This window comes from Oryctolagus cuniculus, chromosome 8 (assembly GCF_964237555.1).
Source record: "Oryctolagus cuniculus chromosome 8, mOryCun1.1, whole genome shotgun sequence".
NCBI classification, from domain to species: domain Eukaryota; kingdom Metazoa; phylum Chordata; class Mammalia; order Lagomorpha; family Leporidae; genus Oryctolagus; species Oryctolagus cuniculus.
Genome location: NC_091439.1, coordinates 75,595,848 through 75,740,026, shown reverse-complemented (window position 1 = coordinate 75,740,026; position 144,179 = coordinate 75,595,848). Strand labels below are relative to the sequence as shown.

The window sequence follows — 144,179 nt, the reverse complement described above, 5'->3', positions numbered from 1 at the left end:
TGAGATTTACTAAATTTTTCAAAATTTACTAAACTTCACTGGATCAGGGATAAAACTGTTGCTCTTTAAATTCAAGTCTATTTTTTTCTCTGCTTTCTGGACCTGGAACTAGGATTTACAAACCATACACCATAGTACTTTGCCAAATCATTTTTTAAATATGGTTCTACCAATCGAGGACCTTAAAGGGACAGTAGAGGCAGGGGAGAGGGATGTGATTCTTGTTTGACGCCTGTTTCTATCAGTGTCACCACTCCAGCCTACTTCTTTATTTCAACAGCAGCAACTGGTTCCAGCTTCTAGCTTCCTGCTGTATTTCCAGGAAGCCTGCCATTGCTGTTCTCTTGGATTCCAGGGTAGGGTACAGCACACCTTCCTCAAATAACTGAAACCCAACAATGTGGGGCTCTTCCTTGGGGCTCCTGAGTCGTTAGCACCAGCCATCCAGACAACACCCCTTCCTAGTGAGTCTGATTATAGCTCCTGAAGGCCAATTCTCTGAGCTCCTGAGCACAAGCTTGGTGGTGCCCTCTTCTCTGAGGTGTGGGAGCCAAACTCTATCGAAGTCCAGATTTGAGCATTTTAGTTCTGTCAACCCCAACCTGTGGCCTTAGTTGCCCCAGTCTTAGAGGAGATCCATGCTTCCTGCACTCATCAATCTTTATGGTACCCCATTATGTTCTTTTGCAGTCATCAAAACAACTGGACCAGTTCCTATGCTAACCTCTCTCTGTTGAAAAGCCTACTATTATTTTCCTTTTTCCTTGAGGTTTTCTTGAAAAACTCAGTATTTGGATAAACTATAACTAAGATATTCTGAATTAACGAAGATAAAATTATAGAATAATTTCTAAAAAGTTAATATTAGAACATAAAAATGTTGAATAAGCAAAGCTTTTAGGCTATTAATTCATTTAACATCTAAACTTATCAATATATATATATTAATTAAACAGAATAATATTTCAATCACATGTTTTCAATATTATTTTCATAGTATTTGCAAATAAGTCCAGGGAAAATAAACTTTAGGCTCTATTTCAATGATTTGAAGGCTTGAATAACCACAATGAACTTTCAGAATTCCACAGTGGGAATTCTGCTTAAATTTGTAGATACATAGAATTCTATTTTATTATTGCTTCACCAGTCTGTAAACTAACACTCATACTAGCTAGTAGCACAAAGTCAACACACAGGATAATCTGATAGAATATATATTTTATTTTTACAAACCACAGATTAAAATGATTCAAAATAACATCTTGCCTTTCTTCTTTATATATGTAAATTGGAAAAGAAAATGTCCAAAAATAAATACCCCACAATATTTTTTGAGCACTAACTTACAAAAGGCAATATGTCCCTTGCTTCATATAACATTTAATCTCTACATTAACGTTTGAGGTAAGAATCATAGGCCCCTTTTCCCCTACTATTGGAACATGTGAAAACTGAGTCCTAAGGGAGCTGTAAGTGTAGGGTCAGGATTTGAACCCAGTTCTCCTGCTTCCGATGCCTCTGCTCTTTCTATTAATGCAGTCTTAGCCTAGTTGGTGCTTAGTGCACTCATTACAAGAAAGAATGAATTGAATTTTTAGTTGCCTATATGATTCAGTTCTCTATCACATTTTTTTTTCCAGAACGTACCAAGTGTCTCCCTTCATTTATATAAGATAGATTCTTATCCCTCCCGTTTACTTCCTCAACTTCTCTTCCTTCTCCAGCTCCTTCTCCTATCTAGCTTCTCCTTCTCATTCATTTCTCAAATGTTTTTTACTTAAAATACATTAGGGGAGGGCACTTGGCCTAGCAGTTAAGATGCTGAACGGGGTGTCCACATCCGATACAGGAGGGCCTAGGTTCAGTCCCAGCTACAACTCCTGGTTCCAGTTTCCAGCTAATGCACACCCTGAGAGTCAGCAGGTGATGGCTCAAGAAGCTGGCCCGCTGCCACCCATGTGGGAGACCTGGATGATTTACCAGTCATTGCCTCTCAGCTTCATCATGCCCCAGTATTTACCGCTACGGGCATTTGGGGGAGCAAACCAATGAATGGGCTTTCTCCCTCTCCCTCTCTCTCTCTCTCCATCTGCTCTCTCTAGAATAAAAGAAAATGTGAAAAGTTCAAGAGCTGTCTTCCCACTAAGGAAGTTTAAGTTTTTTTTTAAAATGCATGTAAGGTACAGCATTTGTGATTTGCATATGTCTGTATGTGTGTATATATATTATATATATGAGTATAAATACATGTATATACATTTATTGTCTACTCATTGACCAGTAAAAATTCATGAAAATAGTCATAACTTTCTTCATCTATATCAATTTCTAAAATGGCCAATTTCACAGTAGTCTCATTTAATTCTTAATTGGCATATAATGTAAATTACTTGGTTTTAATTAAGAATACCAATTATGTTCTCATCTGTGTCAGAACATTTTGTTCAATGTCAATTTTGAGAAAAGTTTTAGTACACATCTTTTTCTGAAACAGTCTTGCATATTAACATATAGATCTAATGTTTCTTTAAACCTATTTCAGCAACTAAATGGAACCATTGCTTGATTGTCTCACTTATGGCCCATATTCTTTGATTTTCTTCTTCTTTAAAACAATGGCCTGTTCTTTGCTATTTATTAAAAATTATTTAAACTTTTAAACATGTTGAATTATATCTTGAGGACTTTTGAGATTTAAATTTTTAAAAGATTACAGTGTTTTTCACCTGATTTTACTCTCAAAGCTAGCAAGTTACAAATTTCAAAGTGGCCAGAGGAGAGCTGACACGCATTAACACTCAGTGTTTACTTAAAATATGAGCAATTCCCACAGGACAAAGAGCCAGACAGTTTCTATCCAGGGAATATGCGGAATTCAGAGAAGCTAGCAGTGAATGCATGGGATTTATACTGCTAGACTTAAAGTGAGGTTTAAAGTGACTAGAATGATAAAGGACCACTTCCAGCAACTTTCTCAGCAAACACAAAATGTTGAAAAGAAACATTTCAAGGGATTAAAGTAAGATGTTTTCCTGCAGAGTAATAACTCCAGTGGAGACTCCGCAGGACTCCTTCATCCCAGCTTGGACTTTCATGATGAGGTCAGCATACAGGGCCAGATCAGGAAGCATCTCAACTCTTACCCACCCTCACTTTCTTTCCCAAGCCACAAACCAGTTGACACCTGACCTTCCAATCAGTATGCTTTTAAATTAGGTCCAGGTCAGACCTGTTTATCAGCCAGCCTGAGAAACACACACACTATTGGAAAGCATTATCAAGCTGTGTATAACACATGCACATAGGATAGCTAAACTGTTACTACGAGTTAAATTCAATATTATCATTATCTGTAAGCTATCAGAATTCTAGGCAGGTAATCTAAGTATCACTAAATCTCATAAAAATAGTTTTTAAAGCTTTGAGTCCTGTGATGGCTAATTCCATGAGCAGAATGAATCAGGCCACTCTCAGGTCCACGGAAAATAGTCATTAGTGGGCAGAAGGTTTATAAAATAATAAGAATATAGACTTTTATAATTATCTTTTAGACAGTTTGCTGAGTGTGCTGATCCATACTTTCCAGAATTTTCTCAAAGACCCAAAACAGAGATATAAAAAAATGTGAGCTCCCACATTCTAAAGTGATGCATCAACACTTGGGGCTATACACCTGCCTTGCCCAGACTTCACCTAATGACAAAATCATTTCTTGTATATTAGCCTCCCTCCCTACCTTTCACATAAGGAATGATCTGAACAGCTAAGTTGGAGATTGCACCAAGAAAATTGCTCAGAGTTAGGGAGTAAAGAAAAGAATCCATCAGTGGTCAGTGAGTGCAGAATCTGAAGGCCCCTCTTGTCTGGTCAGTAAGGTGAATTTTGACATGGAGCTGCTGCAGCTGGAAGAGGCTGGAAAACACTGGAGCTGAGTCCTGTTTGTTTCTAGAGATGAGGTTTCTAGAGATGAAGGGAGCCATTGAGCGAATGAAGTCATGGAAGGGAATGCTGTGTGCCTTGGACGCCCTAAGAGAACATCTCTCTCTTACAGTCCCCACAGCCGTGGAGTTTGCAGAATTCCCCCTAGTACCTGTGGGCCTCCAACACTGACCAACAGGGGTTGATCTTCCCAGAGAGTCACTAGGAAGGTGCCTGAGTATTGTTCTATCCACAAGAAGAAACTAGAAGAAAGTCTGACGCTGCCACAAACCCTACACAGGAAACCATCACCACCACTCATGGAATCCCAAAAAAGAAAACTGAGGCCAGGAGTGATCTCGTGCCAAGTACAGGCAACCGATTTTAAATTCACCTCTGCTTTCTCTCAGAGGAAAGGCCAGGAGAAGCTGTGTGGTAACCAGAGATACCACACAGATCTGGCCTCCTCGTGTGAGGGGGGAAGAAGTTTGGAACTGATTATGCTGTTGACGCTTTAACAGCTCCAGGACTAAATTTAATAACTGACATTTGTCAGGAAGTTATCATTTCTACAAAGATTGTGTTAAGGGATGAGAAAGAGAAACTGGACGTAACACAGCTGCATGCAAAGAATAAATACAGCTTCAATTTATATTCAATCAAGGTGAAGTTGCTCAATAAAGTGGCTCCTGGGTTTGAGTCTTCTTGCCCTTCTGGCCTGGGAGTCAGAGCTGTCCTCTCTGTGTGAATACACATAGTTCCCAGCCTCAGATCTGAAGCAGAACCGACTCCATAATGAATGTATATAATGGAGTATCATGAATGAACTCCTGCACATTATGCTGTCATTTTGGGAAAAGCATTACTGCATTCAGATGCTTCCGTCTGAGTGTTTTTGCCCTTTCAGGCCCCGACCATCCTGGACTAGGCAATAGAAATTTTTGCTGTTGAAAATCATCTACAATTTGAAACTGTCCAATCCTGAGTTTCAACAACATGGATCTTTTCCAACTATTTTCTTCTCTCTCTCTGTCGCTACATAGTCTTCTTTATAGACTACCATTCTCTATTTGTTACTCCTCAGAAAGTTGTTTCTCTTCCTGACGTCCTCACTGGGGTGAGTGGCAATACCAAACATTGAGTCCCCAACAACAAAAACCTGGAATTTAACCTACTGTCCTATAAACAGCTAGTCAAAAAGTCATTCGAATCCACCTCCTTAATTTTTTTAGCAATCATTGATCTTTTCCTGTTTGCCAAAGTAGAGTCTAAATTTGTGCCCTGTTTGTCTGGAGAGTTGTTGCTCTAGAGGGAGTGTCTCACCTCACTAGTCCAGCCACACTGCCACTGGGCTGATCTTTCTGAATTCTATACTGTTCATGTTCTTTCCTCATGTGACCTCCATCAGAGACTCACCATTATTCACAGGGACTGGTCAATAATTCTCGGTGAGTCCAGCCTCTATGCACCTGTCTAGCTTCATCCGTGTCTCCTCCTATGTCCCATCCCACTTCCACTGAATATGTAGAGAATCATTTTTTCACAAGAGCTGATCTCTTCCTTTGTGCATTCTCACAAAACCTTGAATCTAATCCCTGCCTCTTCTTGCAAGACTTGTGTAATCCCTTGTTTCCGTGATTGTTTTCTTAGCTTCTCTGGCTTCAAGCTGCCTTAACATTGCTCAAGTAGTTTATATTTGGAGGTCAATGATAGTTTTATGAATGAAGAAATGAAGATTTTTTGTGTGATATTATAGAGATCAAACTGAATAATGAAGGCGATGAAAAGGATTGCCATATAGCTAAGTAATTTCTAGAATAGAAGGGTATACTATTAATAACTACACCAGATCAGCAACTATAAACGTGGACTGTCTGCACTGGGAAAACTGTATATATGAAATACATGATATCTGTTCCCTTTATATAGAAATAAGTAACTAAACAGTGTGGCCTACTAAGTTTTTGAGTTTCGTGTATTGAAGAAGTTAAGGGCTGCCAACAAGAAGATGACTGCAAGGCATATTGGTTGAACCAGAGGATGGATTCTCTCTCTCTCTCTCTCTCTCTCTCTCTCTTTCTCTCTCATTCTCTCTCTCTCTCTGTCTTTCTCATTATCTCTCTCTCTCATTCTCTCTCTCTCTCATTCTCTCTCTCTCGCTCGCTCTCTCTTTCTCTCTCTGTTGTCCTTCCATCTCTCTCTGAAACTCTGACTTAAAAAATAAATAATTTAAAAAAGACATACTGGTAATATTTTTAACTAATGGAGTTATTGTTTAAAGAACAAACGAGATTTAAATCTATTCTGCTAACAAAAACATGACCTGAACTAATTTGAATAAATCATGCTGTTTATATTATCCATGGAAAAGATAAATGTTTCTTGCCTTTTGAAAATGTATTTAACTATTTTAACTGTAGACTCAGCTCTTCATCATGTCCTCCTTTAATACCTTTTCTGATAGCTCAAGTTGATTTAAATATTCACAAGCTACTGTGTGTATTCCTCTACTGCCATATCTGTGCCATTATGTACAAGTACTTTGTTAAATATTTATATATATATTTATATATTCCATCTCCCCTATTGGGATGCATACTTTTCAAGTACAGGGAGCACACACTATTGTTCTTACTACCCACTGTTTTGTCCAATGCCTAGAAGGTATTAGATACTTAATATACATTTGTAGAATCCAAGTAAGTACCATATGTGCATTCTTTTTGCCTGAAAAGTATCTCAAATGTTAAGTCAGAATAATTGTGTTTATTGTGCACCTGTTATATGTCTTGTGTTATTTTGGAGCAGAGGCCTGGCTTATAATCCAGTGGCAGAGGTACTCAAGAAAAGTATGCATGAGGCAACATCAAAAAAGTTCACAGAAAATGGAATGAAAATGTTTTGGTGGAAAAAAATTTTAAATCCATGCACAGTCTTCTCCCGTGTTCATTTTCCATGAACTTCTTAAAGATCATGTGTTTTGTGTATGTGTGTGTGTGTGTGTGTGTGTGTTAGAAATAATTAAATTAAAAAGAAATGAAGGGGTGGGTATTTGGCCTAGCACTTAAGATGCCAATTAGGATGCCCACATCTTACATCAGAGTGCCTGAGTTTCATTCCTGTTTCTAGCTTTCTGATTATTTGCATCTTGGTAGATAGCAGTGATGGTTCCAGCAGGTGGGTCCTTGCTAATGTGAGAGATTCAGATGGAATTCTTGGCTCCTGGCTTAGGTCTCAGACCAGCCTTGCTGTTGTAAACCACCAGATGAGATCTCTCTCTCTCTCTCTCTCTGTCTCTCTGTCTCTCTCTCTCTGTCACTTTGCTTTTCGATTACATAAATTAGTTTTAAAAAATAAGAGCATGGTATCCTCATCCACTCAGCTCTAGTGAGGGCTCTGTTGGCTCTGTCACAACATCATGGATGGATACTTGGAGAGAAGCCATAGGCCTAGGAGTGATGTCTGTTGTACTTCTGTAACAACTGCTCTCTCAGGAAGTAACCCCCTAAGAACAGCAGGAGTCACCTGTGAGGGTGCACCACATGTGACCCAATTACCTCCCATAGGCCTGCCTCTTAAAGGCTTTACCATCCCCCAACAGTGCCCCACTCAGAACCAAGCTTCTCACACAGGAACCCTTGGGGGACAAACCACATCCAAACTGTATCAGCCAGGGTAGAGAACCTTCCATCTTACATAGAATCCATCTATGGGAGAGTGGTATTTGGAGTCACTCTGCATTTCAAATCAGCCTAAATGCTTCAGCTATGAAGGTTAGGGGAGTGGAGGAAAACTCTATCTTAAGTTAGGAAGGAAAAGCAAGGCAGAGCACACCAAGGACTCCGGGGATAGAGCAGCCCTGAGAGAGCGGGAAGGAGACAAGAGGTCAACAGGGAAGGGCGTTCCGAAGAGGCACAGGCAGGTGGAAGACAGGCTCACCCTGGGTGGACATCTGGTGTCAGGGATGAGGGTTTTTCTAACCAAGGAGCACAATACAGGACATGCATTTTGAAAAGATTTCCAATTTTATTTTGAACAATATAATAAGATTTGGTTTCTATAAGAAGAAATACTTAAGGGTGAAATAAGTATCAGTCAGTATCAGATTTCTTTTTCTCCCAAATAATGTTCAGTGTTTCTGTTGTGGGGCCTTGGTTGTTGCTGTTGTTGTTGTTTTGCCGGATAAACTAAATCAGCAGGTTTTGGTAGATTTGGGGTGGGGCCAGAGCGTTTGCATTCTCTTTCCCCACGTGATGCCAATGCTGCTTTCCTGAGAACTGCACTTAGAAAATTATTGTATTAGTGGCCAGCGGTATGGCACAGCAGATAAAGCCTCCACCTGTGACAACCAGCATCCCAGATGAGTGCCAGTTCAAGCCCTGTCTTCTCCCTTCTCCACTTCCATTCCAGCTCTCTGCTAATGGCCTCAGAAAAGCAGCAGAAGATGGCTCAAGTGCCTGGGCCCCTGCCACCCAGCGTGGGAGAAATGGATGAAGCTCCTGGCTCCTGGTTTTTGCCTGGCCCAGCCCTAGCCACTGTGGCCAGCAGGTAAGGGAGCCAACAGATGGAAGATCTTCCCCCACCCCCTTCCTCTCTCCCTGTAACTCTTTCAAATAAATAAATACATCTTAAAAAAAAAAGAACCTAATTCACTAATATCCAGGGGGCTGGTGTTAAATAAATTCATGTTAAAGTAAGCTCAAATTTTACCACTTTAATTTTTATTTCTGTTAGTGCCTTAGGCTATTTTATGAAAATCAGGTTTTTTCTTACATTAATCCAACAAATATGTAAGTTGTAAATACACTGTCATTCCATCACCCAAGTGGAAGTAAAGATTGCTGACACCAATAATGAGTACTTATTGATATCCTGTTATGGCCTAGACCATGAACTAAGTGTTTAGAATTAATTAACCTCATTCAATCTTCTGAATTGTGTTGGGCATTAATGATGATATTCACTTTGAAGATAAGGAAAGAGAATCCCAAAGGCCATGTGCTGGTGCTGAGGACCCAGGCTGGGCGATCCAGAGCCTCGTTCTTTTCCGCTGGCTCTTTTGCTCTGCCAGAGGCAAAGAAGCAGACAGCTCATCCACAGAGGGATCGCAGACGTCCCCTGGAGCTTCTGCTCCTCATTTTCCAGCACTGACGCCTCGTGCTTTGAAATAGTGGGTCCTTGCCAGCGCCGCGGCTCACTAGGCTAATCCTCCGCCTGCGGCGCCGGCACACCAGGTTCTAGTCCCGGTCGGGGCGCCGGATTCTGTCCCGGTTGTCCCTCTTCCAGGCCAGCTCTCTGCTGTGGCCAGGGAGTGCAGTGGAGGATAGCCCAAGTGCTTGGGCCCTGCACCCGCAAGGGAGACCAGGATAAGTACCTGGCTCCTGCCATCGGATCAGCGGCCGCTGCGGCCATTGGAGAGTGAACCAACGGCAAAGGAAGACCTTTCTCTCTGTCTCTCTCTCTCTCTCTCTCTCTCTCACTGTCCACTCTGCCTGTCAGAAAGAAAAGAAAAGAAATAGTGGGTCCTCTGGCAGCAACACGGTGTGGCGGCATGCTGTTAATCCAAGGGAAAGCACACTGATCTACTTTGCATATTTATATCTTTCAATGGCACTGGGAATTTGTTCACTGTTAAAGTCCACAAGTTGTTCACTGGACAAAAACAGAGCTTTGTAAATACGTACTTGCTGGTTCTGTGGCATGGAACCCAGGCGGGTGGGGAGCTATTCTGCAGGACTGTATGATAACACTCTCCACATCCATTTGAAGGCTGCCAGCCTCTTTTGAGGCAGGGAAGTTTTGTGGATGCAATCAGTTACAGAAGCAGAGGGCACTTAAAACAGGAAGGCAGTAAGCTTTAGTTTTTCTTGGGTGATTTTTAATTGGGTAACTGTTGAAAAATTTAGTTTATCTGCCTATGGAGTCAAATACGTATCACAAAGAGCTCCAGTGCTCGTATTGAGAGTCATTCTGGGAATCCATGATCAAACCAGGTGTGGGAGGGCAGTGCAGCCAGTCACCACTTCATGCTGAGTACAGAGGTTTCTCCCCTGCAAGACTGGGGAGTCAGAGTCGTGCTGACACGCCTTTGCAGGGTGACTCACGCATGCTGCACACAGGACCAATTTAAGTTTCCTTTTATTTAAAAAGTAGAAGAGACAGAGAGATGGAGACAGAGATATCCCATCTACTGGTTCATTCCCTAAAATAGCCACAATAGCTAAGGCTGGCCCAGGTCAAAGCTAGGAGCCAAGAATTCAAAGCAGGTGTCTCACAGAGGTGGCAGGGACCATCTATTGTCTCACAGGGTGCCCATTAACAGGAAACTGGAATAAGGAATTGGGATAAAGAGCTGGAGTTGTGGCACAGCTCATTAAACCACCACCTGCAAACACTGGCATCCCATATGAGCACTGGTTCGGGTCCTGACTGCTCCATTTCCTCTCCAGCTATTCTTATTCCACCATGTGGAAGAGCCAGAGGAAGCTCTTGGCTCCTGGCTTTAGCCTGGACCAGCCCTACACCTTTGTGGCCATTTGGGGAGTGAACCAGTGATAGAAGGTCTCTCTGTTTCTCTGTCTCTTTTTCTTTCTCTGTAACTCTGCTTTCAAATAAATGAATAAAAGCTTTTTTTTTAAGCAGTGGGACTAAGACCCAATCACATACACTCTGATATGAGATGCAGGTGTACCAAGTAGTTAAAATCACTGTGCCAAACATGTGCCCTGAAACAAATTGCATTTAATACACAGCATCACAATAGAACATAAATGTGCACAAGGTATTTGTGCCTAAAAACAGGTAATGAGGAAGAAAATTATCATTTAAGTACACTTGTTCCTTTTGTGTTATTTATAGGCTGAGAAGAAGAGAACAAGCATTGCAAGTGGGGTAGCAAAGAGAAACACTTTTGTCATGGATATTCTGCTTTCTGATTCACTTTATAAGATTTATTTACTGCGGCTCACTAGGCTAATCCTCCGCCTGCAGCGCCAGCACACCAGGTTCTAGTCCTGGTCTGGGCACGGATTCTGTCCTGGTTGCCCCTTTTCCAGGCCAGTTCTCTGCTGTGGCCAGGGAGTGCAGTGGAGGATGGCCCAAGTGCTTGGGCCCTGCACCCGCATGGGAGACCAGGAGAAGCACTTGGCTCCTGGTTTTGGATCAGCGTGGTGCACTGGCCACAGTGCGCCGGCCGCAGCAACCATTAGAGGGTGAACCAACGGTAAAAGGAAGATCTTTCCCTCTGTCTCTCTCTCCACTGTCCACTGTCAAAAAAAAAAAAAAAAAAAGAAAAGAAAAAGATTTATTTATTTGAAAGTCTGAGATACATGTAGAGAGAAGGAGAGGCAGAGAGCGAGAGAGAGGTCTTCCATCCACTGGTTCACCCCGAGATGGCCACAATGGCTGGAACTGCACCTATTCAAAGCCAGGAGCCTGGAGCTTCTTCCAGGTCTCCCACGCGGGTGCAGGGGCCCAAGGAGTTGGGCCATCTTCCACTGCTTTCCCAGGCCACAGCAGAGTGCTGGATCGGAAGTGGAGCACCTGGGACTAGAACCGGTGCCCATTCGGGATGCCGGCACGGCAGGCTGAGGCTGTACCCACTATGCCACAGCACCAGCCCAATTGTGATTCACTTTGGATGACAAGGACCAAAGTGTTTGCAGGTGAGGATCAGGAGTGGATGAACTATCCAAGTGTCATCCTGGTGATGGGAAGGACATGTAGTAAGGACAGTTCCCCCACATTTCTGGGGTTTCATGAGAAGGGATTTCCCCTAAATTGCCCTAAATTCTTTTCCCAGCCCTTACTCTGCCAAGACAAGATGGGAGTAATTTAATATATTTGTAAAATTGGAAAGAATGTGCTTTTAGGTTTAGATCAAGTCCAGTCTGTTACCACTTGGGGAGAAAAATAAGTCTTCCTTTTTCTCCTTAATGCAAGTACACTATAACACTTCGGAGTGCCTTCCTCAAATGTTCCCAATCCCACTTCCTTGAAGCCCGCAGTGCTTGTCAGAAGAGGCAAGGCAAGCTTGCACCAGGACCCCTGTGTGGCCAGTCCCTTCTCCTTTTTGAAGTCCTACTCTCTGACTCCATAGCCGCTCTGCCTATGGAGTCGAATACGTATCACAAAGAGCTCCAGTGCTCGTATTGAGGGTCATTCTGGGAATCCATGATCAAACCAGGTGCTGACACGCCTTTGCAGGGTGACTCACGCATGCTGCACACAGGACCAGATTAAGTTTCTGGGATTGCCATCAACTGTCACTGAGCCTGGGGGCTGGAGCTGTGTGTCGGGCTCATGCATGCAGTCTTGCCTGTCTGTGTTTCCTTGCTGAAGCCACCTTAGATAAGCAACACCACAACAAGCAGAGTCAGGGGAAGGCACCTTCGACCCTAGGCGCCTCCTCAGCTTGCTCCACAGACTCTTCGCCGCCCAGCAGGCAGCCTTCCAGGGGTGGCCATACCTGTCTCCTCTGGGACTTTTCACGGTCATTGTTCTATATGGTAGATGGACTCTTTACCCAATGTCTTTTCTCATTTCTCTTCAATGTGGTGAAGGTGTTCTCCAGAACTGGTCTTAAGCTGTGCTGGAGGTAGGAATAGACATTTTTAGACAAATGTGGTGTTCTTCTTGCTCTGTCCTCAGACCCTTTCATGTGCTCCCAGCTGATGGCCATGTCTGAGGCAGGGTGAAGTCATCCTTGAAAGAAATCACATTCTGAAAATTCAATGATTATGTCCTAGAAAGTTCAAGAGAAGGCATGACTGGGAAATATGCTAGTCTAAATTTCCAGTATAAAATTCTGAAAGGCAAACTTAATAGGAGGAGGAAAAACAATTGTTCACATTTTCCTCCAGATTCTAAGACTTGTGTGCTTGGTCCTCATCCACAAAGCAAAGTAACCACCAGTGAGAGAGTCATTGGAAGCCAGATGGATGGTGAAGCATGTGCAGTTATGTGAACAGCATTAAATAAATGGCACAGGGATCTGCAGGTACGGGAAGATACCTGACATTTCCAACAAACTAGGTAGCTTAAAACAGAAGACATTTATTTTCTCACAGTTCTCGAAGCTGTAGGCCTGAAATTATGGTTTTAGTGGCTAATAGTCCCTCTGAAATCTTGGGGTAAGAATCCTTTCTTGCCTCCTCTAGGACTGGTTACCAGAAATCCCTGGCATTTTGTGGTTTGTAAAATTGAGAAAATCGAGGCTCAGAAAGACACAAAAGTGAAAGGGCCTGCTGAAATCCACCTTGCTGCTGCACTCAGTTCATTATAGTGATTTTGTGTGTTGTTGCGTTATAAGCTTTTTGCTTGAAATATGCATTTAGAAAAAGCACATATTACCAAAACTGTACTGCTTGATACGTTTTCATAAACATAACACACCCAATGTGATCCATGCCCATACCAAGAGAAACAATAGCATGACCTCACAAGCCCTGCCATGTGTCCTGTCAGTCACTGTTCCTAAGGGTGACCCCTCTCCTGACTTCCAAGAATGAGTACTTTTCCCATTGCTATTATTTATACAAATTTCATAACACACACATGGGAGGGGGATATTGTGTTAGTTTCTATTGCTGATATAACAAATTACCACAAATTTAGTGTCTTAAAAATAACAAATTTATAATGTTCTGTAGGTTTGAGGTTTGAGGCAGGTCTTACTGGGTCAAAATTGAAGAGTGAGCAAGGCTGTGTTCCTGAGGGGAAACCCAGGCCTCCCAACCTTTTCTACCTTCTAGGAATCACCCACAGTCCTTGGTTTGAGTACCATCATTAATATTAACAGTGCTGCATCACCCTGCTCAGTATCCCACATTGTCACATCTTCCCCTTACCCACAGCCAGGAAAGCCTCTACAGCATTAAGAAGTTACAAAATCAGATTAAGTCCACTTGGATAATCCACAGCAATCTCCCCATCTCAAGCTCTTTAGTCTTAATCACATCACCTAAGTGAACATAGTCCCAAATCCCAGTGTTTAAGTCATAAATCTTTAGGAGTTCTTTTCTCTAGGGTGGAACTGCTAAGCTAAGGATATATATAAGATTTGAAAGATATCATATATAGATATAATAGATTTGATAGATATCACCAATTCTTCAAAGTAATTCTATCATTTTGTACTTCTACCAGCAGTATATAAGATTTTTCAATATTTGATATTTTGTCTTTTTTGACTTTAGCTATTCTGAAGAAGAGTACTATGATATGTGTCTGAAATATCAACATTCCAAATTGTCTATGTTTCCCTTTTTCTCCTAAAAGATTTATTTTATGTATTTGAAGGACAGAGTTACAGAAAGAGGTAGAGCCAGAGAGAGAGAGAGAGGTCTTCCATCTGCTGGTTCACTCCCCAAATGACCATAATGGCCAGCGCTGAGCTTATCCGAAGCCAGGAGCCAGGAGCCTCTTCTGGATCTCCCATAATGGGGCAGGGGCCCTAGGAGTTGGGCCATCTTCCACTGCTTTCCCAGGCCATAGCAGAGAGCTGGATCGGAAGTGGAACACTTGGGACTCGAATCAGCGCCCAACGGAATGCTGAGCACTGCAGGCTGGGGCTTTAACCTGCTGAGTCAGAGCGCCAACCCCTGTCTATGCTTTTCAAAATCCACACTCAAGAACTGTGAACGTTCTGAAATTTAACCCTACTTTCAAGCTGGCAAGCTGCTTTGACACTGTTTCATGGATTCTGACAAAAGATATGAGATTCCTGGGTCAGAGATAAAGACAGTTTCATTACTTATAGCAATAGCAGTGTTAAGAGCATCTGCATTCACTCCTGTTCCCCAAGTCCCAATATCTACAGGACAGCTTAAATAGTAGATGTCTGCTTTGCAAACAGGGCATTACAGAAGACAAACTCTGAGTTTAAACAATCAAATCTTTGGTACTGGAGAAACTGTATACTTGCCCTCTGCCCTAGAATAAGACAGTATGACTATCTTCCAATGCTTTAAAAACAAAAACAAAACAAAAAATGTTATTCTGGAGGCAGACACTATATTCAGCATATTAAGCCATTCCTGGGGCGGGTGTTGTGGCTTAACGGGTTATACCACCACTTAGGACACCTGTATTCCATATCAGAGTGCGAATGTCCGTCACAGCTGCTATACTTCAGCTATAATCCAGTTCCCTGCTAATGTGCCTGCAAAGCAACAGATGATGGCTCAAAAACTTGAGTCCCTGTCACCCTAGTCTGGGAGATACAGATAGCATTCCTGGCCCAGCCTGGAAGTAGCAGTCGTTTGAGGGAGTGAAGTGGTAAATGGGAGGTATCTTTCTCCCTCTCTCTTCCTCTGTCACTTTGTCTTTCAAATAAATAAATAGATAAAACAAAATGCAAAGCCATTCCCACTAGGAATAATATTTAGCAAATATTCCAGAATAAAGGCAGTGGGTCAATCTGCTCTCAGTACATGCAAAGAAATCAAGAGACAGGGGAATTATCTTCCAACCTGTTGTCTATCTTTATTATTGTGATTAGCGGATGGTGATACATTTAACAACACAAAGATATACCATTTATGAGAAGTTCTACAAAAAAAATAAACCAAAGCATGTCCTTGCATCTAGAAGCTTACAAACTTGTAGATGATGAAAAGCACACACAAGTCGGCACTGTGGCTCACTAGGCTAATCCTCCGCCTTTGGCACCGGCACACTGGGTTCTAGTCCTGGTTGGGGCGCCGGATTCTGTCCCGGTTGCCCCTCTTCCAGGCCAGCTCTCTGCTGTGGCCCAGGAGTGCAGTGGAGGATGGCCCAGGTGCTTGGGCCCTGCACCCCATGGGAGACCAGGAGAAGCACCTGGCTCCTGCCTTCGGATCAGCGTGGTGTGTTGGCCGCAGCGTGCTGGCTGCGGCGGCCATTGGAGGGTGAACCAACGGCAAAGGAAGACCTTTCTCTCTGTCTCTCTCTCTCACTGTCCACTCTGCCTGTCAAAAAATAAAAATAAAAATAAAGCACACACAAGAATAAGTTTAGTATAATGTCCTAAGCATGTACCAGGAAGTCTCTCTTCACAGCTATGTAATTACAGAACCTACTGTTATTAAACTTTATTATGTAGTCTTTGATATTTACAGGTTTAAACTTCTATGTAATACTATGTTCTTTTGTTATATATCTTTGGGCCTAGAACTCAATAGCTGTGTATTAACTACTAAAGCAAGCTTTTATAAAGAAGAAAGGAGGAGATCTTTTTTGCTGTAGGATTTAGGGAAAAATTTATAGTAGAGATCCTTCAATTAGAGCTTAATGTATAACTGGAAAGAGCACAATGAAGACAGGGTAAACATTTTAGGTGAAAGGAATAGATATGTGGAGTGAATCTGGAGAACTAATAAAAATTCATTTTTTTACTAAAATGAGACTTCATTTGGAGAATAAGAAAGAGAATCCTGTTAGATAGCCCCTTTCCCAAGTCTTCTCAAGTGCAGGAATTTGGTCTTAATTCTTTGTCAATAGAAGTGTTTTATTCCATCATATGGAATAAAATATATTCTTTATTTTATTGATTGAATTAAGTAGAACTGAAAACTAGAGTCCACTGTGGAGCCTTAAAATGCTTGAGTCCACCAAGAAAGGCCCAGAAGTCTTGAATTGCACTAGGAATTTGTGACAATGCTTGATGGGAGACAGATGCGATGCACTGTGTCACAGTAAGACATGGAGATAACGTGGCAGCAAATTCCCAACAGCTCAGCTGAACTGGAGTGCAGCAGAGGGAGGGGTGAAGGTCTCTCTGCCACTCAATCTCGCATTTCTGAGTTGATTTCTTTGTCCTTGGGCCTCAGAGTAGAGTGGTAGCTTTAACCCTGGGAAAGAAGGCAGGAAGAAATGAGAGCTCTGAGGAAAGCAGCCCGAGTGTTTGTTTTGGGGTTTTGGACACTTTAATGAATCGCTGGAACAAACATTTCTTTACATTTGTCTGCCTTTTAAACTCATAGAACACAACTCATGAATTTAGAGTGTGCTTTCTGGAACAGGCACGGGTGCTGAAAGATTGGGAAATTTAATTACTTCCTGACACATACAGTATTTGACATCTTAACACTCCTGCTATTTATTTACATATTAAGTGTAACAAGCATTTTAGTTGGGAGGTGATATGGATTGACTTTATTTAAACTAATTTTAGCTTCTCTCTTCTGTCTTCTTGTGTGCAATATTATTAATATAATTAACTCTAACAACCACAAAATTTGTATTTTAAAATACTTCAAGACTGAATATATGTAAAGCTTTTCTATGTTAAAATAATATGAGATTTAGATTCGAATCTTAAGTGGTAGAGAGTTCCTGTGTATCTTTCCTTCAGTGTCCATTAATATTAAAATCTTGTATAGTCATGGTACCTTTATAAAAAATAAAGCTGATGGCCTGAGAAAGCAGTGGAAGATGACCCAAGTCCTTGGGCCCCTGCACCCACGTGGGAGACCCGGAAGAAGCTCCTGGCTCTTGGCTTCAGATCAGTGTAGCTCTGGCTGTTGCAGCCATTTGGGGAGTAAACCATTGGATGGAAGACCCCTCTCTCTCTCTCTCTCTGCCTCTCTTCTCTGTGTAACTCTGACTTTCAAATAAATAAGTAAAACTTTAAAAAAAATCTGAACACTTAAAATTTGGCTTTTGAAAAATAAAAGTTTAATGTGGACAGTGTTTAAGACTAATTTTCACATTTATATAAAGAGAGGAGTACATGCTTTTATATATATATATGTCTCATACATGTATATGTCATCAAAAATATTTTAGGTTGTAGCATTTTGTGCTAGGAGACAGAACATAATCTTAACCTAAAGGTTACTCTAAGTCCCTGATGACACTGCATTTCATCAGTTCTCTTTCAGTTAGTTCATATTCAGGAGAATGACTTAACTGTTCTGTTAGTGAATAGCAAATGAAAATTATAAGCATTTTAACAAGCAGATTTCATATTAAATTTTTCCTATTTAGACCTTCACATTTCATTTCCAATAACTCACTGTAAAACCAAAACAAAAAATAATTAAATCAAATACATTACAGATCTGCTAAAAATATGTCAAAGTAGTCAAAACTGTGTTTTTCTCAACTGAGCCAACTGAGAAACAAATATTATTTTAAACACAGGCCATTAAACAAATCCTGCAGCATTTTTTTCAAAAGATTTGTTAGAAATGTATTATTTATGTTGTGAAAATAATGCATATATATCAACCATTCCAGTTACCATAACAACAAAGTATAAAGCATTTCCCTTTATTTTAGTTTCAATCAAATCCATTTTTATTTGGTTTCCACAACCAAAAATAAGAGAAAAACTGAGAGAGACCCAGAGAAAGAAATATTAATACAGCATTTCTACTTCCACTCATAGGCAAAAATCTCAGTTTTTGTCCATTCTTTTTGGTAGGCTCGAACAATACCACACTTGAGAATTGCTCTGTGATAACGTCTAGGTAAAGTGATCAAAGGTACATTTTCTAGCATCTCTGTGTCTTGGCACAATATCAGATTAAGCTTTTGCCAAAAGTGAACAGAAGTTTCCTATGGAAGCTTCTGGGACCTTTAGTAAATGCTAGCTAGTGCACACATTTTTACCTCCTCTTCAGCTCCATCTATGTCTCCATTGTACTCCCTGAAACACTGATATGGGGAGAACTTTCACTGCCATTCTGGACCCTGAGGACAGGTGGCATACACCAGAGATGGCTGAGCATGGGGCTAGTTTGAGAACTTTTCATAACACAGTTTCAGTACCAGCACTTGACTGTCTTTCTCAAAACTTTTCCATGTTTTTACCATTGTGGTGTAGCAGGTAAAGCTGCCACTAGCAACACCAGCATCCAATATGGGCACCAGTTCATGTCCTGGCTGCTCTACTTTCTTTTCTGCTTCCTGCTAATGCCTGGGAAAAACAGCCACAGATAGCTCAAGTCTTGGGCCCCGGCACCCATGTGGAAGACCCAGATGAAGCTTCTGACTCCCGGTTTGGGCATGTTTCAGCCCTGGTTGCTGCAGCCACTTGCTAAATAAACCAGTGGTTTGAAGACCTCTCTCTCTGTCTCTCCTTTTCTCTCTGTAACTCTTTCAGTTAATAAAAAATCTTAAAAAAAAAAAAAAACACTTTTCCACAAGAGAGAAAGTGGATCTATTTTATTTACACTGTTACTGTTCTGCATTTTTATGCTGTTTGCAACTAAAACCAATCCTCATATCCTGTATTTTTATGAAACATGGAAATATGGAAGGACCTGACATTCCTATTTTTGAGAGAAATGTATCTTCATTCATTTATCTGCATATCTATCACTGCATGTGTTTGAGTTGGCTACCTCTGCTACTGCTACTATGCTCTTGGTGGACTCTAGCAGGATGCCACCAACACTGTTACCGCCTCCCTCTCTTCCTGAGCCTGCCAACAGAGTTCTCAGTCCGTCTTAGACACTTCTTTATTTGATCTTGGTTTGTTTATTTCCAAGAATATCTTGGCATTCTAAAATAAATAATAAAGTTCTAGAGTTTTACACGACCAGGAGTGGGAAATTGCTACTTCAAGCTTTCAGTTTTGGGAAAATAGTAAAGATAACACAATCTTACAATGTTACTAAATAAGCAGAGTAAATGTACGTTGTTTAGAATATACTCAAAATAATTAAGTAATTCATTTATAAACTCAGTAGGGAAATAGAGTGAACATATGTGAAGGGACTTCAAAAAACTCATGTATTGGGACCAGCATTGTTCCATAGTGAGTAAAACCTTGCATGTAATGCTGGCATTCCGTATCGACACTGGTTCTAGTCCCGTCTGCTCCACTTCTGATCCAGCTCCCCACTAATGACCTGGGAAAAACAATGGAAGATGGCTCATGTGCTTTGTCTACTGACACAAACATGAGAAACCCTAATCAAGGTTGTGGTTCCTGATCTTGGCTTAGTCTATTCCTGGCCACTGCAGCCATGTGGGGAGCAAACCAGCAGATGGGAGAAAAACCTCTCTCTCTCTCTCCGCATGTGTGTGTGTGTGTGTGTGTGTGTCTCCCTCTTCCACCCTCTCTGCAACTCTGACTTTCAAATAAATAAAAAAGTTTGGAAACAAAAAGTTCATGGAAAATAGAATTCATAGAGGAATTTTTTGGTACAAAAATGTTTTAAATTCATGCATAATTTGTCACAATATATATTTCTTGTAAACTAAAGTAGGGATCTCTTCTAAGTTACAGCAAAGAGGCATTCTGAAATAGAAAAAATATATTAAGTAAGATTAAAACACACAAAAAGCAATAGCCTTTATATACATAGACAATGCTATGGCTGAGAAAGAACATCTAACATCAATCCCATTTACAATAGCTACAAAAAACATTAAATACCTTGGAATAAATTTAACCAAGGGGATCAAAATCTCTATAATGAAAATCACAAAACATTAAAGTAAGAAATAGGAGACATAAAAAAGGAAAAATCTGCCATGTTTGTGGATTGGAAGAATTAATATCATCAAAATGTCTGCATTATTCAAAACAATTTACAGGTTAAATGCAATTCCAATCAAAATAGCAATGACATATTTTTTCTAGAAAAAATGATTCTAAAATTCATATGGAAATGTAAGAAACACTGAAAAGCTAAAGCAACCTCATACAACAAAAACAAAACTGGAGGCCTCACAATACCAGATTTCAAGCCACACTACAGGGAAGTTATAATCAAAATAGCCTGGTACTGGCATATATATATATATATATATATATATATATATATAGACGTGTAGACAAATGGAACAGAATAGAAACTCTAGAAATCAATTCATGCATCTACAACCAACTAATCTTTGAGAAAGGAACTAAAGCCAATCCCTGGAGCAAGGACAGTCTCTTCAAAAATAGTTCTAGGAAAACGATCTCCATGTGCAGAAGTATGAAACAAGACCCCTACTTTACACCTTACACAAAAATCTACTAAAAATGTATCAAGGACCTAAATCTACAATCTGATATGATCAAATTATTGGAGAACATTAGGGAAACTGCAAGACATTGGCATACACAAAGACTCCTTGGAAAAGACCCCAGAGCACAAGCAATCAAAGCCAAAATTGACAAATGGGATTACATCAAGCTGAGAAACTTCTGCACTGCAAAGGCACCCCTCAACAAAAGGAAGAGAAAACCAACAGAATGGGAGAAAATATTTGCAAACTATGCAACTAATAAAAGATTAATACCCAGAATCTAATTAATATACAGAGCTCAAGAAATTCAACAACAACAAAGCAAACAATCCAGTTAAGAAATGACCAGAGGGGGCCTGCGCCGTGGCGCACTAGGTTAATCCTCCTCCTGCAGTGCCCACATCCCTTATGGGTGCCGACTTCTAGTCCTGGTAGCTCCTCTTCCAGTCCAGCTTTCTGCTGTGGCCTGGGGGGGCAGTGGAGGATGGCTCAAGTGCTTGGGTCCCTGCACCCACGTAGGAGACCAGGAAGAGGCACCTGGCTCCTGGCTTCAGATTGGTGTAGCTCTGGCCGTTGAGGCCATTTGGGGAGTGAGCCAATGGAGGGAAGACCTTTCTCTCTTTCTCTCTCACTGTCTGTTACTCTACCTGTCAAGTAAATAAATAAAATCTTAAAAAAAAAAAAAAAAAGAAAAGAAATGAGCAGAGGACTTGAACAGACATTTTTCAAAAGAGGAAATTCAAATGGCCAACAGACACAAGCAAAAATGCTCAGGATCACTAGCCATCTGGAAAATGTGAATCAAAACCATAACAAGTTATATACATAACAATTAGAATGGCACTCATACAGAAATCAAAAAACAATAAATGCAGTGAAGATGTGGGGAAAAAGTAACCTAATCCACTACTGGTGTGAATGTAAACTGGTGCAGCTATTGTGGAAGACAGTATGGAGATAACTCAGAAAGCTGCAAATAGATGTGCCATATGATCCATCCATCCCACACCTGGAAATTTACCCAAACAAAATGAAATCTGTATATAAAAGATTTATCTGTACCCCTATGTTCATTACATCTCAACTCACAATAGCTAAGATATGTAATCAACCCAGATGTTCATCAGCTGATGACTAGATAAAGAAATTATGGTATGTACACTATAGAGCACTACTCAGCTGTAAAAAAAAAAATGAAATCCTGTCTTTTGCAACAAAATGGGTGCAACTGGAAACCATTATATTCAGTGAAATAAGCCCATCCCAAAAAGACAAATATCATATGTTCTCCCTGATCAGTGATAACTAATAGAGCACTAAAATGTAATGATGGGGGTGAAACTGATATGAGATTTGATGATTTTTTACAGCCCTTGTCACTACTGTTGAGAAACGGTATTTTTTGCTTCATACTATTGATTGAATTCATTACTTAGTGTAATCTTATGAGTAAACTGAAGATAGATCTTTGTAAAAATTAAGAGTGTGAATATGAAAGGAGGGTGGAGGTAGGGTGGGAGCATGGCGGGGCATGATGGTAATGTGAGAAGTATCACTATGTTCCTAAATATGTATATATGGAATACATGAAATTTGTATGCCTTAAATAAAATGAAAAAATACATTTAAATCTCATTTGAAAACCTATTTGTCCAGTAAAATAAGAATTTGAAAATAAAAGGGAAAAGGATAAATTATTAATACACACTAAAAATAAGAACAAAGATATGTTGACAGTTTACTATTAAATGGTAAACAAAATATTAGAGAGGAAAAGTATCTTTTGATAAAGAAAACATACAAGAGATTAGATGGTGATAGATCAAGGCTAATTTAGGCTAAATCTCTAGAATGTTGTTCTAACATAAAACAATTGGCACAACAGAATGGTGTGTCATCAGTCTTACTAAAAGTGGAATGTAATAGGATACAGACGTTTATAAAAATTTGAATCTGGCAACTCTGGTTCAGGCCCTATAAAGCAGCTCCTGGCTAGACAAGAATCGCAGAATCATCAAGATAAAGTTGTTGGCTCTAAGCACTCCTGCCAAAATACTCATGTTCATGTACTCACATCCTCCCTCCTCCTTCCTTTCATATTTTTCTTTTAATTTTTACAATGACATACTCTCACTTTATTTTATAATCAAAAGGTTAACCCTCCACTAAATAAAGAATTCAACAGGTAGTAAGTAGAAAAACCACACAGTTCCTCAAGCATATAGACATGGGCTGTAAATAATAACAAATTTTCAAAATTTCCATTTCACTCATATACAATACTGGTTTTGTACTCTGTATATTGTTACCACAAATAATGGAGGTATCTGTCTTTTGGAGACAAGCTTATTTCACTAAGCATAATGGTTTCCAGTTGCATCCATTTTGTTTCCAAAGGTAAATTTCATTCATTTTTATTGCTGAGTAGTAATCCATAGTTCATGTCTACCACATTTTCCCTATCCAGTAATTAGCTGATGGATATCTGGGTTGATTCCATATCTTAGCTATGGTGAATAGAGCTGACATGAACATGGGGTTAAAGATCACTAGTTCATATGCTGATTTCATTTCATTTCATTTGGGTAATATCCAAGGGGTGGGAAAGATGAGTCATATGGTGTATCTCTTTTCAGCTTTCTGAGTATCTCCACACTGTTTTCTACAATGGTTGTACTAGTTTACATTCTCACCAACAGTGGATTAGGTTAACTTTTTAATCAAATCCTCACCAGCATTTATTGGTTTTTTGATTTCTATATGAGAGCCATTCTAAGTGGGGTGAGGTGAAACCTCATTTTGGTTTTGATTTGCATTTCTCTAATGACTAGTGTTCCTGAGCATTTTTGCATGTCTGTAGGCCACTTGAATTTTATCCTTTGAAAAATGCCCATCCAAGTCTTTTGCCCATTTCTTAACTGGATTGTATGTTTTGTTGTTGAGTTTATTAAGCTCAATATAGATTCTGGATATTAATATTTTATCAGTTGCATAGTTTGCAAATATTTTTTCCCATTCATTGGTTTCCTCTTCCCTTTGTTGAGGGGTTCCTTTACAGTGCAGAAGCTTCTCAGCTTGATGTAATCACTTTGTCAGTTTTGGCTTTGATTGCCTGTGCTTGTGTGGTTTTTTCCAAGAAGTCTTTGCCTATGTCAGTGTCAGACAGTTTCCCCAATGCTCTTCTCCAGTAATTTGATAGTCTCAGGTCTTAGATTTAGATCCTTGATCATTCTGAGTTGATTTTTGTATTAGGTGCAAGGTAGGGTCTTGTTTCTCTCTTTTGCATGCATAGATCAAATTTTCCCAATGCCATATGTTGAAGAGACTGTCCTTTCTTTAGGGATTTATTTTAGCTCCTTTGTCAAAATTAGTTGGTTGTAGATGTGTGGATAATTTCTGGGGTTTCTGTTCTGTTCCATTGGTCTACATGTCTGTTTTTTGTGACAGTACCAGACTGTTTTGATTAGAACTGCCTTGACATCAGGTATTGTGATACCTCCAGCTTTGTTTTTGTTGTATAAGATTGCTTTAGCTATTCAAAGTCTATGGTGTTTCCATATGAATTTAATATTCTTTTCTAGGTATGAGAAGAATTTTATTGATACTTTATTTGGGATGGCATTGAATCTATAAATCGCTTTGGATAGTACAGACATTTTGACAATATTAATCCTTCCAATCCACAAACATGGAAGATTTTTACCTTTTTTTTGGTGTCTTCCTCCATTTATTTCTTTAATGTTTTGTAATTTTCATTTTAGGTATCTTTGACCTCCTTAGTTAAATTTATTTAAGATATTTACAATTAAATTTATTCAAGATATTTACAACTTTTGTAGCTGTTGTGAATTGGACTGATATTACAAGTTCTTTCTCAGCGATGGCATTATCTGTGCACATAAATACTATTGATTTTTATGTGTTTATTTCAATCCTGCAAATTTACCAAACTCTCTTATGAGTTCGAATAGTCTCTTAGTGGAGTCTTTTGGTTCCCCTATATATAGGATCAAGTCATTTGCAAACAGGGATAATATGATTCCCTCCTTTCCAATTTGTATTCATTTTACTTTTTTTCTTGCCTAATGGCTCTGGCTAAAACTTTCAGAACTACAATAAATAGCAATGGTGAAAGTGGGCATTCTTGTCTGGGTCTGTATCCAAGTGGAAATGCTTCCAACTTCTCCCCATTCAATATGATGCTGACTGTAGCTGTGTCATACATTCCCTTGACTGTGTTAAGAAATGTTCCTTCTATATATTGTATGCTTAAAATTATTATCTTGAAAGAATGTTGTATTTTATCAAATGCTTTCTCAGCATCTATTGAGATAATTCTGTGGGTTTTATTCTTAAATGCATTAATGTGATGCATGACATTGATTGACTTGTGAATGTTGAACCGTCCCTACATACCAGGCATAAATCCCATTTGGTTGGGGTGAACGATCTTTCTGATGTGTTGTTGCATTCAATTAGCTAGTATTTTCTTGAGTATTTCTGCATCTATGTTCATCAGTCATGTTGATCTTCAGTTCTCTTGTTGTATATTTTTTCCGGTTTTGGAATTGGGTGATGTGTGCCTCATAGAGGGAGTTTGGGAGGATTACCTCCCTTCCAATTGTTTTTGAATAGTTTCAGATTGGGATTAATTCTTCTTTAAAAGTTTGGTAAAATATAGCAGTGATGCCTTCTGGTCCTGGGCTTTTCTTTGTGGTGTAGGTCTTTACATCTGGTTCAATCTCCATCTTGATTATTGGTCTGTTTATATTTTCTGTCTTTATGACTCAACTTTGGAAGATTGCATGTGTCAAGAAATCTATCAATTTCTTCTAGATTTTCCAATTTGTTGGCAAAAAATTCTTTGTAGTAATTCCTGATGATTCATTTTATTTCTGTGGTAGCCATTGTAACATCTCTTTTTTCACCTCTGATTTTATTAATTTGGGTCATCTCCATTTTTTGGTAAGTTGGGCCAATGGTATATCAATTTTGTTTATATTTTTCAAAACCAAGGTTATTAATGTAACTAATGACTGGCCCTGCCATTTTTTCATAATTATTCCTATTGTTTGCTTAGGATTTCCTTTGTACTTTTACTAGGAGATTTTCTAACTTCATATTCTTTCATAATGATGACTGTCTTTCTCTATTTCTCTCTGTATAGCTTTTTTTTATGTATCATTTGTAAGAGTGGATAAGTGGTGACAATTTTTTCATTTCCTATTGTTTTGGAAAGGTCTTTATTTCACCTTCATTCATAAATGAGAGCTTTGCAGTGGATAGTATTCTGGGTGGAGTTTTTTTCCTCTAGGACGGGACTATGTCTCTTCATTCTCTCCTAGCACGTAGTGTTTCTAATGAGAAATCAGCTGTCAGTGTAATTGGAGAGCCTCTGAAGGTAATCTGGCATTTTTCTTGTACATATTTTAGAATCTTTTCTCTATTTTTGTTGTTGTTGTTGAAAGTTTTACTATAATGCATATTGGTGAAGATCTTTTCTGCTCATGTCTGTTGGCATTATGTGCTTCCTATACTTGGTGTCTTCATTTTCTACATCTAGAGACATTTTCTGCTATGATTTCACTAAATAGGCCTTCTAATCCATTCTCTCTTTCCACACCTTCAGGAATTCCTAAAACCAGTATGTTATGTTGTCTGATAGTATCACATAAATCTCAAACACGTTTTCAGTTTGTCTAATTTTTTTCTTTTTTTTTCTTTATTTATTTTTGTGTGACTGAGATATTTCCAAAGATTTGTCTTCTAGCTTAGATATTCTTTCTTCTGTACCACCAAATCTATTGTTAAGGCTTTTCACTGTATTTTTTTTATTAATTATACTGAATTCTTCATTTCTAATATTTCAGTTTGATTTTTCTTCTACATCTTGGCAAAATTTTTCATCATTGTCATGCATGGATTTCTTTAACTCATGGATTTGCTTCTCATTGTTTTTGAGTAATCTTATGATCACTCTACTGAATTCCTTTTCAAGCATGTCTTCAATCTCTTCAACTTCACATCCTAATATTGAAGTGTTTTGTTCTTTTGGGGGTTTCATATGGTCTTCTTTGTTCATGTTTCTTGTATTTCTACATCTATTTTGAGACTTCTTTGTAACCAGTTGTTGGTTTTCTCCTCTGATGGCTTTTGTCTTTGAAATATATCATTGTGTCTCAGTGGAGTGTCTGTTCCTTCAGTAGATATTCAGAGGTATGTGCTGAGTGGGGCCAGTGAACTCTGGTCAGTGCTTGGGAATGGTGCAAGAGTCCACGGTAACACCCAAGTTGGGTGTGGTAGATTTCCTCTATTGTCAGTAGGAGGGAGAATGTGATCATGTTGGCTGGTGTGATCGCTGCCTCACCTCCTCTCTTCCAAGGTGATCAATGCCAGCAATAAGCCCACCATGGCTATACAACCCACCCACACAGGCACATGAACCACATAAAGGATCTGTGTGTTTTTCAGTGTGAACACAGAACCCCTGCTATGGCCCACCCCAAGCACTCAAGGAACTCTGAGCTTCTGATGCCAGACACAGTGCTTGTCCAGAGAGCCAGCTTTACCCCATGTCCTATTGTGCAGACACAGAATCTATACACTCTTAGTGCACAAGGCTCCCACAGTCACTGGGATCAGGGGATTCTCCCTCATCCCTGTGAGCATGCTCCATCCATGTAGAGAGCCAAGGCTGTCCCAGAGCCTGATAAAATCCCCAATTGTGTGTGTTAGAAGTGGGGGGCTGTGGTTGCCTGCACTCAACTTACCAAGATGGCACCTCCTCTCTAATAGCTCCTGGGAGCCCTTGTGGTGGGAATGGGAAGCAGGCAATATGTTCTCCCATAGCAAGGTTAAATGGGCACCCTGCCTCCTGCTAGTGCTATGGGTTGTACTCATGTCAGTATGGATTGCAAGGTTCTCCCTCAGGCATTAACACCAGTAATATGAGTGACCACAGACTCCTCTCTCTCTAAGGAGATGGAGTCTCCTTGTGACTCTGATTCTGATATTGGTAGGAATGGAACAGAGGCAAACTGCCCTACTTTTCGCTGCAGCGTATGGAGCTCCATGGGAGTGGAGGAGGGGAAGGAAGCAAGGTGTGTTTCCTGCTCCAAACCCAGCAGGTGCTCAGACCCCAGTCAGCTCTCCAGACTCAAGTGAAAGTCACTGTGTGACTGTGGAATTCCCCCTCAGCTAAAAGTGTGAGGGGTGGGGCTCACAACAGTTCTTTCCTACCTTGGTGTGGTAAGATGGCTGCTCACAGCCAGTCGCTGGCTACCACAGATAGCTAGTGTAGCAGTGTCTCTGTCTTCTCTCCTCTGTGCCACAGAGTCTTTATTGTTTTTTTTTTTTTTTTAATTTCATTTCTTTGCAGAATACTTCCATAAGTCAAACCTCTGGAAATGTGGTCCTTCCTTTGTTCTCTAGTGTGGCTACACCCTATTCAGCCACTGTGGAAGTACTTGTAATATCTATTTTCTGCAAGAACAAAACCATGGTTTTTTTCGTCTATTTTTCTTCTCCTTAATTCTTCCCCAATGTGTTCTGCCTAAACTACAGTTCTTGAGGGAACCAAAATGACAAATCAACCATTTTATTATTTCATTTTATTTTACCTTCTATAATCTCTGTGACAGTCAGTCATTGTTCTTCCCAGTGGCCACCAAGCTCTAGTGTTGTCCGGGTGAGCCTCTTTCACCACCACCATTTTCTCCACTAATGCTCAGGAAACATACCCTGGTTCTAAAGCAGAGTGTTCCCTTGCTATTGGTGTAAATCATTGATTATGACCTTGATTTAATTTATTTTGATGTTCATGCTTGAAAAATTTGATCACTCAGATTTCAATTACCGGTCAGATGTCAATTCTGAAAAGATAGCTTTTTATTCAAATTTCTGTACATTTTTTCTTTAAGATTGGATGTAAATGACAGTGTTACATATGAATTAAATCTAATTGTTTATCTGATGCTAAGATAGCTATAGAATTTTTTTTTAAATTAAGATATGAGAAAAATGGAAAAGATTATATAGTGAATCTAGAATTTGATACTGCCATCTGTTGGTTTGAAGAAACCTTGCATGAGTTCTAAAGCTTTCAGTTCTTTCTCTACCAGTTTTCAAGAAAAACATGGTGAAGTTTACGTTCTCTGTAGTTCATGCTCCTGTTCTCAGAGCTCCCATATAACCAATACTCAGAAGTATCAATATTTTGACAAAATTGTGCTTTTGATTCTTTTTTCCTAAAATATTTCTAAATTTCATATTGTTCATATGTTCACATCTATACTTCAGCATATATTTAAAAAATACAAGGGTGCTTTGAAAAGTTTATGGAAACTATATACTGTGAAAAAACTATGCATGAATTTCAAAATATTTTATTTCTTTTAAGCTTATCTTTTAAATCTATTTTTCATCAACCTTTTAAAAGTAATGTCATATAACTATCTTTTATGTTACTACAATATTATCACATGTAATTAAATTAACTATTCACACTTATCTAATATCTAATCCACAGCCAATTACTCTGATTTCCTCAAAACATCTTTTTGCAATTGTTTTATTTGTGCCATAACCAAAGTTGGTGGCATTTCATAAAGAGGAGTGACAATTTCACTATTCATATAATACTGCTTTGAATGTATTTTATTTTTGAAAAATTATAATTTTTCTTGAGTTTTAAATTAGGGAGACAATTAAGCAATTTATTATAAACATCCTAATCTTGACACTATATGTGACACTAAATGAAAATCTTCAATCCAAACAATTCATTTAAATTCATATTATTGTTATTACCAATAAAATTCATTTGTTATACCATTATTTAAATCATACATAACATTTTCTTTTTGTAATTACACAAAGCTTAGGGACTGGCATTGTGACATACAGGGTAAAACTGACTCCGGCTGCTCAACTTCCAACCCATCTCCCTGCTAATGGCCTGAAAAAATAGAAGACTGTGCTTGGGTCCTAGCCACTGACGCGAGAGATCAGAAGAAGCTCCTGGCTCCTGGCTTCAGCCTGGCCCAGCCCCAGCCATTGCAGGTATCTGGGGAAGTGTACCTGCAAATGGAAGATATCCCCCCACCCCCATATCTCAGACTTTCAAAAATAAATAAATCTTTAAAAATTGTAGAGGGATTAGCTTCTATACATACAGCCCAGCAACATTTAAATTTTACATGTAATCACCAGAGAAAATAACAGTATAGCCATCCGAAGTAATGATGTCACAGCCCTGGAAATGAAAGTAGTCCTAGCAAGGGTAAGTGGAAACTCAGCCATCTTGCAAATAAGCATCTGTTCAACATATTACAATTAGTAATCGTAGGTCCAAGACCCAACATTACTGCGACGTGTTTACAAAGCAGCATTTTATTTCGGCCATATGAGCACTCAGTAAAAACACCTTTCAGAATGTTTACATTGCCTTCCATTTTTTATCTATTTCGCTAAAAGTTACACGGGTATTTTATAAAAAAATAAAACTTCTTTTCTTTCTTAGCTCAAAATCAATGACAACATTTGTCTTTCTCTTCGTGTAGGCATTAAGTTTGGCTTTCTTTTATTAATCATTCTTCAATAGCAAATTACTTGATGTAGAACATGTAGAAAGTGATTTGAAGCTGATGATTCCATTCATCAAATTCCAAAAAAAAATGATGTGTCATTTTTACAATATACATTACTGAACCTGAACTGAACAAAAGAGACTCAACCTTAATTAATCATCCTGTCCTTTTCCCACAATCCTCTGCTGCCTGATGGCAAAATGATGCATCTCCTTCACACTGTGCAGTACTAAAGCCAGAGTAGAGGAAGTGAGATCACAGGGACTAGGAGAGAGATGGCAGTGCCTGGGCTAGGCTGGAAGTACTGGATGTCAGACAAATAGGTTATGTTCCAAATACGTTGTGGAAGTAAAAGTGTCACTTTCATTTGTGTGGTGGATATGTATGTGAGAAAAAGCAGTTGGTCAGTTATTATGAGTGAAACATTTAGAAGACACGTTCTTGGGGTAGGAGGGAGGTGTAGGTATTCATTTTAATAGAGACAGGGAAATAAAACTCCATGTTCAAGTTACCCATTAGCAACCCAAATGGCGATTTTAATTAGTAATTAGCTGTGACTGTGAGGAACACAGGAAAGAATTTTTAGTTCAAGATAGAAGTGTTGGAGTCATCTGAATGTAGATGATGTTTAAAATCCTCAAATTAAAAGTTATCCTTTAGGAACTAAAGATAGGAAATGAAAGAAGCTGTGCACTCAACTATGGGGCACGCTTACTCTAGAGGCTGGGGAGAGTAGACGGAGTGAGGAAGAGACTGAGAAAAAGTGGCTAACAAGAGGAGAGGAAAATGCAGGACAGGTATTCCAATCAGAAAGCTGTTCCTAGGAAGACGGGGTCACCAGACAATTTAATATTTAGACAGCTGGGATAATATGAGGTCTAAGCTCTGACCATCAGAATTTGGCAATACATTTGTCATAATAGAGTCAGTTCAAGGAGATCTTCAGAATAATTGGGTCAATGGAATAAGAAGTAATGGAAGGGGCCAGCACTGTGGCACAGCAGGTTAACGCCCTGGCCTGAAGCTCCAGCATCCAATATGGGTGCCAGTTCTAGTCCAGGCTGCTCCTCTTCCAATCCAGCTCTCTGCTATGGCCTGGGATAGCAGTAGTAGATGGCCCAAGTCCTTGGGCCCCTGCATCCGTGGGAGACCCGGAAGAAGCTCCTGGCTCCTGGCTTTGGATCGGCACAGCTCTGGCCGTTGCGGCCATCTGGGAAGTGAACCAGCGGTTGGAAGACCTCTCTCTCTGCCTCTCTTCTCTCTGTGTAACTCTGACTTTCAAATAAATGAATACATCTTTTAAAAAAAAGAAGTAATGCAAACCTTACTTGGTGGTAGAAGTTGTGGAGAGACAGGAGAATGAGGAAGTGCATGCATGGAGTATTAAAAAGAGCAGAGAAATGGGGTCATGAAGTAGGGATTATAGAGAGGATTTTTTCCTTTATTTATATATTTATTTATTTTTACTGTATTCAAAGCCACACAAACTTCCATTGAAAATAGCAACACTCAGGAGTGGACATTTGGCCTAGAGTTTGGGACAGCCTTGTCTCACATTGGGCTGCCTGGTTTTCATTCCTGGATCTAGCTTCTGACTCCAGCTTCTTGTTACTACAGACAGTGGAAGCTGTGGTAGTGGCTGAAGTAGTTGGATTCCTGCTCCCACATGAGAGACCTGAATTGAGTTTCCAGCTCCTGGCTCCGGCCTCAATCCCAGTTCCAGCCCAGCCCTATTCATTCTGGGCATCTGCGATATGAACCAGATGAATGGGAGTTTTCTCTCTCTCACACACACAAAGACTCTCAATTTGTTTCTGTCTCTGTTTCTCTCTGTCTCTCTCTTGTGTAAAGAGAGCAATATTCGTATATGATTTTACTTTAAAAGCTTTTAATTTTATTTTTTCTAGCTACCATTACCCAATGGCTCCCTGAAACACAACTTAATGGTAGATATCTTGATCATAATGAACCAAATTTTATTACAGCTACTCAAGTTATTTCTAATCACACCTAAAGTAGATACCGTTCATGTACTGAACACTTTGCTTAAAGGAAATAGTTTTATCTTATCAATATGGCTATAAATTTTATCTTTGTGTGCTATAAAGACTATAGAATGGAAAATGTGACTGTAAATGTTTTTGTTGAGGAATATTTAAACTTTGGTACTAAAATATTATTTACATTGTTTAGAAAATAAAATGAGAAAAAAGATTAAAACCAGCAGAATAGGAAAATATGGTATTCTTAAATTAGTAAAATAAATAAATAAATAAATAAGTAAATCAATGCCCAAAGCTTTTACTTGGGCAGTACTAATTATATTCATGTAGGGTGCTCAATACTGTAGAACTTGTTACTGACATCATAGAGTGTATAGACAGTTGGGAAGACAAGGAACATACAATAAGCCAACAATGAAGCAAAACGGTGAACCAATGAGCAGTGAAAACAATGCCGCCCATGGGGCTGGCACTGTGGCTCACTTGGTTAATCCTCCACCTGTGGCACCGACATCCTATATGGGCGCTGGGTTCTACTCCCGGTTGCTCCTCTTCCAATCCAGCTCTCTGCTGTGGCCCTGGAAGGCAGTGGAGGATGGCTCAAGTGCTTGGGTCCTGCACCCCATGGGAGACCTGGAAGAAACTCCTGGCTCCAGGCTTTGGATCAGCGTAGCTCTAGCCCTTGTGGCCATTTGGGAGGTGAACCAATGGAAGGAAGACCTTTCTTTCTGTCTCTCTCTCTCACACACACTGTCTAACTCTATCTGTCAAATAAATAAAGAAAAAAAATACCTCCCATCAAATTCAGGTATAAAAATAACTGATATGGCTAATTCTTCCGTAGCAGAAGCAAGCGCAGCAGCGCGTAAAATGGGAAAAACATTCCCTAGACAGAGAAGAACACTTTGGAGTAATTTAGGAACAAGTCAGTTAAAAATACTGTCTGTGATTCCTGTTGTGTTATATTCTTAATGGTGGAAATAAGAAGGAGGAGGAGGAGAAGGAGAATCTTCTCACTACAACATTATAATCAGAAAGACAGACAATAACACATGTTGGTGAATATGTGGGGAAGATGAAACGCATGCATTGTTAGTGGTTGTGTAAAAGCTGAAATTACTTTGGAAAATCTGACATTTCCTCAAAAAGTCAAACATAAAATCACTTCATGATCAAGCAACTGCAGTCCTAGGTGACTTGAAAGGTGTCTGTATAAAAACATACACATTAATGCTTATGTTGGCATTATTCATTCTAGCTAACAGATGGAAATAACTCAAGTACCTACATATTAATAAATGTATAAACAAATATGATCCATGATACGTATCCCACCATACATATAAAATGGTGTTTTATTCATTCATGAAAAGGAATAAAGTCCTGATACATGCAACACTAGGAATGAGAAGTCCCTTCAGCTGCGGTGTTGTGCTGCAGGCAAGGGAAAAAGATCTGTAAATCCCAGATCGAGGTTCTGCCTATCCCAGGTTGCTGCTTTACAATGTCCCAGGGAAAGCCACCGCCACCACGTGTGACCAGGAGGCAAAACTTTCAGCTGAGGACTTGGGGAATAAGAAGGAAGGAGAATACATTAAACGTCAAGTCACTGGACAGGACAGCAGTGAGATTCTCTTCAAAGTGAAAATGACAGCAAACCTCAAGAATCTCAAAGAATCATACTGTCAGTGTTCACTCAGGTTTCTCTTTGAAGGTCAGAGAATTGCTGATAATCATACTCCAAAAGAACTGGGAATGGAGGAAGGCGACGTGGTTGAAGTTTATCAGGAATGAACAGGGAGTTCAACCGTTTAGGTACTCTTTTTTTTTTTTCTCTCTTCTCCCTTAATCCTTTTTTTTATTTTTAAAAATAGTTCCTTTGTAATGTGGTATTCCAAAGGGGCTTGAAAGCTGGCACCCCATTTTTTTTTTTGACAGATAGAGTTACACAGTGAAAGAGAGAGACAGAGAGACAGAGAGAAAGGTCTTCCCTCCGTTGGTTCACCCCCCAAATGTCTGCTACGGCCAGCACTGCGCCTATCCGAAGCCAGGAGCCAGGTGCTTCCTCCTGTTCTCCCATGCGGGAGCAGGGCCCAAGCTCTTGGGCCATCCTCCACTGCCTTCCCGGGCCACAGTAGAGAGCTGTACTGGAAGAGGAGCAACCAGGACTAGAACCGGCGCCCATATGGGATGCCGGCACCACAGGCAGAGGATTAACCAAGTGAGCCACAGCAGTGGCCCCTGCATCCCATCTTTTTAAGCCATATGGTAACTTGAATTTTAGTGCTCACTATCATTCTTGTTTTCATTGTGCTGATTTTTCGTGATCAAGCCTCAGCTCCCTGTCTTTTTTAGAATTCCGTGTGTATGCAGAGAGGCCACCTTTTTCAGAACTGTGCATTTTCAGGCTTGTAGTCATAGTTAAGACCGACTTTCCAAGAGGCCCTGAGATCCTAACAGGTGATTGCTCCGCTCCTGGACTGTGACTTTCAGCGGGAGATGGAAGTTCTTCAGAGGACAGAACTGTGGAAAAATGACCTTTCCTTAACTTGAAGCTACTTCTAAAAATACGAGGGTCTTGGCCAAAAGAAGAACAGATTGGTGTCAAGATGACAGATTTGGTGAGAGAAATGACTAACTCCAAAGACGGCTTCACGGAAGAGAAAGCATTTTAAGATTTTTAAAAAAATCTTGTCAAAAGATCTCAGAAAAGTTCTGACTTTCATAAGCAATTCATAAAATTATTCATGCAGAAGTGTGTACAACAGAACACTGCTCCTTTTGATTTCCTTTGTATTTTTTGGCCCAGGATACAGGTTTTAAATGGACATTATCTGTACCAGCTTCATTAAAATAAACAATACTGTAAAAATCGTACTAATGCTTATTTTATTTTTTAAGAATTATTTATTTATTTGAAAGTCAGAGTTACACAGAGAAAGGAGAGGCAGAGAGAGAGAGAGAGAGAGAGAGAGAGAGGTCCTCCATCTGCTGATACACTCCCCAATTGGCCACAACAGCCAGAATTGCATGGATCTGGAGCCACGCAGATCTAAATCCAAGAGCCAGTAACTTCCTCCGGGTCTTCCCATGCAGGTGCAAGGGCCTGAAGACTTGGGCCATCTTCTACTGCTTTCCCAGGCCATAGCAGAGAGCTGGATTGGAAGTGGAGCAGCAGGGACCCGAACCATCGCACACATGGGATCCTGGCACTGCAGGTGGTGGTTTTACCTACTATGCCACAGCACTAGCCCCCATTTTATTTTAATTGTATAGGAAGGAAAATGAAAATGCCTAAAATAAGGTTTCTTGTATAATACTGGAAATTGTACAATTTTTTCTTCACTACTGTACAGTGATGATGTTAATGACTTTGAAGAACTGAAAGTTACTAAAATGCCAACTCAATCAAGGATTTAATTAAGGCCACAATAACCTTTTTTAAATATTCAGTGTTCTGTTTTTTTAAAACTTGATATTTGTGTATGGTGCATATGTAATACGGTTATTCAAACCTGTTGAGTAAATGGACACACCAAAAATTACTGGTTTATATTGGTAATTTCAGTTCTTCAACAATTTTAAAATGTTCTGCATAGTTAAGGTTTTATATTTTTTCCTTGATATCATAAATATTTCTACTTTGTAAAATTAAAATGCCATATCGGTTCTTGCTAGAGGGCTTAACTTTTCCTTTTAAATCTTTAAGAATTACAGAATTTGGTATACACATAATTCAGTTTCATTTTATTCTAAATAGAATGTCAGCTAATGCTTAAGAAGAGCAAATAAAATTATCTTGAATGCATTTTACAAACTGTTACAGCTACTGAAGTCACCTGTTGAAAAATAGATTGACTTGATCCTACACATTGTTATATTTGACCCTTATTCGAAAAATTACTTGTATTGTATGTGTTAGGTCTTTTAGACTGTCATCTGGCAATTATTATGTTCATTATAGTGACTAGGAAGTAAGCCCATTTTTAGAAAATGAGTTGCATACTTCTGTAAAGATTGAATAACAAAACATATTGGCTATATGACCTAATCCAAAAATGCATGAATCTATAGCTTACTATTTTAATTCTGTTTATATCTTTAAGTGTCTGAAGGCTCTCAGAATTCAGGTGGTAGAGTTTACTTAGGTACTGAGGAAATAGTTTTTAGTTTATTAGATTCTTCTAAATGCTTTGTACTCAAAGGTTACCTTAAAAATGCTTATCAGATATAGGAGAGCTGATAAAATAGGCGTGTCATGGCAAAAATGTAATAAAGAACATCACATTGGAAGGACCTTGAATAACATTTAATGGAGATACTCTCACTGGTCCTTGACTGCAACATCTAAATTTGTAAAAGAAGGGAGAAAATAAAGTCAATAATGATAATTTCCTCCTTGAGGATGTTTTCTTTGTTCATTCTGTTCTTGAATTATTTGACATGCCCTTTTCTTATCTAATTAAGTATTAGTGAATGAATGTGCAAGTAGAGTTATAAGCTCAAATAACTTTTTAAGCTCAAAATACTAGCGTTTTGTCCATTTTATTTCTATTTCATTTTACCTAAAACAAGGAGTTAAAGTAAGCATCTAACCTAAGCAAACCCAATAATGGAGTAATACAGAATCTGAAATAAAACCAATTTCTGGGTTGTAGCAGATCTTTAGAAAGTAAATAACTAACTAGGAACTTTAATGAGAAATTGCAGGAAATTACCTGCAGATAGTAAGCTTTGAGCTGTGGGAAATGTAGAGTAGGGCTGAAGGAAATTCGTAGGAGAATTAAGGTTCAGATATTTTGCCTTGTTTACTGTCTATTTTCTTTTCATTTTATTTGAAGGGCAGGGAGATCTTCCACCTCCTGGTTCACTCCCCAAGTAATTGCAACAAACGGGGTTGGAACAAGCCGAGGTCAGTACCTCAGAAGTCCAAACTGGTTTCCCACATGGGTGTCATGGACCCAAGTATCTGAGCTATCATCTGCCTCTTAGGATATACATTAGCAGGAAGCCAGATAGGAAGTGGAAGTGCTGACACTCGAACCCAGGCACTCCAATCTGGGACATAGGTGTCCCACACAGTGTCTTAACTGCTGCACTAAATGTCCACTCCTAAATGGCAGTAGCTAACCAGCTTACTCACAAGGCACAGTTAGGTGCAGAAAAATCAGTATTTCTTAAATTTTCAGGGCTCCAGAATAATGCTACCCCACAGAACTTTCTGTGGGGATGGAAATCTCTATCTATGTCATACAGTAGTAGCCAGAAGCTACATATGATCATTGAGAACAAGCAGATAGCTAGTGTATCTGAAGACTGTTTTAAATAGCTACATGTGACTGACTGGTAAACCATCTTACTAGATAATGCTGCTCTACAATCTACTTTGAGGATATGAGAAGAGTATCACAAAACAACTAATTTTGCTCATCAAGGGATTATAAACACCTTATTCTATATAGAGATTAAATTTTAGACTCTTAGGATGAAATGGCTACAGTTTTGCTTTACAAAGAGATTTATAATAAAATGCTTAATGTATGAAAAAAATAAAAAGAATGAACCTGGAAAACACAGCAAGTGAAAGAAGCCATATGCCAAAGCCTACACGTTCTATGATCCCATTTATAGGAAATGCATAAAATAGGCAAATCCATAGAAAGAGAAAGTAGATTAGTGGATACCAGGGCTTCAGGGGGGCAGGGGGTGCAGTGTGGGGACTGTAATTGGGAATGGGATGTTTTTACAGGGTGAGAAAAATATTCTAGAATTACATAGTGGCAATGATTGCACAACCCTGTGAATGTCATAAAAACCAACAAACTATAGACTTCAAGAAAGTGAATTTTATAGCACATGAATCATACCTCATTTTTAAATAAAGATTTAACTATTTATTTGAAAGGCAGAGAGAGAGAGAGAATCTTCCATCCCCCTGGTTCACTCCCTAAATGGCAGCAACAGCCAGGGCTAGGCCAGGCTGAAGTCAGGAGTCGGGAGCTTCTTCTGGGTCTCCCATGTGGGTACAGGGCCCCAAGGACCTGGGCCATCTTCTGCTGTTTTCTCAGGAGCCTTAGCAGGGAGCTGGGTCAGAAACGGAGCAGCCAAGAATCAAACTAGTGCCCATTTGGGATGCTGGTGCCCATGGCGACAGCTTTACCCAGTACACCACAGGATTGGCTCCCGTACCTCAATTTTTTTAAGGAGAGATTTATAACAAGTTAATAAATAAAAAAGAGGGAGGCATTTTTCTTAACTGAATATCTCAGCTTTGCATGGAGAGATGGGGAAATATTGAGTAGACTGGACTATGGCTAGTTAGGGGAGAGTGTGGGCTCCTGGACATAACTTTAAAAGATGTGTTGTGTCAATAGTATAATTTTAAAAATAAGGACAATGATATCAAGAATTAGGAAAGGATGAAAGATCCAAGTCTTTTTCTGGCCTGTGACACGTAAAGAAAGTGTTATTAATGTCTGCATCTAAGAGGTAAGGATAAGGAAACAGGTACAGGTACCTGAGATAAATTCCTGAGATCATCAGGACACTTCACAAAGTTCATGAAAAATTGCAAATAGAAAATAAGATTTGTTTGGTGTAAAAATGTTTGAAATTCACTCATAGTTTTTCATAATATACATTTTCCATGAAATTTTTGAAGACTGCTTATGTGAATAAATGATGGAGTCAGGATTTGGACCCAGATTTGATGGACTTTGAATAGTTTACCTTGATGAAATTTCTGATGTAAACCAACTCACTTTAATAGTACCAAGTTTCAATTTTTTTTCCACTGTCAGATGAAAAGTTTAGTTTGCATTACAATTTACTCACACTAGTTTCTCTCTCTCTCTCTCTCTCTCTCTTTTTTTTTTTTTTTTTTTTTTGGACAGGCAGAGTGGACAATGAGAGAGAGTCAGAGAGAAAGGTCCTCCTTTTGCCGTTGGTTCACCCTCCAATGGCCGCCGCGGCTGGCGCGCTGTGGCCGGCGCACCGCGCTGATCCGATGGCAGGAGCCAGGTACTTATCCTGGTCTCCCATGGAGTGCAGGGCCCAAGCACCTGGGCCATCCTCCACTGCACTCCCTGGCCACAGCAGAGAGCTGGCCTGGAAGAAGGGCAACCGGGACAGAATCCGGCGCCCCGACCGGGACTAGAACCCGGTGTGCCGGCGCCGCAAGGCGGAGGATTAGCTTAGTGAGCCCCGGCACCAGCCTCACACTAGTTTCTTAAGAACCAACAGATATCAAGAACAAAAAACAGACAATTGTATTCTAGTATGATTACTTCTCCTTGAAGTTGAATCATTTTGGTGGCATTTGCTCTTAGAGGATTATATAGAGCAGCCTATTTTTCCTTAGACCTTACTAACTGCATGTAACAGTGTATAAATGGTTATAGTAGAGAGGAAAATTAGCACAACAAGAACAGAATACATGTTTTATAGCCCTAATCAAGGTCATTTAAATCAGTACCATTGAATAAAGTCCCATTGTTAAGATAGACTTGCCTTCTGTTCTTTCACTTTGTCTTAGGCATGCTTACAGAAAAATTTTGTCTAAAAAAGGTAACTTCTCTATAATTGTTTATTAATGTGTTATTATTGCAGGCTGCTTCTGGGAGGGGTGCACCATTGTGTGACATAGCTCTCTGCAGCTGAGATCATTTCTGAAGAAGAGGAGTTGAAGGCTGCTTTCAGTTCAATGGTTTGTATAATAAATCATTCGTTTCTGAGGAAGCATCTAGCTACAACATCACAGCATGTACAGCAGCAGACTGGTACACAAACAGGGACACCTGTCGCTCATGCTGTGGTGGCTAAAAAAGGAAATAACAAAAATGTATACTGCCCTGGCCATATGGGGAACGTAACTTTTCAGTTATATTCCAAATAACTCTAATACCAGGCAGAAAGGTTTAAATGTTTAAAGAGCAAGTTGGATAAAGCACTATTGGAGTCCGAGGTTACTTTTCATTCATTCATGTGCAATTATTTATTAAGCACCAACTGTATGTTAGATACTGTTCTAAGCAATAGCATAAAAGAGATGAATGTAATAGACACGTTCATTTGCTATCATGGAATTTAATGACTCAGTTGGAGGGAATGATTGAAAACAAGTGTTTCTTTTGCAGTACAGAAACTTCTCAATTTGATGTATTCTCATTTGTTAATTTTGGCTTTGACTGCCTGTGTCTCTGGGGTCTTCTCCTGGATCTGTTTGCCTGTGCTGATATCTTTTAGGGTTTCCCCAATGTTCTCTAATAATTCAGATTTCTGAGGTATCTCCATACTGTCTTCCATAGTGGCTTCACCAGTTTACATTCCAACAAACAGTGGATTAGGATACCTTTTTCCTCACATCTTCACCACAATTTGTTGTTTGTTGATTTCTGTATGAAAGCCATTCTAACTGGGGTGAGATGAAACCTCATTGTGGTTTTGATTTGCATTTCCCTGATGGCTAATGATCCTGAACATTTTTCATGTGTCTGTTGGCAATTTGGATTTTCTCTTTTGAAAAAAGCCTGTTTAAGTCCTTTGCCCATCTCTTAAGTGGGTTGCTTGTTTTGTTGTTACGGAGTTTCTTGATCTCTTTGTAGATTCTGGTTATCAATCCTTTATCAGTTGCATAGTTTGCAAATAATTTCTCCCATTCTGTCCCATTCTGTCTTCACTTTCCTGAATGTTTGCTTTGGTTCTTGATTTCGGGGCTTCACAGTTTAAAGTTGGGAGTTGCCTTAGTTCAGAATCTGGTGACGGTGATCTTGCTGGCAGAGTCCCGAGGTGGTACAGACAGTGCACGGCGGGAGGGAGCACACCTACAGGAAGGATCACATGCCAAGCCAGGAGGCAGAGAATACAACTGGGTCCAGCTCGGCCGTTTATCCCCAACCCTCTTCAGAAAACTGTTTTCTCATAGTTCATCTCCGTGAGCTAAGGCCCTCCTATTAGACCCTACTTATAACCACAATAACTGGATTGTTTTCTCCATGTTAGTACCATCAATTGATGACGTGGGGTTTAATGTCCATGTGAGTCTGGGAGCCAAATCTTGTTCAAACCATAGCAGTTATTAAACAATATAGATGAATACATAGAAAAAAAAAGCAAATGAATAAGCAATTGTGAAACATTTCTTCCAAGGAGATGCTCATAGGGAAGAGGGGGCCATATAAGATGAGAATGAACCACGAGAAGGAAGTGGCCCTGGGAAGGACAGGAAGCTGGATTTCCAGGCAGGTGCCCCAAGTGTTCCTCAACCATATGACAAGTTGGAGAACTCAAGACTGCCAGTGAGCCTGGGGCATACATCGCAAGGGAAGCGCTGGTGGGAAGGAAATTAGAGTGCGAAGATCGGTCAGTGCTAAGGGGCGCACAGCATGTGAAAAACATGTTCCGTAAGTTACCTCTGGCTGCAGTAAAGAAAACAATGTTGTGGGACTGGCAAGGCTTCAAGAAACCTGTCGTTCACTCAACAATTATTTATTAAGCACATGAAAGTGCCACATTCTAGAAACACTGTAATGTGACCAAAAAAATTCCTTGCCTCCTCAAGTTCATTTTTCCATGCAGAGATTCTCTCTCCCTCTCTATGAATTTTAAAAATGAATGGGTGAGAAGAAATCTCTGACCAGCTCCCAGGGTTCTTTACATATTTTGCTCTTTAAAGTGCATTTTTTTTCTTTAAGAAACTCCTTCTTTCACCCTGTATTAGAATTACTTGGTAAATACATGTATACATACTGTATAATAAATTATGCACATTTTTAGAGATGTATTTATTTGTTTGAAAGGCAGAGTTACATACAGGCAGAAAGAGAGAGAGAAATGTTAACCCTCTGCTGGTTCACTCCCCAAATTGCCACAATATGTGGAGCTGCACGGATCCAAAGCCAGGAGCCAGAGTTTCTTCCAGGTCTCCCACACGGGTGCAGGGGCCCAAGGACTTGGGCCATCTTCTACTGCTTTTCCAGGCCATAGCAGAAAGCTGGATTGGAAGTGGAGCAGCCAAGACTCGAAACTTCACCCATATGGGGTGCAGACACTGCAGGCAATGCCTTTACCCGCTACACCACAGTGTCAGCCACTTATGCACATATTTTGTATTATGAATGAATACACATATGAACGTATAGTATATACACTATAAATATATAAAATATTACATTGAGGTGCCAGCACTATGGCATAGCAGCCTTTAGTGCCAGTATCCCGTATGGGTGCCGGTTCGAGTCCCAGCTGCTCCACTTCAGAGCCAGCTCTCTGTTATGGCCTAGAAAAGCTCTGGAAGATGGCCCAAGTCCTTGGGCCCCTGCACCCAGGTGGGAGACCTGGAGCAAGTTCCAAGTACCTGTCTTCAGATTGGCACAGCTTCGGCTGTTGAGGCCATCTGGGGAGTAAACCAGAGGTTGCAAGACCTCTCTCTCTCTCTTTCTCTCTCTCTCTCTCTTCCCCTCCTCTGTAACTCTGCCTTTCAAATAAATAAATAAATCTTTAAAAATTACTACACTGATATCATATGTATAACATACTATATACTAAGTAATACAGTATTCCTAAGAGTTTTGAAGCTTTTTGTAATATTTAAGTAAATTATTAACTTTATTAAAATAATTTACACAGAGCAAACTCAATTTTGTCTGATGTGATACTGTATGCCATACCTACACAGTACTCTGTAGAATTCACAGACTTTGCTTGGATGTTTTTATGAAAATAATTTTATTTTTATAAGTGGAAACAATGACTCCAAAACCAGCACCTTTTTTAAGATTAATTGCTGCTTCCAGGCAGGTTAACAGGAAGGTGAATTGGGGAGCAGTGTGATGGGGACTTGAAATGGCACTCGGAATGGGGTGCTGGTATCCCAAACAGCAGCTTAACCTTCTGTTCCACAGTGCTGACCCCCAATTTTATGTTTTTATTTTAATGCATAAATATTGTTTTAAATATCTTCACCTTTTTATTTAACTTTATTTCCTTTTTAAGGAATTTATTGATGCATTCGATTCTCAGGGTCTATAGCAAAAGTATAATAACAGCAACACAATTCTCATCAATGTTATTGTGGTATTAATACAAAGAGAAATACTCAATGTTGTTTATAGACACAATTCTAATAAATTAATAACACTTCCCTTCTTCTCTCCCTCCCACCCTCCCTCTCTGCCTCTTTAAAATTCTATATGAGATTATACCCAAATATTAGGGTCAAAGAAATATATTTTGATTTACTTACGACTCATTCTTCTACTTGTGATGGAATAATGTATTTATTCGATGATTAAGAAGCTACAGGCTCTGACTCTAAATAAGAGAGGCCAGTTGCACATACAGGAGACCTAAACTTAGTAACTTTTAGTTATTTGCAGAGAATTCTGTGATAAAATATTATTTTATGTGAGAGATGTATGATAGTACAAGTATGTTAGAATTCTACCCACTTCATAAAAGTAGGACAACTAATAGAATGTCTGATTCATTTCCTAAAAAGAACAACATTCTCTGATTTTTTTTTCCTAAACAGACCTTATTTTTCTTCTGTGTCTCTTAAAAGCAGAATGCTGAAAAGAAAAAAAAAAAAAAAAGAAAAGAAATCACCGAGATCCAGACACAATGGCACTTCTACCCATATGTGTCTAAACTTTCAAAAGTGCTTCAGGCAGGGAGATCTGAATGTGCTAAAATCTGGAGACTTCCCCAACAATGAGCGATGTGCTTAGCTGGGGAGTCTCCGCTCATCAGAGAGAAGAAAGCGTCCATGTGTAAGATACGTGTGAGGGAGAATTCAAGCCTATGTCACCGCTTCCACTACTTTGAGCTACAAAAACAAAAAGTACTTTTGAGCTACAAAAAAAAAAAAAAAAAGGAAAAGAAAGGAAGTCACTTCAGTTCAACACATTTATTGATCTACATGTACAAGATTGGGCCTTTGGCACTAAAAAGATGAACAAAGCACAGTCCGCAGCCACACAATCTAGAGAGCATTGACTATTTACTAAACAGCAGAAACGTGACAAATGCAACAGAGATAGCTGCTGAGTGAGTGCAAAGTGATCCTGCCAGGGAGAGTTTCTCCCCGACACAGACACCCATGAACTCACTTTCCACCCACTTAAAGAAGCCATGGAAGGAACTTTGGGATGAGCTCTGGAGATTTTATCACTGCACTGTGTATAACTATGAAAACTCTCAGAAATGCAATCCAGCATCACACCAATAGTGTTAATCAATGAACTGGAATATTTGACCCCAGCTTCCATTATTTTTTCCTTTTCTTTCTTAACTGGGTAGAATGAAGTGGCTAAATCTTTAACATATAAGATTTCTATCTTATACCTGTTTTCTATACAGGTATAAATATTACAAATTACCAAATTATAATACCATCAGTATTTTTGACAAAATTCAGCCATGCATTACTCTGAACACTTTAATCATGGTGCTAGCTCAACTTTCAGGATGTTTAACTCTTTTCAGTTAGAGCCCTAGGCTCCCAAGCTACCCAGAAAGGAGAAGAGACAGGCTGGGGGTCAGTGCCCCAGGCATCTCAGTTTCTAGGTCCCTGGACCTCTGTTGCTAAGCATTCAATAAAGGAATAGTGACAAGGCCATTGTAAGGGTGGTTTGCCCCGCCCCCCCCTTTAATCTCTGCTTTCTCTGCTTCTGAAAAATAAGCGAATATTTGGAGCCCGCCTACAGAGACTCACAAGAGATTTCCACATGTTGATTTCTAGGTTGTATCGATGGGCAAAGAATTTTAAGGTAAGAGTCACTGGTGATCTTTAAAAAACTAAAATTCTACTGATTTGTTGCAAACAAAATATTTCTATTGCTACTTCTAGTGAGATTACAGGTCTGTTTTGAGTTTTTATAGTAGAGCACTGTGTGTAACATACAATGACTTTTTTCCTTTAAACAGTATTAACTTTTCCTTTAAAATGTGTGGTATTTATAATCTATTAAGAGTGAACTGAACGTGGAGAAAATCTTCTGGCAGATTCTAACAAGAGAGATGAAAATAGCCAGAAGGAAAGCATTCATGTTGAAAATTGTTACCATGTTATTATCGCTTTTGGCACATTAGTTGATAGACTGAGTTAACTACTAAATCAACAAACTTTGTACTGTAAACTGGAAATCTTCTGGACATGGTTTGCTGCTGGTTTAATCTTATCGGTGTTCTGATTGCTCTGGGTACAGAAACCCCGGGGGAGAACAATGGATGTGTTTACATATACTGCTTTCTTTTCTTTTGGAAACACCTTAGGCTTGCTGTTTTTGTCAGTTTTCTAACATAGTAGCAGAAGTTGAATCACGTGTGAAGAAAATCACTAAGAATCTAAATGAATGCAAGAAATCAAGTCTCCCTGGAGGAGAGAGTTTAGTTTAATCTCTGGGTTTAAACCACAGTTCTGACAGGTCTCAGCTGCCGCGAGGGGCGCAGTTACTTGACTTTTTGCTACAACGGGGATTGTGAGAAATAAACAGGATAATGGGGTTTATGTGTCACTTAATAGAGTGCTTAGCATCAAATCAGTGCACAAAGAGTTAATTACTATCATTATCTGGAGGGAATCAATCAGTACTTATCTGCCATTCTTTGGTATAAGGAGGAAAAAATGCAGAGATTTTGTTACCTGTCCAACAAAAATTTACAGAAAGGTAAGTCACACAGAAGGCTTTCTGGTGTTTAGAGTAAGACTTAGCTTGCCTGAAGACCAAAGAAATGCAGTGATCGGTGAGGCCAGGCTGTCGCCATGGCAGAGGGAAAATGAAACAGAAGTGAAGAGGAAGACTGATGATGTGTGGCTCTGGCTTCGTGATATGACGTAACTATGCTTACTAATCTATTACTGTACATTGTATAAAACAGCCGTAGGCAGTGATCCATGTAGTCATTGGAAGAAGAATCCAGAAGAGAGGACTGAACACTTTTCTCAACTCAGTGATGGACTGATGCCAATTGTCTACTGAATCCATTGGTGTAGGGCTACCTTTGAACTTGTAATTTGGCTTTTGCGAACTGGACAGTAACAATACAGCTCATAAAAGAATGGAGTATCCTAACTTATGCACTAAAAATTATTGAAAAGCTTTCAGATGAATGTAAAGTACTTTATGGGACATTTTTGGATTTTTGTCCTGAATATAACGTTTGTTTATAACGTCTGGTCATTTCCTAAACTTCTTTCTAATGAGAGCAGCCAAGGTAACTCCGAATTTAGGCTATGTTTGTTTAAATTGAAGTCATATTTGAACTACCTTCCCACTGCTGAAGAAAGTAACCCTGTCACAAAGATTACCATAGATGTCATTGTGGTGCAATCACATTCAGTAGAATGAACATTCCTCCTTAATTCCAATGATACGGGTGAATTATAGCCTCTTAATTTGTCTTTCTTAATTTCTGTTGTGACAAAAAAAAAGAAAAGAACCGTTGGGTTGCTGTTCATCTACTTAACTAGGTTTTTGTTGTTGCTGTCTTTTTAAAAACTTATATCCTTGACACTTAAGAATTTCTATAAATATTATTTTAAGAGTAAATTTGTATGGCCGGTGCCGCAGCTCACTAGGCTAATCCTCCGCCTGCGGCGCCGGCCCTCTGGGGTTCTAGTCCCGGTTGGGGCGCCGGATTCTGTCCTGGTTGCCCCTCTTCCAGGCCAGCTCTCTGCTGTGGCCCGGGAGTGCAGTGGAGGATGGCCCAAGTACTTAGGCCCTGCATCCCCATGGGAGACCAGGAGAAGCACCTGGCTCCTGGCTTCAGATCGGCACACCAGTCGCAATGCACTGGCGGTAGCGGCCACTTGTGGGGTGAACCAACAGCAAAAGGAAGACCTTTCTCTCTGTCTCTCTCTCACTGTCTAATTCTGTGAAAAAAAAAAAAAAGTAAATTTGTAAATGCCCATGTTGATTAAAAAAATAACTCATACCATCTTTCCTCTTCAATGGAATTCTTAAAAAATCTTCCAAGCTCTATATTTAACTGATATTTTATTATTATAAGAGAACTTGAATGAAGAGTTATTTTTTGAAAGACTACTGATTAAGTCTTAGAAATTAGATTTTAGTCCTGATTCTAATGTGATTTTTTTTTCTTACATTCTTTTGTATTTTTTCCCTTCATTTCATATTCTAAGCATATTAACTTTTTGGTAAACATCAATTCAGTTTAGGTTGACTTTTTGCCTTAAATTTAGATCTCTGCTCTTCAGAAGAATATAGGTGTTAGATTTGTTGTATGACAAAGGGAAGATTGTACATTTGATTTAAGAAAGATCTTAGTAGTTTTTTTGTCTGTTCTACTTAATACGACTGGTTTAATTCTGTAAATTAATACACAGTTATTCTTAAGTGTTAAAAATTAACTGAAATGTGATCCCTGTTAAACATAAGAGTGGGAATAAGAGAGGGAAGAGATGTATAATTTGGGACATGCTCAAGCTGACTTGCCCCAAATGGTAGAGTTAGAAACATACCAGGGGATTCCAATTCAATCCCATCAAGGTGGCATGTACCAATGCCATCTCACTATTCCAAGTGATCAATTTCAGTTCACAATTGATCATAATGAAAGGACTAAGAGTCAAAGGGAGCACATAAACAAGTCTAGTACCTGCTAACACTAACCGATGGAATAAATAAAGGGGAGAGTGATCCAACATGGGAAGTGAGATACTCAGCAGACTCATAGAATGGCAGATGTCCTAAATAGCACTCTGGCCTCAGAATCAGCCCTAAAGGCATTCGGATCTGGCTGAAAAGCCCATGAGAGTATTTCAGGCATGGAAAGCCAAGACACTCTGGCAAAAGATCTCTGCGAGTGAGATCCCAGTGGAAAGAACAGGTCTTCAAAGAAGGAGGTACCTTTCTCTGAAGGGAGGAGAGAACTTCCACTTTGACTATGACCTTGTCTAAACAAGATAAGAATCGGAGAACTCAGAGGGCTTCCATAGCCTTGGAAACTCATGACTGGAGCATAGGGAGACTACTGATGCCATAGACAGGAGTGTCAATTGGTAAAGTCAACAACAGGAGTCACTGTGCACTTACTCCTCATGTAGGATCTCTGTCCTTAATGTGCTGTGTATTGAGATTTAATGCTATAACGAGTACTCAAACAATATATTTCACTTTGTGTTTCTATGGGGGTGCAAACTGTTGAAATCTTTACTTAATGTATACTAAACTGATCCTCTGTAAAAAAAAAAAAAAAAAAAAAAAAAAAAAGAAATTATCAACTCCCAACTTGACTCTCACTGGGATTAAACATGACAATAGGTCTGATCTGATTTCATCATCATTTAAAAAAAAATCATCTATTATTTTTCACTTTATGTTTCTGTGTGAGAGCAAACTGTTGAAATCCTTACTTAATGTATACTAAGCTGATCTTCTGTATATTAAGATAATCGAAAATGAATCTTGATGTGAATGGAGGGGAGAGGGAGTGGGAAAGGGGAGGGTAGTGGGTGGGAGGGACGGTATGTGGGGGAAGCCATTGTAATCCATAAATCGTACTTTGGAAATTTATATTCATTAAATAAAAGTTTTAAAAAATAAATAAAAAAAAAGAAAGATCAATGCAATTCTGGAAAAGGGCAAATGTTTTTATTTCAACCTCATTAGGGTTTTTTAACTTTAAAAATATCTAATTTATGTACAATAATATGCACAGCTCTTAGGTGTTCAGTTCATTAGGTTTTGAAAATTCCATATATCAGTAGCCACAACCCAGAAAGATCTTTCATATTCCTTTCAATCAATTCTTCCAACTCCAGAGAAAATATTTTCTGATTTCTAGCACTATAAATTAATATGTCTTCTCCTGGACTTCATATAATAGAAATGTAGCAGACATTATTTTCCATCCACAAATTGATTTTGATGTTCATTCATGTTATTGCATGCAACAGTAATCATCCATTTTTATTTATTTATTTTATTGACAGGTAGGGTTATAGACAGTGAGAGAGAGAGAGACAGAGAGAAAGGTCTTCCATCTGTTGTTTCACCCCCCAAATGGCCACCACGGCCAGCACTGTGCTGATCTAAAGCCAGGAGCCAGGAGCTTCTTCCTGGTCTCCCATGCAGGTGCAGGGCCCAAGCACCTGGGCCATCCTGCACTGCTTTCCTGGGCCACAGCAGAGAGCTGGACTGGAAGGGGAGCAACTGTAACTAGAACCTGGCGCCTATATGGGATGCCGGCGCCACAGGTAGAGGATTAACCTAGTGAGCCATGACGCCGGCCCCATTTTTATTTCATAGTGTTCCATTGTATGAGTACAATATTCCAGTATTTGTTTCTTATAGTCTCTTGATCGACATTTGGACTGTTATGAATATTCCCCAACAAATATATTGTGGGTGTATATTTTTATCTCTCTTGTATAAATACTTCGAGGGAATTCTTGTGTCATGGGTGACATATGTTTCAACTTTATATTGCTGAACGATTCTCCAAAGTGGTTAGTGGTAGTATTTTAAACTTCCCCTGAAAATGTATAAGAGTTTTTATTGCTTCATTCCTTTCCAACATTTGATGCTGTACTTTTCTAATGAGTGTGAAACTACACCTGGTTACATTTATAATTGCTTTGTTTCTCTTTGATAACTAAAGATGCTGGACATCTTTTCATGATTTAGTTGGTCATTTGTACAACTTTGTGATGTGTCTGGTTAGGGCTTTTGACAATTTATTAATTGTCTTTTATTATTTATATACAAATTATTTTTATATTCTGGATGGAGGAGTTGTTCAAGTATCCAAACTCATATTATGTTTTCCCTATGCACCACTTGCCTTTTCATTTCTTTTTGATGAACTTATGTTTTTCCAATTTAGTGTATCAGCTTTTAAAATGATTCCTGCTTTCCTTGTACTAATCAAAGAAATGTTTCTTTATACCATGACTATGAATACCTTTTCTTACATTTCTTTCTTTAAAGTTTATTATTTTATTTTTTATTTTTAGATACATTTTAAATGAAATGGATAAATCCATCCTTAAAAACTTACAAGAACTAATAGAAGCAGGAAAAATAAAACTAAAAAAAAAAAAAACATTAGTAGCACAGAACAGCAGGTCAAGCCACTGCTTGAGATGCACACATCCATCATCAGAGTACCTGGGATCAAGTTCTGACTTCTCTTTTAATCCAGCTTCCGTTAATGCACACCTTGGCAGGCAGCTCAAGTAACTGGGCTCCCACCATCCACATGGAAGGTCTTGATGGAGTTTTGTGCATTAGCCTGGAACAGCCCTGGCAATTCTGGGCATTTAGAGAGTGAACCACTGGATGAACTCTCTCTCTTTCTCTCTCTGTCTCTCTCTGTCTCTCTCTGTCTCTCTCTCAGATACAGAAAGAGAAATCTTGCATCCACTGGTTCCCTCCCCATATAGCCACAACAGTTGGGGCTGGGCCAGGTTGAAGCCAGAAGCCAGGAGCTTCATCCGCATCCCCTACATGAATGCAGGGACCCTATTACTTGGGCCATCCTCAGTTGCATTCCCAGGGGCATTAGTAGGGAGCTGCATCACAAATGGAGCAGCCGTCACTCATGTAGGATGCTGGCATCACAGGCAGTGGCTTAAACTGCTATATAACAACAACAGCCTGCAGGTGAAAATATTTTAAGCCTCCCCTTTGCTTTCATCTTTGACACATGGATTATTTAGAAGTTATGTTTCTTCCTTCTCTAAATAGGGAATTTTAATATGCTTTTATAACATAAAACTTTTGTGTTCATTGAATAATATAGCTATGATTTTTATCCTTTTAAATTCACTGAGAAATAGTGCATAATGCAGCATACATTCTATCTCAATAATCATTCCATGTGCATTTGAATAGTATATATTTTGCAGTTAATGCTTGCTCCATAAATATCAATGAGGTACAATTGGCTGGTAATTTTGCTCAAATATTTTCTATCATTGTCAAATATGTGTCCTAACCACAAGTTCTTCTCCCTACTCTGCTCCAGCAGATAAGGCCTCCTAGCTCAGGAAGCCTCCTTATCAAGGGGACCCGAAATAGTTCCTGCTGATCCCTGAGCAGAGGCTCTCCGTTTCTGGCCAGCTAAAGATTATCCAATCAAGCCAATTGCATGCTGCTGTGGAAGCCAGGGCCACCCACTCCCTTGACTTTATGAAGTTTGCCTCCAATGGACCTTGCTGGTTTGCCCTGCTCCTGAGTACATCCCTGTGTGGCCCTGTTTGGTGCACCATGTCCTCCCCCTCAGTGCCATGAGTATTTGTCTACACTGCTGCTATTCTCATCCATCTGGTATTGGGTTACATGTGTTCAGCCATCTCCATAGCCCTATGGTGGAGGTTCCTCCCTTACAAAGGCAGTAAAAACGGGTGATAAAGTGTAGATTTCCTTCTGCTGTCCAGTCAGATGTCACCTTTTTTTAAAAGATTTATTTATTTACTTGAGAAGGAGAGGCAGAGAGAGACAGAGAAAGACAGAGTGACAGAGACAGAGAGACACAGAGAGAGAGAGGCCTTCCATCCGCTGGTTCACTCCCCAAATGACCACAGCAGCTGGAGCTGGGCTGACCTGAAGCCAGCAGCCAGGAGGCTTCCTCTGGGTCTCCCATGCTGGTGCAGGAGCCCAAGCACTTGGCCATCTTCTCCTGCTTCCCCAGACCATAGCGGAGAGCTGGATTGGAATTTGAGCATCTAGGGCTTGAACTGGTGCCCATATCAGGTGTGGGCACTCTAAGTGGATGCTTAACCTACTACGCCATAGCACTGGCCCCAAGAAGTCATCTTTTAAAAATATCTATTAAGGTCTCATTTCTTTCCAGACTAACACTGGATTTCTACACCCTGAACGACATCTCTCCAACTGCTTGCCTTATCTCTAGCCCTTTGAGAACCAGTTCTCTGGAGATGGCTCAGCCTTGCGCTTTCCTTTCTGTGCAGGCTCTTAGAGAGTTCAGGAAGTACATTCAGTAGAGCCTTCTCGATAAGAAAATTTCTGGCTTTTCTCTTCACACTCTCTGACACATCCGACAGCAGGGAGACAGAAGTGAGGGCCCCATATTACCATCTTGCAAAATAGAAGTCTAGCTCTTCATTCAGCCTTAGCTGGCAGGGGTAGAATTTTTATCCTAAGAGATTTGATAGGAGTAGAAAGATATTTCCTAAAAGGCTTTCTGTTTTTGCAGGCTGACCTTTTTTTGGTCCTTGAGAACAGGTTTTTGTTTGCTTGTTTGGTCGGGTTTTTTTTTTTTTTTAAGTTTATTTATTTATTTATTTTGACAGGCAGAGTTAGGCAGTGAGAGAGAGAGTGACAGAGAGAAAGGTCTTCCTTCCGTTGGTTCACTCCCCGAATGGCCGCTACAGCCAGCGCTGTGCCAATCCGAAGCCAGGAGCCAGGTGCTTCCTCCCGGTCTTCCTTCCGGGTGCAGGGACCCAAGCACTTGGGCCATCCTCCACTGCCCTCCTAGGCCACAGCAGAGAGCTGGACTGGAAGAGGAGCAACCGGGACTAGTGCCCAGTGCCCCAACCGGGACTAGAACCCCATGGTGCTGGCACTGCAGGCAGAGGATTAGCCAAGTGAGCCACAGCGCTGGCCTAAGTTTTTTTTTCTTTTAAGATTTATTTATTTATTTATTTATTTGAAATAGTTACACAGAGAAGGAGAGCCGGGGTGGGGGGGGGGGGTCTTCGATCTGCTGGTTCACTCCCCAGTTGGCTGCAATGGCTGGAGCTGTGCCAATCTGGAGCCAGGAGCTTCTGGATCTCCCACATGGGTGCAGGGGTCCAAGCACACTTGGGCCATCTTCTACCACTTTCCCAGGCCATAGCAGAGAGCTAGATCTGAAGTGGAGCAGCTGGGACTTGAACCGGTACCCATATGGGATGCTGGCACTGCAGGCAGCAGCTTTACCCACTATGCCACAACACTGGCCCCAGTTTTTAAGCTTTTTATTCAGTGAGAGGAATGCACAGGCAAGTGAAGGATTTATCTAGGGAAGAAAGAGATTTATTTAGGGAAGAAAGAAGCTAAGTTGGGTCCATACCAGGCACAGAGCAGGCCATGAACAAGCCATGTGGAGCAAACTTGTGGTTCTGAGCGCCACAGGTAGCTTAGTGCGGCAGCAAAGCAAAGGCAGAGAGCAGGCCATGAGCCACGTGGAGCAAGCGTGCAGGCCGGAAAGCAGAGAGCGGGTAATCCAGAGGCCACGCACCTGCAGGGAAACAAGGGCGAGAACATGTTTTTATTCTTGGAGGTAATATTATTCATGTCCATTGGTATTCCTAGTTTTCCAAATTCCAAATTCCCCAGTGCCTAGTCAGGGAAATACAAGGAAAAAAGAAAACCCAGGGGAGTGAATACTTAATCTAATGGTTACAATGTCCGCAACCCATATTGGAGCGCCTGGATTTGACCCCTGGGTCCAGATTGCTGCTAACGCAGACCCCAAGAGGCAGTGCTGACGGCTGAAGTAGTTGGGCTCCTGGCACTCATGTGGGAGACCTGCATTGACGTCCAAGCTTCCAGCCTTGGCCCTAACTTCAGTCCTGGCCCAGTCCCAGCAGAGGAGAATGAACTACCAAACAGGAGCACCCCTCCACCCCAAGTAGGATAAATAAATAAACAAACAAGTAAATCCAGGAAACTCAATGCTGTGTTGTTCTTTGGCTCACCAGGCCACTCTGCCTTCTCTCCCTGCACAGTTTTTTTTTTTTTTTTTTTTTTTTTTTTTTTTTTTTTGACAGGCAGAGTGGACAGTGAGAGAGAGAGACAGAGAGAGAAAGGTCTTCCTTTGCCGTTGGTTCACCCTCCAATGGCTGCTGCGGCCGGCGCACCGTGCTGATCCGATGGCAGGAGCCAGGTACTTATCCTGGTCTCCCATGGGGTGCAGGGCCCAAGGACTTGGGCCATCCTCCACTGCACTCCCGGGCCACAGCAGAGAGCTGGCCTGGAAGAGGGGCAACTGGGACAGAATCCAGCGCCCCGACCGGCACTAGAACCCAGTGTGCCAGCACCGCAAAGCGGAGGATTAGCCTAGTGAGGCACAGCGCTGGGCAACAGTTTTCTTATGTTTATTTTGCATATAATGTCTAGGATGTTTTAGATGCACTTAGCAAGAGGAATAGGAAAAATGTGTCTAGTCCATATTTCCAGAAGCAGAAATCACTAACAATAATCACTATTTCACTTTATTTTTTTTATTTTATTTTTTTTTTATTTTTTGACAGGCAGAGTGGACAGTGAGAGAGTCAGAGAGAAAGGTCTTCCTTTGCCGTTGGTTCACCCTCCAGTGGCCACCACGGCTGGCGCACTGCGGCTGGCATACTGCGCTGATCTGATGGCAGGAGCCAGGTGCTTCTCCTGGTCTCCCATGGGGTGCAGGGCCCAAGCACTTGGGCCATCCTCCACTGCCTTCCTGGGCCACAACAGAGAGCTGGCCTGGAAGAGGGGCAACCGGGACAGAATCCGGCGCCCCGACTGGGACTAGAACCCGGTGTGCCGGCACCTCAAGGCGGAGGATTAGCCTAGTGAGCCGCAACGCCGGCCACCATTTCACTTTAAACATACCGCTCTACTTAAGTAAAAAATATAAAACAAGCAACAGGAAAGTTTTACAGACTATCAATACAGACATTTCCTTATGAGAGGAACTTGGTCATCTTTACCAGGACGTTCTTTATGTTCTCAACTATAAAGTTGAACTTTTAATAGTAAAACAAAATGTATTGTGTTTTTTCCCTGAAAAGCTAATATGCCTCTTTCATTTATGTTAAAAATTATATAAATAATTACATTTTCATATTCCTTTTTCTGCAAGCCTACTCAGACCTAAATTTTGTTCTTAACTTCAATCTATTTGCATTTCAGAATGTTCTGGCATGGCTACAGGTTCATTATCCTTTATTATATAGCTCCAACTCTATGTTTATGAGTGCAATATGGCTGTTATTGTTTTTTTAAAAACCTCAAATTTTTTTTGAAATCAGATGATGTACAAATCGGGAGATTTCTGTTATTAGGAGGGATTCTGGGAATTAATATGACTTAAAGTATATTCCAGTTAACTTCCAAAGCCGTGTTCCTAGAACACATGCATTGCATTGTAGATTGTATTGAATTGTAGATTGCTTTTTTTTTTCTCTTATGTGGCTATGAGAAGGTGAAATCAGGGCCTGCATCACTGCTGACACAGGCTATTACTGTGTAAGAGCACACGCTGAGTGTTTACAACACACTGCTGTAGATGTTGAGGATGTGATCATCTACTTTCTAGAGACTCCATTATAACAGACAAAATGAGCATGTTATATGTGCTGGCAAATAGATGACAACATCTGCTCTTACAATTGTTTGTAAGAATGGAAAAAAATCATCCAAAGAGAAAAGGAAGTAATCATTAGACTGAAAACAAACATACAGAAACACAAATTTCCTCTCTAATTGCATAAACTCAGACTAATAGAAATCATTAGATTATCAGAAATATCATATTTTAGTTGTGTAATAAAACTAAGTTAAAAACTATTGAGAATCAATTTAAGATAATTTGAAAATTATTTTTCTCTCCGTTTCTGTAAACTTAGATGTTCATTCAGTATTTATTTTGGAAAATACTATCAGATTGTGTAAAGAATTATAATTGGGCATAAATATCTGTTGTATTAATTATTAATAAGTTACCTTAGGGAGACACATATTAAACATCTCTAACTTCTCATGAGCAAATTGAGAAGAGAATACTTGGCGTGATTGTGAGAGTTAGCTAATATAACACATTTAACTCAAAATAATACCTGTGTGGCTCATCAAACACAAGCAAGATTCTATTTCCTTTCCCTAGCCCCTTCCCTACATGCTGACTCCTTTTGTCCACATTTACTATTAACAGATCTTTAATATTTTTCAACCAACATAAAATCGAAAATTTGCTTTGAATTCTGTTTTTTACACATATTTTTGACAGCATCAAGTTAAGAAGGAAAACTATAAGGGAATTCTTCCTTTAATGTTTTAAATTATTTTAAGAAATAAAAATTTCTCATGTCAAAAATAAAGAAGTTGTTGAGGAAGTTATTCCATACTCCCAACATTTTACACAAAATAATAACTCTTAAAGCCATTAAAAACTCCTTTGAATAATACATAGCACAATCTTAGCAAACTCTTCAATCTAAGATTTTCTTTAAAAAAAAAAAAAAGATTTATTTATTTATTTGAAAGTCAGAGTTACACAGAGAGAGAAGGAGAGGCAGAGAGAGAGAAATCTTCCAGCTGCTGGTTCACCCCCCAATTGGCTGCGACGGCTGGAGCTGCACCGATCTGAAGCCAGGAGCCAGGAGCTTCCTCCAGGTATCCCATGCAAGTGCAGAGGACTAGGACTTGGGCCAACTTCTACTGCTTTCCCAGGCCATATCAGAGAGCTGGATCAGAAGTGGAGCAGCCGGGACTTGAACCAGCGCCCATATGGGATGCCGGCACCAAAGGCAGTGGCTTTACCCACTGCGCCACAGTGCCAGCCCCAAGATTTTCTTTTTAACTCTTATTTGTATTTTGTTTCAGCTTAATAAATATTTTTGTCCTTGATCATATATAATTATAGATTAATGAGAGAAAAAAAATCCATTAACCCATCAGAGAGAAATAACCTATCTTGCAGTATATATTTAGTTCTCCATGATACATTGGAAACATGACATAAAAATTTCCCAGAGAGCAAAAAATATAATTTTTTATGATTTATTTCTCAATAAGTGTCTGAAGGGCATGGAGGAAAGTAAGGCAAATGGTGGGACTAGGTATTCAAAACTGATGGTATAGGGGCCAGCACTGTAGCGTATTGGGTAAAGCCGCCACCTGTAGTGCCAGCATCCCATATGGGCACTGGTTCGAGTCCTGGCTGCTCCACTTCCAATGCAGCTCTCTGCTAAGGCCTGGAAAAGCAGTAAAAGATGGCCCAAATCCTGGGGCTCTTGCACCCACATGGGAGACCCAGAGGAAGCTCCTGGCTCCTGGCTTCAGATTGGCTCAGCTCCAGCTGTTGCAGCCATTTGGCGAGTGAACCAGCAGATGGAAGACCTCTCTCTCTCTGCCTCTCTTTCTCTAACTCTTTAAAGTAAATAAATAAATCTTAAAAAGAAACTGATGGTATAGTTTAACAGAACAATAGTATTTAGAATTCTAGAAGGAAGAATGAACTGAGTATTATAAAGGAGTACAATATTTCTTAATTGCTATTTGATGAGCACTAATGCATCTCAGAGAGCAGAACTGAAGTTAGGCCTCTGACAGTTTCTCGAGTATAAATGCTTTATGTCTCCAATTAAAAGCCAGTCCACACACTGAAAACCATCAAATGAGCTGGAGATTCTCTGGGGAGGTGCAACTTAAGATGGCTTAGTAGATCAATAATGAGATACAGAACCCTTAACCTTTGATCACAAGGTCACTTGTAAGCTAGGATGAGGATGAGTAAATGGCATTATTGGTCAATATCTTACAAGAGTTTAAATGAATTGCTTAGCTCCATTCTATTTTTGTTACTATTTGATTATGAGTTATAGATTTACTGGGTGACCCTTTACCACTGAAGTTCACTTATCCTGACCAAGACCAAGTTAGTCTTTCAAATTATAGAAAGAAAGAGATTGTGAGGTCCAATATATTATTTTTTAAGCCTTCAAAATAGTTGATTCATCTATTTTTATTAAATCTAAGGAAATGAATTTAAAATTGTGCATTACATAGAAATATTTGTCTCGGATTTTACTGAATTACTATTCTGTACTAAGTCAAAGCTAATTGCTTCTGCCTCTTCCAGATAAAGAAGCTGCAGTGTCTTTTTGTAGTACTGAAAATCACATTTGTATTGTGAAAATCATGCAGTTTCATTGCTGTTTTTAGTAACTAATTGCTGCCTGGATTGTCTATCGTGTTTTTTTTTTTTTTTTCTCTTTTAGTAATTCACAGTTTGTGGGTTGCAGAGAGATGACTGCTTTGTGTTCCATATCTAAGCCACTTGGGATTGTTTACTATTGTGTTTCGGTTTAAATAATCCCATATTAACATACTCTTCAATAGGTCAAAAATGTGATCAATAAAAATGAATGGCCAAGATTATGAGAACAGAAAAGTATTAACTAGTCCAGGAAAAAAATTAAGCCTTGTTTCAAATCCTGGTATCCTTTGTCAGGATTATGAAAATGAGCACATATTTGTAATAAAGCAAGACTTAACAAACACCAAGTTTCCAATTTTCTCATTCTGAAAGACAAGGTTCTATGATTGAATATTTAGCAAAAGCTTAATGTCTGGCACAAAAGTTAACAGGAAAATTAATTACACCTGGAGCTAGCCTTCAACTAACATGTACCAGGCTGCAAGCAAATTGACAGCTGAGAATATTTCCCCATTCCTGTATCATCTCAGCACCCAAGAGAGTGCCTGGCACAGGCTGTGAGTTTAGATAGTTACTAAATAAATGAATATGGGAATGAATGAATGAACTGCCCTAAGAGTCTGATATGGAATTCTACAGGTGGGAAAAGTTAATTGAAACATCGCTGTCAGACATTTGTTCTAGATATGAAATTATAAATCCCATGAAACATCTCTGTTAGAAAAATAACCAAAGAAAACCCTTTAATAATATCCCAGTTTAATTTATTTGTGTATATCACTTCATTGCTTCCTTCATCTATTCCTTAGTGGTAAAATATTAATTACCTTAACCATGAGAAGATTTGGTTCAGAAAGTAAAGAAAGTAAAATTCTTATTATTCGTTCTGCAAGTTGATATCTCTGGTGGAAATTCTAAGAACATCATTTAAAGTGAGTTCCTTATACACCTTTAAAATTCAGTTATTTGTGCTTTCCATTTTGCTATTTCTTATATTCATTGAGATCATTTCCAAGCAATGGTGTGACTGGGGTGTATGTACAAAAATAGTGAGTTTTTTTTTTCATAATTCAGCCTGTGAATCACACATGAATTGACAGAAACACTGCAAGCACATTGTTGTTTCCCTGTGTGTGTGTATGTGTGCGTGTGTGCACTTGCTCAAAAGGTAGAACTCTGAGTGGTGGAAAAGGGTGACACCAAATTTTTTCTCAGTTTCCTCATGTGGTAGAACAAAATGTTAATTCCTCCACTGAAGCTTATGCAAACAAAATTTCATACTCTCCGTCATCAACATGCAGTTTGACTTTGAAATCCGTGAAACATGAGACATGAGTGTACCTAAGAAAGGAAGATTACTTCATGTGTTTCCACGGGTTTTCCTGATAATAATCGCCTGTGTTTTCCCATTTACCCTTAGCTTCGTCAGAGTCCCTTCACCACCTCCATAGATCATTCCTACCAGAGGTCACAGGTCTCAAAAAACCTACAGAAACAGGAAACAAACTTCCTGAGTGCACTGCAAAACACAGAAACCTGCTTCCTCTATTCATCTCAAACGGGCAGAGATCTGTCTTAGCGGATTCAATGTGAAAGCAGCTATCGAAACGGCCAGAAGGGCTTCATCCCACAATTTCCCATGAGCTTTCTTGCTTCAAAGGACTAAGATGGAGGCAGCAAGGTTATTCGTCCTGCTCTCCAGTTTATGGAGTGGAGGCATCGGGCTTTACAGCGTGGAGCCCTCCTGGACTGCACCTGAGGGTGAAAGCTCCCAGAATGTGACTTCTGCCTCAGTTGCTCCCAACACAACAGAAGGTTTCCAACTGCTGCCCACCGCTCGGCCCGAGTTAGCTGAGATCGCCCCGATTCCTGAAGAGGGAACTTCTGAAGAGACTCTTCTACAGTCAGCATTGCCCCTCTTAGAGTCAAGTACACCTGCTGAGGGTGTGGGAAACCAGACGCCTGCACCCACAGAGATGGCTGAAGAAGGAACCGTGAAGTCACAAAATCCTGCCCTCAGGACCCAGACTAGCACCAAGTTCAACCCCGGAGAAAAGTCGGTGGCCCTTTCCAATTCTACACTGAGATTTCTGCAGAGTTTTGCTAGCACGTCAAAGGAACAAACAGTGCCTCAGAACTTAGCTGGAGGCATGAGAAATCGGTCCCCCAGGAAAATATATCTCAGCGACCAAAGTCAAGGAGCTGGCTATCAAAAATCAAGTTTTGAGACAACTAGAGGAAAGTAAGAAACAGTTTTTCCTTTTTTACTTTATCTGGTTATAAGGTCCACCAAAACACCTTAACAGTTTAAACTACGGCATTCCTGGAAAATTATTTCAGGTGTGAGACGAAATCAGACCCTATTTGTAATTTCAACATTTCGGTTAGGTATGGTCTTTGTTATCTTCCTATCTAACAGAGAAAAGATGAGTAAATAAAATGCAGCAAATTTGTTTTAACTAAATAGCCAGTCACTTCTCTGTTAAGTTGTATAGATGTCTTTAAATGGATTAGTCACTACCATATCAGCATGGGGCTGGTAGTTTATGTAATTCAACTCCTGGTATGTGCTGGTGTTGACTGTGCTCAGAGCTATACCTACGAAAGAAAAGGAAGAAAAAAAAAAAACAGAATAAAATAGTAAAGCTGGGAAGTGAGCAGATTTGAAAATCGCAGCAGTGGTACTGTGGAAGGTATAAAGCTCTCAGGGATCAAACCAAATCAACTGAGTTATGCTTGATAACTTCATGTAATTGAGCTGGATTGCAATCCTATCTTTAGTACTGTGGAGATTCACGGCTCTAAGCAAGTCATTTGATCTCTCTGAATCTCAGTTTCTTCATATATACAAATACAAATACAGATAAGATGCAGGGGATACAGATAAAACGACAATTGCAGGATTATCACGGACATTAAAATTCATAAAATGTTTGTATGCATGCTGCCTACAGAATACTTAACAAGTCATACTCTACTAATATTGTAATTATATTAAGATGTGCTATCATAATGAGTGCAATGAATCAGAAAAGCCTAATTTGACAAATGAATTTTGATTTAAGTTATAGCAGTTCGAATTGATAAACTAAAATAAGTAATAAAACAAAGCTTAGTATTGTTTAAAAAGGAAATAAGCAAAGAAAAACATACATGGTCAATTCAATGTTTTGTTCATTTAATGTGCTGAGTTATCTGTATGTTTGGAATACCAGATATTTAGTGTTACAAAACTAAACTTCAAAACACTTTTAAACTATATTGAAACAATTTCAAGACAACAAATACATTTTGGGAGTTAAGCTGAGTTAAATTTCTTACTAAAAATACAAGGGCACTTCAAAAAGTTCAGGGAAAATGGAATTAAAAGTTAATATCCATTTTCTGCAACTTTTGGAAATACAATTATATAATAAAATTTGAGTTAATGCAAGTTAACACTTGCTGTGTGAAAGACATCTTGTTAAAGTGGCTGCTGATATACATATCAGGAATGAGTCAATGGGAAGGACACAAGCAAATAGATTTATGATTTCTTTATTATTAAAGTCAACTTTTCATTGTGTTTAATTAAAAAATATAAGTCTTATTTATCTGCAAATTTACTCACTTATAATTTAGAAAAATCCCAATTATCTAGAAAACATATATTATAGGTTACAAAATCTTCAACTCGCCTACACCAGACATTTAACAAACTTATGTTTATATTTCTGTTTTGGAGGAAAACAGATTTCTATCTATTAAAAATAACAAATACTATTTATCAAGAGCCTTTTATTAATCATTTCCATGTATCATTTCTAGTCATCATATTTTATTAGAGTTTGTAATTCAGTTTTTGACTATAATAGAATTTTTAGACATTCATAGGAAACCATTGTGAACTTTCCAGAAATGCTAGTTATAGATTTTAACAGACTTGAAAATATTATAAAAAGGATAAAAAAGTTAAAATGTTATGTAACATATAGAAAGTGGTATATATTTTTCATAGTTCAAACTAGTAGTTTAAAAGTTTCATAAATACTAGATTTTAAATAGCTGCTAGTTGCTTTACCACTTACACTCAAAGCCTGGGAACAGTTATTTATTTGATGATTGTTTGTAAATTGACTACCATGTACCTAACACTGGGCTAGGCTGTAGGAATGCCCAGAATTTATGAATAATAATAATTCCTTCCTATAAGAAATATTTCATACAAATAGTAAAACCAACATAGGTAACATATAACAGATTTTTTTTAAAAAATCAATATGTTTTATTTGAAAATCACACATTGTAAGTGTAGCTTACTGAACAACCTATGGATTTTCTAACAACAATAATCTTAAGTTGTTTCTCTAGAAATAATAACTGCACTTAGAGACTTTATAACTTAAGGTCCTGGAAAGCCTGAGGTTTTGTTTCGGTAATTTTTTGCTGAACATTTAAGATTTCTTCTCATGAAGCTATGCAAATGACAATGGTATTAGAGAATACCTAGGTCCCTCCTTGATAGTGTGGATGTAAGAGACCCTGATAAGTTCAAAAGAAGTCTTTCATATTTTCATTTGATTAGAAAACACTACTACTACTAAGTTCCATTTATATGGCACTGTTCCTGGTACTGTACAGTAGTGAGATATATATGTGTATCTCACCACAGTTCCCCACAGACGAAGAAGATCCTGTCACTTCCTTAGAGAGTTTAAGTGACTCACCTAAAAGACTTAGCCAGCAAATCTCTGTGCAAGGACCCAAAGCCAAGCTGGCTGGCTTCAAAGTCGTATATTTTCAATCCCTACATTATATTCCATCTTCAGGTACAGTCTATTTTCCCAAGTAGGAAAATAGCAGTGAGCAGTCCACTTTCCTGTCGTGAGCCCTTGGAGGCTGTTGGTTGACTGCAGAATACTTTCCAGATTCCTTATCCGGTTAGTCACATGATGCCATCCTGGACCTGGCTCCTGCCTTCCTCCCCAACTTCATCTTCTGCTGCTTCCAGCCTATGCACATCTGTGGTTCTGTGGTCAACAAGATGCCCTGGGTTCAGCCTCCTTTTCCTTTTAGTTGATCCCTCTGTCCAGCATGGTCGTCTTTTCTTCATCTCCTTTTTTTTTCCCGATGATAATACTTCAGGCAGCCTTCTCCGGCTATTAGGTGGCCCTTGTGACTGCTCCTATAGCTCTCCCTGGGTTCTTCCCTCACTGTATCTGTAACAGTGCATAAGAATTACAAGGAACAGTGTCATCTCTTTGCACATTGGTACACGTTTTTAGTGTTAGCAAAGTCTCTTATTCCAGGTACACAATAAATATTTAATCAAACAATGTTAAACAGGAAAGTCAACAAATGAATATAAGACAGAATCTTTTCCAAAGAAATATTCTTATTTGTCTATGAAAATACCTAGTTAGTTTGGGATAAACTCATCTTAGTTTGTTGTTGTTGTTTCATTTTGTTTTTGCTACCATTCTCAGGATTTTATAATGATCCTTAGTAAAGGGAATACTTGTGACTATGGCAGGTTCTCTTCTACAGGATTTCTCTGGCTTATTTTTGGTTCTTCTTGTATTATCTCCCAGGTTAGCACTGCAGGAACTTCAGGCTAAAACAGAGCTGTGGCTTCCCGTCTGACAGAGTGGGTATAGTCAATGACCAAATGCTTTCAAACTTTCAGGATAAAAAGAAGCTAGGATTAGTGTATTTAGGTGATGAACAAATATTTCCTGAACACCTAATCTATCCCTAAAGCTAGTCATAAAACAGTAAACAAAAATTTCTGCATGCCTTGCCCTGCTGTGGTACCTACCGCCCAGTGGGAAGGTTCTGAGAAGGAAAACAATGAATCACAAATGCTGATGTTGAAACAGTGATGAACTTTCTGCATGACGCTTGTGAGAGTCTGTAACGGGGTGAGTGGCTTACTCATTCTGAACATTCTGAACAGGGTCAGTAAGCCTTCCCAGCAGGGGAAGAGGTGAAACGAGGTAAGGACGTGCTCCAAATGCCTACTTAACTTCTCCTCTACCCCTTGCTGCCCCTTGCACACTTGTGTCTGAATCTTTGCCATCTTGGTGAATGGTTCATTTGGCAACTACAAACTTTAGATATGCCCTTGACATTTTCCTCTCCCTCCTGAGAGATCTTTTTGATGCATTTCACTGGTTGTAAGATTTTACTATTTTTTTTTTTTTTTTGACAGGCAGAGTGGACAGTGAGAGAGAGAGACAGAGAGAGAAAGGTCTTCCTTTGCCGTTGGTTCACCCTCCAATGGCCGCCGCTGCAGCGGGCGCACCGCGCTGATCCGATGGCAGGAGCCAGGAGCCAGGTGCTTTTCCTGGTCTCCCATGGGGTGCAGGGCCCAAGCACCTGGGCCATCCTCCACTGCACTCCCTGGCCATAGCAGAGAGCTGGCCTGGAAGAGGGGCAACCGGGACAGAATCCGGCGCCCCGACCGGGACTAGAACCCGGTGTGCCGGCGCCGCAAGGTGGAGGATTAGCCTATTGAGCCACGGCGCCGGCCAAGATTTTACTATTTTTTTTAAGATTTATTTATTTATTTATTTGAAAGTCAGAATTAAAGAGAGACAGAAAGAGAGAGAGAGAGAGAAAGAGAGAGAGAGAGAGATCATGTATCTGCTGATTCACTCCCCAAATGGTTGCAATGGCTGGAGTTGGGCCAATTGGAAGTAGGAGCCAGGAGCTTTTCCCAGGCACCCCATGTAGGTGCAGGGGCACAAGCACTTAAGTTATCTTCCATTGCTTTCCCAGGCACATTAGCAGGGAGCTAGAATGGTAGTGGAGCAGCCAGGACTGGAACAAGTGCCCATATGGGGGATGGCAGAATCATGCACGCCAGCCTAACCCATGATGCTGCAGTGCCAGCCCTAGACTTCACTTGTTAAGTGACACATTATCTTAGGGACTAAAACGAAGGAAAAAGGTGACACCATATTTTCTTGTTTAGAACTTTTAGATTTAGTTATCTTTTACTTTTTGAGATTTTTCTTACCATGTATCATTTTTTTACAAACTTAAAGTGAAACTGTTTAAAGCATTTCTAAGGTAATAGCAATAACTATTGTGTGATCAACAGTAGTTAAGAATTACTGCTGAATTCAAAGTCCATTCTTGATTTCAGAGATGTGTGCAGAATTTAGTATTTCACTCAGCATCACAGTCCAAGCTCCCTGTACTTCATTTCCTCCAGCCTCACTGGCCTTTCTTTCTGTGTGTGTTTCCTGAGCCTGTCGGGTTAATTCGCATCTCAAGGAACCTCCTGTTTGCTCTTGCTGGAATGCTCTTCCTTCAGCCCTCAGAAGGAAGGACTCTGCAGTTTCAATGCCGTTTCCTCAGAGAACTTCTCTGACCACCCAATGTAAGAATATCATTCCTCTCACTCACCGCTCCTGTCTTACCACCTTACCTTTTCTTCGTAGCACTTATTTGAAATTATCCAGTCCACTTATATAGATAGTTGGCTATTTCATGTTTTCCCACAATAGAAATTCACCCCGTGAAAATGGGATCCTTGTCTGTATTATTTACTATTCTGTTCTTTGCCTAGTAAAGCAGCAAAATGGACACAACTGGAAAACATCATGTTAAGTGAAATAAGTTGGACCTGGAAAGACAAATACTGCACGTTCTCACTTATATGTAGAGCTAAAATTTAATTTACATGGGTGAAATAGCCATTTTTCCATTCAGTTATTGTTTATGGCTATTGTCTATATCCCCTATATTCTTTTTGCTTTTTTACTTGTTAAATTTCTTATTTGGTGAAGTATTAAGTCTTTTTATTGTAATGTAATTTTTTAAAAAAAGATTTATTTATTTACTTGAAAGGCAGAGCTACAGAGAGGCAGAGGGAGAGAGAGAGAGAGAGAGAGAGAGAGAGAGAGAACCCTTCCACACACTAGTTCACTCCTCAAATGGCTGCAATGGCCAGAGCTGAGCTGACTGAAAGCCAGGAGCCAGGAGCTTCCTCTGGGTTTTCCACATGGGTACAGGGGCCCAAGGACTTGGGCCATCTTCTACTGCCTTTCCAGGCCATATGGGGAGAGTATGGAGCAGCCAGGACTCAACCCAGCGCCCATATGGGATGCCAGCACTGCAAGCGGTGACTTTACCTGCTACACCACAACTCTGGCCCCCTGTAATTGTAAAATGTTATCTCAAAAGCTAAGAAAAAAAAAAGACAAAAATAAAGAGAGAAGGAAAGAGAGTGGTAGGGAGGAAGGGAATGTCATTACTTTCTTTTGATTGTATCTATAAATCACATCAAGCCTGTTAAAGCTAATTAAAAATAAAAATAAAAGAAGTATAAAAAAATAAAGAAAGGGCCAGGCACAGAGAAAGTGTTCAGTAAAATGCTTTGGAATGATGGGCTATTGGAAGGGCTTAGAGCTCAGAGGGAGGATCAAAACCAGTTATGAAAATCAGGGAAAGTATTAGTAAATGTGGGAAACAGATCTCCCCAGGATGCGGGAAGCACTGCTGCCCACCCAGACCCAAGGCATGGACTCAGGACAGAAAGCACAGCACAAGTGAGACTTTTAAAATGGTCCTGTAAGATCTGTTATCTGTCAGTGGAGCAGGCACACCTGGATCAATTGCAGTCGGGATTTTATCCCTGCTTCTTCATTGGCTGAATACTATGGGGTGTACAATATTCCCAAACACTGTCCTAGTTTCCTCTATAAGGCTATTTCTATTCCCTTCTCCGCTGTGCTTCTATCCTCTACAGTGACGAAAGCACCCAAGTAATGTCGACAGGTTAGAGCTGATTGAACTTGTTGCTATACAAGAGCTGTATCCTGTTGGAATTATTTGTTTAAGAGTTTTCCTGTTGTTTGAACTTCCACAGCTACCACACCAGCAAACTGCTTGAGTGGGTTTGCTGTCAGTAATTTTCCACTTACTGTGTTATATTGAAAATGGATCACCAAATATTTCTCACATGTACAAATAAATTAAGTCATGCATGTGAATGATACTGAAATAAAGCAGATCTAGAATTCACAATCAAAGAACCTCTAACACTTAATGAACTAATAGTGGCAGATGCTTGCAACAGAACTTCTTTTTTTTTAAGTTTTTTTTTTTTATTTATTTGAAAGTCAGAGATACACAGAGAGAGAAGGATGGGCAGAGAGAGAGAGAGGTCTTCCATTCACTGGTTCACTCCCCAGTTGCCTGCAATGGCCTGAGCTGTGCCAATCCGAAGCCAGCTTCCTGGTCTCCCATGCTGGTGCAGGAGCCCAAGGGCTTGGGCCATCTTCTGCTGCCTTCCCAGGTCATAGAGGAGAGCATGGAGCAGCCCAGAGTTGAACCGGCGCCCATATGGGATGCCAGCACTGAAGGCGACAACTTTACTGGCCACACCACAGCACTAGCCCCAAAACAGAATTTTAAATGAGGTGGCCAGAGAAACTAAAAAACATGAAATGTGGTAGATTCAAGGAAGAAAGAACTTTAAGAAGGGTCACCAGTTTGGAATTCTGCTGAAAAGATAATGTACGGGAATATCATTATGTTCTTAGACACGTGTCCACTATTTTAGCGACATGGAGATGATCAGCAAGTGAGTGAGCACTGTGCTGTGGCCTCAGTGGTTTGAACTAGGAAGGAAGATGACAAAAGAAGAGGCATCAGCTGTGGACTTCCCTTTTGGTGGACTTTTCCTCCCCCTCCTCCCTCTCTTCTTCCTCTTCCTCTCTCTCCTCCTCTTCCTCCTCCTCCTTCTCCTTCTTCATCAATGAATGGAGGGTGAGTTAGAGGTCAGTAAGAACAGAGTTTTCCATTTCTTGTTTTTGTTTATTTTATTTTAAATATTTTAAATTTTTTTAATATTTGAAATATTTTAAAAATTTTATTTTATTTTAAATATAGCTATATTAAATTATTAATAAGAGGAGCCAGAAAGAAGATAAAAGTTGAACTGACAGGAAAAACATGACGGATTTTTTTCTGAGTTCAATGACAGTTGCACTTAGAATTTCACTTGTTATAGTGTCTCTTTATATGTCCCAAAACTTGTTTTATGCACAGAGGGATTACCTAGGTGTAGGTGTTTGGCCTGGCATTAAGGTAACAGTTAAGGCACTCAAATTCACTATCTGAGTGACTGGATTCAACACTCAGCTCTTCCCTGGATTCCAGCTTCTTGAAAATGCAGATCCTGGGAGGCAGTCATAGTGGCTCAAGTAATTGGGTTCCTGCTGCCCATGTGGAAGAACTGGATCGAATACCTGGCTTCCAGCTTGGCCTCAGCCCAATGCCAGCCATTGCAAGCATTTTGTAATGAGTCAGGAAATGCGGCACCCTTTCTGTGTGTGTGTGTGTGTGTGTCTCCCTGCCTCTCAAATACATAAATTTAAATTTTTAAAAAGAGGTGACAAGTTCAATGATTTATCATTTCTATTACAATGTTCTAATGTAAGTTCTACACATCTCTTATTAGGATACTTGTAAGTTCAAATTAAATACCTCATTGAAAATGTTTTAAAATTACAAAAAACATTTAGTGAATTCTGATATTATAAAACACTTTTTAAGGCTCATTTTGTGTGAATTATGAGTAGATTTGAAATGCACAAAATCCAAACAGTTAAATTCATGTGTTATTTGCAAAGTTATTATTAGGCTGAATGGCATTGAAAGGGTATTGTACTTATATGCTGTAACATTCTAAAGAGAAACACGCCCTTACATTAAAAAGTACCTTTTTATATACTTGGAAAATAAATTCATGCATTATATTACTGCCATCAGAACAAAAATACCATGTAAAGTATATTCTCTGTCTCAATTTTTTCCAATCTATAATTTCCTTTGTTTCATTACTTTGCTATTTTACTCATTAAGTTACTACTAAGTATATAAATATATATATATATTGTGTTTTAGGCTTGAATTTAATAAGTGCTCGTGTAGTTGAGGTCAGTAAGTAGGAAACCTTTAGATTTTCACACCCTCAGTCTTTCTGAATGTCAGACTGTAGTGTTATGAATTCGTTATTCAGGGGAACTGCTAAAGGTGTCACTTTACAATTGGATTGAGCCTAGAATTAAGCATCCTCACAGCATCCATTAGTCTGCCCTGTGGTCTGCACCCTGGGAAAGCCTGACACCTACTGGACCAGAAGCAGTTTACAATGTCCCTGAACATGCTCAAGTCACAGTTTAGGGAAAAAAACTTCAAAATAGAATTAACTAAAATAAAACAAACGCTTGACAAGTATTAAAGATTAAACTAATTATAAAGTATACATTGTTACTTATGAAATATACATGAAAATTTGACATATTTAATTCAATTGCCTTTTTTTAAAAAAGTATTATCTTCAATTTTAGATGTTGGAAAACAGACTGATTCTAAAAGCAAAGGCTATGTATATCCTGGGAGAGGACACATGTAGGTCATTACACTGGCGATATTGTATATAGACAATGATTTGTGAACCTGAGACACAGTACAGTCATCCATCATTGAAAACTCAATTACGTTCACCACAATTTGCTCATTCCAGAAAGCAAATCAATGAGCCTGACAGAAGGCATTAATTGCAAAAGTTGATATATCAAAAGGGGTTTATTCTTTTTTATTTTTTGAGCCAGCAGTTATCTTATTTTATAAAAGGTATTCATGCTTAAAGCCCAAATTTAAAGTATCCGAAATTTCCCGTGATCTGAGTTTGCCCAATTATCTTTCAAAACTTGTTTTAAATATTAATTTACATGAGTGTTTTATAAAACTAATACTTTTATCCAAGTTTGACTAACATATAGAACTTATTAAGAGTAAAAAAGTAAATTTCATAAAACAGTAAAACATAGCTAAGTAAAATTACACTAAAATGAAATACAGCATAAATATTAATTATTATTTTTTGTTTGAAAATAAAGCAATTATTTTTCTATGTTAGTAAGTATTAAAATGAACTTGTGTTTGGGGTGTTAGCCAAAAAGAAACATAAAAATTCTAACACTTTATTTAAGTGTGACTTTACATATCAAAACCCCTTTATTACTATTATTTTAAATTATTGTATTAAATGTTCTTGCTTCTCACTTCTATTATTTCTTCTTTCAAATTGTGTATATTTCCCTTAAATGACTATCATTTATAACTGGTGAATCACGTGTACATTCAAGTCTCTTAAATTAGTAATTTGTAAAGTGACTTCTCTTTTTCTTTTAACTGAAAAACAATTCTAGTAAAATAGATTGTTATAGCTATTTATTTTATGTTTATATTCATGACTTCTTAAAATTTAGAGGTGCTTTAACTTCATTCTCCCAAGAGTTGAGCTTCATTCTCTGAACTGAATGTAAATTATAATAATAGTGTTGTGCATTGATTTTCTGGAAGTTATTCTTGACTTCAAACTTACAAGCAATTATGGCTATGATAAATTTATCAGGTCATTAAAGACCCAAAAAAGAAGCCATGTCTATTGACATGGGAGGAAAAACCTGGGACTCTACTTGAGTCAATAGTTCCTTGGTTAAAGAAATCCCACTTAACTCTGATTTCTAGAATTACCATGAGCAGTGGCGGTGGCAGCAGGTGTTTCCCAGGCATTAATTCATCTTGGCTCACAGCGATCCTGTAAGTCAGGTAATAGTGTTACCCTGACTTCCCTGATGAGGAAGTCACAAGTACCCAACAAGCTCTGTCTGATACCTCGTAGACTCCAGATCCAAATGAACACAGCCAGGCTCCACCATCCAACCTTGTTACAGCCTCTATTCAGACAAAAACTTCCTATATTATTTCCTTCTGCTTGTGAAAGTTTGTCCACCCCTCCCCTCCTGCTTAATTTCCTAAGAGAAACAAAGGAATGAACTCCGGACACACTCTTCCTTCGCCCCCATGGGTGGAGGAAAACACAAGCACACACTCAGGACAGCCCTTCAGTTCCCCTCCTTCCCTTCCCTCCTTCTCCCTTCCTGCTCTCTCGCTTCTATCTTTTCATTCATTCCTCTTCTTATTTCTTCCACTTTTTCTTTGAGTCCTCTTGATTTAGGCATACCTACACAAAAGTATTATTTACGGATTTCCCTAAAAGTTTACTTCTCAATATATGTATGCATGTATTTTTATTGGGGTAAAATATACATAATAAAAATCGCACCATTTTAACCATACTTAAGTGCGGAGTTCTGTGGCATTGAGTACATACATTCACATTGTTATGCAGCCATCACCGTCATCTGTGTCCGGAACTTTTCCCAAAATGGAACCCTATACCCACTCCATGACAACTCCCCATCCCTCCTTTCCCACAGCCCCTAGAAGCCACCACGCTATTTTCTGCCTCTAAACATTTAACTACACCCTGTACATCAGGTAGGTGGAAGTATAGAATATTTGTCTTTCTCCGACCAGTTTATTTCAGGTGGTATAATACAGTCCAGATTCATCTGTGTTGTCAGAATTTCCTTCCTTTTAAAGACTGAATGATATTCCATCGTGTGTGTATTACATTTCATTTTTCTTCTCATTTGTCAATGGACATTTGAGTTGTTCCTACCTTTTGGCTACTGTGATGCATGATATTTTAATAATGCTCTCAAATTAAAATAGTGCACGTAGGGTATACACTTACCCTGACTGGTGCTGTTGTCTAAAACCTGTGCTGTTTTTAGCAACTTAGAAGACACATTCCTCAGGGAATTAATAGCTGAACTGTTGAACCAAATGGGGCTATCTTTGGATACTTTTCTCTCCAAGTATTGATGCCAAGGAAAAAACTGATTTTATATTAAGATATAATCTTGCCTGTAAATATTTATTTGCCTAGTAAAATAAACAGCTTTTTACTAATACAGGAAAGAGAGAGAATGATGATGATGAGCTTGTTGGCTTGCAAAAGTAGTGAACATTTGTCATTAAAATACGTGAATGCCTTTTACGTATTTAGGATGTGTTTATCCTACTTACCATCATTGGATTTGGTGGGGATATGACTGCTATGGATTTGAGGGCTTTCTTGGGCAATAATGTATAACATCTCATTTGGTAATTGTGCTGTTACTAATAGTATTGACCCCACTTAGCTCTTAGCTCTGTTAAGATTTTGTAGAGGTGTGTTCCCATGCAGCAGCAATCCTAGAATTAAGACCATAGTGTTCTCCATGAGATAAATGAGTGACGGTACAAATGCATGATTTTCTTATTAATGATTAATTAACACTTTTCTCTAAATTAACTCTCACCAGAGACTGAGTCCTTTCCCTAAGGTGTTTGTAGATTAATTAATACATATATATATGTTGTTGTCTTCATAATTTGTAGTCTTCTTTATGCGCAAGGTAAAGAAAGGATAATTTATGATCTTACACTTTCACAAGTCAGGAAGCCATGGATAGGTCATATGTGAGGCATGTGTTATTATGTGAGACAACAGATAACTCTAGTTCATCAGGACAGTGCTAATTTTCAGCATCTGTCTTGTTTTGTCTCCTTTTTTCTTTTTCTCCTTTGAATTCTGAATTCATCTCACTAAAAGGGAAACAAGACCAAACTCCTTCAGTCCTTAAATTCTTCTCCAAACACAAAACCTTCTCCAAGTCTTCCATCTGCTTGGCTTATGGTGGGAATTTTGCTGGTTCACCTTGACTTAAGGAAAAATCCTGAATACTTGATATTCCATGCTTTTGTGTCAATTCAAGCACAAGTTATCAATATGAAAATTTAAATATTAAGCCTCTTAGAAACTGGATGGCGAGTGCTTTATTGCTCTGTTTGAAGGATTAGTGTAATTGAATTAAGTTAACTCTTAGATTGTCGCTTAAGGAATTTCTTAAGGAAAATGTTTCATGTGGTCATTATTGAAAAGCCTCCTTGTTGCTTCCGTCTGTTCTCACTTAGTTCAGAGTAAGAATGAATATGATGGGGCCATGGCTTGTCAGTTAACGCAAGTTTTTCTTAATTTAGTCTTTTTGCTAGCTCCAGAGAGATTAGATTTCTAAAACATCAAAATAAAGATACAGTACACTGATTATTTACAACACCTTCTCTCAGTTCCTCACCTACAAGCCTTCGAGCTTTGTAAGTCCTAATAGAGACTTTTTTCCTGCTTCTGTTTTATATGTTCAACAAGCTAGGCCTTTGCTCATGACCAAAGATGTCTGCTTTGCCCTAGAACAAACCTTTTGCCTATTAACTTGGAAAAGCCAAAGAATCAATACCAGCTTTTTGCAGTGCATGTCACTGCACAGAAGCAACAGAGTCATTATCCTTAAAGAGAATCCCAAATGCAGTCTGCTGGTTGGAGGGTTATGACCCTATGGAAAGCTAAACACTTCAAAGTAACTGCTCTCCATCTAACATAATCAGCCTGGAAAGATACAAAGGATTTCTAGGTTTAAGCAAAACGCTTGTCTTGGATCATCACGTTTGCCTTTAAACTGCCTGTCACCATTTTGTCATGCTTCATTTTCTCTTTTTAAACCTACATTTTCAGATAATTTGGTTTTAAAATCATATTTACATTTTTAGCATAGCTTAATAAGCTTATTTCATCAGTAGCATAAACCTAATTAGGAGTCACACCAGGGGCTCTTTTGCTGTGGATAGTTCTTCCAATTTACGCTGGATCAAAGATTGGTGGACCATGAGCGATCTGTGGGTTTGTTTCTTTGCCTCCTCAACTATTTCAGTCATGAGATTGTTTCACTATTTAGGATTTTAAAAGCTCTCTGCATGTGAACTGCCATTCATCTCAAGGAGGATAAAAGTACTTTTTTTAACTTTTATTTAATGAATATAAATTTCCAAAGTACAGCTTATGGATTACAATGGCTTTTCCCCCCCATAACTTCCATCCCACCTACAACCCTCCCCTCTCTTGCTCTCTCTCCCCTTCCATTCACATCAAGATTCATTTTCAATTCTCTTTATATACAGAAGATCAATTTAGTATATATTAAGTAAAGATTTCATCAGTTTGCACCCACACAGAAACACAAAGTGAAATATATTGTTTGAGTACTCGTTATAGCATTAAATCTCAATACACAGCACATTAAGGACAGAGATCCTACATGAGGAGTAAGTGCACAGTGACTCCTGTTGTTGACTTAACAAATTGTCACTCTTGTTTATGGCGTCAGTAATCACCTTAGGCTCTTGTCATGAGTTGCCAAGGCTCTGGAAGCCTTTTGAGTTAGCTGACTCTGATCATATTTAGACAAGGTCATAGTAAAGAGGATTTTTATGTAAAAACAATTCCATGGTTGAGAAAGAACCTATAAGATCAGTGACATTCACAAAAGCTAAAAAAAATTTGAATACCTTGGAATAAATTTAACCAAGGATGTGAAAGAGCTCTACAATGAAAACTACAAAGCATTAAGGAAAAAAACAGAAGACACAAAAAAGGAAAAATCTGCCTTAAGGGCTGATTCTGAGGCCAGAGTGCTATTTAGGACATCTGCCCTTCTATGAGTCTGCTGTGTATCCTGCTTCCCATGTTGGATCGTTCTCTCCCTTTTCTATTCTGTCAGCTAGTATTAGCAGACACTAGTCTTGTTTGTGTGATCCCTTTGACTCTTAGACCTATCAGTGTGATCAATTGTGAACTGAAATTGATCACTTGGACTAGTGAGATGGCATTGGTACATGCAACCTTGATGGGATTGTATTGGAATCCCCTGACATGTTTCTAACTCCACCATTTGGGGCAAATCCGATTGAGATTGAGCATGTCCCAAATTGTACATCTCCTCCCTCTCTTATTCCCACTCTTATATTTAACAGGGATCATCTTTCAGTTAAATTTAAACACCTAAGAATAATTGTGTGTTAATTACAGTGTTCAACCAATAGTACTAGAACAAAAAAAAATACTAAAAGAGATAAAGTATTACATTGTACATCAACAGTCAGCACAAGACCTGATCAAGTCACTGTTTCTCACAGTGTCCATTTCACTTCAACAGGTTTCCCCTTTGGTGCTCAGTTAGTTGTCACCGATCAGGGAGAACATATGATATTTGTCCCTTTGGGACTGGCTTAATTCACTCAGCATAATGTTTTCCAGATTCCTACATCTTATTGCAAATGACCGGATTTCATTGTTTTTGACTGCTGTATAGTATTCTATAGAGTACATGTCCCATAATTTCTTTATCCAGTCTACTGTTGATGGGCATTTGGGTTGGTTCCAGGTCTTAGCTATTGTGAATTGAGCTGCAATAAACATTAATGCACAGACAGCTTGTTTGTTTGCCAATTTAATTTCCTTTGGGTAAATTCCAAGGAGCAGTATGGCTGGGTTGTATGGTAGGGTTATATTCAGGCCTTAAGGCAGTCAGATCTGGCTGAAGAGCCCATGAGAGTATTTTAGGCATGGAAATCCAAGACACTCTGGCAAAAAAAAAAAAAAAAAAAAAAAAAAAAAAAAAAAAAAACAAAACACACCAACTAAATGAAAGATCTCTGTGAGTGAGATCCCAGTGGAAAGAACAAGGCCATCTCTGAAGGGAGGAGAGAACTTCCACTTTGACTATGACCCTGTCTGAGTAAGATCGAAATCGGTGAACTCAAAAGGCTTCCATAGCCTGGGCAACTCATGACTAGAGCTTAGGGAGATTACTGACACCATAAACAAGAGTGTCAAATTGTTAAGTCAACAACAGGAGTCACTGTGTTCTGTCCTTAATGTGTTGTCCAATGTGAAGTAATGCTATAACTAGTACTGAATGTCCTTAATGTGTTGTCCAATGTGAAGTAATGCTATAACTAGTACTGAAACAGTGTTTTACACTTTGTGTTTCTGTGTGGGTACAAACTGTTGAAATCTTTACTTAATATATACTAAATCGATCTTCTGTATATAAAGATAATTGAAAATGAATCTTGATGTGAATGGAATGGGAGAAGGAGTGGGAGATGGGAGGGGGTGAGTGGGAGGGAAGTTATGGGGGGAGCCATTGTAATCCATAAACTGTACTTTGGAAATTTATATTTGGTAAATAAAAGTTTAAAAAAAAGGAAAAATCTTCCATTTTTGTGGATTGGAAGAATTAATATCATCAAAGTGTCCATACTATCCAAAACAATTTTAAAGTCATGGGATCCCAATCAAATTACCAAGGACATCCTTCTCAGATCTAGACAAAAATATGCTAAAATCTATATGGAAACACAAGAGACCTTGAGTAGCTAAAGCAATCTTAAATGATAAAAACAAAACTGGAGACATAACGATAGCACAAATCAAGACATATACAGGTCAGTAATAATAAAACAGCTTGGTACTGGCACAAAAATAGACATGTAGACCAATGGAACTGAATAGAAACCCTAGAAATTAATCCATGCATCTACAACTAACAATTTTTGACAAATGAGCTGAAATGAATCCCTGAAGCAAGGTGGTTAACTGTTTTAAAGCCACTGTTTGTGATTATGTCTTGTGTGTCATCTGTGTTTTGTTTCTGTTTTTCTGTTTACTGGTGTTTTATTCCATGTTGAGGTCCTATTTCCATGCTCTTCTCACATCTAGTTTTGTCTGCTTACCTTTCATGCTGGACACTGTGGTTGCTGTGTTATTAGAATGTATTTGCTTGTCTGCAAGCACAACATGGCATTCAAGGGTCTCTCTATATTAGATTTGACAGTGACATCTCTGCCCAGCCTCTCCTTTCATTAATCTCCCTGTTCATCTTGCCCATCTCAGCAGCCCACAACTCAGATCTATGCTTCTTTAACCAAGGGTTCTTTTATTTGGACCCATTTCTCTGTGATGACAGTTTGAAGAATTATTCCCAGGCAGAGAGTAGACCAAATGTAGTGCTAACCTCTTGTGTTACCTGTCCCTCAAGAATCATACTGCTGCATGGTTTGCTCTCCAGTATCTGAAAATTGTGGCTTTGCATATCTTGTCCAGATTTATAATTTTTACCAGAGGAGATTTTTTTTAAATTTGTCTGGAAGGTAGAGAGAGAAACAGAGACAGAGTCATCAACTGGTTCCTTCAAATGCCCACAACCACTGGCGCCGCGGCTCACTAGGCTAATCCTCCACCTTGCGGTGCCGGCACACCGGGTTCTAGTCCCGGTCGGGGCGCCGGATTCTGTCCCGGTTGCCCCTCTTCCAGGCCAACTCTCTGCTGTGGCCAGGGAAGTGCAGTGGAGGATGGCCCAAGTCCTTGGGCCCTGCACCCCATGGGAGACCGTGGCGGCCATTGGAGGGTGTACCAACGGCAAAGGAAGACCTTTCTCTCTGTCTCTCTCTCTCTCACTGTCCACTCTGCCTGTCAAAAAAAAAAAAAAAAAAAAAAAGCCCACAACCAAGGCTGGGCCAGAACAAAGGTAGAAGCCTGGAACTCCATCCAGGTCTCCCAAGTGGGTGGCAGGGACTCACATACTTGAGTCAGCATCTGCTGCCTCCAATAGCATACATTAGCAGGAAGCTGGAACGGCAAGCACAAGACAGGGCTTTAACCCAGACCCTCCAATATAGGACATGGGCATCCCAAGTGACGTCTTAAGTGCTGTGCCAAATTGCCAACCCTACCGAGGGAGATAAATCTGATATTCTATTATAACCAGAGAAAAACTGAAATTCATGTGAAGCTTAAAATTTGTATATATTAAATACTGTACTCTTTGGTTGGATTTTTTATTATTCTTTTTGTTATTCTTGTGGGTTTATTGCTATTATAAATTGTATCTTTTTTGAGTTAATTAGTACATAGAAATGTAACTGATCTTAACCTTATGGCATAATTAATGTAAATTAAATTTTAAGTTAGTTATAAACATTTTATATTGAGCTTAATACCATTGTTGAACTTTCCAATTAGTTATAAACATTTTCATCTAGAATATTTTATGCTTTATTTATAATCACATCATCTGCTAATAAGTTGCTTTTTCTTCATTTTTTAACATTTAGATATTTATTTACAACATATTATTCAACTTATTTACTTCTGTCTTGTTACTCAAGGTAATGGACCTAGACCTATGTACCTGATCTCAATATTAATATTCAAACTTCTTACAAGATCAACCTTGGATTTTGACCCCTGTTATGGCTAAACACTGCAGATTCAGATTTTAGATCTGATTTTTTTTCTTTCTTAATTTTGGTCTGTAGTTTTTTTAAATAACTTTTTTGGAGCATAGCAAAAAGTGGTAATGTATTTTTTTTCTCATACCTAGATGTGTCAAACCTAGAGGCCAATCCTTTAAGTTACCTGACCTACAATACTGGCAGAAGTAAATATTCTTCTATGGAAATAATTTTGGTGATTTCTTTGCTAACAACAGTGATCTTTTCCTTAGGAACTGGTGTGCCTATGTGCATACTAGGCTGTCCCCGACAGTGGTCCTGGACCCCCTGACCACTTATGTTCCAGGTAGCAGAAGTCCCTGTGGCTGGACCAGTGGATCCTGTGCTCAGAGGTATGTAATCTTTCTTAACGATAGCCACTACAGTGACTTACGGCCAGGGATAAGTTAGCCATTCCAGGTACAGATTTATGTGTGGTAGCATGGGGAAAGGGTCATCACATAACATTAATTATATGAATTCAGGGAGTTAAAATGCAGAGACAAGATGTCACTCACTTGTCTCATATGGTTGTTTGCAGAAACCTAGGAGATCATGCATGCCTATGCTTAGCCTGCCAGGTGCATTGTGAATGTTCAAGGAAGGTTACCACTAATACTTGTTTCTCTTTTTACTATCACTCTTATTTTTATTTAACTGATCAACAATCCTGTCCTTTAATTCCTTATGAAATTCATACATAATTTTGAAGATTTATTGATCATTTCTTTTCATACTAGATCAAAGGAAATCCATCCATAATTTAGCTCATACTCTACAGTTTGCTAATCCACTGATTGCAAGTATGCCTAGTAAAAGAGCAAAGTGGGACCTTTCTTATTGTGTCTATTTTGATGACTCTTGTTATTTGGTGTTCATTTAAAAAAAAAAAAAACAAATCTATATCATTGTCCCAAAATGTAAGGCTGAGTGATTGATAAGTTCTCGGAATCTATCAGTCACAGTAGCTCAGCAAAAGGTGTTTCTGAAAAGCCTGCAATAAAAACTAACGTTGTTGTTCAGGCCATGATGGCTAATGTTATGCAAATTGTCATGTAAATAACTCAGGCAATGAAACTGACACATGGGCAATCTGGAAGAGTGCACAGTAAGGATACATAAAACTGAGGTGTTCCCTGGTCCCTTGAAGGTGAAGGTTCATGGTCCAGAGAGCTTAGCATATCTCAGGGACTTGAGAGAGCTGAGCTCCAATTGTGCTTTTGGCATTTACTCACTTTGTGACAATTTTCCTGTCAACATGAGACACAAAGAGTGCATTGTTAAATTTTAGTAATGAAAATACTACCACAGTAACATCTATCATATGGCCCTTCTAGGTTCAAGGTGAACTCCCCCACTCCCTTTTTTATTCACTGCTCTTAAACAAACCACATGTATTTATTGCTATTCTCATAGCCTATATTTGTATGCCTTTAAATGGATTTGTTTGTTCATTCCCTATTTCAATCCTAGTGGAATGTTTGCTACTTTTCCTTTGATTATGCCTGAGCTGCAAACAACAGGTATTTATTTGCCAAAGCAGAAACACTGACATCAACAATAATTGAAGGAGGAACCCTGACCCCAACAATAAACTAACTTCTTGAGCTCACCCTACAAACTAAAGTCCCTTCCTGGTCGCCTTCATTTTTAACTTTACCTATTGGACTGGACATGATATCATACTGGACAGTTATTTACTGAATAGAACTTACTGAAATAAATGTAGATAGATGACTAGTGTGCTTATGGAAGTGGGAACAATCTGGTAGCTCATTGTGTAACTGAGGAATAACCTTGAACATATTGAGTACCTATAATGTTTTAGCAGAAACTAAAGCCCAACCTCCTGGAGCCCTGTCTGCTTACAATGCCTTCCGGCTGTGTGGTCAGGGAATTCCCATGTGGATGACTGGAGACTTCCTAGTTGACTGTGATAAACTCTGGAATAACAATAGTGTGCCAGCGTGGGCATACAACAGGAATAAAAATCTCAGCTCTACCACTTTTATTTATTTAGAAAATGTTTTTAAGATTTATTTTATTTATTTGAAGGGCAGAGTATACTGAGAGAGAAAGAGAAAGAGACACAGAGAGAGAGATCTTCCATGTGCTGGTTTACTCCCCAAATGGCTGCCGTGGCCAGGGCTGAGAAAGACAAGGCCAAAGCCAGGAGCCAGAAGCTTCTTCTGGGTCTCCCACGTGGGTGTAGGGACCCAAGTACTTGGTCATCTTCAGCTGCTTCCTAAGAGCATTAACAGGGAGCTGGATTGGAAGTGAGGCAGCCAGGACTTGAACCAGCACCTACATGGGATGCTGACACTGTAGGTGAAGGTTAAAAACGCTACAGCACAGAGCTGGTCCCCGTTTTAAAATTTCTATTTAACAGTAAATATGAATTATATGGACTACAGTACAGCATTTCAATTTATGAATAAAATTATGAATAATAATAAAATTTTATGAAGAAAATTACTCTGATCTGATCAGAGTAATCCTCATGTCCCCTTCTCTGATATTACTTTGTGACTGGAGCCTTGGAGCTCCTTTCTTCTCATCAACATAAAGCAGGTTATTGTGGGCTGTGATAACCATAGTTACCTGACACTGAGCCATGCGCACTGGGAACTTATTCCTTCTTGCCTTCTCTGTTTCGGTCCCTGTTATCCAAACTCTATGTACTCCTCTACCACTTTTAGATCTGGGATGTTAAGCAAATTATTTCACTTATCTGTTTTTTTATTTTATTTAAGGTATACAAATTTCATACATTTCATGTTACAGATTAATGAACATAGTGATTCTTCCCACCTATCCTCCTTCCCACCCACGCTCCCACCCTCTTCCACCCCTCTCTCCTATTCCCACTCTTAATTTTTACAAAGATCTATTTTCAGTTTACTTTATACTGTAAGATTAACTGCCTCTCTGTTCTTAATCTACTTATTCATTAAATCAAATTAATAATACACCCATTATAGACCAATATGAAAATTAAGCCAAATTGTACGTAGCCATGTCACAGACCTGTTTGATGAATATCAGCTAAATCAGTCATATATAAGAATAATATGCTTAAATTTTGCTTATGACTTACTGTTACATACATAGATTGAGCCTATAATTTGTACCGTTACTAATTATACTGAATGGGAAATGTTACAATTTCTTCATTTCTTTTCCATGGTTTCATCCAAGAAACATTTTCTCACTAAAGATTCTGTCCCTCTATCTCATCCCCCCACCTCCTGGAAATAGTGTGTAAAAGAAATAGTATATAGGATAATTTTAACATTTAGGAGATTTAGATATAGCCTGAAAATGACTGTGGTTATAATAATTTAGATTAGGTAACATTAATATCCAGCTTGTTCAAGTTGGTTAATATAGATCTGCAGGAAATGCAGATAATTTTAGCTATAATTATAAAGAAAATAATAGAAATAAAACAAATTATTCCCCACATATAAACTTTAGAAATTGGAATTTAAGTGATTTTTCCCATTGGTTTAGCTAAAAGCATTTCAGTTAAAGCTGTATCTTTAGAAAATGAATTGAATAGGTATCAATTTTTAAAATACCAAACAGTATAACCACAACATTCTTTGTAGTATATTCAAAGAAATCTAAGTTTGGCAATAATATTGATGAAAAATTTATTTTAATAAGAATTTATTTTAATAAGAATTATTTTAATAACAGCTAACATTTACTAAATGCCTATAATATCTCAGGCATTGTTCCATATACTCTCCATCTATTACTCCAACTGAAAAACTAATATGAGACAAATAATTGATCTTCTCACAATTTTTCTCCTCTCTAGATCTCAGAAGGTATCAAATCCTGTCTATAGGATGCAACACAAGATTGTTACTTCCTTGGATTGGAGGTGCTGTCCCGGATACAGTGGGCTAAAATGTCAGCTGAAAGGTATCCTCAGAGAAGAGCTTTGTAATAATAATTAGAAGTATACAAATTCTGTAGAATATGTGGCTGCTTGCAGAAAAGAACAAAATGGATGCAACTGGAGACCATTATGCTTAGTGAAACATGCCAAAAGACAAGCATGACATTTTCTTTGATTTGTGATTTCTTTTTTTTTAATTTTTTTTTATTTGACAGGTAGAGTTATAGACAGAGAGAGAGACAGAGAGAAAGGTCTTCCTTCCGTTGGTTCACCCCCCAAATGGCCGATACGGCCGGAGCTACACTAATCCAAAGCCAGGAGCCAGGTGCCTCCTCCTGGTCTCCCATGTGGGTGCAGGCCCCAAGCACTTGGGCCATCCTCCACTGCCCTCCCGGGCCACAGCAGAAAGCTGGACTGGAAGAGGAACATCCAGGACTAGAACCCGGAGCCCATATGGGATGCCAGAACTGCAAGGTGGAGGGTTAACCAAGTGAGCCACGGCGCCGGCCCCTGATTTGTGATTTCTAGTATGTAGAGTACAAAAAGAAATTAATGTGTACAAATGAAGTTGACATCTTGGGGTCTGATTAACGTTTATAGCCCTTGTCTGTATTCCTGTGAACAGTGTTCTTTCTGCTTTTTACTTGAACTCCTTATTTAGTGGAGCATTAAGCCTGTGACTATAAAGTAAATTAAAATATGTCATCACCAAATTTTTAAAAAGAGGTAGGAAGAAGGAGGGAGGGAAGTATCATATTCTTAGAACTGTATCTATGAACTCCATGAAATCTGTTTTCTTTAAGTAAACAAACAGAATTACTTTTTTTTTTTTTCCTTTTGGAAGCAAAATAAATTAGCATGTAGGCTAGTTACTAAAGTTACCTTTACACAGCATCTTAACTCAGTGGCTATTATACCACCTTAAAATTTCATAAGCTATCTTTTAACATTCATTCCCATGTTTTTAGCATATTGTGATGGGTAAGTGCTAATCTGACTAAATATTTTACTTATTCTTAACTAAATGCTGCAGAGGTACGTATTATTGTCAAGAATACTAATGTTTACTTTTACTAAATTTTTATTAGAAGTGTCCCTATATAAAAACATGAGTGCCTTCTAGTTTTGTTCCAGTTCAGTTACTCAAAATAATGTGCATATGAGCGAAATTCATTGTTAAAGAATATACCATGTATATACCAGTATGCCATGAATAATTTTCCTTTTTACTTTATCCTAATGGAGCCATTTTTTCCCAACTGAGATTTTAAGGATTTTCCGTTGGCAGGGCTGATCAAACACATGGTAACCCGCTGTGGCTTAACATCCATGTGACTATTATTTTGCTTTTGGCTTTAAACAGGTTTCCTTTGAAAAATAAGATATGGCATCAGCATACATATTTTAAATGAATGAATATTACAAGAAAGGCCATTAGTAGTGGTGGGGAATTCAATCAACAGTGTAAGACACTGTGATTAAAAATTAATATAAGTGTGGAGAGGCCATTATGATTCACATTAAGAAAAAAAAATCATAATACAAAAGCTCTAGGAATCTTGCAGCTTAGTTAGGGATATTATATGTGATTTTGCTAGCCCATAAAATGAGAAACTGTAGGTAAATTTCACTTTAATGCTATTTGTTCTGGGCTGGCCTGAATTTGACATGTTATAAAAATTCAATGCATTCTCAGACTGTGGTGTGAATATGTACTGAATTCATAATAGATAAAATATACTCTTAAATAAAATATAATATATATTGAAAATATTTGGAAATGAGGTAACTAAGTACATTCTAAAAAGATCCAAATATCAAAGGACTTCTGGTTTCCACAAATATACTCAGAATGGTAACAATGTACTTGTTTCTTGCCTGTATTTTCTAAATGTCTAAAAGCATAGACACTATTTAGAATTTCATTTTTAAGTTCTATATTTCTGTTACATGAAGAAGGTTTCATTTTTTTTTTTTAATATTTGGGTGTAGCCGCCTTTTGCAGTGCCGGCATCTAACATGGGCAATGGTTCAATTCCTAGCTGCTCCACTTCTGATCCAGCTCTCTGCTATGGCCTGGGAAAGCACTAGAAGATGGCCCAAGTCCTTGGGCTCCTACATCCATGTGGGAAACCTGTAGAAGCTCTTAGTTCCTGGCTTCAGAAAGGCTCAGCTCTGGCCACTGCAGCCAATTGGGGAGTGAACCAGCACATGGAAGACATCTCTTTCTCTGTCTCTACCTCTGCCTCTCTGTAAAATAAATATTATATTTATAATAAATATATAAATATATAATAAATATATAAATAAATATATGTATAAAAATAAATCTAAAGATTTATTTATTTATGTGAAAGGCAGAGTTATGCAGGGGAGGGGGAGCCAGAGAGAGAGAAATCTTTCATCTGGTGGTTCACTCCCCAATTGGCCACAACAGCCAGGGCTTGGCCAGAACTAAGTCAGGAGCCAGGAACCAGGAGCTGCCTCCGGGTCTCCCATGTGGGTGCAGAAGCTCAAGCAGGGAGCTGGACCAGAAGTGGAGCAGCCAGGCCTAGAACCAGCACCCATATGGGATGCCAGCACTGCAGGAGGCAGCTTAACTCCCTGCGCTACAGCACTTGCCTCAAGAAGGGTATCTTGAGAATATTAAGTCCATGATTATTTCTAAAAGATTAAAATGTTTATTTTTACAGTGTCGTTCTAGAACTTTATAGCTTTTTATTTCTTTTCCTTTTGTTTGAATGGCAGAGATAAAGAGAGGGAGAGAGAAAAAAAGAAAAAGTGAGAGACAGAGAGAGAGGTCTTCTATTTACTGGTTCATTCTTTAAATGCCTGCAACAGCCAGGCCAAACCCAGAAACCAAAAACACAATCCAGTTCTCCCAAAAGAAGTAAGCCATCACTGGCTGCCTCCAGGGCATGCATTTGCAGGAAGCTCTCTTAGAAGCAGAGCCAGACCTTAAACCAAGCATTACGAAAGGGAATGTGGGCGTCCCTAGTCACCTGCTGCACCAGAAGCCCCACCACCACCGCTTCTGTCACTTTAGAAAGTTGTCACACACCCTAGTACACATCCAAGGCAGCGTGAAGATAATATGGCAGAGAACAAAGTCTTGGGGTCAAAAGATGCTGTGGGCCATACCTGACGAGAACTGCTGTTGCTATATATTCCCTCCTTTCTTATCTATGAATTTATTCTTTTTAAAATGTTTTATTTTATTTATTTGAAAGGCAGAGTGACAGAGAAATAAAGATAGATTGATAGAGATCTTCCATCTACAGGTTCACTGCCCAAATGCCCAAGCTGAACCCAAGAGCCAGGAACTCCATCCGTGTCTCCCACATGGTGGCAGGAACTCTAGTACTGATGCCACCTGCTGGATGAGAGCAGAGAAGCTGAGACTGGATCTCATGTGGGATTCAAGCACCCTAATTGGCAGCCTAATTGGCTTTACCACAATGCCCCTCCCCTGAATTTATTTTTAATCACTATGGTGCACTAATACAGAAAATTTTTAAAAAAACATAGGAAGCCATTTGGAAATACACATACAAGAAACAAAAGGAAGTTGATAATTTTTAATATCATTTTGATAGACATCTCCTTTCTCCAAAGTATTAAATGTATGAAATATTTACATTGAATTTAAGTGGTTTAGCTTTGATTGTTAAGTGACATTTTGTGCTCTAACTGGGAGCAGGAGTTACTTTAATGCAAATCTTTGTCTTCCTTCCCAGTGACAAAAATGTCTCCAAATAGTTCTGATCAAGACCTCTGTCACAAAAGCTATGATTGGAACTGTTCATAATCGAGGTATCTGTTGATTAAGCTGTTGTCAAAAGGTCTCTTGTCTGTTGAAATCTAAAGTGGAAGTAACAGTGTGATAGCAGCTGTGTACACTGCATCATGTTGTCATACAATCCACTGTAATTCAGCTTTGATCCTGCATGAACCTCCTGTTGCTCCCTACAGTACTCTGACCATCTTGTTCTGTGCTTGTATTGCAGTTCATGAAAACTGCTGAATTTTTTATTAGTGCTGTAGACACACTGGTAGAATCAAGAATTATTGTGTCCATTTGTCCCTGAATCATTCTTTGTTGTCTCTATCTCGGGGGCTTTTTAGCACATTTTCTCATTCTGATACCTACCCAATTATCTGCGGAGTAGCCCTCATCTTTCATTTTTTTTTTTATCACACTTTATATATGTGCCAAGTCTTACAGAAAATTGTGTATCCTGTAAGAATAAACAGTGTTTGACAGCCTTGTGCTCTTTGTCTCATATAACAAGCGGCCCCCAAATGGGATAAGAATAATCAGCTTGATCCATCTACTCTTTAATCCTCTTCTGAACATTCAAGGTTTGGAACGACCCAGGTATCAGTGTCTGTGCCCCCAGAAACACCAGATTGCTTTATTCCTAGAAAATTTGTAAAGTACCAAATACACCTTGATGATCTCTGCTTCCCCACCTTCCTCCTCTCCCACCACAAAAAATGAATTACGTAATTGAAAAATAACAACTTCCTTTTCATTTAGATTTCAGTAGGGGGATCTTTAGAAATACAAGGAACAACAATAGATCAAGAGTAAAACAGAGCTTCTAGCAACTGTACTCTCTTTTACTTTTTCCCCTCCACATGTCTACCCCTCTCTCCTGTTCTTCATCCCTCTCTTCCTTTAGATCCATCCTTAAACCGTTCTGAAGTGATATCATGACCCAAAATCCATGGGGGCAGTTTTCCTTGATGTGTTAATCCACAACATGTTCATATGTTGCATCCCTTTAGCTGCAACTCAGATAATCAAAATACAGTATTAGCAATTATGTTCTAGATTATTTTATTGAAAGTCTTAGTCACTGGGCCAATACTGTGGCATAGCGGGTAAAACCACCGCCTGCGTGCCGGCATCCCATATGGGTGCTGGTTCGAGTCCCGGCTGCTCCACTTCCGATCCAGATCTCTGCTATGGCCTGGGGAAGCAGTAGAAGATGGCCCAAGTCCCTGGGTTCCTGCACCAATGTGGGAGACCCTCAGGACGCTCCTGGGTCCTGGCTTCAGATCAGCATAGCTCTGGTCATTGTGGCCAATTGGGGAGTGAACCAGCAGATGGAGGACCTCTCTCTCTCTCTCTCTCTCTCTCTCTGCCTCTCTTTCTCTCTCTTTGTAACACTGACTTTCAAATAAATAAATAAATCTTCAAAAAAAAAAAAAAAGACAAAGAAAGAAAGCGCAGGCATTTGATTTGTTCTCATGGATAAGACATAGCTTAGGATGCCCAAATCCCATATTGGAGCGCCTGGGTTCATGTCCCAGCTCTGCGTGCATTTCAATCGTTTTACCAGTGTGAACCCTGGGAGTCTGAGAGTGAGGGCTCTAGCACTGTGCCACCTGGACTGGATTCCTGGCTCCTGGCTTCAGATTTGCCTAGCTCTGATCATTTTAGGCATTTGACATTCTGTCTCTCTATCTGTGTCTCTCTAGCTTTCAAATAAATGTAAAACTTTTTAAAAAGATTTATTTTATTTATTTGAAAGTCAGAGTTACACAGAGAGGAGACGGGGAGAAAGAGAGAGAGAAAGGTCTTCCATCTATTGGTTCACTCCCCAGATGGACGCAATGGCCGGAGCTGTGCTGATTCAAAGCCAGGAGCCAGGAGCTTCTTCTGGGTCTCCCACGTGGGCTCAGGGGTCCAAGGACTTGGGCCATCTTCTACTGCTATCCCAGGCCATAGCAGAGAGCTGCTTTGGAAGAGGAGCAGCCGGGACAAGAACCAGCGCCCATATGGGATGCCAGCGCTTCAGGCCAGGAATTTAACCCACTGCCCCACAGCAACGGCCCAATTATGTAAAATTTTTAAAAATATACATCATATCACCAAAAGGGAACAAATTTTTTTAAAAGTCTAAGTAAACAGACTTTTACTAGAAAAAGGAACAGTGAGTCTAATAGCAAAATCATAGTTTTGATTCTTTTACACCTGTTATACCTTTTTTGAGGTCATAGAGTTTTGTCTTCAGGAAAAGGTCTAATTTTGTGAAACAGTTTTCAAGACATTTTTTGACAACAGTTAAACCTATTTCATAAAATCTGCAATAACACACCTTTCCAGTAGGTGTCTCTAAAATATTCTGAAGTAGAACAGGGAAATTGTGGCTTGATTTACTGACACAAAGGACAGGAATTTAAGTTCAAATAGAGTTAGATTAGAGAGGATTAAAAAAATTTCTTTTCAGATCTTTAAAAAAAATCCAGTCTGCTTGAATCAAATCCTCTATACAGGAAAAATGTATTTTATAAACTGTATTACTGAAAACATGTGAGCACGCACAGGTTGTGAAATAAACTGGCCCTTAAATATGCTGTGAATATGTGAAAGATATTTGGCTTTAAAATGCTACACAATATTTCCATAAATTGTATAAGAACTATTAGAACTAACATTTTAAACACAGGGCATCTCCAGTGAGATGATTTTACAATACATTCAAAAAATTACAGTATTTAAAAGAGAGAGAAAATCTATATCTTTTTGTATTTGTGTGGTGCTTACTACTTTTCTCCTTGAGAAATTACATTATGTACTATAAGTACCTTGCATAATAAAATTATGACACATTTATGTTAAAGAACATTGTATACCTTTAATCTTTGTTGCATCAAGCTGCCTACTTCGATTTACCTTGTAAATTACAGTAAATTTTTGTGTAAATATGGAACATTCACCAGCCCAGCATTCGGAGTTCCCTACAGGACCAGCTGGAAATCCATCTTGTCAAGCCACACAGGAAGGTTTGCTGGTGCTGAGGGGGAGAGTTCAGGCATCCTCATTACGAAGATGCCATTAATGACTTCCTCCATATGGCTCAAAGGCCTGGAAGGAAGGAAAAATTTCAAATGAAACCTGTCTAATTAAAAAAAGGAATAAAAAGCACCTAATAAGGAGGCTGTAGCTCTTGCTCTTGACATATGCTGACCTTGGCTCTCTAAGTCTTTCATTCATCAAGGCCAGAGTTTCCATTGCAGGAGGGGAAAAAGGGCAATTGTCTTGGCAGAAAAAATAAAGAATCCAATTTTTAAAATATATTTCATTTTGTAAAAATCTGATGTGCACAAAGATCTTTCAAATGAGTTGACTTAAATAAATGTTCTTCTGTTCCTGTACCTATCACTTAGAAAGGATCAAGAAAAAGAGACTTAGAAACCTGCACTGTGTGGAACAAAGCAGAGGTCTGTGCTTAAGTGAAAGAGAAGATGGATTGCTTGGAAAACCTAGAATCTGTGGCAGTCCTTGTGGTAGAGAATACATTCTGGGAAACGGAAAGATTGCTAAGTGAAAAAAATAAAAGAACATCGATCAACAAGGCTCTTTATCATAGCAGAGTAACTGACTCCACGGTGAGAGATCCTATCAGCTCCTCGCTGCCACTGGCTAAATCCCAGGCCATAAATTCAGATGAATGCAAGTATTGACCTCCAGTTGACAAACAGAGCTGGGGAAAGATAACATAAAGTATTGAATTTGTAAAACGGGCATTTCAGGTTTTTAACAGCCTTGGCAGGGACCCAAACCAATGAATTCTGGAGAAAAAAAGTTTCATGGTTGGCGTGACAACAGATCTCCAGGATATTTGGGTGGTGCTTAGTAGCTGGTTCTTTTATTTCAGAGTACAGTTTTCTCACCTAGTTCCTCCAAAACAATTAATTTAAAAAGAACCGTCACTAAGAGCACTTGGGAAGGGTTACATGCACATGTACGCAAGAGCAATTACACCGTTCTTTGTCATTCAACACTTTGAAGTATTTTTCCAATTATATTTTCTTTCAGATCAATCCTTTTAAAACTTCACAAAAATATGGACAAAGTTTAATTTTTCCATTTAATATGTATTTCCATATAATTAGGAGTGAACCATCAAAGACTGGAGTGTGCAAGAAAACAGGAGACTTCCCTTTGATATTTCTATGTATTCTTCTTAGTCCTTTCAATGCCTTTCATTTTTTTCTTACAGCTTTCTTTATGGATTCTCTACTCCCCTCCTTCTTATTGATTTTAAAGCTTTTTTTCCTAATTGCTGTTTCAAGTCTACTGATTTTCTCTGGACTGTCTCTTTCTATTCCCTTGTCTATAATGTAATAACATTTTTCTAGATCACATGAATGATATTATCTGAAATTCTTTTGACCTCAAGGTCAATAGAGAGTTAGACTCTGATGCTCCTTATTTGGCCCCTCTCTATTCCCAATACCTCATCACTCACCTGGGCAGCATGGGAGAAATATGACTTGATAAAGGTCCCACTCCAAGATCAAATAGGATCCAAGAAGACAGAAGATGCATGTGTGTGTGCATGCTCATGACTGGGGTTGGGGAGGGAGAGGCAGAGAGAGAGAGACTGAAATTTCTTGCTTTGCTAGCTCTTGAAGGATACGAAATAAAACATAATTCCATTTAAGTACATGCTATGCAATAAGAGTCTTGAATTCATTATAATATAAGAATGCAATTTAAAATAAAGCTTTATTGTCTATAATAAAGCTTTAGCAAAGCAGTTTGAAGCCCTGCAACTAAACCCAATGTAAAATGCTTCTGTGTTTAAATTTGTGTCATTGCACTTCAGAATCACCAGAACCCAAATAAATCTACCTGTTGATTATAAGGATAGAGTGGGAAGGTGAAGAGGAAGTGGTTATATTCAAACATTTAACAACTAACCCAATAAAAGCAATTATCATATTAATCAATATATAAATAAAATATTAAGAATGCATCAGTTTTTACTTTCTTAAATCAATATATATTACTTATAATAAAATAGTATAAAACTATCTGAGAAGGAAAATAAGTCATAACACAAATCACTCATTTTCTAATAGTCTCTAAATAATTGATTGATATCTATGAGTTATTGATGTATTCTTTCTTTTGATGTGGATGACACCAGCAAAGTGATGTCTCCTGAGTCAGAGGTGATGTAATATAAACCGCCTCAGTCCCCCCTAAGGACTGCCCCATCTGATTTAGAATCATTGGATGATTTGAAATCAAAGTAAATTGATAACTTCTAATAACATCAATTATATTGTCATCCAGCTGAATTAGCTATTAGATTCCACTGAGGTAAAAGTGATCATATTTAAAACTGTTCCCACCCTCTAATATTGTGTGCATTTTAAAATATTTAGGAACTTTATGATTAACTAAATAATGAAAATTCTTGTAGGAACTCCAAGTTTTGTAAGCACAGTTTGTTCAAATTCTGGGCAATATAAATAAATCAAAGGCCAGTTATTACATTTTTGAGCACTGTCAAATGTCATTTTCATTTAATCTATCGTAAAGTGTTTTCTCATGTAATTAATTTTTAATTTTTGTTTCAAACAGTATACATACATATAAATACTTCAAATAATATGTATTTTGTTCAAATAAAATATGTATGCTTCAAATACAGATATATTCATAGCTCATTTGAAATTTTCACATCAACGTTGATTTTCATCAATTTTTAAATCATCTACGGTTTAACAAGAGGGGCACTTTTTTCCTTGTAAAGCTAAAAAGGGACTGACATCACTGTTAGAAGTTTTATTTCTGAAAACCAGTTCTCTTTTTTAAAAACCTGTTTTCCAGAGTTTAATTTCACAAAGTACGCATTTGTTTATTTGAGAGAGAGAGAGAGAGAGAAATCTCCAACCCACTAGTTCAGTCTCCAAATGCCTGCAGCAGCCAGGGCCCAGCCAGACTGAAGTCAGGAACCCAGAACTCAATCCAGGTATTCACCATCTGCTGCCTCCAAGGGTACACATTAGCCGGAAACCAGAATAAAGGAGCAAAGTCAGGATTTGAACCCCGGACTCTAACATAAGATGCAGATGTTCCAAGTGGTATCTTAACTGCTTGGCCAAATACACACCCCTATATGTCACAATTTATACAATAGTTTATACCTTTATCTTAATATAATGTACAAAGTACCATTACAGCTGTAGCATCATAGGCTAACACTGAAGTCCAAATGAATTTCAATTCATAGCGTGTTTTCTTTTTCTCTTTCTCTCGCTCCCTCTCTTTTCTATATTTATTTTCTCTGTCACTTGATATTACTCAGTAAATTTGAAATCCACCTAGAAAAAATTAATTACTTGATAACACATTTATCATTGTTTTAATCAGAGATATTTGAATATGGTAACCTTATAGTACAAAATTTTTTTGATATCTAGGATTTTTGTGTAAAATCTTGTCTGGCTCTCGTAATTGACTTTCTCATTATTTTTCTACTGGCTCCACCTTTTTTTCTTTTTTAAAGATTTACTTATCTATTTGAAAGAGTTACAGAGAAAGAGGGAGAGATGAGAGAGATCTTCCACCTACTGGTTCATTCCCCCAGATGGCTGCAAGGGCCAGGACAGGGCCAGGCTGAAGTCAGGAGTCAGGAGCTTCTTTCTGGTCTCCCATGTGGGCAGTAGGGGCCCAAGCACTTGGGCCATTTTCTGATGCCTTTCACAGGCCATCAGCAGGACACTGTGTCAGAAGTGAAGCAACTGGGACATGAAGCAGGGCCCACATGGGATGCTGCCATAGCAGTGGCTGCTCTACCTGCTATGCCACAATGCCAGCCCCTGACTCCACCTGTTAAAAACGTTGAATGAATTTTTGCATACACAATTTTCATGAAAATATTTTTCTCAACTGTATGTATGTATTACTATATTATTAATGTGGTAGTAGAAATGTCTTCCCTGGGGCCAGCGGTGTTGCAGAGTAGACTAAGCCTACGCCTGTGTCACCGATATCCCAAATGGCAGCCTGTTCATGACCCAGCTGCTTCTCTTCTTATCCAGCTCCCTGCTACTGGCCTGGGAAGGCAGTGGAAGATGGCCCGAGTGCTTGGGCCCCTGCACCCACATGGGAGACCTGGAGGAAGCTCCTGGCTCCTAGCTTAGCATCGGCTCAGCTCTGGCCATTGGGGCCATCTGAGGAGTGAGCTAGCAGATGAAAGACCTTTCTCTCTCTGTCTTTAACTCTACCTCTCAGATAGATAAGTAAAATGTTAAAAAAGAAAAAAGGAATGCCTTTCCTCTGAGTTCCTTAAGCTAAAGTAAACCATTAATTGTCTTCAAATTCTTTATTTTTGCATTTTTGGTAAATTATGAAAACATTTGTGTGTGAAATAATTCAAGTTTAATTAATATGTTTAATTTCATATTAATATGAAATGCTCCATTATTCTAAATATGTGATAAGTAGTGTTTACAATTCTGAGTTTATTTTAAGTGCTTTATTGACAGCTTTTTTAATATTATTTGATAAATTACTTTGGAGCTTTTTATTATTTCAGAAACATTTGCTTTCATTGAAAATTTTCACTGAAAAAGCTTATTTCATGAGATTAATTTCATAATGCTCTTTAATATTTTTCTCCTTGTGATAAATGATAACAAATTGAATTTTAACACAATATGAATACCATTGTGATAAGGAATATATCTAATAATTTAGTTTCTTAAAGGCTTATTTATTTGAAAGTCTAAGTGATAAGAGAGGGAGAGACAGAGAGAGAAACATCTTCCAACTGCTGGTTCACACCCCAAATGGCCACAGTCCTTGGGGATGGGCCAGGCAGGCTGAAGCCAGGAGCCTGGAACTCCATCTGGGTTTCCCATGTGGGTGGCAGGGATCCAAGCACTTCAGCCATCTTCCACTAACTTCCCTGGCAGGGAGGTGGATCTGAAGCAGAGCAAGCAAGACTCTAGCTGGGACTCATGGAATGCTGGCACTACGGGAAGCAGCTTAAACCACTGCACCACAATGCCAACCCTATAATTTTAATTTTAAATCATTCAAATTCATAGCATCATTTAAATCCAAAACTTATGAAATGTCAACTTACAATAATCCACTAGCTATTATTGAAAATCAGGTTATTTTTTTTCCAAGAAAACAACCTACATGTTTTATATTGCATTTATTTTTAATGTTGATTCTATGATTCCTTATTTTGATATTGTATCTATTAGGAAATATTCCAGACTAACTGATTTTTGCAAAGTATCATAGTCTAGGACTAGGTTCATAACTGATTAAATTTGTTTTTTTAATATTCAAGAATTCACACTTTGGATATCTGATACAAATGTTTTAAAAATTATTTATTTGTTTTACATAAAAGTGGGAATAAGAGAGGGAAGAGATGTATAATTTGGGGCATGCTCGGGCCGACTTGCCCCAATTGGTAGAGTTGGAAACATAACAGGGGATTCCAATTCAATCCCATCAAGGTGGCATGTGCCAATGCCATCTCACTATTCCAAGTGATCAATTTCAGTTCACAACTGATCATAATGAAAGGACTAAGAGTCAAAGGGAGCACATAAACAAGTCTAGTATCTGCTAACACTAACCGATAGAATAAATAAAGGGGAGAGTGATCCAACATGGGAAGTGAGATACTCAGCAGACTCATAGAATGGCGGATGTCCTAAATAGCACTCTGGCCTCAGAATCAGCCCTAAAGGCACTCGGATCTGGCTGAAAAGCCCATGAGAGTATTTCAGGCATGGAAAGCCAAGACACTCTGGCAAAAGATCTCTGTGAGTGAGATCCCAGTGGAAGGAACAGGTCTTCAAAGAGGGAGGTGCCTTTCTCTGAAGGGAGGAGAGAACCTCCACTTTGACTATGACCTTGTCTAAACAAGATAAGAGTCGGAGAACTCAAGGGGCTTCCATAGCCTTGGAAACTCATGACTGGTGCATAGGGAGATTACTGATGCCATAAACAGGAGTGTCAATTTGTAAGGTCAACAGCGGGAGTCACTGTGCACTTACTCCTCATGTAGGATCTCTGTCCTTAATGTGCTGTACACTGAGGCTTAATGCTATAACGAGTACTCAAACAGTATATTTCACTTTGTGTTTCTATGGGGGTGCAAACGATTGAAATCTTTGCTTAATGTACACTAAACTGATCTTCTGTAAAAAAAAAAAAAAAAGAAATTATCAATTCCCAACTTGACTCTCACTGGGATTAAACATGACAATAGGTCTGATCTGATTTCATCATCATTTAAAAAAAAATCATCTATTATTTTTCACTTTATGTTTCTGTGTGGGAACAAACTGTTGAAATCCTTACTTAAGGTATACTAAGCTGATCTTCTGTATACTAAGATAATCGAAAATGAATCTTGATGTGAATGGAAGGGGAGAGGGAGTGGGAAAGGGGAGGGTGGTGGGTGGGAGGGACGGTATGGGGGGGAAAGCCATTGTAACCCATGAGTCGTACTTTGGAAATTTATATTCATTAAATAAAAGATAAAAAAAAATTATTTATTTGTTTTAAAGAAAACTTTTATTTATTTAATGACTACAAATTTCATAGGTACAGCTTTAAGAACATAGTGGTTCTTCCCCCCATACTCGCCCTCCCACCCCCACTCCCATCCTACCTCCTACTCCCTCTCCCATCCCATTCTTCATTAAGATTCATTTTTAGTGAACTTTATATACAGAAGACCAACTCTATACTAAATAAATATTTCCACAATTTGCACCCACACAGACACACAAAGTATAAAGTACTGTTTAAAAACAAGTTTTACAGTTAATTCTCAGTACAACTCATTAAGGACAGAGGTCCTACATGGGGAGTAAGTGCACAGTGACTCCTGTTGTTGAATTAACTATTGACACTCTTATGTATGACATCAGTGATCAACCGAGGCTCTTGCCATGAGCTACCAAGGCTCTGGAAGCCTTCTGAGTCCACAAACTCCATTGGTTATTTAGACAGGGCCAGAAGCAAAGTGGAAGTTCTCGCCTCCCTTCAGAGAAAAGTACATCCTTCTTTGATGGCCACTTTTTGCAACTGGGTTCTCACTCACAGAGATCCTTCAAGTATATCATTTTTTTTTGCCACAGTGTCTTGGCTTTGTTGTGTTCTGGATTGCCCAGATAGAAAGAACCAGCAAGACTCACCGAAATGCAAAGAACAAAGGGACTTTATTTGTAGGTACAGTATTCTGGGGCCTGGCCTCCCACGCAGTGCTGGGAGACCAAGACCATCTTTTCTTTGTTCCCGGGGTTTTTATAGTCCCCGGGGAAACAAGCATTATGTCTGCAATCCTTCTTTCCCCTGGCCCTGCTGGACCAAGGACGGCCCACATTATTGGTTGCCGCCACCTGGCCCTGTGGGACCAAGAACTGTCCAGTGTCAGGTTTCATCTTCCAGGGAGCATCCTGGGCCTAGCCAGTTCCTTTGTCTTGTGAGAAGCCTGTCATGGCGTGGTTCTGGCCTCTCACAGCTTTCCGTGCCTGAAATGCTCTCATGGGCTTTTCAGCCAGATCCAAATGCCTTAAGGGTTGATTATGAGGTCAGAGTGCTGTTTAGGGTGTTTGTCATTCTATGAGTCTGCTGTGTGGACTGCTTCCCATGTTTGAACATTCTCTCTTTTTAATTCTAGCTTCCCATGTTGGAACATTCCTTTTTAATTCTATCTATTGATATTATCAGTTATTATACTTTATCATTATACATTTGACATCATGTATGGCTGAATTTCATGTATTTTAGCCACTGGTGGGCCACATCATTCATAATGGCTAAAAATAATCTTGGAGTTGGGGAATGTGTAATGTTCATGGTGGAAGTGAGCTCAGCTCTCAAGTGGAAAGGAGATTTTATTTCTGAGATATTCTAAAATTGACAGTGAGTTCTAGATTTGATTGACCAGAAGACAGTGACAATATTCTTTGTATGTAGGCTTCAATGCTTAGCAGTGTTTCTTCAGGGGTCTGTGTTGTAATAACATAGAATGGCGCTTATCTACATGAGAGAATCAAAAAGCTATGAAAGCCACTTTCCCCTCCTATTCCACTCCACTTTATAACCACCCACTGATTTATGGAATTGTGGAAGAGTGGAGGTTTTCATTTGTTAGATCTTTAATGTGTACCTGGTTTGTCAATGGGCATGCTCTTCAAAAATCTGTAAAGATCAACTTCTGTATTATAATCTTACTATAAAAATAGCTGGCATTTCCTGCCTTATAACAATGAAACTACTTATTAAAATTAGAAACCTTCACAATTTATTCTTCTTCTTTTTTTTTCTTTTTTTAATTTTTTTTGACAGGCAGAGTGGACAGTGAGAGAGAGAGAGACAGAGAGAAAGGTCTTCCTTTGCCATTGGTTCACCCTCCAATGCCGCTGTGGCTGGTGCGCTGAGGCCTGCGCACCGCGCTGATCTGATGGCAGGAGCCAGCTGCTTCTCCTGGTCTCCCATGGGGTGCAGGGCCCAAGGACTTGGGCCATCCTCCACTGCACTCCCGGGCCACAGCAGAGAGCTGGCCTGGAAGAGGGGCAACCGGGACAGAATCCGGCGCCCTGACCGGGACTAGAACCTGGTGTGCCGGCGCCGCAAGGCGGAGGATTAGTCTAGTGAGCCACAGCGCTTGCCCCACAATTTATTCTTAACTGGTGATTCTTAATCAGGACCATGCATCCAAATCACTTGTAGAGTTAGAAAGAAATACACATGTGCCCACTTCTCCACAATAGATCTACAGAATGAGAAATCTCAGATGGGGAAATGGAAAGAACATAGACAGTGTTAGTGTTTCAGGGTTTACAGGTGCTTCTGACTCTCCCCCATGATGAAAACCAGTATCCCAAAGCAATTTTTTTAACTTTTATTTAGTAAATATAAATTTCCAATGCACAGTTTATGGATTACAACAGCTTCCTCTCCCCCATAACTTCCCTCCCACTCGCACCCCTCCCATCTCCCGCTCCCTCTCCCATTCCATTCACATCAAGATTAATTTTCAATTCTCTTTATATACAGAAGATCGATTTAGTATATATTAAGTAAAGATTTCATCAGTTTGCACCCACACAGAAACACAAAGTGTAAAATACTGTTTCACTACTAGTTATAGCATTACTTCACATTGGACAACACATTAAGGACAGATCCCACATGAGAAGTAAGTACACAGTGACTCCTGTTGTTGACTTAACAATTTGACACTCTTGTTTATGGCGTCAGTAATCTCCCTAGGCTCTAATCATGAGTTGCCAAGGCTATGGAAACCTTTTGAGTTCGCCAACTTCGATCTTATTCAAACAGGGTCATAGTCAAAGTGGAAGTTCTCTCCTCCCTTCAGAGAAAGGTACCTCCTTCTTTGATGGCCCCGTTCTTTCCACTGGGATCTCACTCACAGAGATCTTTCATTTAGGTTTTTGTTTTTGTTTTTTTTTGTTTTTGTTTTTGTTTTTGTTTTTGTTTGCCAGAGTGTCTTGGCTTTCCATGCCTAAAATACTCTCATGGGCTCTTCAGCCAGATCTGAATGCCTTAAGGGTGATTCTGAGGCCAGAGTGCTGCTTAGGACATCTGCCATTCTATGAGTCTGCTGTGTATCCCGCTTCCCACGTTGTATTGTTCTCTCCCTTTTCTACCAGTTAGTGTTAGTGGACACTAGTCTTGTTTGTGTGATCCCTTTGACTCTTAGACCTATCAGTGTGATCAATTGTGAACTGAAATTGATCACTTGGACTAGTGAGATGGCATTGGTACATGCAATCTTGATGGGATTGTATTGGAATCCCCTGGCACATTTCTAATTCCACCATTTGGGGCAAGTCCGATTGAGCATGTCCCAAATTGTACATCTCCTCCCTCTCTTATTCCCACTATTTTTTTTGTTTAAAGTAAAATGTATTATGAGTTAAGGTTAGAAACGGAAATGTGAATGGTAACTTTGTATGTATACCACCAAACAATAGCTTTTGTTTTAACCATTTCCATGCTTTGCTTCTTACTAAAGTATTCAGCGCCTACCAAGTTACGGTAGTGCTTTTAAATGCACTAGCTCTGTGTTTTTCCTATGATCCCACTCACACAGGTAAGCAGTAAGAAAATGAAAAGATCATTGTTCATCCTGCTAAACCTTCCTCCCCCTACTGCTATAAATACCAAGAGTCTCCAATGCTCTTCCACTGCTAAAGGTAACAGAAAGGAAATGAGGTAGGAAGTAGCTAAGTAGGATTTATTTTGACACTTTGCTCCAGTAGTTCTTAAGTTTCAGTTTCAGTGTGCCTTAGATTTAAGTGGGCTTGTTAAATCACCAGTTGCTGCCCACATTACAGGGTTTTCAAAGAATGAGTTGTGGCCCTAGAAGGTGCGGCTCCAAAAGTTCCCAGGTAATTGTAATACTCGTGAGCTAGGAACCCCGGTTTGAGAGCCCCTACTTTCTCTCTAGTAACACTACATTTAATTGCCAGAAAAGTGCCTTATTATACCATCTGAGAAGGAATCATGATAGAAAAAGTATGCAATTATTTAATGAATACCTTTGACTTTAGATTATAAGAACCTTATTGCTATGCTTTAGCAGGAGATTAACTCTGTTCCCCCACACACTCTAGGCCCCAAATGATTACACTTCTCCCCAAGTTGCTGATTCTTTTCTTCCACCAAATAAGCAATTACACAGAGTTTTTATAAAATGCAGTGAAGGGGAAATAGAAAGAAACAGCATCAACACAAAAACCTTGGACATGAATGGAAATTCATTATTTCAGCTCAGTGTTCAGAAGAAAAGCAATGCAAAATTCAGTCTCACAATTGAGACCAACCAAGTTAGTGCCAAATATTTATACTTTGTGTGGAGTGGAGAAACTTTGGTATCATTGTCACAGCCACATATGCCTTAGGGAGGGCAATGAGCAGGTGCCAGAGGTGCAGATGCACTGATCCTGCCTCTCACACAGGAAGAGGATGAGGATGCGGCAGGTCGGATATGCAAATTTCACTGAATAAATTTGCTTATTAGAAGTATGTAAATTACAGTCAAATATTACTGATGTATTCAATACTTTTAATAAATCTCTCTAAATTGTTTTTCCCAATGGAAAATTATATTGCCATTTAAAATATGATGATTCATAGGAAGTGGAAGCAATCTTTTATGAGTGTATTATTTTGTAAGAATTACTATTTTTCTGAAATTTCCCTTACCTCATAGATTGATGCCCCTGAGTTGTGTCTGTAACAGTTTACTTTTAGTCCATTTGAGACTTTGTATTCATTAAAAATCTAGGACTAGTTCTGAGTAGTCACTAGTTGCAAATTGCGTTGTTAAACAATTGGCTCTTGTGGTAGTCCTTTTATAGAGCTGCTACAGCTTTTAACACAGCTGGTTTTAAATTCCTCGCAATTATACAGGCGGTTTACAATAATTAGTTTACTCAGGGCCCCTCCTCAAGTTGCCATCCATTTTCATCTAAAGGAGACCTGAATAATTTAAATTTTTTTCCAGGCAGAATTAGACTCCTGCCCTTCTAACTCCAACGTGGTGTCACTTTGCCCCATGGATGGGGGGCGGAGCAGCTTACTCTGCAATCATCCGAGACCATCATGCTTCAGCACACAGGAAAATGAATGTCAGCCACGTTATGACTCAGGACTGGAAAAAATGAGGCAGGCCCAATGCTTAACCCTCGCTCTTCTGTGCTTGTCTCTGAATAGCCCAGGAACAGCAGCAATTGGCGTACAGCAACCAGGCTGAAAGTAGCGCAGCTATTGGCAGAGGGACTGGTGAGCAACAGCTACATCAACAGCAAGACCATGGTGACGCAGGTGATGATCACAATTACTATGGTCTCTAACTCAATCATTGTACACCGTTTATTATAACTCCCAGCAGCAAATCACCTGGCTATCAAGTATTTGATGGTGACTCATTCACATACCTCTCAATCCTTTTGTACTTGGTGCTGGATGTTGGGAGAAGCTGGATATAGATTTCCAGACTGAGAAGGACCTTGTATAATTGTTGAAGCTCTGTGTGCAAACACAGAAGTTTTAAAATGCCTTATACTAGCTTGTAAGGAAATCGCAGGTTTCCAAACTAAAACCAAATTTGCATCCTTCATACCATGCAGTCATGGGAGAATCTTGACATGGAAGGAATCACTTGATCATTTTAAGGGCGCTAGGAAGGCCCCCTTCTGTTGTTTGATATGAGATCAATAATGGGTGTTGATTACTGACTAGGAGAAATCATAATTAAGACCAGCAAGGACCTTATGTTGTTACAGCATTATGTCACTGAATTTCTCACCTTTCCAATAAAAAAAATGCTATACCATTTCTCTTAGAGTTGGCTTTAGCTTTTGGAGACATAGATTCCTTAGCACTGAACACGTCTCTCCTGTGCTATTGGTGTAGTTATATGAAACCAGGCACACTGAGAAATGTGACTAAAGAGAATCTCCCTAAGAACGCAAGTGAATGTGCCTTGGAAATTGTGCTCTAGTTTATTTAAGGGATTGGAATTCAATATCTTTATGAAATACTGTAAAATCCTTAAATTACTGAAGGGCCAGTGTAAAGGGCCGAGAATCATTACTATTTAAAGTGATTCAAACCATGTCTCATTTTAGAATTCTAAGTTTTTAAAATACTTTTTACCAAATTTTGCCCTTAAAAAGACTTAACGTGCATGTTGCCATCTGCTAGGGGAAGTCAATGTGGTCTATATTTTCAAATACATTAGTTCCAGCATAGTTGGTTTGAATTACCTTTAAAATGATCTTGATATTGGAGAAGTTTAATATGTATTTTAAAGGGTGCCAATTTTTTCTCCTTGTCTATGCAGCAGTGATGCAAAAAATGACTGACCAGATGAACTCTCAGGCAAGGAAACTGACTCTTCTCCAGAAGCAGATTGACAGTATTTCTTTGGCTGTGAATGATGTGAGAAACACACACTCCTCCCTGGAAGGGAAAATCAGTGAAGATAAAGGCAAAGAATTTCAATCTTTTCTAAAAGGTAAAACCAAAATAAAATATTCATTGAATTAATACAAAAGACAAATGCTTCCTTTATCTTATCTCACATTATTTTGGATTTTTTCCTTTAACTTGGAATGATATGGAAATCTGAGCTAAGCATTTCTTGAATGTCATATTTTAAAATCACCCAACTTTCGAAGTAGTTGAAATACCATATGTAAATATTTTTTACTATATTTTCAAATCTTTGTGCCATCTGGTTGATGGACATTTTGTACCTAGCTACAGCCTAACTTGTATTCATTTATGGTTATGAGCCTTATTTAATGTATTTTCATTGTGGTATCCAGTTCAAGAACAAAGATTCTAGTTAAGGAATTGTTATGAAGGCAGCCAGATTAATGGTTACCTCAATATTATTGATAGAGATATTGAGCATATATCTGGCATATTATTTTCCCATAAATTATCCAGGTTATGAGCTATAGTCAGTAAAATATATGTCAAGCATCCTAGTTTCTCACTGGAGGCTCCTTAGCATAATCTTTTTCCCTCTAACGCTTGTTATTGGCAGCATTCACTTTCCTGAAGCTGGGCCAGAGAGCCCTGATTGTTAGATATCAGTGAAGTGAGGCCTGTTGCTAGCTTCTGGAGACCACTGTACTTGGCTCCTCTCTCTTTCCCCATGTTCAAAGCCAATAACATTGTGTTGAGTCTTCATGGAGTCCTTCCTGCCTTCTCTTCTGAATTCCTCTTTCACTCTGAAGGACTCGTGTTATTAAAAATCCCTTCATCTCAGAGTCTTTAGACTTAACCACAACTGCCACATCCCTCTTGCCCTGGGGGGTAACGTATCTACAGGTACTGGGTCCTAGGGTGTAGAAACATCGGGGTTGTATTAGGGAGCAGGGGCATGACTGCACATTATTCTGCATACCACATAGATTTATAGCCAGTGAGTAACTGCTTCAATAGCAGATAGCATTATTCCCAGGGTACAATAAGACCAATAAAGATTTTCAACAAATTCAATCTAAGGAAAAAGGAAGGCTTCTGGGAGGAAACACCATCTCAACTGTTGAGTGAGGGATTGAGATAAGTTAACCAGATAGAAGAGCTTCAGGTGGCCTTGATGCCCAGGTACATGTTTGGTTGCCAAGAGTGTCCCAATTCATTGAATTTATTGTCTGTTTCAGAATTACTCCTCTGCTTCACTGTGCTTTATTTTTTACAAGAAATACTCATTCTACAATTCCATTTATGTCATTTGTTTTTTATTTTAAAGATTTCTTCATTCATTTGAAAGAATTACAGAGAGAGTGGGAGAGACAGAGAAAGAGATCTTCCATCTACTTGTTCACTCCCAAGTAGGGTTGAGCCAGGCCAAAATCAAAGATCAGGAGCTTAATCCAGGTCTCCCACATAGGTGGCAGGGTCTCAAGCACTTGGACCATTTTCCACTGCTTTTTCCAGGACATTAGGAGGGAGCTAGATTGTAAGTGGAGTAGCCAGGACTTGAACTGGTGCACATATGGGATGCTGGCATCACAGGCCTCAATTTTATATGCTATGCCACAATGTTGACCTCTATATCATTCTTATATTATGTTTTCTCTATTGTGTTTCAAAGTTTAAAAGTAATAGATGGAGATTTGGGATCTTTCGTAACTTATTCGTAGTATGATTTTCTTAACATATAATATTTGGTGCTGTTCAACCACTGAGAAAGCTCCTTCTCTACACATCTGCTGTAACCAAAACTCCCCAGTGCCTGAGCATGAAAGAGGAACATTTTCCCCCTTCAGCGAAAACACGAGAAAGAAGTCAAATAAGAACAGTAAATAATTGATCATAGCCATCTGAATGAAATTTGTTTAGCAAAATTTGATTATCATGATCTCAGAGCACTAGGCCCCTCATTGGTTTTTGTGACCTACTAATCTACTAAAAAACTAGTGGCAATGACAAAGGAAAAAAATAAACCACATATGGCAACAGCAACAATGATGAAATTCCCTCCTTGATAGGAGCAATTAATTGTGCACTGAGCACAGTTATTAATTATGAGAACCAGAGGGCTTGTGCTTAATGAATATCCTTACAGGAAACAAAAACTAAGCCCACCCCCAAGGAGCTGTGTTTGTCTAGTATAACCACCACTTGTTTATTTTACAACCAAGGTGAGAAACACTGCTTAATCAGCAGTAGCCTGAGAAACTGTTGAAAATACTGTCTCAATCGTCAGAGATAGCTGAATGGTACAGAAAGGCCATGCACAACCAGAGATGGGACAGGCCAATGTGTTTGATATCCAATCTATCTGTGCTTGTTAAACACAATAGAATCTGTTTAAAAAGTAGAAACGTGTAAATTATGTAAAGCAGAATCAGGTAGAATTTTTTAAATGTGACCAGTCAGATATGAACATAAACCATTTTGATATATTTCACAAAATCAAAATCTTGCACAATCTTCTTTAGTAACAAACTGTGGAAGGGTTAACTGAAAAGCTCCTTATTCAAAAGCAAATCCTTACACTACTACTCTGCTTGGTATCTTCGCAGACTGCCCAGATTTTATCCTTTCTCCCACATATTTTTTCATAAAAGTTTTAAAGCACAATAGTGACAGTACCTCACATTTATCTAATTGCATTGAAAAAGAATCTGTTCTTACCTACTGCTATTCCTATTCAGACTTTGATTTATGTAGTTTTTAGTTTACTAAAGTTAAGCATCTATTGTCATTTCCATAACTAATTAACCAGTTCAGTAAAGATTGAAGGGTTTTTTTTTATTTCAATTTTGTAAACATCTTCAAGTATAAATATGGGGCTATAAAATCAAAGAAGGTTTAATCCCTAGCCATAAACATTTTGTAGTATTTTATCAAGTTTTTGGTGCCATGATAATTGAAGTCAACTTTAATAACTAGGAAATAGCTTAATATTCCTATAGAAACAGCAATAAAAATAACTTTACCATTGCTATCACTGTACATTCAGTGAAGCTAACATATCTGAGATCAGAAATCTTACTTTCCAAATTTCATTTTATATGTAGCATATAGAATGTATTTAATGAATATTTGCTGGATAAATGGATAACAGTCTAAGCAAAATTTAGAAGATAAAAATACTTTAAACCTTTCTGTTGTGATTATCCATATTATTAGACACAACTGAGGCTGTTTCCATATGATTTCTCATAATTGTGGCTACTTAGCCTTTTAATTAATTTATCCTTTCCTTGGTACTTTGGTGCTGTGTATCATTGATTACTACTTCATACTTCACATGTTTTTATTGGTATTTTCCATTACACATGATCTTTACCTACATATTTCGGCCTTTTAAAAAAGTTTTTGATTTATTTATTTTAAAAAGGAGTCAGAGAGAGAGAGAATCTCCCATTTGCTAGTTCACATCCCAAATGGCCAAAACATCCATGAGTCTAGAACTCCTTCAAAGTCTCCAAAGTAGGTGGCAGGAGCCCAAGGACTTGGACCATCCTGTACTGCTTTCCCAGGCCATAGCAGAGAGCTGGATAGGAAATTGAGCAGCCAGGACTCAAACCTGTGCTCACATGGGATGACAGCAGGTGGCAGTTTAACTCACTGAGCCAAAGCACTGGCCCCTATATTTTCAAACTTATTTCTGTTTCAAATAGGCTTAGAAAAAGTAAAATAAAATACCTTTTCCTTTTTTCCTTTTTCTTTTCATTTAGCAACATTGATATTTAGAGTGTAGGATTTCTAGGGAAATATAACTCCACATAAACCACCCACACTTCCAGCATTGTCTTTGTACCAGACTAAGTAATATCAAGGTGCTCTAGCAATACATTGTTCTATTTTTAGAATTGCTCTTTCACAATATTTTAAGTATGTCCCCCATGCATATTCAATACTTTTGAAAACTTGATTATGAAATAAAGAAATGAAGAGCCTAAGTTCATTTTTATCCAATAATGATCTTTCTTGAATAGGCTACATAGTAGCTTTAACTACGGAAATATCCCATTGTATAAACTTTCTGATTTAAAGTGTTTTGTATTATGTTAACTATATTTTGTATTACAGTCCTTTTGAATTGAATAGACATATCTTCAACTTAGGTGTGTCCACAGCTAGATACTATAGTTCTACAACAAGCATATGTTATATTTTTTACTGGATTTTACATTTTTTTTATTCCAAGTAGTTCTGAACAGTCCAATACCCTAAAATTACCTTTAATGCCCAACACATTCTGGTTATAATCAACCCAAGCTTTCTCACACTGTAGATACTGTTAAGTGTTGCATTTGTGGCAAATTTCCTTTTCTCTCACTGTAATAATGAATGTCATATTATGATAATCTATTCTATCTTGAATTCTTGCTTTTATTTGAGGTGGACTTAGTTTTGTGATCCTCAAGCCTCTCATTATTATGATTTTATTGTTATTATAAACCATTGTTAAATCTTGTGAATATTACTTCATATTTTTCCTCACTTGGGAATCTCATTAAGGTTCTCCTCTGCAGTCAATTTATTAGCTCTTATAAGCGCAAAACATAAGCTCTGAAACCTAATTACTAGAAAGCTAATAACGTGGTCATGTGCTAACACCTGATATAATTTACTAAGGCAAAAAGCCTGACGCCATTTATTTTCATGTGAGATCAGAACAAGAGTTGGTGCATATGTATCTCTACTCCTGAAGCCAGTAGCAGTTCCTTCATGTCTTGACTACAGAGCTCTAGTTTTAGGATTGTAGTATGTTTTACATTGCAACTGGCTTCTCTCAGACTTGAAAGTTAAGAAGGTAAAAGTCTCCCACAAATTACAGGGTTTTTTTTCCACATTTTTGTATGTAAATGTGTTTAAGTATTTTTATTATTATATCTTCTCAAGTATTTAGTCTCAAACTGTTTATCTCATTAGAGATATCTGAAGTCTTATATGATTAAAACCATGCGCCATTCATTGTTCTTAACTTCTTTTTCTAGGTCTAAAATCCAAAAGCTTCAATGATTTGGTAACAGACATAGTAAGAGAACAATTTAAAATTTTTCAAAATGACATGCAAGAGACTGTCGCTCAGCTCTTCAAAACTGTATCAAGTCTATCAGAGGATCTTGAAAACACGCGGCAATTAATTAAACAAGTTAATGAATCTGTGATTTCAGCAACAGCCCAGCAAAAGTCAGTTTTAATTCAAGAAAATAGACCTACTTTGCCTGATATAGTAGATCTAAAAAATCACATTGTGGATGTAAGGCATGAAATGACCTTCACATGTGAGAAGCCAATTAAAGAACTAGAAGCAAAGCAGATTCGTTTAGAAGATGCTCTAGCACAGGAACGCTCTAGGAGCCTTCTGTATTATGAATCCCTCAATCAGACTCTTTCTAAAATGAAGGAAGTGCATGAGCAGCTTTTATCAGACCAGAAGAATGTGCCAGCTGGCGAGTCCGTTAGCAGTAATGTCACTGAATACATGTCTACTCTAAAGGAGAATATGAAGAAGCACAGTATGATGCTGCTGCAAATGTTTCATGATTTGCACATCCAGGACAGCAAGATTAACAATCTCACCATCACTGTGGAGACGGGGAAAGAATTTGTCAGGGGTGAGTGTGAAGACTTGTTATCCAAGTGCAGAAATGATTTTAAATTTCAACTTAGGGACACAGAAGAGAATTTGCATGTTTTAAACCAAACTTTGGCTGAGGTTCTGTTTCCAATGGACAGTAAGATGAATCAAATGAGTGAACAACTAAATGACTTGACATATGACATGGAGATTCTTCAACCTTTGCTCGAGCAGGGAGCATCTCTTAGACAGACAATGACATATGAACAACCAAAGGAGGCAGCAGTTACAAGGAAAAGGTTGGAAAATCTAACAAATGCTGTCAATAGTCTAAATTTTCTTGTCAAAGAACTTACAAAAAGACACACCTTACTTAGAAATGAAGTACAAAGTCGTGGTGATACCTTCGAAAGAAGGATCAATGAATATGCCTTAGAAATGGAAGATGGTCTAAATAAGACAATGACTGTTATCAATAATGCCATTGACTTCATTCAAGATAACTATGTGCTAAAAGAGACTTTGAGTGCTATTAAGTATAATCCTGAGATCCATGATAAATGTACCCAAAATATGGAAACCATTTTTGCATTTATTTCTCAGTTTCAACGCCTGAATGATTCTATTGAGATTTTGGTTAATGACAATCAGAAATATGACTTTGTTTTGCAAGTTGCCAAGGCTCTCGCGTATTTTCCTAAAGATGAAAAATTAGGTCAGTTAAATTTTCAGAAACTTTATCAAATGTTCAATGAGACCACGTCCCAAATGGCAAAATATCAGCAAAATATGAGTCATTTGGAAGAAAAAATACTCTTGGCCACCAAGATTTCCAAACATTTTGAAACCAAGTTGCAAGAGATTGAATCTAAAGTGACCCAGACACTCATACCTTATTATATTTCACTTAAAAAAGGTAGTGTGGCCACTAATGATAGAGACCAAGCACTTCAACTTCAGGTATTAAATTCCAGATTTAAGGCACTGGAAGCAAAATCCATCCGTCTTTCAATTAACTTCTCATTACTTAACAAAACTCTCAATGAAGTCTTAATAATGTGTCACGGTGCTTCCACAAATATATCAGAACTGAATGCTACCATACCTAAGTGGATAAAAGGTTCCTTACCAGATATTCACCTTCTTCAGAAAGCTCTAACAGAATCTGTGGAACCGATAATTGAGATAAAAACTCAAGCTGCCCTGTCCAATTTAACTTGGTATATAGATCGATCATTGTCTGGTAACCCAGCAAATGCTGCCAGGTCTCAGAAGCAAGTCAAGTCCTGGTTGAAGAAACCTAATACACTCAAGAAACCAACAGTGAATGTTACCACTGTTCTGATAGGCCGGACTCAAAGAAACACAGACAACATTATATCTCCAGGTAAGCTGTTACTAAGAAATAACTTTTAACCTCTCTTTTTATTGAAATGATGTTTGGTAGATCTATTACACTTCATCAAGATCATAAAACATAAAATGTGTGTACTTCATCTTGGGCGTATACTCAGATAATGCAAAGGTCACTGACAGATTTGAAGCTGAGTCTACCTATTAATTTAGACATCAATCCAAAACAGGTACTTCCAGTACAAATGTTTGTCTACATGCTTTTAACTTTTTCTGGACAGACCTCTATAAAACAATCAGATTTTCTCCCATAGAATATTTTTCACCAGACATTCATTTTTGACATTACCTGGCACGATATCAGGTATGCAATAGAAACTGAATAACTGTGTTGAATGCTGTCTACAATGAATGTCAGGAATTAGATATGGGTAGATTGCTGAAGATTGCAAATGCCCACATAAGGAACTCAGACAACATTCTGTAGAGCAGAATGTCTTAAAATGTGGAGCAGTGGGCAAGGCATGGTAAGAACTGGGAATTTTCTGGATGAAACTAGCAGTAATATGTAGCATGATTTCAGAGAATGAAATTAAGGTACCAATTAGGACATTACTGAATGAATATTGGTAGAATTAATGTTTAAAGAAAAGGTAATTGAAACAGAGGAAACAGATATGAGGAAAATCTTGCAGGTACAATCTACAGAAGCAGAGAAACAGTGTAATTATGAATGATCTTAAGAACATCAAATCTTGATTCTGGCCCTAATTGTGTTAAAAAGTTTCTTTGTTAGATATTAGCTAGGTAAAAAGTCCATCTCTCTGGGCCTCAGTTTTTTTTTTCTTTTAAGTGATGGAATTTCAACAGGTATTTGGCCAAAGTCATTAAGTGAAATGCGTGGCCGACTGCATTCACAGCCTGAATGCATGACACTTGGGGCAAGAATGTTCTGAGGTTTTGAATTTGGAAATGAGGCAAGAGTATTCCATTAACAGGCGATGATAATCGGGAGGAAAAAAGAATTCAATATGGTACAAATGAACTGCTTAATAGTCTCTCTGTACAAAAGAAATACGTTATGAATATATTTGCCATATGACTAATATTGAATGACCTCACAATAAGAATAACTAATTGATTTTAACTAAAAGCAATAATTTTTCTCATAATTTCTCATATACTACTGTTAAATTATATGTCTATTTGCATGAATTTTATATTGTTATAAAGATTTATATTATTTATTTGAAAGGCAAAGTAACAGAGAGAGAGTGAGGCACACAGAGAAAGAGATCTACCCACTGGTTCTCTACCCAAAACAACACAGCACCCTGAGCTGGTTCAGGTGAAAGCCAGGAGCCAGGAACTAGGAACCAGGAACTCCATCTGTGTTTCTCACAAGGGTGCCAGGGGCCCAAGTACTTAGGCTATCATCTGTGACTTTCCTGGTCGCATTAGCAGAGAACCAGCTCAGAAGCACAACAACCAGGACTAACTAACACCTGTGCTCAGACAGGAGCTGCTGGAATCACAGGTGGTGGCTTAATCTGCTGCACCACAATGCTTGCCCTATGTCATTTCTTTTAATTACAATAGGGCGATTAATTCCATAGCATAATGTGACTGCTCACACTTTGTCTATGCATAACATTTAAAAATTACTGAATAATAGAAAATGGAATTCTTTTGATTATATAAATTAATATATTTATTTATACTCCCCCCCAGTTTAATGTGCCTTAGGAGGACTGATCTCATCCTTATAAGAACATAGTGTGAATTATTTAGGCCTATGTGTTTCCCAGATCAAAGTAGTGCCTCAATATATAAATGATCTTAGAATAGCAATTTTAGGAAAAATAATGAATTATTACTTCCTGTGGGCTCTAAAGTATGAGTTTCAGTGAAGTTTTGCAATACGTGTGATTATAGACCAGGCAAGCTGTATCATTTCTCCTCTTAAACCAAAACACATCTGGATCTATATAGAAGAAAAAATTTCAATAGTCTGAAAATTAATTGATGTAAAAACATTTTCAAAGAACTAAAAACTTATATATAAACTTTGCATGTATAAAGAATGCATGTTGGAAAGCCAAGACACTGTGGCAAAAAATATCCTATATGAAGGACCTCAGTGGGTGAAACCCTAGTAGGAAATAAGTGGTCATTAAATAAGGAAGTACTTGTCTCTGAAGGGAGGAGTGAACTTCCACTTTGCTTATGGCCTTGTCTAAATACTGAAGGAGTTTGTGGATTCAAAAGGTTTCCATAGTTTAGGCAGCTTATGTCAAGGGCCTTGGGTGATCAATGATGTCATATATAAGAGCATTAAGTGTTAAATTAACAATAGGAAACACTGTGCAGGAACTTCCCATGCAGGACCTCTGTATTCAAAGAATTATATTATGAGGGTTAACAATAAAACTTGTTCTCAAAGATTTATTTTGTTTTAGTGTATTAAGTAGAGCATATTTCTTATGTCTCATAAGTTTTTTTTTTTTTTAATTTGACAGGCAGAGTTAGACAGTGAGAGAGAGAGACAGAGAGAAAGGTCTTCCTTCCGTTGGTTCACCCCCCAGATGGCTGCTACGGCTAGTGCACTGCACCAATCCGAAGGCCAAGGACCAGGTGCTTCCTCCTGGTCTCCCATGTGGGTGCAGGGCCCAAGCACTTGGGCCATCCTCCACTGCCTTCTTGGGCCACAGCAGAGAGCTGGACTAGAAGAAGAGCAACTGGGACTAGAACCCAGCACCCATATGGGTTGCCGGTGCCACAGGTGGAGAATTAACCAAGTGAGCCATGGCACCAGCCCCTCATAACTTTTAGTTATGCCAAGTGTCCAACTCCATTGCTTGGTTTCTTAGGTGCTTCCTTAATTAATGATAAAACTTGTTCTCAAGGACTTACTTTCTTGTAATGTATTAAGTGGAGGGTATTCTTATGTCTCACAGGTTATAGTTACATCTAAGTGCTCACAAAAGATGTGTCATTCTTAGATGCTTCTTTAACATTAATTAAGTTTCAAAAAAAAAAAAAGAAATGAAATTAACTATAAGATGCAATGACTTTGAACAGCCCTTGTTTCATCTGTTGAGGAACTGGGTTTTTTTCCTTTTTTTTTTTTGTACAAATTGTTGAACATTTTATTTAGTATTGAGTTGGTCTTCTGTTTATAAAGTTATTTGAAAATGTATCTTAGTGGAGAATGGGACTGGGAATTGAAGAGGGAGGAGGTGGAGGAGAGGTGGTAGTATGGGTCAGAGGGTGGGTAAGGTGGGAAGAATCACTATATTCTTAAAGTTTTACTTATGAAATGCATGAAGTTTGTATTCCTTAAATAAAATGCTTATTTAGGGAAAATATTTTAAAAAGAAATTAAATGAGAAAAAAAAAGGGCATTTAGGGAGTGAACCAGCAGATGGATGGTGTCTCTCTTTCTGTCTCTCTTACCTTTCAAATAAATATAATACATAAATAAAAAGAATTTTAATGGGACAAAAGAATGCATGTTAGGAGCTCATAAAATTATATTTGGATACTCATATAGTGATTGGCTCAGTAGCAGGCTTAATGTTCAAATAGGAAATAATTCATCTCTAATTCTGTTTTCCAATGATGTCTTGATAAAATTGCTTCCTACTCCTTTATTTACTGTGAAAAGAATTTTTTACAGTTCTATCACAATGAATCATTAATTACAAATTCTTGATTCTATGTCAGTAAGGATATTAGTGACAATGAAGGGACTATATATATATATATAAGTATATATATATAAATAAATATATATATTAAGCTATACATATAGCTTAATTCTATGTTTAAAGTAAATATTCACTTTATGGAGAACCAACAACCAACATAATGTGTGGAGCCCTTTAAATGTGTGTATAGTTTTGCATGCCCACTAACCTGGCCCTGCTTCTCTGGGCCATAAAAGTGGTGGTGTTCATTGGATAGATTAGCAAGTAAGGTCCATGTGAGATGATAAAGCCAGTGGCATCACGTTAAGTTGCCCTGTATAAATAAAACAATATCAGAATAAACTACTGTATTTGACACACTGATGCAAGCTGATACATTGACTATGTTCCCTTTGAGTTTCGTTATTATACGATGAACACCATAGATTCACATTATAGTCTACATAACTAAGGTCAGAAGACAACTTACTATCGTATGACTCTCAGTCATGTTATTCAGATCATAGCTACTATTATTTAATAATTGCAGTTTATAGAAGAAAAGTTATATAAATATCATTTTTAAATTTTAGTCTTAATTTTGTTAACTGATAATTTACTTAGCCTAATAAAATCAATATTTCCTAAATATCGAATATTACTTATTGATATTTACTACATCATAGGCATTGGAAAAGTTATACCATACACAAAATCAAATGTCCTTGGGTTCACAAGCAGTAGGTACATGGGCTCAGCGGTGGGGCTGCTGACATGACATAAAGCAGTTATCAAAAATCATCAAGAGTTATTCACAAGATCTTCTTTGAATGAAATAGTAAGAGGCCAAATTGAGAGTGCTCGTTGCTAGCACTTTGTTTTGAGCCGCGTCTACATTCACTTATGCTAATCTGGATTCCTAGTATGCCATTGCTGATAAGCTAGTCTGGTTCAATTGCTAAATATTTGACTTGTTTCTAAACACTATTCCAATAGACACCAAGAGGGTTTGATTTCATCTTTGAGGATTTGTTTGCACAGCAATTGGCAGACTTCTTCCTGCAGAGGAGTTTGGCTGCTTGCCCTTCCCAAAGTCCTTTCTCTTGGATCCTGTCTTTATATTATGTCAGCAGACCCACTGCTGAGCCCATGTACCTGCTGCTTGGGAAACCAAGGACATTTGATTTCAACCATTTCCCCAATATTTCCCCAGTTGGTTCTCTTTAATAAATCACTCATTTTATAATTGTTCCTATAAGCCTAAGAAAGATGACATTCTATGAAACATTTGATAATATACTAAATACAAATTTTGAGATTATCATTGTTGTGAACATTTAGAAGAGAATTTAGAAGAGAAGAATATGGGTGGACATTTAGCCTAGCAGTTAAGACTCCTGCCTGCCCACATCAGAGTACCTAGAGTTGACTCCCAGTTCTGGCTCCTGACTCCAACTTCCTGTTAATGCAGACCTTGTAAGGTAAAGTTGATGGCTCAAGTAACTGGGTGCCTGCCACCCATGTGGGAGACTTGGATTGAGTTCCTAGTTTTTGGCTTCAGCCTCTTGACAGCCCCAGCTGCAGGAGAGTGAACCAGCAGCTAGGCAATATTTCTCTCTCTGTCTCTGTCTGTCTGTCTGTCTCTCTCTCTCTCTCAGAAAAATAAGAGGCTAATGAATAGTTAATTATCTTGTATCAGATAAAAGCCATTTCTATTTACTTGTGAAACTTCTTCAAGGCTATTGGGATAATTAATGAGCTCTGAATTTGGAATCAGGAAACCAAGGCTCAAGTCCTGCCTGGTAATATATATATCTGTAATAAGTCATTTATTTTTCCAGACCTTACTTTCCTTGCTTATTAAATAATGTGCCCACCTGGAGAGTTTATTTTGAGGATAAAGAAAATAATCTTCATGGGGTATATTAGTAAGTTAGTGATGGCTATATGATATAATTTTCTTAGTGATATTAATGTTTATATTTTCTCAGTGTTTTCATTTACTATTTGATATGTAATTCTTTCCATGGGAAATATAATTTATAGACTCATGGTATTACATTGTGCTGACTTTACAGATTACAATGTTAACTCAACATATGCTTATAACTTAGCTTATGCTTATAATATAATCATAAATCAATATGAATAGAATACAAAATGCAAGACTCAGCTGTTTAAAAAATGAACATTTATGATAAGCACAAGTTTAAGATGATCTAAAAAATGTTTTAAGAATTATTTTATCCAAAACATTTTCTATTTATGTCATTTTTTATATTATAAAACAAAATATTCAAATATAACCCAAGGTATCTAACAAGTTGGTTTCTGTAGAAAATTACTGAATATAAGCCACCTAAATTTTGAAAGCTACCTGTGGGGAGCAACTCGTACTAGACTAAGTTACTGGAATTAAGACTTATTCTATGCATCTGCTCTCCCACAATATGGCGCTGGGAGAGGAGTAAACAGCTTCTACGCAGCTGCCTCCAGTTCAACCAATAAGCAGCAGGACCTGCTCCTGATTGGAGGAGAGCAGCATACTCGGCATGTGGGTAGCAGAGTTGGGATTGGTGGAAGAGGACTATAAAGGAGGAGAGAGACAACATGCACCAGGAACATCTATCTGAAGGAACACCTGTGCAGCCCCCGAGAGAGCCGGCCGGCGGTGTGCCACTTCCCCGCGGAAGTGGGGAAAGTGGCAGGGGGAACCGCCCTTCCACGGAGGTGGAAGGGTCGGTAGCCAACCCGGGAAGGACCAGCAGCAAACCTGGGGAGGGCCGAGCAGACAAAAGAACAGCGCAGGGTCCTGTGTCGTTCCTCCACAAAGAGGGGGGGCGACATAATGGTGCCGTGACTCGGATATGAAGCCTAGGCAGGGTTTAGTGTCGTTCCTCCATGAAGAGGGGGAGTGACAGCTACCTACTTGGAATTAGAATTTGTGATCTCCTTTAGAAGGCCCCCATAACCATGCACGTGTTTAAGGAGTCACCAGAAGCATTTGTAGGACTTGACTTCTGCTTGTGTTTACAGCTAAGGGTTTTTATGGTCCAAAAATACACAACAGGATCAGCTAGAAGAAGAGATACATTCAAAATCTGGAAAAACCTGTGCACAGCCATCCTTATCTCTTTCCCTCCCATGAAAGTGCTCATTGTTAAATGTTCTTATTCCAGGCACAAAAATGTAGCCATGCGTACAATATTTCTTCATGGAGAAGCCCATCAGATCCTTTGCAGCCAAGGACTTTATTGGGTGCTGGTCACACAGGCACACAGGGAAATGCTAGCTTCTCAGAAGCAGAGGTGCTATCCAGCATAAAGCATATTGCTTACACAGAGTCTGGACATGGGCACAGTAAATGACAATTATCAGCTAGGGAATGGAGACGAGTCAAGGCCCCAGATGCTGCTCAAGGGGAAAACATTGCATACAGGCTTTTCTAAAGGTAGCAGTGGCAGGCCTACTACGTTAGCTCTCGTTTGCACATGATCTTAAAAACATTCTTTGCATCAGAGTTGATTAGCAGCCTCGCTCCTGGGGTTGTGTGGGGAGCAATCCGGACTGGACTAAGTTACTGAAATTAAGACTTATTCTATGCATCTGCTCTCCCACAATATGGCGCTGGGAGAGAAGTAAACAGCTTCCGCACAGCTGCCTCCAGTTCAACTAATAAACTGTAGGACTTGCTCCTGATTGGAGAGCAGCGTACTCGGCGTGTGGGCAGCCGAGTTGGGATTGGCGGAGGAGGACTATAAAGGAGGAGAGAGACGGCATGCACGAGGAACATCTAAGGGGAACATCTATCTGAAGGAACACCTGTGCAGCCCCCGAGAGAGCCGGCCGGCGGTGTGCCGCTCCCCCACGGAAGTGGGGAATGCGGCCAGGGGGAACTGCCCTTCCACGGAGGTGGAAGGGATAGTAGCCAACCCGGGAAGAACCAGCAGCAAACCCGGGGAGGGCCGAGCAGACGAAAGAACAGCGCAGGGTCTTGTGTCGTTCCTCCACGAAGAGGGGGAGCAACATAATGGTGCCGTGACTCGGATATGAAGCCTAGGCAGGGTTTAGTGTCGTTCCTCCACGAAGAGGGGGAGCGACATAATGGTGCCGTGACTCGGATAGGAAACGTGACTCGGATAGGAAACCTAGCTCGGATAGGAAACCTAGGACGGATAGGAAACTTAGGAAGGAAGAAACGGGAAGAACTGGGAAAATATCGGAGAGAGAAACTAGCAAACAGCCTAGGGAAAATACCGGAGAGAGAGACTAGCAAACAGCCTAGGGAAAAGCCGGACGAAAAAGGTGCCGGAAGAAGCTATTGAAAGCCTAGGCATAGACTCGGATACGGACTACGGGGGGAAGCTGGGAGGAATCTCTAAGGTCGAAAGTGAAAGCTAGAACAAACAGACTCGGACGCGGACTGTGGGGAGAGGCCAGGAGAAATGAGGGAGGAATATCGTTGGAGGAAAGCTTGGGGAAACATACCGGGTAGAGAAAAATGTTAGGGAAATTGAAGCCGCGGGGGGCAGGCCAAGGCGGAAACGAAAGCCACTTTGGGGTTCTCAAGTTAGCCCGGGAATAGGGGGCGAAAAGTTGAAACCAGAAGCTGAAACGTGAGCCTGGTTGGGATCCGTCTGATTAGCCCGGGGAGCGAAGGACGGGAAGCCAAACCGTGGGGCGGAGACGTACGCTGGGTTGAATTCGCCAGGCTAGCCCGGGGAACTTGGATTGAATGCTAGTGGTGGAGACGCAAGCTACGCTGTGTTACTCGCGGAAGCCGCCGCGTGCAGAGAGAGCACGGGACGTGAATAGATAGGGAACGCTGGCGTAGGCCGTGGTTCAGACGCGAAAGGGTTAAGCGTGGAGACCGCGGAGCGCGCGAAGCCGAGCCGCGCAAAGCCGGGAAGCTGCGCAGATGAGAGAGGCGCGCGGGCTGAAGCGGCGCAGAGCCGGGAACCCGCCGGCGGGGCGAGGTGCCGGGAAGCTGCGGGGATAAGAGAAACAGAAGTTTGGAAGTGAAGTAAAAGAGAAATGGGAATGCTGGAAGATAGAAGTGAAATGGGAGAGGTAGGAATGCCCGGAGATAGAGAAATAGAGAAAAATAAGGCCTCCCCTCAACATGCCAATTAGAAGGCTTGGATTCGGTCTGCCCGATTAGTGAGGCGATGAGCACCTGGGCGGCTAGCAGCTTATGCGCCGCAGGTCGCCGAAGACAGGCACGAATTAACATCAGAAAGGCTTCCCCACAATGCAACAATTAGGAGGCTTGGATTCGGTCTGCCTGATTTAAGGCGGTAAGCGCCAGCAAGCAGCTCGACCAGAGTATGAGCTGCAGGTCACCGAAGATAGGCACAAACCAACACTAATAAGTCTCCCCCACAATACGGCAATGAGAAGGCTTGGATTCGGTTTGCCTGATAGGTTTTGTAAACACCTGCAGGCAGTTCTAGCAGAGCAGAGCATGCGCTGCAGGGCACCGAACACAGGTACGCATCAGCGCCTAAAAACCTCCTCACAACATGGCGAAGAGAGGACCCGGATTCGGTTTGCCTGATTGATAGGACTTGTAAGAGCCTGTGGCAACTCTAGCAAGTAGAGCAGAGTGTGTGCCGCGGGACACCGAAGACAGGCGTGTATCAACGCCAAAAAATAAAAAGAAAGGGGGATCTGTGGGGAGCAATCCGGACTGGACTAAGTTACTGAAATTAAGACTTATTCTATGCATCTGCTCTCCCACAATATGGCGCTGGGAGAGAAGTAAACAGCTTCCGCACAGCTGCCTCCAGTTCAACCAATAAACTGTAGGACCTACTCCTGATTGGAGGAGAGCAGCGTACTCGGCGTGTGGGCAGCCGAGTTAGGATTGGCGGAGGAGGACTATAAAGGAGGAGAGAGACGGCATGCACGAGGAACATCTAAGGGGAACATCTATCTGAAGGAACACCTGTGCAGCCCCCGAGAGAGCCGGCCGGCGGTGTGCCGCTCCCCCACGGAAGTGGGGAATGTGGCAGGGGGAACCGCCCTTCCACGGAGGTGGAAGGGATGGTAGCCAACCCGGGAAGGACCAGCAGCAAACCCGGGGAGGGCCGAGCAGACGAAAGAACAGCGCAGGGTCCTGTGTCGTTCCTCCACGAAGAGGGGGAGCGAGATAATGGTGCCGTGACTCGGATATGAAGCCTAGGCAGGGTTTAGTGTCGTTCCTCCACGAAGAGGGGGAGCGACAGGGTTGGCCTCCCCAGTTTGTGTCAATAAAACATCGGTGTTGAAGAGAATATTAAATGAACTACTTTTTGTTCAGGCTCCCTGAGGAAGAAAGATTTCCCCAGTTTTCCATAAGATGCCCCTTCATTTGGAAGGATGGTGACAGCTGAAGACAGAATCTTGACAAAATTGACAACCCTTTTCTGAACCTTGACCTACAATAAAGTGGCCAGAATATCTAAGATGAGTCATCAGAAACCCATGTACTTGATGGTCATTTCTGAACACAAATTCCTACATTTGGTCTAACACAACAAAATGGGACAGAATGCCTGATTTCATTGGCATAGTCACTGCATATACTTGGGTTCTTTCACATGCAAGAATCACAGGAGCTGCTTTTTTTTTAACTTTTATTTAATAAATATAAATTTTGAAAATACAACATTTGGCCGGCGCCACGGCTCACTAGGCTAATCCCCCGCCTAGTGGCGCCGGCACACCGGGTTCTAGTCCCGGTCGGGGCGCCGGATTCTGTCCAGGTTGCCCCTCTTCCAGGCCAGCTCTCTGCTGTGGCCAGGGAGTGCAGTGGAGGATGGCCCAAGTGCTTGGGCCCTGCACCCCATGGGAGACCAGGAAAAGCACCTGGCTCCTGGCTCCTGCCATCGGATCAGTGCAGTGCGCCGGCTGCGGCGGCCATTGGAGGGTGAACCAACGGCAAAGGAAGACCTTTCTCTCTGTCTCTCTCTCACTGTCCACTCTGCCTGTCAAAAAAAAAGAAAAAAAAAAAAGAAAAAAAAAGAAAAGAAAATACAACATTTGGATTATAGTGGTTTCCCCCCCATAACCATGCTCCCACCCACAAACCATCCCATCTCCTGTTCCCTCTCCCATTCCACTCTTCATTAAGATTAATTTTTAATTATCTTTATATACAGAATATCAACTTAGTATATACTAAGATTTAAACAGATTGCACCCACACAGACACACGAAGTATAAAGTACTGTTTGAGTGCTAGTTTTACCATTAATTCGCATAGTACAACACATTAAGGACAGAGATCCTACTTGGGGAGTAAGTGAACAGTGACTCCTGTCATTGATTTAACAATTGACACTCTTATTTATGGCGTCAATAATCACCCAAGGGAGCTGCTTTCTTCTGAGATCAGATGAGATCGGGCGTGTTCAGAGTGGTATGGCCATAGACAAGCTGCTTTCTTGACAACAGATGTTTGTCATCAAAGGTCAGAAAATAAATTTAATTAAGTGATCTGTAAGTTAAATACAAAGAATATATGCATTTTTCCTGGTCATTAACCAATGTGTCATGTTGGTTATTAATTAATTTTTAAAATTATTTATTTATTGAAGGGGTACAGGGAAAGAGATTAACAGAGAGATTAACACACACAACATACACACGTACACAGAAAGAGAGAGGGAGAGAGACAGCACTCCCATCTGCTGATTCACTCCCCCAAACATCTGCAATGACTTGTACCTATAAACCTATGCTATTATAAAGCTATATAGCATACTAAAGCGTATACTATCACTAAATGAGTGTTACAGGAGCTTATTATTATAAGAGTTTAGTGTCTTATCAAGTACTGGGTGTTTGGATAAATCTTATGAAAAAGACTTTGACTAGGCAATCATTTCTTCAACTAATTACTTATTCTGTTGAGAGTAATATGCTCAAATTCATGAAGAGAAATGACAATTGTTTGAATGGGAATGTTACCCCATACATGTTCCTTATTAAGATTTATTCTGAGTTCTTCAGGCAGACCAGTATTAAAATAGTGTAGGCATGAACCAATGAAGACTTAAACTAGATGATAAGAGACAAGGATAAAATTATAGCTAGGGACATCAGTTAAATATGAATATGTAATTGACGGAAAACAAAAACTAATTGGAAATATAAATTCTTAGAATAAAAAAAAAAACACCAAAGTGGAAATAAAGCATTGATGACTAGGAAATTCATTACTCCATTAATATAAAAAGTAACATGGGGAGGTAGAAATGTACACAGGCAGGGCCGGCGCCGCGGCTCACTCCTCTGCCTGTGGCGCCGGTACTCCAGGTTCTAGTCCTGGTTGGGGCGCTGGTTCTGTCCGGGTTGCTCTTCTTCCAGTCCAGCTCTCTGCTGTGGCCCAGGAAGGCAGTGGAGGATGGCCCAAGTGCTTGGGCCCTGCACCCACATGGGAGACCAGGAGAAGCACTTGGCTCCTGGCTTCAGATCAGCGCTTCGCGCTGGCCATAGCAGCCATTTGCGGGGTAAACCAATGGAAAAAAAAAAAAGAAGAAGAAGAAGAAAGAAAAGAAATGTACACAGGCAGAGAATTTTAGTTTGTGACATACAATTTGAAGATCTATTATCTATATGGAAGTGACCAAAAGTCCAGTTTAAATGGAAGTCTGGAAGCAGAAAAAGATGTATAGATAGAATTTGGAAATCATTTAAAGAGGTGATATAGGAGGATACAGAAGTAAAACAAATATCTAGAAGGGGGAAGAGATAGAAGATAGAAACAAACATGGAGGCTGCCTTTATTTGGAGAGAGCAGGAAGGTAAAAGAGAGAGAGGGAGGGATGAAGGATCAGAGGGAGAAAGAAGAGAAGGAGGAGGTGGAGGAAGAAGAGGAGCAAGAGGACCTAAAATGATTTTGAAATCCTAGACAAGCAGTTGAGGGACTTGAAACAGGTACCGTTTGTTTGTTTGTGGTATAATTTATGCACAGTTAAATTCACTGATACCACCATCAAGATAGAGAACAGTTCTAACACGCCATAACATTTCCTCTTGCATCTTTGTAAGCAAACTCTGTCCCCACTCCTAGGCACTGGCAACCAGTGATCTGTTTCTTCCTATACAATTTTCTTTTCTGGAACATTTAATAAATGAACTTCTACAGTCTGCAGAGGCTCTTGAATCTGGCTTTTTTTACTTAAAATAGTGTGTTCCTGACTCTCACCTGCATTGCTACACCTATTCTTTTTTATTACTGAGTAGTAGTCCATTATATGGATATACTACAGTTTTTCTGCTTACCAGTTGAAAGGTATTTGAGCTGTTTATAACTTGGGAGTGATTATGAATAATGCTGACATGCAGGTTTTTGTGTGAATGTAAGTTTTCTTTTCTTTTGAATAGATAAGCAGCAGTAGTATAGCTTGATTGTAAGTACAGTTTCAATTTTAAAAGAAATGGCCAACCACTTAGCATTCCCATCAATAATGTATGAGAGTTGTCATTGCTGGATGTCTTTGCCAGCACTGACATCATCAGTGTAGTTTATTTTACCATCTGGAAGGTAAGCAGTTGTATTTTATGATATTTCCTAATGACTAATGACAAACAATATTTTAATCTGGACAATTCTTTTAACTCTTCTTTTGAATAAGCTAATGACTCCGAAGGATGAGGAGAAAACAGTCGATGATAGCAAATAAAAACATTTAATTTCCTAGGTCATGGCTTAAGATAATGGAACAATAATAAAATGGCAAGCTTAGAGTAATTCTTCTTGGAGAAGGCTAATATATCCAGTTGAGATTGCTGATTTGTTTAAATGTGCTTAAAAGTAATATTTGAAGGCTCAAGGAACAAGGATACCAGGGAACAAGATCAAGAATGAAAGATGTGATGTAAAAGGGATGACAAAAATCAAAACTGATACTTTGAAAAAAAGTAGTAAAGATGGTTGGAAATACACCAGTGAATACATGATGGGTAATTGGAACAGTGAATTGAACATTTATTATTTAAGATTAATGTTGACATTTGTAGTAGGTGTGGAAAAAAGAATCTACACTAGTTCTTGAGCAATGAAAGTATAATTATCTGAACCAATGGAAGGAAGACCTTTCTCTCTGTCTCTTCTCACTGTCTATCTGTTAAATAAAAAAAAAGAAAGTATAATTATTTGACAGAAACAATTTTGATAAATGGATAGTCAAAATAGTACTGAAGCTAAGAAAGCATTCACAAATATGAGGGTAGAAATATCACAGTGAGCATTGCTATCAGGATGAAGCACAAAGACTCATGCTGATGCTGTGTGGTCATATTACCTAGAATCAGAGTCACAGAGTGAATTTGTGTAATGTGCTTCTCTGTGTGTTACATAACTGGCCTGGTGTCAAAAAGACACTAATTTAGCACTTGCTAAATGACAGTCACTGTACTAAGCATAGCAACAGAAAGTTTAAGAAACAGAGAGTCTGAACCCTAACCTTACAAAAACTCACACTTATTTGGAAATAATTATATCCAAGTATTGCAAATTCTTTGAGAGACCTGCAAAGCACCATGACAATAATTGAGAAAATTAAAGTAATTAACTCTACTGGGTAGACATGAGAGAAGATGTCAAAAAGTAAATGATGTGGGGCTGGAGCTGTGGTGTAGCAGGTAAAGACACTGCCTGCAGTGCCAGCATCACATATGGACACCAGTTCAAGTCCTGGCTGCTCCTCTTCTGATCCAGCTCTCTGCTAGGGCCTGGGAAAACAGTGGAATATGGCCCAAGTCATTGGACCCTTGCACCCACATAGGAGACCCAGAAGAAGTACCTGGCTCCTGGCTTTGGAATGGCTCAGCTCCGGCTGTTGCGGCCATTTGAGGAGTGAACCAGCAGATGGAAGATTTTTTCTCTCTCTCTCTCTCTGTATGTGTGTGTGTGTGTGTCTGTCTGTCTCTTTCTCTGTCTCTGCCTCTCTGTAACTCTGCCTTCCAAAAAATAAGTAAATCTTTTTTTTAAAAAAAGTAAACGAGCCGGCGCCGCAGCTCACTAGGCTAATCCTCCGCCTTGCGGCGCCAGCACACCAGGTTCTAGTCCCGGTCGGGGCACCGGATTCTGTCCCGGTTGCCTCTCTTCCAGGCCAGCTCTCTGCTGTGGCCAGGGAGTGCAGTGGAGGATGGCCCAGGTGCTTGGGTCCTGCACCCCATGGGAGACCAGCATAAGTACCTGGCTCCTGCCATCGGATCAGTGCGGTGTGCCAGCCGCAGCGGCCATTGGAGGGTGAACTAACAGCAAAGGAAGACCTTTCTCTCTGTCTCTCTCTCTCACTGTCCACTCTGCCTGTCAAAAAAAAAAAAAAAAAAAAAAAGTAAACGATGCTTTATTGGAGCTGGAGATGTGTTTTTGATTTCAATACAAATAACCTAATGAACACTAACATAAATAGGTGCTTATAAAGGCACCTCATCACTTATTAAGTATTTTAATAATAAAGTAGAAAGGGGCCGGCGCCGCGGCTCACTAGGCTAATCCTCCGCCTTGCGGCACCAGCACACCGGGTGCTAGTCCCAGTCGGGGCACCGGATTCTGTACCGGTTGCCTCTCTTCCAGGCCAGTTATCTGCTGTGGCCAGGGAGTGCAGTGGAGGATGGCCCAAGTGCTTGGGCCCTGCACCCCATGGGAGACTAGGATAAGTACCTGGCTCCTGCCATCGGATCAGCGTGGTACGCCGGCCGCAGCACGCTGGCCGTGGCGGCCATTGGAGGGTGAACCAATGGCAAAGGAAGACCTTTGTCTCTCTCTCTCTCTCACTGTCCACTCTGCCTGTCAAAAAAAATAAATAATAATAAAGTAGAAAAATATGAGTCAAAAGATGTACAAAAGTAGACCTGTAACTAACTGTATAACAAATCAGTGCCAACTGGAGATGCCAATTCAGTGCCAACCAATCTTTAGTTGTCTGTTATGAGGTTCTATACTCAACATTGATCCATTAAGTATTTTTATCAATGACCTGGATGAATGTGTGAAGTGTAAAGTTGGAAGTGATAGCAAAGCTAGACAGGGTAGCTAAAACATTTCATTCAGAATAGAACAATGGATAAATTATTTTTTAAAATATTTATTTATGGTGCCAGCGCTGTGGCACAGTGGGTAAACCACCGCCTGCAGTACCAGTATCCCATATGGGTGCCAGTTCGAATCCTGGATGCTCCACTTCCAATCCAGCTCTCTGCCATGGCCTGTAGAGAATGGCCCAAGTCTTTGGACCTCTGCACCCATGTAGGGAACCTGGAGGAAGCTCCTGGCTCCTGGCTTCAGATCGGTGCATCTCTGGCCATTGCAGCCACTTGGGGAGTGAACCAGTGGATGGAAGACCTCTCTCTGCCTCTCTTTCTCTCTCAGTGTAACTATGACTTTCAAATAAATAAATAAATCTTTAAAAAATTTATTTATTTATTTGAGAGGTAGAGTTACAGACAGCAAGAGGGAAAGACAGAGATAATGGTCTTCCATTTGCTGGTTCAGTCTCCAAATGGCCACAATGGCTGGAGCTGAGTCAATCCAAAACCAGGAGCCAGAAGCTACTTCCTGGTCTCTCATGTGAGTACAGGGGCCCAAGCAGTTGAGTCATCTTCCACTATTTTCCTAGGCCATCAGCAGAGAGCTGGATCAGAAGTGGATCAGCTGGGATACAAACAGGTGCACTTATGGAATGCCAGCACCACAGGCAGAGATTTAGCCCACTATATTACAGCATTGAACCCTGGATAGCTTCTTTGGAAAGAGATGGTAACTCAGGTCTACTGAGGTAATGATAATTATTTATATGATCCCTTTAACACTTAATATGGTTACTTTAACACAAGATATAGATAGGATTAAGTGTTAAAGGGATCATATAAATAAGATCAAACATCTGATAATAATAATAGAATTAAAAAGGAGAAAATATTCCAACATGGGAAGCAGACTCATAGAACAACACAGCAGACTCATAGAATAACAATCACTTTAAATAGCACTCTGGCCTAAGAATCATTCTGAGTCTGGCATTCTGATCTGGCTGAAAAGACCTTGAGAACATTTCAGGCATAGAAAGCTAAGAGACTGGCAAAAAACAAGATGTACATGAAGGATCTCTGTGAGAGAGACCCCAGTGGTAAGAAGTGGCCATCAAAGAAAAATGCACCTGTGCCTGCAAACCTATTATTCTTATCTCAAGTTCAGTGCTTTTCCTTTTTGCTGCAAATTATGATTTGAGGTCGACAGGAAAACAGCCACTTTATCCCCTTTCATGTTGGTTCTTTCCCAGCACCAGAAGAGTATTCAGGCTGCAGGAAGTCCCCGTGCCAGAATGGGGGCACATGTATAAATGGAAGAACAAGCTTTACCTGTGCTTGCCGACATCCTTTTACTGGTGACAACTGCACTATCAAGCTGGTGGAAGAAAATGCTTTGCCTCCAGGTAAAAAAGTGCATGCATCCCTGGGTTTGCTCAATGTCATCACAGAAACATTTCTGGAAAATATTTGTGAATGAATGGTTAAGCCCAGATAATGCAGCTCACTTAGCATGGAATCTTTTGACTTCTGAAACTTACTGAATAATGATTTACAAGTGGAAATATTTTTTTGGCAGGGACATTTGTGTTTATAAGCACTTGTGGAACTTTTCAATGATGCTATACTAAAGGCAGTTCATTGAAAATTCCATTCTCCCTCATAATCTTTCTCTTATGTATGTTAAAAGACAATTCAACTGTATGTATCTCACTGGTATAAATTCTTTTTCCTCAAACTCTTAAAGAAATATGCCTTTGACTCTCATCAGATATGGTCATTTAAATGAAACCCTGATATATTTTCCACAAAGGATAAGCAAACAGTGCCATTTTCAATTGCACAAGGACTAACAGAAAATGCTCAAAAATGTTGAGTAATCCAAGAAAGCTATTTTGTACATTTAATGTGAGGAATATTGATGGCTCTATATTTACTGCAAGAATACACCATTTCTGATTTCTATGAATGAAAATATATGCAGTATCTAGAATGCATTCTCTTTAATGACAGCCAACAAAAAAAAATCAGGCTTTTCTTAATAGTATGCTGCATAGTAAAGAGTAAATTTTTTAGTCTATTTTTAATTCTCAGCCTTTGTAAGTACACTTGGCATTAATTACAGGAAAAATTGCTTTTGTCTACTTTTCTGCAATGAATATGATTTCATTTGGTTTCTGCATTAGCCTCTAAAATCTGTTTGACAAGGTGCTAGAAAAATTGCTTCTACATCATGTTAGCTTCAATTCCTGCAAGGGGCTTTAAAATATTCTGGCATACCATAATAATCACAGAGTGCTTTGAATTTCTTTATCTCCAAGGGGATCAAAGCAACATGCAAATTAATCTTTGAGGCATTTCTAAGAGGACGGTAACAAATGTTATTTTGATTTTATCCTGATCTAAATGGACAAATTGAGGCACTAATAGGTTAAGCCACTCAGGGTGATGCAGCCCAGAGAAGAGTCAGGCATGCAGACACTCACCAGCACACCTTGTGAAATTTGATGGAAAACTTTTTGTCTTTGCTAAGCCATTTTGTAACTGAGGAAAATGATAATGATATGAAGAGAGACAAAACAAGACAGAAACATGGAAATTAACTCTTGCCATTTTTTTCCCTTTAACAGATTTTTCCAAAGGATCTTACAGATACGCACCGATGGTGGCATTTTTTGTATCTCATACCTATGGAATGACTACTCCTGGTCCTATCCTATTTAATGATTTGGATGTCAATTACGGAGCTTCATATACCCCAAGGACTGGGAAATTCCGGGTTCCGTATCTTGGAGTATATGTTTTCAAGTACACCATTGAGTCACTGAGTGCTCATATCTCTGGGTTTTTAGTGGTTGATGGAAGAGACAAGCTTGCATTTGAGTCTGAAAATATTAACAGTGAAATTCACTGTGATAGGGTGCTGACTGGGGATGCCCTACTAGAATTAAATTACGGGCAGGAAGTGTGGTTACGACTCGTTAAAGGAACCATTCCAGCGAAGATTCCCCCTGTCACCACATTTAGTGGTTACTTATTATACCGTACGTAAGTTACTATGAGAGACAAGACTATCACCTTTACTGAGAAACAGCCAATGTTTTTACTTGTCTTTGCATGCACATCTGCTCTGTTTTTGGTTTTTCTACACGCAAAGAAAGCCAATTCCTTTTTTTCATCTGAGCAAACTGTATGCTTGTTTATTTCATAAAGTTATTTGAATACTTTTTGCATAGCCTGTATGCAAAGGAGTTCTTGCTCTAAAGACATTTAGTGACATAGAAGACAAAGTCAATTCATGAGTACAACTACTCTTATTTTTGTTTCTCCATTGTTAGTCATTTCAGTTTAAGGTAATATTACAAAATATTAATCATGAATAATGTTAGTTACAATAGTCATTTCAATAAAACACTTAACTTTTGTTATTCCCTGCATATTTAAATGTAAAATATATGTTCTTTAGACTCACAAATTAAAATAAATTCCTCAAAAACAAAAAGTGCTTTTTGTAAAACTTTTTCTATTTTTTCCTTGGGGTTGATACGATCAATTTTATATACAAAAATTTTCATTTGTAATTCAAAATTAACAAAATTTGGTTAGAAATTTGAAATATGCTTAACCATTCTCTTTCTGTAATTAGAGAATAATGTAGCAAATGGCACATAATTGAACATTGACATCCCAGTCTAAGGACTTCTAAGTGGAGCATTTACCTGTCATCATCAAGCAGTATCTACAGGGAGGAAAAGACAGCATATTTTTCTGCAGCTTCCACAGCTAATAGCCCCTCTTCAAACAAACAGTACGTTAAAATCCAGGAAATCATGTAAATTATGGGATACTGTTCACTACGTTCTGGTTGTCTTCTACACAATCTCACAGTGAACGTCTCATTAATTCCTCAGAATTACATTTATAATGTGAGTATTATTATCATTATTTATGTTTTTGTAGTTGAACAACTACGGTATAGAGTAGTGAAGGAATGGATTAAAGGTCACAGCCTGCAGGAACTGAGGCAGTGCATGGAATCAGGCCATGTCTTCTGCAGAGCCCATCCATCCTTTCTCTATATTGCCTCTCACAGACGTACAAAAATTCGGAGCTGGCTCTGTGACACAGTGGGTTAAAGCTAAGGCCGGCAGCGCCAACCTCCCATATAGGAAGCTGGTTAGAGCCCTGGATGCACCTCTTCCAATCCAGCTCCTTGCTAATGCACTCGGGAAAGCAGCGGAGAACGGTCCAAGTGCTGAGGCCCCTGCACACACATGGGAGACCTGGAAGAAGCTCTAGACTCCTGGCTTTGGCCTGACCCAGCCCTGGCAGGTTACAGCCACCTGGGGAGTGAATCAGTGGATGAAAGCCCTCTCTGTTTCTCCCTCTCTCTCTCTCGAACTGCCTTTCAAATAAATAAAATCTTTTCAAAAAAAGATGTACAAAAAGTCGTTTAACAGATCCCTTATCACTAAACATTTAGATTGTCTCCAGCTTTTTATTGTAACAAGATTTGTGGTGAACATCCTTACAAATATATTCTTTTTATATTTAAGAAAGTGTTTCTGAGGAATAGATTCTCATGGTAGTGGTAAAAATAATAATGAAATCCATGTTGGTATAACAAGCATTTTTCATGAGTTTATTAAATGCTCACTTTAACCCTATGAATTATGTATTAACCTATGAAGTACATATTTAACATTATCATCCTCTTTCCACCTATGAAAAATATAAGAACATAGAGACTAAGTAATTTTCTCAATAGTACAGCAAATGGTGGAGAATTTTAGGATAATGATAAACGTATTTTTCAAGTTTGATAGATATAATTTGCCCTTAAAAATGTTTGTACTCATCCATAGTCATATCAGTAGGGAAAATAATGCTCTTTATCTCCCACACAACCTCATCAAATTCACAAGTTCTTAAATATTTCTAAATTCACAGTTGAAAATATTATCTCCTTACAGCAGAAATTTTGAAAATTTCTCAAATTTGTCAAAACTTTAAGGCATATGTTCATGCAAAGACTTGTATGTGAATGATAATAGCAGTTCTATTTGCCACATGCCCACACTGGGAATCACCCACATGTCCAATAGCCAAAGAATAGCTAAGCAAACCTTTATCCATACAGCAGGGGAATTCCACACCACAGAAAAGAGTGAACACACTACATCATCCATGAATCTCGAAACAATTATCAGGAGATAACTTCAAACTACCATCTGACAAACCTGGGCCAACCCTGCGAGGAAACTGGAGTGAGTGTTGTCCATTAGAACGCCCTGTATTGAGCCAGAATGATTGGGTCTTCAGGGCCCACCCTCCTGCACACTGCTAAGCAACCATGTGACCAAAGGCTGGATGCCCAGCAATTTCTACCCTGTTGTCTGTAAATGGTCACTTTTAAAAACACTTAAACTATTTTCACATTGTCTTCACATCCTGCCTAAAAATCCACTATAATCTGAAGCATTTTTTTATTTCTTCAAATACTCGTAGATTAAATACACATTTTGAGGGTGGGCACTGTGGCACAGCAGCGCTTGGGATGTCTGGATCCCTTGTACAAGTTCTGGTTCAAGTCCTGGATGCTTGGCTGCCAATCCAGCTCCCCACTGATGGAGCTGGGTGGCAGCAGATGATGGCCCAAATACTCAAGTTTCTGCCACCCATGTGGGACAACCTGATGGAGTTCCTGACTCCTGGCTTCAGCCTGGTCCAGCCCTGGCTTTTGTGTCCATTTGAGGAATCAAGCATAGGCTGAAAGATCTGTCTTTCTCTCTCCCTCTTTCTGCCTTTCAAATGAGGAAATAAATGAATCTTTAAAAATAAATACAATTTTGGGCTGGTGCTGTGGCACAATGAGTAAATTCACCACCTGCAATGCCGGCACCCAAATGGGCACTGGTTCTAGTCCCGGCTGCTCCTCTTCCGATTCAACTCTCTGCTATGGTCTGGGAAAGCAGTAGAAGATGGGCCAAATCCTTGGGCCCAGTACCCACATGGGAGACCCAGAGGAAGCTCCTGGCTCCTGGCTTCAGACCAGCACAGCTTCAGCTGTTGCAGCCATCTGGGGAGTGAACCATCAGATGGAAGACCTCTCTCTCTCTCCCTAACTCTGCCTCTCTGTAACTACACCTTTCAAATAAATAAATAAATCTTTAAAAAAATAAATAAATACAGTTTGTGCTTTCTAAATATACCTTTTGACATGCAAGTATTTCAGTGAATTCAATGCACTGCTTTTCTTTAATGGTATGTTTCCATCATTGCCATGCCCAATGTAATTATTAATTTCGTAATTTGATAATTAAGAAAGAATTAAATGATATTTTGCTTTGGAAGATTTAATTATTAACATTATTCTTCATTTTTAGTACAGTAGTAGAATTCCCAATTAAATAAATTACCACCAATAGCCAAGATGCATTGTTGTTGTGATCTTGTTTGCCTTTTAATTTTAAAAGTTGCCTAGTTGGGGCTGGTGGTATAGTGGATAAAACCACCACCTGTGATGCTGGCATCCCATATAGGCACCAGTTCATGTCCTGGCTGCTCCAACTTCCAATCCAGCTCCATGCTAATGACCTGGAAAAAGCAGTGGAAGATAGCCCAAGTGCTTGGGCCCCTGCCACCTTTGTGGGAGACTCGGATGAAGTCGGACTTCAGATGGCCCAGCACCGGCCATTGTGGCCATCTAGAGAGTGAACCAGCAGATGAAAGGTCTCTCTCTGCTTCTTCTTCTCTCTCTGTAACTCTGACTTTCACAATAAATGAATAAATATTTTTAAAAATTTGCCCAATAAGGCAATTTAATATTTTTCCAATTTTCATGGCAAACTATCTCTAGAAAAAGCCTAGTGCTGGGATTTTTTTTTTTTATTTCCTCTGTGGAGATAGTCAACTACCTTAGGTGTTATTTTATTGATTCCATTCCAGACGCCTTTTCTCTCACCAAACCTCCCTACCCAGCAAGCACCCAAAGCATGGTAAGACCCTAACTACTGAGGACAATTTCATATCCATTCGTTCATCAGTTGTTTAATAAATAACTACTTTGTGACAGGCATTATAAATTGTATCCAAGATATATATTAAGATAAATGCTGAGTAAATCAATACAAATGCTGAATTTGAAGTATTTTATTCAGAGTCATACTGGCATTTGTTAAAGTCATGAGTAGCACTATAAGAATGGTAATTTTTTTTTATTTTTAAGATTTATTTTATTTTGGGGCCAGCGCTGTGGTGCAGCGGGTTAACACCCTGGTCTGCAGTGCCAGCATCCCATATGGGCGCTGGCTCGAGACCTGGCTGCTCCACTTTCAATCCAGCTGGGAAAGCAGTAGAAGATGACCCAAGTCCTTGGGCCCCTGCACCCACATGGGAGACCAGGAGGAAGCTCCTGGCTCCTGGCTTCAGATCGGCACAGCTCCAGCCATTGCGGCCAATTGGGGAGTGAACCAACGGATGGAAGACAAGTCTCTCTCTCTCTCTCTCTCTGCCCCTCCTCTCTGTGTAACTCTTTCAAATAAAATAAATAAATCTCTAAAAAAATTAATTTTATTTGTTTGAAAGGCAGATTTATGGAGAGACAGAGGTTTTTTTGATCCTGTGGTTCACACTCCAGATATCCTCAGTGACTAGGGCTGAGCCAGACCAGAGCCAGGAGCTGGATGACAGGTGGATGGCAGAGGCCCAGGGACTTGGATCATCTGTCTCTGCCTTTCCCTAGAGCACTAGCAGGGAGCTGGATTCAAAGTGGTGCAGCGGGGACACAAACCAACGCTCATAAGGGATGCCAGCATCACAGATAGTGGCTTAACCCACTACACAACAGCACTGACCCCAGGAAATTTATGTTTAGTAACCACACTACTCCTTTTCTGCACCCTTGACCTAACTCCCATTACATTCCTTAGGATCACTCCAGAAATTAAGAATTCATATTCAAAGCCAAGTGTGCCAACCTTTGTTCTTCCTTATTGATTTGCCAGTCAAATCCCTCACTTTCAAAGAATGAGATAGTATTTACACATTAATAAATGACTCAAGTAAGCCTTATTAATTTTTTATTGACTTGCCTGTTTATTTCTCTTACAGGAGACATTTTAGTTATTTTTTATTTGTTTCCAGATATGAATTCAGTGATCCAAATCAGTCTTTAATGTTTAGAACTTCAATTAAATTACATATAAATATTACTTATATTTTATATATTATAAAGCATAATCTTAATATATAACTAATTTTCCTATTGTTATATATAAGTTTTATGTATTAATATATAAATATTTCTGTTCATAATATAAATGCATTCAGTTATATTTTATATATGTAATTTCAGGTATTATGCACAGGAGAATATTGGAAGACAACTTAATATCTTTTTAAAAATATTGATATGTTGTATTAATGTCAAAATTTTTGCATTGAAACTAGTGAGCCATGTTCTTTATCTTCAGCAAGGGAAACTTTTAAGTGTAGCAAAATTATTTTCATTACTCAAGACTATTTGTCTCGCCCTATTACTGCAGGGTACATAAGGGACACATTAAACAAAAACTAGAGGCCTTCCCTTCTTACAGTACAGAATTCAGTCGAGCCATTCTCTCCCATAAGAGGTGAAGACATTTACTGCCCCAGGAGTGTCATACCTACACACTCATAAGTGAACTGGGGTTGTTATTGAACACTTTCCTTTGGGTGTTTTTGCCACAGTACAGTGAGAATTCCCCATGAGCCATGCTGCATTTCTGCTCAGAGAATGCAACAAAGTCATTTCTATTTCTCTGGACTGGCATCTCATTAAACAATCCCAAATTCTGGAAAAAGACCAAAGTCTGTAGTTTTTATTACTGTTATTGATGGATTGCTTCATGAATTGTTGAATTCCAGGTTAGAGACAAAACATTTTCCAGATGCTGAGTTTCTTAATCAACACAGGTTGTCATAACAAAATACCACTGACTAGATAGTTTAAACTACCAAAATTTCTCTGTTCCAGAAACTGGAGAGTCCAAGTTCAAGGTGCCAGCAGATTATCAGGGTGAGGAGCCACTTCCTGGCTTGCAGAAGTTTGCCTTCTCTAGAGAATATGATGTCTTCAGGAGGAGTGGGTCAGGGAGAGATCTCTGCTGTCCATCCTCTTTCTATCTGGACACTAATCCCATCATGGAGATCCATTTATCCTCGACTCATCTGACCCTAGTCACTTCCCAACGACCTCATCTCCTAACATCGTCATGGGAGTTGGATGGGAAGATTAGGGCTTCAACATACGTCATTTGAGGGGCAAAAATATACAGTCTACTTGGTCCGGGTAAATGATCTTTCTGATGCGTCTTCGAATTCAATAGCTAGTATTTTTTTGAGGATTTTTGCATCCATGATCATCAGGAATATTGGTCTGTAGTTCTTTTTCTGCACTGTATCTTTTCCTAGTTTTGGAATTAAGGTAATTATGGCCTCATAGAAGGAGTTTGGGAGGATTCTCACCCTCTTAATTGTTTTGAATAGTTGGAGAAGAATTGGGATTAGATCTCATTCAAAACTATGGTAGTTACATGAAATTTGTTCATCTTAAAAACTAAATTATTTTTTAAAAATCTGGCTGAATTCAGGAGTGAAGCCAACCAGTTCTGAGCTTTCCTTTGTTGGGAGGTTCTTTATTACTGACTCAAGCTCTGTTTTGGTTATTGTTCTGTTTAGATTTTCTATGTCTTAACACATCTATTTTGGTAGATTGTATTGCCCAGGAATCTATCCATTTCCTCTAGATTTTCCAATTTCTTGGCATATAACTGTAGTAATTCCCTGTTGATTCTTTTTTTATTTCTGTGATATCTATTGTAACAACTCCTTTTTCATCTCTAATTTTAATGATTTGGGTTTTCTCCCTCTATGGTTTTTGGTTAGTTGTGCCAATGGTGTACCAATTTTTTTTTTTTTTTTCAAAAAATAGCTCTTAATTTCACTGATATTTTGTATAGTTTATTTGGTTTCACTTTGATTTATTTTTCTCTAATTATAATTGTTCTTTCCTCCTACTAATTTTGGGTTTGGTTTGTTGTTTTTCTAGGATTTTGAGATGCATCAATAGATAATTTATGTGATGCCTTTCCCATTTCTTTTTTTAAAGGCTTTCTTTTTTTATATTTTTTTTTTGACAGAGTGGACAGTGAGAGAGAGAGACAGACAGAAAGGTCTTCCTTTACCATTAGTTCACCCTCCAAAGGCCGCTGCGGCCAGTGCGCTGGGGCCGGCGCACAGTGCTGATCTGAAGCCAGGCACCAGGCGCTTCTCCTGGTCTCCCATGCAAGTGCAGGGCCCAAGGCTCTGGGCCATCCTCCACTGCACTCCCAGGCCACAGCAGAGAGCTGGACTGGAAGAGGAACAACCGGGACAGAATCCAGCACCCTGAACGGGACTAGAACCCGGGGTGCCGGCGCCACAGGCGGATTATTAGCTTATTGAGCCATGGCACTGGCCTTTCCCATTTCTTGATTAAGTCACTAAATTGCTATAAACTTTCTTCTTAACCCTACTTTTGCAGCACCCCATAAGTTTTGATATGTTGTGTTGTCATTTTCATTCATTTCAAGGAGGACCAATTGGGATTTATCCCTGATATGCAAGAATGATTCAACATATGCAAATTAAAAATGTGATACATCACATTAACATATTGAAGAATAAAAATCATAAATTTATCTAAATAGATGCAGAGAAAGCATTTGATAAAATACAACATCCTTTCATGATAAAATCCTTAAGCAAATTGGGTATAGAAGGCATATTACTCAAAATAATCAAGGCAATATATGGCAACGCCACCAACAGCAACATATTGTATGCAGAAAAGTTGGAAGCATATCCACCAAGATCTGGAGCCAGACAAGGATGCCCACTTGCACTAATGCTATTCAGTATAGGCCTAGAAGTTTTAACCAGAGCCATTAGGCAAGAAATAGAAATCAAAGAGATACAAATAGAAAAAGAAGGAGTCAAATAATCCTTCTTTGCTGATGATGTGATTCTATTTATAGGGGAACAAAAAGACTCTACCAAGAGATTATTGGAATCCATAAGAGAGTTTGGTGTAGCTGAAGAATATAAAATCAACACACACATTTTAATAGCCTTTCTATAAACAGACTGTACCATGGCAGAGAAAGAACGTCTAATATCAGTCACATTCACAAAAGCTACTAAAAATGTAAATACTTTGGAATACATTTAATAAATGATGTGGAAGATCTCTACAATGAAGATTTTAAACAATAAAGAAAGAAATAGAAGAAGGCACCAAAAAAAAAAAAAAACTCAGAAAAATCTTCTGTGGTCATGGATTGGAAGAATTAATATCATCAAAATGTCCTTACTACTGAAAGAAATTTACAGTTTCAATGTGATCCAACCAAATACCAACAACATTCTTCTCAGATATAGAAAAAAAAAAGCTAAAAATGCCTATGGAAACACCTAGGACCCCAAATAGGTAAAGCAATTTTAAGCAGCAAAACAAAGCTAGAGGTGTCAGAATACCAGACTTCAAGACATATTGTAGGGAAGCTGTAATCAAAACATCCTGGTACTGACACAAAATATAGATATGTAGACTAATGGAACAGAATAGAAACACCAGAAATTTCTGCACATCCACAATCAATTAATCTTTGATAAATGAGCTGAAATCAACCCCTGGAGAAAGGACAGTCTCTTCAACAAATGGTGCTGGGAAAATTGGATCTACATAGGCAGAAGAATAAAACAAGAACCCTACCTTACACTTTATACAAAAATCAACTCAAAATAGATCAAGGATCTAAATCTACAAGATAAAAATTAACAAATGGAAATACATCAAGCTAAGAAGCTTTTGCATTGCAAAGGAAACACTCAACAAATTGAAGAGGCAACTGACAGAATGGGAGAAAATATTTGCAAGCTATGCAACTGATAAGATTAATACCCAGTATTTATAAAGAGCTCAAGAAACTGAACAACAACAAAACAAACAATAGGGTTAAGAAATCTGTAAACTACACAAACATACAATTTTCGAGAGAAGAAATTTAAATCACCAACAGACACATGAAGAAATGCTCAGGATCACTAGCCATCAGGGAAACACAAATAAAAACCACCATGAGATAGCACCTCACCCCAGTTAAAATGGCTATCATCTGAAAATCAAAAAGCAATAAATGCTGGCAAAGATGTGGGGAAAATGTACCCTAGTCCACTGCTAGTGGGAATGTAAATTAGTACAACCATTATGGAAGACAGCACAGAGATTCCTCAGATCTGAAAACAGATCTACCATATGATTCAGCCATCCCACTCTTGGAAATTTACCCAAATGAAATGAAATCAGCATATAAAAGAGTTATTTGTAACTCCACGTTGATTGGAGCTCAGTTCACAATAGCTAATAAGTGGAATCAACCTAGATGTCCATCAACTGAAAACTGGATAAATAAAATGTGTATATATACTACAGAATAATACACAGCCATAAAAAACAATGAAACCCATTCTTTGGCAAATATTGGATGCAACTGTAAACCATTAAACTTAGTCAAATAAGCCAATCTCAAAAAGATAAATATCTTATGTTTTCTCTGATATATGGCAGTTGATATAGAATACTAGAAAATGTATAGGAATGAACTGGCTATTTTCGGATATGGTTATCAATTTTATCCATTGTTTATATTTCTGTGGAATGGTGGTCTTCCAACTTTTTACTTGTTGAATATTATGATTAGTGTAAAGTTAACCCTGTGAATTTAGAGTGTATTAAAATTATGTCTTTGTAAAAACTGATGGAGAGAGGGGAAGGAGGGAGAGGGATGAGGGGAGCAGGAGAGTGATGAAGTGTGGTTGTCTTCTTGGAACTGTCCGTATGGAATGCATAAAATCTGTTCTCTTTATATTAAAAACAAAATTTAAAAGACAGTCCATAGTACCAAGTGCTGAATGCAGTAATAGTTAGAATGATGTTTTTAAACAGTATTTGCATTGTTTAAAAAGTATTGGTCCATAGCAGATCCTGGTTATGATTCATTTTCCAATTAGTTATAGTCAAATGAATACTTATATCAAGCCCACAGAAGATAACTGTAAAAATTGAAACATGACATAACCTGGGAGTTGAGGATTTTTTTAATGTTTTGCTTCAATTCAAATACTTACTTGGATTTCCTATTTGTGGGACCCAAGGCAATACTTTACCAAGTGTACTCAACAGCAAAACACTACATGATATGATCCAGGAGGTTGATATTCTTATAAGTAATCAGCTTTGTTTACTTTGCTTTTAATAGAAAAGTTGATCTACTGGATTCCTTTTACTAGAATGCAATTATTGATGATTTCTAAATTTTTTGAAATATGCTTTTTATGATTTATTTTTGCAACCACCATCATCACAATTGCAGGATGTACTTCTACATAATGTGAGTTTGTAGGAAGAGGACTGCTTTTATATTCCTTCATCTACATGAAGTTTTTGAATTAAGATGATAGTAGTTTGCCAGAAAATATAAGTAGGAAAAAATCCTGTGCTCATATTACTTGGTCATTTCCAAAAATTATTTAAGATAGTTAGCATACAATTTATAAAAACATTATACTTTGGCAAAAGCTTTTAGTTGCTACCTCTACATGAAATATTTCTAAAAAGTATGTGCTTTCTTTATCTTGATTTCATAGATATATGAACAAGTACTAAGTGTCATCGTTTGTCAGTGTAATCTTACTGGTAACAAAGAACATCCTAAAACAGCCTTCTAAAACTTCTAATTCCCTACTGTCCCTTCTTCCCTAGGTCTCTATTGTAAATTTGGTATTTGTTGAACATTTTTAGTTCCTTTTATCCCTGCTGAGAAGGCAGCTAAGTTGTGTAAAATTATTCTGTAGATAAAATTTGAAGATCCTCCAGAGATTCCATGTCTTTTAAATGTGACACTCATTGCCCTTTCAAAATCTTGCCATTCAATTCTTTGAGTCATGATTCTGTTTCATGAACTCTAGCTCTGTTTCTTTGAATGGTCAGTGCACTGGCAGATCATCGGTGGATTTTACCCTACCACAGAGCTCCGTGTTGACAGCACACTAAGCAAACTCTACAATAAAGGCAAGCAGTGAAGAAAGGGCATCGGTTCATTGATGTATGATTTGGGCCTTTTTGTTCTCAAAATGAGCTCAAAGTAGAACATAAAAATGTACTAAAAATAAAACATCTGTTTGAGAAAAGAATAGAGCATCACTATCCACACACCTGTAAATGTTAAAGACATTATTGAGTATAGTAAGAGACTGTCCTTTCATTGGAGCAATGCTGGTATCCAAACATTTTATTAGTAAAATTCATTTTACTCACCCTAATAGAGACACTTATCTGAATTTGCAGTCACCAATCCGAAAACTCTGTTCTTTTTTCAAGGAGAGATAGATATGATATCTATATTTCATTAATGTTATCTTCTTTTGAAGAGACATTTTAAGCCTGTGAGAGAGACAGAAATATTATTTGTAAGATATTCTGGGTTGTAACAAACAATACTACATGCTCTAGCTATGTCCTTAATACACTGATACATTTTTGCCAAGATGACAGGTCTTCCTCACACTAATGGACAAATTGTTTTGGCAAGTGACCCTCTGAGCATGCTACTGGAAATGGCGCCAAATGGTTCCAGCCTTAGGGAAAATACACTTTCAACAGTAGAGAGTTACACAGACCCGATTTCACCATTCTGTTTTTGAAGTACCCATCACCCAGAGTTACTAATTTCCCTTGCGGTGGAGTTGGGAGAGGATGTTCATTATGACGTCTTAGGCTTGATACCAAAGATCCATTCTTCTCATTTTCTCTTCTTAAAATGTTTTGTAATAATGTTCAGAAAGTTTTATAATCATTTTTCATAATGAATTAAAGATATTCTGGAAGATAGTCTTTTATTTTCCAACTCTTTGGGTGGAAAAAAAAATAAAAACAAAAAAATAAGGATAATTATATTTCTTTGTTGCTGAGCTGCAATGGCCAGAGCTGGGTCAGTCCAAATTCAGGAGTCAGGAATTTCTTCCAGATCTCCCACATGGGCGCAGGGGCCCAAGCACTTGGGCCAACCTCTGCTGCTTTCCCAGGCTCACCAGCAGGGCCCTGGACTGGAAATGGAGCAGCCAGGACTCTAACTTGCACCCATATGGGATGCTGGCACCATTGGCTGTGGCTTTACCCACTGTGCCACAGCATTGGTGCTTTATTGCCCTCTTCTTTGACCTCTCAATTCACCAGCTTGTGTCTCTGGGCAATGCTCACAATTTTCCCCAGAATCTCTCAAGCTGCTCTCCCTTCCTCAGCAGCCTGGATGATTCCAGGTCCTGACAAAGGGCATTTGCAGTACCTGAGGTCCAGCCCAGGTCTAATTGCCTCCCTCATGCGGCATTGAGAGGAACTTTCCTTCATTTCCCTCCCACTTTGGCTCTTCCTCTATGAAAGCATGCCCTCCGGTAGGATCCCACCTTGCAGTTACCCAACAGCTGGCTTCTCTCCATGACTCTCTGAATGTTGGCTGGTGAAAGTTGCGTCTTGCATGTGAAAGGAAAGGCTATGGTTTTTTCGCTTGCCTTTTGCTTCTCCCTTTTTCTTTCTCTTTCTTCTCAATACCTACCTCTTCCTCTGATTCTTCTTTCTCTTTCTAACTGCCCATTTTTTCTAAAATATGTGCAACACTCTTTCTTCACTTTTTTTTTTTTTTTTTTTTTTTGACAGGCAGAGTGGACAGTGAGAGAGAGAGACAGAGAGAGAAAGGTCTTCCTTTGCCGTTGGTTCACCCTCCAATGGCCGCCGCGGCCAGCGCGATGCGGCCGGCGCACCGCGCTGATCCGATGGCAGGAGCCAGGAGCCAGGTGCTTTTCCTGGTCTCCCATGGGGTGCAGGGCCCAAGCACCTGGGCCATCCTCCACTGCACTCCCGGGCCACAGCAGAGGGCTGGCCTGGAAGAGGGGCAACCGGGACAGAATCCGGCGCCCCGACCGGGACTAGAACCCGGTGTGCCGGCGCCGCTAGGCGGAGGATTAGCCTAGTGAGCCACGGCGCCGGCCTCTTTCTTCACTTTTAATCTCTCTCTTGCTCTTCCCCTTATCATTCTTTTCCCTTGTCACTCTCCCTTTCTGCATTTGCAGAAACCATAATTTAAAAATACACAGATCATATAAATTTTGCCAATCATTCTACCCCTTTTTTTTAACACATATTTTCCAAGGTCAAATAATAATCCAAAAACACACTTGAAGAAGTTCTGTGTTGTCAGTTGTATAAACATCCATTGTGTAATAGGGTACTTCAAAAAGTTCATGGAAAATGATTAAACAATAAGTTTATTTTGGTGTAGAAAAATTTTGAAATCCATGCTTTTTTTTATAATATGAATTTTCCACAAACTGTTTGAAACCCCCCCATGTATTACTGAGCCAGGCCTAAATGTAATTTTGCTTATTAAAGTGGTACTGTTAATGTGCTGTTCCACAGAATTCTACAGCTATCTAAATAAATTAAACTACCATTGAGTAGTAGAGTTCAAAGGAAAAATTTAACACCATTAATTACAAATCTTATCCAGCTTCAGCATGCTTGATACATTTGCATTATGTAAGTAAAACACTTTTATGCACAAAGAAACATGGAATGATCAAGAAGAAAACAACTTCAAAAAGCCACCTTTATGTTACGTAATATGAAAACAATATATAATTAAGTAAAATTATTTACAATCCATGGTAAAGAAATCAACAGAGTGAATTAACCGCTATACAAAAAATTCTCAATCCAAAAAATGTCTTGTTAAGTGTCAGAAGCCTTTTGACTATATAGTGCTCATCACAATATTGAAAACCAGTACATTTCAATTGATGAAATTAAGCATGATGAATGCCAGATAGTCTCGGTTGGAATCACTTGTGCTGACAGAACATCTGTTACAGCCTCCCTTCTTGTTATTTTATTGCAAATTTACAACCTATTGCAATTAAAATAACATGATTAAAATTGTAGACATTTTGAATAAAGGGTAATTTATAACCACTCTCACTAATCAGACCTATTTTGCAAATAACTGAAATGTTAAAAACGAATGATTTCTGAACTCCTGTATATATTGTTTTTCATTACAAAGAAACACTACTCTTTGTTATCTATAAACAGGCACAATTACCACAAAAGAAAAAATAAGCTATTTCCCAGAGAATTAACATTGGTTTTTTTAATTGTTTGTGCCATCTAGAAAGTTTAGCTCAGCCGGTGCCATGGCTCACTAGGCTAATCCTCCGCCTGTGGCGCTGGCACCCCGGGTTCTAGTCCTGGTTGGGGTGCTGGAATCTGTCTCGGTTGCCCCTCTTCCAGTCCAGCTCTCTGCTGTGGCCCGGGAGGGCAGTGGAGGATGGCCCAAGTGCTTAGGCCCTGCACCCGCATGGGAGACCAGGAGAAGCACCTGGCTCCTGGCTTTGAATCAGCGCAGCACGCCAGCCACCGGGCGCCGGCCGTGGCAGCCATTTGTGGGGGTGAACCAACGAAAAAGGAAGAACTTTCTCTCTGTCTCTCTCTCTCACTATCTAACTTTGCCTGTCAAAAAAAATTATAAAAAAAAAAAAAGTTTAGCTCAACAGTAAACATACAGTGGATATTTAGTTAGAATGTTTTGATTGAATTCTATACTTTAAAATTAATATGAGTTAAATGTTCATAAAGAAATATCTTTTAGGTGTAAAAATCTATATCACCAGCAAATAACTAAAGTTACTTCAAACAGACATATGCCATAAAGTATATGTACATATGGTACAAGGAAATAGTAAGGATATGATTAAATGCTTATAAAAACAATCTCTCATATAAAAGGAGTTACTAGCAACCTTCTATCTATTGAATGTAGCAATAATCAAATTTACTGGACAGATTTAATTCCAAATTAAAGACTACAAGAATCATCTGTTAACTATTCACTATTTGCATGTTGTTTACAGCTATTATTTCAATATTTATTTATCTAAGTTAAATTTACTCATTCACACTAACCACAGATTTACTTACAAAGATAATCAACTCTTCCTTTGTTAACAAGGCCTAAAATTAGTAGTCAACTGGTCACATCCAAGGATCATAGCCATTTGGTGTCCAAGGCAGGCTAGTAAAGGTGGGGAATAAAAGAGATGAGGAATGACTGAATTGAAACTTCAGTCCTAAACCACTTGACCCTTATTTTCTGTGCCTTATTTTCTTTATTTGTAAAATGTTTATAAAAGAGTTCCTACTTAGTAAAATTATTAAGTAGAATAAATGAAGCAATGCGTGTAAAACATTAACAACAGTGGTTAATACTTAGCAAATACTCAAAAGTAACCACCTAGTACTTATTATCATGCTAGTGAGGAGTAAAAGGGAATACACAACCAAGGAGAGGGACATGGTTACCAAACTCTGAAGACTTCTTGTTGTTTAATTCTTAGTGTAGTAAAGAAAAGGAAACAGAAACAAAATCAATTGAATTGGTAGAGTGAAATAGCTTACAAACCTGGTAAGTGAAAAGACACTGTATCACCAGCAGTACATAAAAATATAGTCTTGCACATTTAGTTGCATGCTTTTGAAATGAAATGTATCCTGCCGGCGCCGTAGCTCAATAGGCTAATCCTCCACCTGCGGCGCCTGCACCCCGGGTTCTAGTCCCGGTCGCGGCACCAGAGTCTGTCCCAGTTGCTCCTCTTCCAGTCCAGCTCTCTGCTGTGGCCCAGGAATGCAGTGGAGGATGGCCCAAGTGCTTGAGCCCTGCACCCCCATGGGAGACCAAGAGAAGCACCTGGCTCCTGGCTTCGGATCAGCGCGGTGCGCCAGCCACAGCAGCCATTGTGGGGTGAACCAATGGAAAAAGGAAGACCTTTCTCTCTCTCTCTCTCTCTCTCACTGTCCTCTCACTCTCCACTCTGCCTGTCAAAAAAAAAAAAAAGAAAAGAAAAAAGAAAAAAAAAGAAAAGAAAAGAAATGAAATGTATCCTTAATCTGAGGGAATTTGTCAATGTTTGAGACAAAAATCTGACATAGGAAATGAGGACATAAGAACAAGAAAATGCTACAGAGATATTTGTTGAACTTCAGATGCTACATTAATTCTTCACTTACTTCTATATCATGACACAGTCCTGCAGGAGTATAAAAAAGGCTTTACTAAAAAAGCATTGCCAAGATGAAAGAGGGTTTTTCAAATTAAAAAAAAAGACTAAACTCATTTTTAACCTGCTTCTTGGTTATCTACAAACAGTTTTGCTGTAGTAGGTATAAGATTCCTTAGGTATCATATTAATCATAAATGTCAAAACAACAGATTACTTAGAAC

At 39.1% G+C, this 144,179-nt stretch overlaps 1 protein-coding gene and 1 pseudogene across 2 annotated transcripts; both read left to right on the top strand.

The window, feature by feature from the left end:
• Positions 1 to 12,425: 12,425 nt before the first annotated feature.
• LOC108178048 (small ubiquitin-related modifier 1-like) lies at positions 12,426 to 34,276 on the top strand (annotated as a pseudogene).
• A 25,605-nt stretch (positions 34,277 to 59,881) lies between these two features.
• MMRN1 (multimerin 1) lies at positions 59,882 to 128,272 on the top strand. Of its 2 annotated transcripts, none has more exons than XM_017347406.3 (8): positions 59,882 to 60,593; positions 78,646 to 78,765; positions 82,239 to 82,345; positions 100,858 to 100,968; positions 101,993 to 102,163; positions 107,118 to 109,091; positions 126,024 to 126,176; positions 127,401 to 128,272. In XM_017347406.3, the coding sequence occupies exons 1-8, from the start codon at positions 60,019 to 60,021 to the stop codon at positions 127,820 to 127,822; spliced, it is 3,633 nt and encodes a 1,210-aa protein (XP_017202895.2). In that variant the 5' UTR covers positions 59,882 to 60,018; the 3' UTR covers positions 127,823 to 128,272. The 2 variants fall into 2 exon arrangements, with proteins under 2 accessions (XP_017202895.2, XP_008265817.2); XM_008267595.4 differs by having other exon boundaries at positions 59,883 to 60,593; positions 101,990 to 102,163.
• Positions 128,273 to 144,179: the final 15,907 nt, after the last annotated feature.

Excerpts from the sequence above, each read along its gene's own strand:
- MMRN1 (XM_008267595.4), top strand. The coding sequence starts at position 60,019 with ATGGAGGCAGCAAGGTTATTCGTCCTGCTCTCCAGTTTATGGAGTGGA. Across the intron at positions 60,594-78,645 it reads TTTGAGACAACTAGAGGAAA|GAACTGGTGTGCCTATGTGC; the intron begins GTAAGAAACAGT and ends TCTTTTCCTTAG. Across the intron at positions 100,969-101,989 it reads GCAAGACCATGGTGACGCAG|CAGTGATGCAAAAAATGACT; the intron begins GTGATGATCACA and ends TTGTCTATGCAG.